Here is a 144,179-nt window from a genome sequence, read left to right as displayed (position 1 = left end):
GTTGAACACTCTCCCAAAGTCCACTGAGCCACTCTCCGGCCCAAGCCCTCAGGGCTCCAACCAGCCTTCTTCTGCTAACAATCTTTATAAAATGCAAATCAATTTAAAGTGCCCAGTGGCCCTGTAAAATCCTAAACTCTCTATGTTCTTGCCACCGTGTTCTCAGCAAGCCTCTGCAATTAGCAGCACACCCTTGCAGCAGAGCCTGCTTTGGATCCTGTCTCCCTCTCTCTCTGCCCCTCCCCAACTCTTGTACACATGGTCTCTCCAAAAATAAGCATTGCAAAATAATAAAAAAACACTGAAAAAAATAACATTAAGCTGAATATCACTTCACAAAATCTGAACATTTTTCCTCCAGTAATTAGTGTTCTTAATGTCAATCTGATTGAGAAAATTGCCAGCTTTAACAGCCACACTAAAAGATCAAGTGGATGCCAATACTGTGAGTACATATTTCTCCTCCTTCTTAATTTTTGTCATGCAATTTTGAAAGATAAATTTCCCCCCATACCCATAATTCTAACTTTTCCCTTCAGAATAGGGCTTTTACTACCTCTCTTAGTAGTACTAGGACTTATTACATAAAATGTTCTGATCCTATTTGTGGTATTGTTGACTGCCCCTGCTGCTTTTAGGGGAATGTGTTAGCTTTGTGCCTCTGGACCTCCTGCAGACAAAGGCACTGTCCTTCCCTATCGGTTGGCAGAGATGGCCAGATTTGCTGGATTTAATTTCCTGTTGTTTATTGGTTTGGGTCTTGTTTTATTGTTAAAATAAATATTAAAATATTAATAATATTTAATATTAAATTATGATATCATTTAATTTAAATAATATTGTTTAATAATAATATTAAAATAAATATTAATTAAAATATTAAAATAAGGGAAGGGGTATTTCTTTGGGCTATTTGCTACTACCTGATTTTCCCTTTTTCAGAAGGAGTTTTAGACTATTTTCAGTGCCTCTGACTAATAAATCTAGCTCAGGTGTTAAAGGGTTAAGTAGCCAGCATTTCCCCACTCAGAGTAAACTCCCAGTGTAATCCAGCTGATACTTGAAGCCTATCAGGCCCTTTAAAGTGATCTTATAGATACTAGCTCTGTCAGCTGATGGCAAAAATAACCAGGGAAAAAGACATTGTGCTCAGGACCACTGGAGGTGCCAGTGTTGATGCCCCCGCATTAAATAATCCCCTTGTCCTTACCCACAAATCTTAACAGTAAAGTACATATGCAAGGATGGGATATTTTCAATGTGTTATATTACAGACATAGAATTATTTTACTTTAAAAATAATTATTACAGGGGTGCCGGGGTCAGTTAAGCAGTAGACTCTCAATTTTGGCTCATAATTTCACAGTGTGAGATTGAGCCCCCTATTGGGATCCCCACTGGGCATGCAGTCAGTTTAAGAGTCTCTCTCAAAAAAAAAAAAAAAAAAAAGTCTCTCTCTCCCTCTCCTCCTGTCCCACCTCATAAATAAATAAATAAATAAATAAATAAATAAATAAATAAAATTTGTACAGATTCAAATCAAATCTTTTGATCTAGGGTATAACACATTTCCTCAAAGTGCAAAAACTCATCTTCATGGGGCCTGATTAATGTTTAATTAAGCTCCATACTGGTACATTTCCTCTGCCCTTTATAATTAAACATCAACCCATCATTCTAAAATGACTATTTTCCCTTTAACTTGTTCTTTCCTCCAGAGGAAAATTTATCATCCCAAAATTTATCTCTTTGGCATAAGAATTATTTTAGGCTGATTATTTTTAACAAACAGCTGAATAGGAAAATATCTGAAAACTATGTAAATTTTGTAAGAGATTTATGCTGACAAGGAAAATCTCCATTTGTAAGGGTGTCTCCCTCTCTGTTCCAGGAAAAGGATAACTATCTCTCTAGATAGTTTTCTAGGAAGAAGGCACAGATTTAAATTTGCATAACAACCTTACCCTTGTTTACTGTGCTTTTTCCTGAAACCTGCCATAACTGGTTTCCCTCACTCTAGGACCTTTTGTCTTTAGCTGGAAATGGTATTTAAGATGGTGGCTTAGGCCATTTCTGGAAATTATTCAGTTTTCCTGATATCTCCCATGCATATAGGAAGTACAGTTATAAAATTTGTTTACTGGGGCTCAGTCGGTTGAGCGTCTGACTTTGGCTCAGGTCATGATCTCACAGCTCACAGGTTCGAGCCCCTGGTCGGGCTCTGTGCTGACAGCCTGGAGCCTGCTTCGGATTGTGTTTGTCTCTCTCTCTCTCTCTCTCTCTCTGCCTCTCTCAAAAATAAATAAACATTTAAAAAAATTTTTTAAAAACAACTTGTTTAGTTTTCTCTTGTTAGTCTGTCTTTTAGGGGCGCCTGGGTGACTTAGTTGGTTAGCATCTTGGCTTACGGACTTTGGCTCTGGTCATGATCCGTGAGCTCGAGTCCTGCATCAGATGCTCTGTAGTCAGCCCAGAGCCTGCTTTGGATCCGGCCTAACCTCTCTGCCCCTCCACCACTCTCGTGTGCGTGTGTGTGTGTGTGCGCGCGCGCGTGCGCGCGCCCGCCCTAAAAATGAATAAACTTAAAAATAATACATTTTTAAAAATCTGTCTTTTATTACAAGGGGTCTCAGCCAATAACCTAGAAGCACAGGAAGAAAATTATTTTTCCTCCCCTACATGGTAAAACAAAAATCTGACTATCCCCTATCCCAAACCCACTGTTCAGCTTCCTGGATGTGGGGGCTGGGTTGTTCCATTCTCCCTGGCCAGATGCTGGTGCCTGAAATCTGGCAGAGCTGTCAGGGGTAAGGCAGATAAAGTGGACGCGCAGTGGACTACTCCTGATGCAATACGGACCTAGTACTACGTCTACTATTGATGCAACACCTACAGAAACTGATGGGAGAATTTACAAATATTTACAACGTTTGACATTGCCGCAACATCAAAATGTAGCAATACAAGCATATCAGTTCATGGCTAAAAATATAAAATTGGTGCTTCATTCGGGATAGTTTGTGAAGCAATGCATGAAAGCACCCAGCGTATGCCTGGGATATAGTAGGCACTCAACATGCTCTCTCTTTGTTTCCCTTACCTTTCAAGTGAAACCTAGAGCATGAAAAAAAAAAAAAAAAAAAAAAGCCTCCCTCCTCCCCCCACCAAAAACAGCTTCTGTGGAAAAAACTAATCTGTTTTATATCTCAACTTCATGAACTAGTAACTCAAAGAGAATTCATTTCCCAATCACAAGCAACTTCTGGATTTCTCAAGACTGACCAGAGAGACACAAAGTAATTTGACTGGTAAATACAGATGGATATAAGATTATCTCCTGGGCCCACATGTATTATAATTTGGCTAAAAATTGTCCACATAGCACAAAAAGAAAAAAAGATTGTCCGTGCATTTGTAGGTCTTGGTCTCATCTCTTTTTATGCTGAGATGTGTAGGGCATCTGATGCAGGACTTGAGCTCCATAAGGCTGGGTCTTTTACAGCACCATCCCACTGTAATGGTCCTGCCCCAAGGTGGGCCATTTTGGCATATGTGGGATTATTTTGAGCTGAAGGGAATTGAGATCCTGTGGGCTCAGGAGAAACGTTTGCCCCTCTCTTAAATACAAAGAACAATCTAAATTGGAGACTCTTGGGTGCCTGGGTGCCTCAGTTGGTTGAGCATCGGACTTTGGCTCAGATCATGATCTCAGGGTTCGTGGATTTGATCCCCACACCGGGCTCTCTGCTGTCAGTGAGAAGCCAGGTTCAGATCCTCTGTCCCCCTCTCTCTGTCCCTCCCCAGCTCGAGCTCTCTCAAAAATAAACATTAAAATAAATAAATTAATTAATAAATTAGAGGGTCTTTACAGAGTAAGGGCTATCTATTACCAGAGATAAACTTTATCTGAGCCATCTATCTATAGGGCAGGGCAAACATTTATTTACCAAACATTTACTTTTTCATTTTTCTGTGAATTACATTCATTCCCTTTGAAGTCCCAAGCCCCTATCCCCTTTCTCCTTGGTTCAGAATGACACATATACCTCATTTTGCCTGACTGTCTTTGGAATTTCCATTGTCTGTATGGATTCTCTGGACACATGCTATTAAATTTTATTTTCTCCTGTTAATCTGTCTTGTGTCAATTTGATTCTTAGTCCAGCTAGGACCTTTGAGGAGACAAGAAGTCTTGCTCCCTGACATCATCTAGTCCCCACACACCCCAGAGATGAGAACTACTGTCATCCCCATTATACAGATGGGAAACTGAAGCAGAAAGTAATTTGGTGAATCACACAACTATAAACAGCAGAGCTGGCACTAAATCCCACTCGGGGCCTCAACCTGGCTCGTGACCTTATTACTGTTTCCTTTTTAAGAGGACCTCAGTGAGCTGACACTTTTTGCTGACAGGCTGTTTGCCTCTTTATGCATCAGCTTGGCTGCCTCTCCCCTTGCTCCCTTCTCTATTTAAAATAGGGAGGGAAAAGTCAGTCTTTTTTTGTTACCTCACATTTTTGTTTTTCTCATTATAAATGAAAACCACCAGTCAGTGTATATGTGTGTGTGCTTGTGTCTATGTGTATGTATGTATGTATGTGTGTGTGTGTGTGTGTTTAGGTGAACATACTCTCTCTCTCTCTCTCTCTCTGATTTACCATGCAACTTACAAAATGCCTGGAGCCCAGGCACCATGGAGGCCTGAATCCCCAGGTCAGGGAGCACTGAAGCTGCCTTGGCCTTTCCCTTGCTGTGGTTGAGGTCATCACTAGCTACATAACAGGCAAGGAATTTAATTTTTCCTTCCCTGCGGCCACAGCATCAAGAAAGAAAAGGGAATCCAGCCTTCTCCATAAGCAGGAAAATGGCTAATTGTTCTGTTTCCTTCCCAGCAGGTGGAAGATGGCAGGAGTTTCAAGTGGCCCAGGTTAAATTTCCCCCACAGAAGCCCAGCCATGGCTGCTGGCTGGTCTCTGGGCTGTCCTGAAGTGGGATGGCAGCACTGGGAAGGGTCGAGCCCTTGCTTCCTGCTTCAGAACCCTTCCAAATCCTGCTACAGATTTTAGAAATTGGCCTCCCCCCAGACAGCTCCCTTCACATGAGTTCCTGAGGCACAGCCCTTTCTTTCTATCAGTGGACCCTGAGCCTGGTCGGACAAAATGGCCACAGCCTGCTCTGCCCAGGAACTCTTGGATTTCATTTTGGTTCTCCCACAGAAAGAAAAACTGGTGTTCCCTCCCAAGGTGCCCCAGGACTGGTCCTCCTTGTTGCTTTCTGGTTTACTAACAGTACCAATCCCCAGTCCCAATCTAATTACCTATTCACCTTACAGAAGGGGGTGGAAGAGTAAAGATAGTCTATGGAAGTAGGGGAAGGGGGTCCTTCTCTGGAGGGAGTGGTGAGGGGCCAGGAAGGTCTGTGTTGCATTGCAGGTATCTGAGGCAGCATAGGCATCCCTGGTCACTCTTCTCAGGGGACAGCTTTCTGCCTTTTCCCATGAGTGTGAGGCTCTCTCCAGGGTAGTGTCCTCCATTTGCTTTCTCACTCTACATGTCCTACTCAGCCTAGGCAAGTTCATCCAGCTACAATTTCCCACTAGGGTGCTACTTTGGGCAAGGCAATAATATTTTGTTGAGCAGGACAGTGCTATATTTGAGAATGAGGGAACTTCGGGTCCCCCTACTTCTCCACCATGTTGACTCCTCCAACAGGGCAGTGCTGTTAACTCTATGAAGTCTGTCCCTCAGTTACTGTGACAAACCCTCTCCCCATTCCCAAATGCCTTGTGGGGAGGAGGTGAAGTACTGCCCAGTAGAGAAGCAAATGACTCCTGAACTTACATTTCCAGCCCCAAAAAATCAACCCTGCACCCCCGATCCCTAAAACCAAGGTAATTTCTCAAAGACACCTTGATGTTGTGTCCTAGAGACATCTTACACTCAAACCTGACCTCAATATTTTACTCTACTCTTTTGTCTAGTAAATGATCCCACCACATCCTACTCTCAAACAAACCTGAGGCTCTCATGAATCCACCCTGAACCATTTTAGTGTAACCACAGGCTACATTCTTTAGCCCATCATGCATTTTCTAGAGCCTTTAGGATATACCCACCCCAACTCATCCCTAATCAAAAGCAGATTCTAAGGCAAAGTTGATTAAAAAAATTTTTAATTAAAAATGATTTTTTAAAAAAAATTTTACAGAGAAAGAGTGCACGTGAACAGGGGAGAGGGGTAGAGGGAGAGAAAGAATCTCAAGCAGGCTCCACACTCAGCACATAGTCAGACATGGGGCTCCATCCCAGGACCCTGGGATCCTGACCTGAGCTGAAATCAAAAGTCAGATGCTGGGGCACCTGAATGGCTCAGTCGGTTAAGTGTCCTTGGTTAAGTGTCCGACTTCAGCTCAGGTCACGTGAGTTTGAACCCCATATTAAACTCTGTGCTGACAGCTCAGAGCCTGGAGCCTGCTTCAGATTTTGTGTCTCCCTTTCTCTGTGTCCCTCCCCCACCCATGCCATCTCTTTCTCAAAAATAAATAAACATTAAAAAAAATTAAAGAGGGGCGCCTGGGTGGCTCAGGTCATGATCTCGTGGTTCGTATGTTCAAGCCCCACATTGGGCTCTCTGCTGTACATGTAGAGCCTGCTTGGGATCCTGTCCCCCTTTCTCTCTGCCCCTCCCCCGCTTGGTCTCTGTCTCTCTCTCTCAAAAATAAATAAAATTTTTTTTTAAATTTTAAAGAAAAAAGTAGGATGCTCAACCGACTGAGCCATCAGTCACCCCTAAGTTTTTAAAAAAATTATTTTTTTTTTAATTTTTTTTTTAACGTTTATTTATTTTTGAGACAGAGAGAGACAGAGCATTTTTTTTTTTTTTTTTTTTTAGGATACATAATTCAGAAATTTATTTTAAGCTTTTCAGTTAGGAGGCAAGTGGGGTGGGCACACTTGTTTGGCTTGCACCTGCTAAGTCAAATAACAAGTGAAGTAAATCTGAAGTTAGAAACCAAGTGAAATGAATGATCCAGGAAGGGATACCATCTGTCAAAGGAATAAAAGAGGCAGATTTGGAAAGATACTAAGAAAATGTGCAAATATTTGTTAAAAAAATAAGGAATGCTTTTAATTCATTAATGTTTCCTCTCTTTATGAATTGCCAAGGTTATCAAAGGTCAATGACAAGGAGGGCCACAGTATGAACGAGGGGAGATTCCTTATTCCAGAAGGTATTGGGAGTCCTAGAGTTTCCTGTGCTGTCATTCCAGTGTCAACACCAGACTTGGGAAGCTGGCGTCTCCCTTGGAATGATGCTCCTAGTAAGGTGGTCTTCACTTCCGGCGAGTGTGCAGCTCACTGCGGAACCCTGACGCTCACGCTCTTGGACCGCACACCCTCAGGGCATTCTACAGGAGGAGTCCCCTAGCGTGGAGGACAGGCTTTGGGCAGAGACCCAGAGAGAGGCAGGAGGACCAGGACCTACGCAGACCCCCTCTGGACTGTAGCTTACTGACAGCTCACAGGGAGAGGGGCTGCCCACCAAAGAGGACCCTGAGAAAGAAAACAGCATGAGAACCTGGGAGGGGGGGTGGGGTGGGGCAAGCAGATGGAGAGCTAAGTTGAGATGGTGTTGTCCTTGAGTGAATGTCTTTCAAACCTAACTGTGAGTTTGTCTAACATGCTCAGGGAGAAACACTGGGCCCTGAAGTCCTAGTTTTGATTCTTTCTTTTTTTTCCCTTAAGTGTTGGGAGTAGAGGGAGAGCCTGATGCGGGGCTCGAACTCAAGGACTGCGAGATCGTGACCTCAGCCGAAGTCGGACGCTTAACCGACTGAGCCACCCAGGCGCCCCAAAATTTATTATTATTTTTTTTTATAAAATCAATTTTAAGGTTAGCTTCCCGCTCCCTCCAATCTTCAAGGCTTTGTTCTAGACAGCCATGACAGAAAGAGGTCATCTGGCTGAGCAGTGGGACAGGCTGAGTTCGAGAGTTAAGGCGAAGCAGATCCTAGGGTTGCAATTCTAGTTCTGCTACTTATTAGGTCCAGGACTTAAAGCAGGCCCTGAGCAGATGGAGAATCAGGTCCTGTCCACCTCTCCAGCTTTACCACCCTCCAGTCATACATCACACTATTTGCAGGGCCAGTAAACAGAACCTGTAATCTTGTACTCCACATATCTTGGCACTTGCTCTTGCATTTATTTGCCTAAATGACTCCTACTCATCCTTCAAGAACCAGGTCAAGTAGCATCCATCTCCTCTGGGACCTCTCCCCTAGGTCCTAGGTTAAGGACCCCTCCCTGTGAGGTCTTTACTCCGTGCAGCCTCCAGCAAAGCCCTCACGTTGTCTTACTATTAATTTCATCTTGTGTTATAGCAATAAACACTAATAGTGTCACTTTAATTCAAGACCTTGTGTGAGACTCCACAGTGAGTGCAGAGAGCACTGGGAGTCAACCTCTGAGCTCTCATCTGGGCAAGTCTGTCATCCTAGGGGCAGTCTTTTTTTTTTTTAATGTTTATTTGTTTTTCAGAGAGCACAAGTGGGAAGGGGCAGAGAGAGGGGGAGACACAGAATCCAAAGCAGCTCCCGGCTCTGAGCTGTCAGCAGAGCCCGACAAAGGGCTCTTACTCATGGACAAGAGATCATGACCTGAGCCGAAGTTGGACGCTTAACCAACTGAGCCACCCAGGCACCACAGGAATCGCACTTTTCTTCAACTGAGAAAATAGGAGAATTGGCTCAGGGCAGGAGTCCTTGGTCTGGGGTCCACAAACCTCTAAAGGTAGATGGAGGGACTTAAAGGAAGTCCATAAAATCTCTGAACTTGCTGCTAAACTCAATCTATTTGCATTCTGTGAGGAGACCACAAATTCATAAGTAGTCAAGAACTGTTAATCTGGATAATCTCCTGAGTCTCTCCCATCTAGATTGGGTGCATAGTCTCTTGAGGAAGGAGGTGCCAGGGAGCAGTAGAGATGGCTGGCATCTGTCCCACACACCCACTGCCATCCCAGGCCCATCTGAGATGGACTTTGTCAAGGGACCCCTGGCATGACCACAGGGCTGATCCTGCAGCTCCCTTAACTTTGGCCCCATGAGCCAGGGAGCAGAGGTAGAAGTATGGTGGACATACACTTAACGCTCTTAAAGAAACATGGGAGCCGGATCAAAGAGGAAAATGGCTGGAAAGTGAACCAAACGGGGACTAAGGGAGGCAAGGAGGAAAGAACCTTTAGAGACATGGACACTATTCAGATACAGAAGTCTAGCACAGGCACAGGCAACACCATGAGTCCTGGTGACGGAGACCTGTGCTGGAAGGAAAAGGGACAGAAACTGGCACTTTCTGAGTCCCTAGTTAGTGCTGGGTACTCTTGTGATCATAATAATCCTGCAAAGGATGTGTAATCAGCCCCAGGCAAGAGAGATTAAATATGAGTTCCACATCTTTTAAATGTGGCCTCCTTTCTGCCCTGCACTGTCTGCTCAGAGAAATTCAGAGCATATCCTACATCAGGCAGCCTCCTGGTACCTCCTTTTAAAAGTGCAATGATTAGAGACTAGACTGCGAATCTGCAGCTGGCAAAGGAGGGAGAAGGCTTCAATCAGTTTGCAACTTTTCTAGGCTCTGGCCACGTGCCGGCCACGGGGCTGGGTTCCGGGAGGCACTGGACAAGAACCTTCCTCTTAGCACCTTACAAACCAGCCATCCCCTCCCCCCAACATGGTAACCAGCTCTGATCTGGGCGGCCAGGGCACAGAGGTGCAGGCCCAGCTCAGCGCTGGAACTGGCGAGCTGGGACGGCGGCTTGGCCGAGTTCGGAGGCCAGCAGGGCAGGGTCCGGCTAGGCTTCCCACTCCCCTTCCCGTTTTACCAGGCGCAGGTCTCCGGGTCCGTGCACCACCAGAGAGAGGTTCTCGGGCTTGGCCGCCGCCATGTCGCTGTCTCCCTCCCGGGTCGAGGCTGCAGTCTGCAGGACGCGTGGTGATTCTGGTGACAGCCCCGCGAGGGTTGGGGGTAAGGGTTGGGAGGCCCTGGTTGTCAGAAAAGGCGCACGCCCGGCCGGGGCGTGGCTTCCTCGCCTCTGACAACCTGGGCGGGGCTAGCGTGGGGGGGCGGGGCCTTCCTGCTTCCCTCAGGCGCTACCTGGGGGCGCTGGGGGAGGGGGGCCTAAGGAGGGGCCAGAGGAGGGGGTAGGGGAGAGGCGAAGCCGGTCCTCCACAGTCGTCTGCAGGCGCTGCTGTTTAAGTCGGCGTCATATCCAAGGGAACATTGCTGTCCTGAAAGTAACCTGCAGAGGCGTCAGCCACCAGACTAATGTCCTCAGACTTGAGCTGCAGAAGAAGGGGGTTCTGCAATGTGGAGCAGATTCTGAAGGCTAGCACTGAGATTCTGATAAGGTGTGTCTCCGTCTTACCTAGAGGTGAGGCCTGGGGGTCTGTATTTGTATTAGCATTGGAAATCTTGAGGCTGCAGATAGGGCACGGTCTACACTTTGAGAAACAGGAACTACACTGATGCAACCTTCATGTGGGCCCTGTATCCCCAGCACCCGGCAAAGTGCCCAGTACAAATAAGAATGAACGAATGCGTCAGTCGGTACAAGTAAGAATGAACGAATGGCTCAGTCGGTTAAGCGTCCCACTTCGGCTCAGGTCATGATCTTACTTACGGTTCATGAGTTTGAGCCCTGCCTCGGGCTCTGGGCTGACAGCTCAGAGCCTGGAGGCCGCTTCAGATTCTATGTCTTCCTCTGTCTGCCCCTCCGCTGCTTGCACTCTGTCTCTCGCATTGTCTCAAAAATAAATAAACATTAAAAAAAAAAAAAAAAAGAATGAATGAATGAATGAATTGACATACCATCTCATGGGCTCCATGCATCAGAGTGAAGAAGCTATGAAATGGAATCTGCAAGCCCTTTTTCTCTTAACTGTCTCTGCTTCTTGTAATAGAAGCCGGACTTCTGCGTGCATTCTTCCTTCAGGCTTCTTTTTCCTCAGAAACAATGAAAGTTTACTCCAAGGGGAGAGCTGCCCTCAGGCCTGGCTTCAGTCCGTAAAGGTCCTTCCCTCCTTTGAGAGTAGTGTTCAGGATTTCATTCCCTACAGCCTCTCCCCACACCCAGACATTCTGCTGGATCATTTTATCCCCCCTGGGAGACTTTCCCCAGCACCCAGCCCTTGGAGATAACCCTGTGGCACTCACTGCACACTCCACAGATGGGTCACAACCTGTACTTTCCTTCCCCAACCTGTAATCATCCCTTCCCCAAATGCTCTGGAAGGTCACTGAGGGCAAGGCTTCATTTCTTAAAAAAAAAAAAAAAAAAAAAAGTCTAGCCCATATTGAGCTCCAGTTGGAAGAGGCGAGTCCGGTCTCAAAATGGAGGTAAAACCACTGCCTGGTTGCCCCCAGCCGGACTCTGTCTCCGCCGCACGGGGCGGGGGGCATGATCCAAAGGAACCAGAGCAGTTGAGAAAACTGTTTATTGGTGGTTTGAGCTTTGAAACTACAAATGATAGTTTATAAGAACGTTTTGAAAAATGGGACACACTTACAGATTGTGTGGTGATGAGAGACCCCCAAACAAACCATTCCAGGGGTTTTGGTTTTGTGACTTACTCTTGAGTGGAAGAGGTGGATGCAGCCATGTGTGCTTGACCACACAAGGGTGATGGACGTGTAGTGGAACCAAAGAGAGCTGTTTCTGGAGAGGATTCTGCAAAGCCTGGTGCCCATCTAACTATGAAGAAAAATTTCATTGGTGGTATTAAAGAAGATACAGAAGAATACAATTGGAGAGACTGCTTTGAAAAGTATGGCAAGATGGAAACCATAGAAGTTATGGAGGACAGGCAGAGTGGAAAAAAGAGAGGATTTGCTTTTGTACCTTTTGATGATCATGATACAGTTGATAAAATTGTTCAGAAATACCATCACTATTAATGGGCGTAATTGTGAAGTGGAAAAGGCCCTTTCCAAACAAGAAATGCAGTCTGCTGGATCACAAAGAGGTCGTGGAGGTGGATCTGACAACTTTATGGGTCGTGGAGGAAACTTTGGTGGAAGAGGAGGCTACGGTGGAGGTGGTGGCAGCAGAGGTAGATATGGAGGAGGTGATGGTGGATATAATGGATTTGGAGGTGATGGTGGCAACTGTGGTGGTGGTCCTGGTTAAAGTAGCAGAGGAGGCTATGGTGGTGGTGGGCCAGGATATGGAAACCAAGGCGGTGGGTATGGCGGTGATGGTGGAGGATATGATGGTTACGATGAAGGAGGAAATTTTGGAGGTGGTAACTATGGTGGTCGTGGGAACTATAATGATTTTGGAAATTATAGTGGACAACAGCAACCAAGCTGAGCACCCATGAAAGGGGGCAATTTTGATGGAAGAAGCTCGGGCATTCCCTATGGTGGTTATGGATCTGGTGGTGGAAGTGGTGGATATGGTAGCAGGAGGTTCTAAAAATTTTCGGAAGAAAAGGGCAACAGTTCTTAGCAGGAGAGCGAGCGAGTTGTTGTCAGGAAAGCTGACAGGTTACTTTGAGACAGTCGTCCCCAGTGCATTAGAGGAACTGCAAAAATCTGCCACAGAAGGAATGATGCTCCATAATCAGAAAAGTTCCTGCAGCTTAAACAGGAACCCCTTCTTGTTCAGGACTGTCATAGCCATAGTTGGCGAAAAGTGCAGCTATTGATGAATGCAATGTAGTGTCAATTAGATGTGCATTCCTGAGGTCTTTTATCTGTTGTAGCTTTTTCTTTTTCTTTTCATTACATCAGGTATATTGTCCTGTAAATTGTGGTAGTGGTACCAGGAATAAAAAATGAAGGATTCTTTAACTTTTCAAAAACAAAAATCTATTAAGTGTCTTACTTTTTTTTTTAATTTTTAAATAGCTTTATTGAAGTATAATTGACATACTGTAAATAGCCAATATTTAAAGTACATACTACAGGGGCGCCTGGGTGGCTCAGTCGGTTAGGCGGCTGACTTCGGCTCAGGTCATGATCTCGCGGTCAGTGGGTTCGAGCCCTGCGTCAGGCTCTGTGCTGACAGCTCAGGGCCCGGAGCCTGTTTCAGATTCTGTGTCTCCCTCTCTCTCTCTGACCCTCCCCCATTCATGCTCTGTCTCTCTCTGTCTCAAAAATAAATAAACGTTAAAAAAAAAATAAAGTACATACTACAGTAAGTTTTGATATATGTATACGTCATGAAGCCATCACCATATTCAAGATAATGAGCATAATGTATCCCCCTCAAAAGTCCTCTCCCCATCCTAAGCAACCATTGCTCTTCTTTCTTCACTACAGATTAGTTTGCATTTTCTAGAATTTTATATAAATAGTATAAAAAGTGGGTATTTTTTAGCCTTTTTTTTAATGTTTCTTTATTTTTGAGAGGTGGGGGAGGGGCAGAGACAGCAGGGCCACAGAGGATCCCAAGCGAGCTCTGTGCTGACAGCAGCAAGCCCAACACAGGACTCCATCTCACAAACCATGAGATCATGACCCGAGTTGAAGTCACTCAACTGACTGAGCTACCCAGGCACCCCAAGCTTTTTAGACTTACCACAATTGTTTTGAGATTCATCCAAGTTGTTGGATATATCCAAATTGCATATATCAATAGTTCATTCCTTTTTATTGGTGATGTGCCACAATGTGTTTATCCATTTACATACTGATGGACATTTGGGTTGTTTCTAGTTTTTTATGATTACAAATATGGTTCCTATGAACATTCATGTACAAGTTTTGATACGGACATATGCTTTCATTTCTTCTAAGTTATCAGGTCATTGTTACTCTATGATTAGCCATTTGAGGAACGTCTAAACTGTTTTCCAAAGTGATTGAACCACTTTAATTCCCAGCAGCTGTGCAACTGGAGCTGGGAGTCCCAGTTTTTCCAAATCCTCACCAACAGTTGGTGTAGTCAGTTTCTAAAAAATTTTAGATGTTCTAATAGGTGTGTAGTGCATCTCATTGTTTTTTTTTTTTATTGAAGTATAGTTAGCATAATTAACATACAGTGTTATATTAGTTTCAAGTGTACAGGATAATAATTCAACGATTCTATACATTTCTCAGTGCTCATCACAATAAATGTACTCTTAATCCCCTTCACCTATTTCACCCATCCCCTCCCCCACCTCCCCTCTGGCAACCACTGGTTTGTTCTCTATATTTAAGAGTGTTTTTTTTTTTTAATCTTTTTTCTTAAAGTCCACCATAAGAGTGAAATCATATGGTACTTGTCTTTCTTTGACTGACTTCTTTCACTTAGCATTATACCCTCTAGGCCCATCCATGTTGTTCCAAATGGCAAGATCTCTTTCTTTTTTATGACCGAGTAATATCCATTGTGTGTATATATTTCATATATATATATATATATATATATATACCACTTCTTTTTTTTTTAAATTTTTTTTTCAACATTTTTTATTTATTTTTGGGACAGAGAGAGACAGAGCATGAACGGGGGAGGGGCAGAGAGAGAGGGAGACACAGAATCGGAAACAGGCTCCAGGCTCCGAGCCATCAGCCCAGAGCCCGACGCGGGGCTCGAACTCACGGACCGCGAGATCGTGACCTGGCTGAAGTCGGACGCTTAACCGACTGCACCACCCAGGCGCCCCCTATATACCACTTCTTTATCCATTCATCTGTTGATGGACATTTGGGTTGCTTCCATAATTTAATTTAGCTTTTGTAAATAATGCTGCAATAAACATAGGGGTGCCTATATCTTCTCAAATTAATGTTTTTATTTTCTTTGGATAAGTACCCAGTAGTGGGATTATTGGATCATATGATAATTCTATTTTTAAAATTTTTGAGGAACTTCCATACTGTTTACCACAGTGGCTACACTAACTTGTATTCCCACCAACTGTGCCTGAGGGTTCTTTTTCTGTACATCCTCAGCAATTGTTTTTTCCTCCAGAATACTTGCCAAGGCCTCATTTTAAAAAACAGAATCTGGTAAAATGTTTTGGACAGTGTAGGAGCTCAAAAAAAAAAAAAAAAGATTTGATGATAAATGTAGACCAATCTCTGGAAACCCAATAATGATAAAAATGGAAGTATGTGTCAGGGTTGGGGGGGGGAGGGATGGGTAAGGTGTGACAAAACAATGGGATGGATTTTTGCAAGGGATTGGTAGAGTCACGTTCATTGCTTTGAGACCTATCCCATAAGGCTAGGCTATACTTGACCGGTCCCTCCAGCACTTCCTGCACGCAGCTTCTAAGCAGTCTTTGCTTGGAGAGACAGACTAACTCGGGGTTACCTGACTTCACTTGTGAAGCTGAACTTTAAACTAAGCTTTCTCTTCTTGGCTTGTGGAATTCCTTCAGTCTCCCAAACATGGCTCTCCAGTGGGTGAAGCTGACAATGGAGAAAGCCCTAATGGTTTAATAGCTGAGAGCCACTTGAAGTAGACTCTTACTGACTTTTAAATTAAGTAAACAGAATACCAGAACCAAGGCAGAGGTCTGACAGTAAAATATGACACAATGACCACACTTTGGAGAGGTATTTGTTTTCTTATGAGCAATAGCACTTTGCAACTGTCTTGAAGGTTATTGCCTGGAGGTAAAGAGATTTGGAAAGGCAGGAGACAAATTTAGAAATATATTCTAAGACTAAGCCTCTCTATAGAAAACATAAAACAGTGAGTTGATAAAGATTCTTAAGAAACTGGCATTTTTAAAGTAAAAAAGCAAGTTGTTATTATGGCATTTAAACAATTTGGTGTGACATTTCTACATAATTTCCTAACAGAGACTAGCATTCATGATGGTAAGCAATAGACTTTTCTAGGCATTTTAGTGAATAGGGATAAAGTGCTGGCTTTGCCTTTGCTGGTGGCCTGCTTGGCACAGCTTCTCTGGGTCTCTGCCTAACTTTCCCAAACACTTTGAGGGACTCTCTCCCCTGAATACTACTACAAGTTGTTGATAAATTTCTGCCATGAAAACCTATTTAGAATTCTAAAATGAAATCATAGGTTGCATATCCTCCAGGATTGCATATTTAGAAAAAGGGAGACTTTAGTCCAGGCAGCATCTACTCTATCACAAATACTGGGTTACTTCAGGTGTAGATAATGCAATATACTAACAAGAAAAATCTGTGTGCCATTGGACTTTAGTTTTCGGAAGGTCAGAACAGTTGTAAAATTCTGATTTCCCGATTTCTCCATTTGGTCAACTATTCAGTTACTCAAACCTGGTTATTTACAACAAAAGAAAGAATAACAAAAACAAAACAAAACAAAAGAAAGAGACAAGAAGGAAGGAAGGAAGGAAGGAAGGAAGGAAGGAAAGAAGGAAGGAAGGAAGGAAGGAAGGAAGAAAAACATGAAATTTCTTACAGACCTTGGAAATAAGGTTACTAATGAGAGTTAAACTAGTAAAATCCATATGCAATGAATAAGATTAATGAGCTTCCCTGAGGAACTAGTAACATACCTGCCATTAACAAATTTCAGGGAAGATTAGGAAAAGAAGGAGAGCAGGAATTTTAGTCTAGAACTATCCAGGGGAGAGAGGTGCTTGGTGATAGTGGTGGCAATGTTGCTGGCACAGAAGAGTGGAAGCAAGGGGACTGCTAAAGGTTACTGCTACATGCCAGCTGAGGATGGTGACTGAGATAAATCTTGGAAGTGGAGATGGAGTGAAGCAGGTAGGTCCAAGATTTATTTTGGAGCTAGGCAAGGGACTTGGTAAGGATTGGTTTATAGGAGTTGAGGAGAAGGTAGCTGGAAGATTTACTCTCAGATTTCTGACATGATTACTGGATGGATGAAGGCTATTATCTGATATGGGCAGTACTGAGGGAGGAGGAACAGATTTGGGGGAAAGATCAGGCAGGTAATTTGGGGTAGGCTAAGTTTGAGATATCTGTGAGACATCTAGGAGAAATAAACCAGGTCTGGGAAAGTCTCGGTTTGAAAAGTCTATACTAAATTTGGAAATCATTGGTAATAGACTGTATTTAAAGGAATAAAAGATAAGGAGGTAATGTAGGGAGAGTATAGAATGAAAAAAGACACACTTCAGGTCCAAACATTCAGCATCCAACAATGAGGGAGCAGGAAAAGGAAAAAGGAACCAGCAAAGAATCCTGAGAATAAGGAGAATCATATTAGGGAAAGGCAGTGTTTTAAGAAGGAAGCAGACAGCTGTTAAATACCAATGAGAGGTCAAGATGGAAATCAAAAAGTATGGAGTTAGTGGAGTTAGCCATAAGGAAATCATGGGTGTTCATGGCAAAGTGTTTTGGTATGAAGATAGGAGCAGGAGCCACACTGGTTTGGGATCATTCATATATTCATTTAGTAAACACATAGTAAGTAATCTGTGACATGTCAGGTATAAAATATTGGGGATACAATAAACAAGACAGAAACAATCCCCATTCAGGGAGAGGAATCCATTAAATAAATGACAACAGAAGTATTGATTCTATCATACTTAAGGTAAGGGCTATGAAGAAAAAGGAAAGGATACCATGAAAATGTATAACAGAAAAACCCAGTCCAGCTTGAAAGCAAGGGAAGATTGCCCCCAAGGAAATGATGTATTAGCTGTAATTGAAAGACTTAGGTAGTCACAGGAGTGAGGCAAAGGAGAGAGAGGGTGTGTTCCAGGCAACACACACATAGAGTCCTAGAGGGGGAAGAGGTCATTGTTGAAAGTCAGCAGTGTGGCAGGGCCATGGTGAGCAAGGGGACCCAACCCAGGGGTGTACATAGGTCTTCCAGTATTTCATGTTGCTGAAATGCAGGAGTACAAGAAGAAATGTGGCAAGAATAAAGATCTTAGGGGGAAAGCTGGGAAATCACACTGCTTGAAGGTGAGGAGTTCCTTCTGAGGTACAAAGTCCATTTTTGTAACAAGGACAGGGAGTGTAGCTGGGAGCATAGAACCTCCCAGAATTAGTTTGATTCTGAGAATCAGAGATGATAGAGTTGAATAGGGAATCCTATTGATAAGTCTTACTTGCAGGAGACAATGGGGAGGAGCTGGCAGACACTGTTATAAACAACCTGAAAGCTGTCTGTCTGCGGCTGGGAGAAGTAGGAGCTAAAAAGAGTTCTTATAGGGGTACCTGGGTGGTTCAGTCCATTGAGTATCCAACTCTTGATTTCGGCTCAGGTCATGATCCCAGGGTCGTGGAATCGAGCCCTGTGTAGGGATTTTCTTGGGATTCTCTCTCTCAACCTCTGCCCCTCTCTCCCACTCACACACACTCTCTCTCTCAAAAAAAAAAAAAAAAAAGGAAAAGAAAAAGAAAAAGCTCTTACAGACAATCTGGGTTATAGAGGAATTTCCCATTAGCCTTGTCCTCTTCTCTTCATGTCATGTCTATAAATAGCTGGTCCAAAGTGATTCACTTCATTCATTAGTTATCAATAAAGTTCCACAATAGGAACTGTATAAACATGATAAAGGAATAAAGGGAAATGAAAAGAAATAAAAAAGAATATTCACCAGAAAAAAAATATTGCTGAGGAACAAATGAAAGTTTTGATAGAACAGTTTGCCATAAAACTGAAGAGGGCATCCAATGTGGAGACACTCCACATTGGAGGTAAGGTGGGGGAAGGGGGCAAAGTAGGGGTGGGGGAAGGGCAACACAGGTACAGAACCTGAGTGGGATGAGAAGGGCATCTTCACAGGGAAGTGGTATTAACATGGGGTGTCAAAGCCCTAAAAGGGTGAGGAAGAGAACACATGTGTTTAGCACAGCTCATTGTGAGGTGAGGGAGACTGGGGATGATGAAGAGGATGACTATAGCTAAAGGCTAGTGTTGGGTATAGGAGCCTGAATATGTTGGGGATAGCATTTGCTCAGGTGAGGAGGGAGCCACAGAGATAAGAGATTGGTACACACTGAGGGATTGAAAAAATAAGTACTACATTAAGGATGATGGGAGCAAGGTTTCTCACTATTGGAAAAGAGAGGTATACATATGGAAGGAAAAAAACAGAATGAACCCTGTGTGATGTTAGATAAAATTGGAGGGATCAGTGTGAGCTCATGATTTGCAATAGACAGAAATAAATAGAAGTATAAATATATGTGTGTACACACACACACATAATTCTCCATAGTTCTGTCTACAGAAAGAGCTTGGGTTGGGAACAGTGACACCTGATAGCAAAGAGTATATCTAGCACCCAAATCTTGGTTACCATACTCCACTATAGGAACCAGGGCTTCTTGAAGAAATGACTTAATCTAGGGCTGGAACAAGAAAAGTACAAGATGAACCTGGAACATCTTGTTGTGCCAGAAAGTAAGGAAATATTCCATGAATTATGGGACATATCAAAGGACACAGAAGCAAGCTTGAATTAACTACTACTGAACAAATCACAGGAAATTTGAGCATAAAAATAAATTATAATAATAACATATCATAACCCATTGAGTAAAATAAGAACAGTGAGTCCATACTGACAAAAATCAATTAATAAATTGAAAGTTTGACAAAATATGTGTAGTTACATAACCCAAAGTACCTCCCTACAAAATATCTATTACATAGGGGAAAAGAGTAACTTTACATTGGAGAAGCATGGTTATACCACCTTAATCAAGTGATCAGAATTACTATCGTTATCAATGAGACATACTGAAATCATGTACCACTTGAAAGGATGTGATGAGAAGAAAACAGTTGAGATATTAATGCAAAAAAAATGCAGAAGCTGAATCTAATCATGAGAAAATATTAGACAAACTCAATTTGAGGAATATCCTGCAATAATTTGTCTGTAATCTTTAAATGAGTCCTTGTCATGGGAGTCAAAGAAAGCCTGAAGAAATGTTTCAGATTGAAGGAAACTAAAAAGACAAGACAACTAAATCCAACACATGATTCTGAATTGTATCCATTTGCATAAAGGACATTATTAGGTCAATTGGTAAAAATTTACCAGGGTCTGAAGATTATCTGATAGTAATACCATGTATCACTGAGTTTGTTAATTTCATGAGTTTGATGGGGCAAATGTTAACAATTGGGTTAGGAAATAAAGTTCTTTGTATTGGATGGGAATGCAAGCTGGTGCAGCCACTCTGGAAAACAGTATGGAGGTTCCTCAAAAAACTAAAAATAGAACTACCCTATGACCCAGCAGTTGCACTACTAGGCATTTATCCAAGGGATACAGGTATGCTGTTTCGAAGGGACACATACACCCCCATGTTTATAGCAGCATTATCAACAATAGCCAAAGTATGGAAAGAGCCCAAATGTCCATCGATGGATGAATGGATAAAGAAGATGTGGTATATGTACGATGGAGTGTTACTCAGCGATCAAAAAGAATGAAATCTTGCCAGTTGCAACTACGTGGATGGAACTGGAGGGTATTATGCTAAGTGAAATCAGTCGGAGAAAGACAAAAATCGTATGACTTCACTCATATGAGGACTCTAAGAGACAAAACAGATGAACATAAGAGAAAGGAAGCAAAAATAATATAAAAACAGGGAGGGGGACAAAACATAAGGAACTCATAAATATGGAGAAAAAAATGAGGGTTACTGAAAGGGGGGTGGGAGGGGGGATGGGCTAAATGGGTATGGGTCACTAAGGAATCTACTCCTGAAATCATTGTTGCACTATATGCTAATTAATTTGGATATAAATTTAAAAAAATAAAAATAAAACAAGTTAAAAAAAAAAACCAATGAAATAACATAGGATGCTAAATAGCCACATGCTCAGGATTAGAAATAGAGTGTAATACATGGGATGTTCATAAAATTTTAGGGATGAATGAAAATTTAAACATTTTGAGCATGAAGAAATGGCCCAGTATTATTTGCCTAATGTTTATATAGTATGTAAACATACTGGAAGAAACTTACAAAACTAAATGGTGTATATTCGAAACATTATTTTGTGTAATAAAAATTTTCAAAGAAAAAAGTTCTTTGTAGTGGACTTGCAACTCTTCTATAAATAAAATTTACAAAATTAATATGTATGAAAGAAAATTCAATAATTTTGAATTTGTATTTGTGTTGTATTTGCCTTTGTAAGACAATAGCATAAAGCAGAGATGAAAAGGAGAAGCAATAGTGAAATATTAGAAAGAAATGAGGGGCGCCTGGGTGGCTCAGTCAGTTAAGTGTCCGACTTTGGCTCAGGTCATGATCTCACAGTTCATGGGTTCGAGTCCCATGTCGGGCTCTGTGCTGACACCTCAGAGCCTGGAGCCTGCTTCAGATTCTGTGTCTCTTTCTCTCTCTGTCTCTGTCTCTCAAAAAAATGAATAAACGATAAAAATATTAAAAAAGAAAGAAAGAAATGAAATGTGAGCTGGAAGACCTCAGGAAGGAAAGTGGAATAAAACAAAATCATCCAAAAAAAAAAAAAAAATGAAAGCAAAACTGGAAGTATCTCAAAGGAGTAGGCACTGCTAAAACCAGTTAAGAGAAATAGAGGACAAGATTGAGGAAAGTGAGCAAAATGAAATGGAAACAAACAAATTTAAAAGGATTAGAGAAAAAATGATAGAAGTTTCCAAAAATTAAAGAATAATTGAATCTCCCAACTGAAAGTTCATACCATGTGCAAGGAAATATTAATGTGGAATCTGAGAAAAGGTTACTTGATTACCAAGATAAATAAAGAATCCTTTGGGGAGCTAGGCAAATAATCAAGTCACTTAGAAGGGTGCAAAAAACTCAGGCTTAGCTTAGACTTCTCCATAGCAACATTCACTGCTAGAAACAATACCTAAGAAGTCCTCAAGGAAAATGTCACCCATATATTTTATACACAAACTGTGGTTTATATAAGAAGGCACAGTGAGACATATTTGAATATGCAAGCACTCAAATATTGTTTCCATGAGCGTTCCTTGAAGTAACTACTAGAAAATGAACTCAAGCCAACCATGTGATGAATGAGAAACCTATGCCAAAAAAGAGAAGAGCTATTGACGGCAGGAGAAGGAGAAGAAAAATATACTAATTTCAATATTTGTTCATATTAGGGGATTGATAAGTAATGCCTAAGTAGTGAGAGTTAGGTGTATGAGTTACACACTGAAACAAAAATATAAGCCTTCTAATTTCTCAGAAAAAAATAAAAACAAATGCATGTCACATTTCGAGAGTTTTCAAAGAATCTGTAAAGAAATAGAAGACATCACATAAAATAATGTGAGAACTAAGATCAAATATACATCAGTTTGATAAGTATAAGTAGGCCAAACTAATTTATTAACATAAAAGAAATTCAGATTGAATCATAAAGCAAAATCCAACTCTGTGCAGTATACAAGAGACCCAAAACAATAATTCAGAAATCTTTACAATTACAAACAAGAAGAGAACAGGGGTTGTAATTGAAATCAGGCAGAATTAATACCAGGACAAACAAGTGTTAAAGGTGACAAAGAGTAGTCATTTATAATGATAAAGAATGCAATTTACAATGAATTTACAAACTTATGAATATGTACCAAACAACATAGCATCAATATTAATATTAATAAATAAAACCACAGGACATGCAAGGAAAAATAGAAATACAGTAGTAGGAGCCTTATAGGTCTAAATTGCATAATTGATAACGTAGATAAAAGTTGGCATTCTGAAAAGAGAATAATTTTTTTTTAAATAGCCATGAGTAATTCACAAAAACTGACCATATACTAGGCTAAAAGGAAAATCTCAGTAAAGTGCAAATGGTATAAATAAACAGGTAACATTTTCTAAACATAAGACAATCAAAAGATAGATAAGACTGGAGTGCCTGGGTGGCTCAGTCGGTTAAGTGTCCGACTTCTGCTCAGGTCATGATATCGTGGTTTGAGTTCAGGCCCACCGCGGGCTGTGTGCTGACAGCTCAGAGCCTGGAGCCTGCTTCAGGTTCGGTGTCACCCTCTCTCTCTGTCCCTCCCCTGCTTGCACCCTGTCTCGCTCTCTCTCAAATATAAATAAATATTAAAAAAAAAATAGACAAGACTTCTAACTGGTTTTATGATGCAAGCATAACCTAATACCCAAATCAGACAAGGACATTACAAGAAAGGAATGTTGCAAAAGAAAAAAAAAAAGGAATATTGCCAGTAATCTGTCTCATCAATGTAGATGCAAAAATCCTAAACAAGACATTATCATGTCTAATTGCAGTAATACATTAAAAGCATGTATGGTTTTTAAAAGCTCAATAACATGATTAGATATGTAGTCAGGTTCAAACCACTGTTGTGCATAGTATAAGATGTCATCATCCATCACCAGGGAACATAATAGTAGATTCCCAATTGAGATGTCAGTTTGGAAGTGTGATTTTTCATAGTAATTTCAGTATTATGTAAGATGAGGCTGAACTTTGAAATCAGACTGATCTTGGGGCGCCTGGGTGGCTCAGTTGGTTAAGCGGCCGACTTCGACTCAGGTCATGATCTCGCCATCCATGAGTTCGAGCCCCGCATCGGGCTCTGTGCTGACAGCTCAGAGCCTGGAGCCTATTTCAGATTCTGTGTCTCCCTCTCTCTGACCCTCCCCTGTTCATGCTTTGTCTCTCTCTGTCTCAAAAATAAACGTTAAAAAAAAAAATGTGAAATCAGACTGATCTTAGATGAAGTCATAATTCTATAATTTATCAACCTATGTGATTTGGACAAGTTTGGGCAAGTCTTAGTGTCAGTTTTTTCAGCTTTAAAATGAAAATGGCACTAGTTACTCCATAATATTAATTTATAGAATTAATGAGACAGTATTTATATGGGCGATGTGTTGGACTGACACCCCAAAGTATCCTCAAACTTAGAATAAAATCAGTGAGACTCAAATGAAAGGAAGGAGATCAGACACCAGCAGAAATGATATAGCCAAAGGAATTATTTGTAAACGTGAAATAGATGAATCTCAGGGACATCCAGATCAAATTAAAGTGTCTCGGGAAAATGTAGACTGGATGGGACTAGATTAGGTTAGGCTTAAACCTAATCAATTACATAATAATGTGGGAAGAAAAAAATTCCTAGCAGAAGGGGTTTTTGGTCTCCCAAACCGTCCCGGAGAGACAGTTCTTTGACATGAGGATGTGAGGAGCCAGTCCTCACAACAGCGACTTCCTGATAACATCTGTGGAAGCATGAGGCCACCCAAGCAGGGTGGCATCAGTCACTGCAAACATCTAGCCTTTCTAGTGACATTTTGACTTCCACACAGATTTGTTCACAGGAAAGGAAGATGAACCAATAGCATATCCATTCAATCCTCTTAGAGCTGTATGTGTGGAAATCTAAAAGCCCTAAGACCAGGACGTTGGCCACCTTACTTCTCCTAGTGCCTGGCAGATGCAAGTAAGGATACTCCATTACTTACTGTAGTTTCCATCTTTTTCTCCCATCCCAGCCTAGTCTGGTCACGTGTCCATAAGGAGGGAAAAAGGAGGCTTTGGTGATTCAGGTTTCTAGGGTGGCTGCTACATGATTCACCAAAGACAATGTGGTGATGATAATTTGTCAGATGTCCCAAATATCAGCTAGAACTTACCCCCTCTGAAGAAAAACAGGTCTGTTATGGGATGGCTCAATTTTTATATGGCCGCTGCTGGTTCTTTATCTCATGTTTTAGAGACAATCTTAATCAAATTCCCTCCCCTTCTCCTTGCCTAATTCTAAGCCTTTCTTTTCTTGTTCTCTTTCATCGTGTTTCATTATCTCTCAGAAATGCAGTACTCCTATCACATACTTCTATCGCTTTTCCTTTATACTGTGCTTTTCTCCACTATCAGCCTGCCCGAATGCTTATCATTTTGACCTCATAAATTACTCTTTCTTCATAGTTTGTTTGCTGATTTGATCTTCTGTTGAATGATGCCCATATTCTACCCTTCCCGTAATAAGCTGAGTTTAACCACAGTCCCATTATGCCAGGATGGGACTAGAACACACTGCTTTAACAAAACACCATGTATTCTTTGTGGAACAAAATGAGATGTTTTCCTGAAGAGAGGTTATCATCTCTGCATGTCCCAGACGAATAGACTGACTGACCTTTAGAAGCTAAAACTAAACTCTGTTTCAAGTCACCCTTCTCACTATGTCAGCCTCTAAGGGTTGGCAAGATAAGGATGTGGATTTTGTTCTGTCCACAGAGCAAAATTGATCAATTTGTCCACATTGATCAATTTGATCTGTATTGTTTGCACTTAATTCTTAATGGTCTCCAGCTGTGACAGTTAAATCAACAACATTAATTTCATTTTCAGTCTGTACAGAACGCCAAGCCACAAGGGAAAGTTCATGACAGACTCCCAGTCTGTGGGGAAGGACCTCTCCTCCCCAAGAAAACATGCATCCACTCAAATGACTGAAATAGAAAAGTAGGATGGAGCTTCACAATTACTGTAAGGAGAGAGTAATAGGGGTGCTCCCCAAAGCCAGGCTGTGATAGTGGCTAAGAACATGGGCTCTGGGTTTAGTGTCTTGACTTGGAATTCCACTTGCCATCTGATTTTAGGCAACTGCTAAAGCTTTCAAGCCTCTTTTCTGTAAGATAGGGATATAGTCTCTACCTCATAGGGTTGTAGTGAGGATCAAATGAGATAATACACATGAAGTACTTAGCACAGGAATAATAATAGCTAATGTTTCTGAAGCATTTTCCTTACACCAATGTGGTAAGCTAAATAATGGCCCCAAAGACATCAGGTGCTAATCCCTGGAACCTACAAATGTTACCTTATGTAGCAAAAGGGACTTTGCAGATGTAATTAAGGATCTTGAAATGAGGAAATTATACTGGTTGAACATGTTGTCCTTATAAGAGGGAGTCAAAGGAATATTTTACTACAGAAGAAGGCCATATGATGCCTGAAAGCAAGACTCTACATGGCTGGCTTTCCAGATGGAGGAAAGTGCCACCAAAGAATGTGGCTCTAGATGCTGGAAAAGACAAGGAAACAGGTTTTTCACTATGCCTTGGGAGGGTGTGTGGCCTTGCAGATATCTTGATTTCAGCCCACTGAAACAAATTTCAGACTTTTGACCTCCAGAACTGTAAATGTATGGTGGTGGGGTGCCTGGGTCGCTCAGTCTGCTGAGAGTCTGATTCTTGATTTCAGCCCAGGTCATGACCCCAAGGTCATGGGATTGAGCCCCGTGTCGGGCTCTCGCTGAGTGTGGACGCTGCTTAAGATTTTCTCTCTCCCTCTGCCCCTGTCTGCCACTCACTCTCTCTCTCTTTTTTTCTCTCTCTCTCTGTCTATCTCTCTCAAAAAAAATGTGGTGGTGGTGTTTTTCAAGCTTTATGGAGATATCATTGACATAACATTGTATAAGTTTAAGGTGTACAATGTGATGATTTGATATACATATATACTGGGAGATGTTTACTCCAATTGGGTTGGTTACATCCTTCAGCTCACATAATTACTATTTTGTTGCTGTTATGGGGAGAACATTAAAGCTGTGTTTTCATAGAAACTTTCAAATACACAATACAGTATTGTTAACTATAATCACCATGCTGTACACTAGATCCCTAGAACATATTCATTTCATAACTGAAAGTTGTACCCTCGGACTATCCTCCCATTACTCCCAACCCTCAGCCTCTGGCAACCACCATTCTACTCTGTTTCTGTGAGTTCAATGTTTTTAGACTCCACATATAAGCAACGTCATATGGTATTTGTCTTTCTCTGTCTGACTTATTTCACTCAGCAAAATGTCCTTAAGGTCCATGGAACTTGTTCTCGCAAATGGAAGAATTTTCTTCTTTCTCATGGCTGAATGACATATGTTCCTTCTATATCCAATTTGTTGAGTGTTTTTATCATGAAAGGATGTTGAATTCTGTCAAAATCTTTTTCTGCAACTATTGAGACAATCATGATTATCGTCTTTCGTTCTATTGATGTGGTATGTCATATTTGTTGATTTGCATGTGTTGAACCATCTTTGCATTCAGGGATAAATCCCGCTTGATCATGGTGTATGATCCTTTTAGTGCTGTTGAATTTGCTTTGCTAGTATTTTAATGAGAAATTTTATGTCTGTACTTATCAGGAATATTGGCCTGTAGTTTTCATTTCATGTCATGTTATTTTTTAGGAGTTTTTAAAACCTTATTTTTAAATATTTAAAAATTTTAATTCCAGTGTAGTTAACACACAGCGTTATGTTAGTTTCAGGTGTGCAATATAATGACTTAACAATTCCATATGTTACTCAGTGCTCATAAAGATATGTGTACTCTGGGGGCGCCTGGGTGGCGCAGTCGGTTGAGTGTCCCACTTCAGCCAGGTCACGATCTCGCGGTCCGTGAGTTCGAGCCCCGCGTCAGGCTGTGGGCTGATGGCTCGGAGCCTGGAGCCTGTTTCCGATTCTGTGTCTCCCTCTCTCTCTGCCCCTCCCCCGTTCATGCTCTGTCTCTCTCTGTACCAAAAATAAAAAAAAAATAAAATAAAATAAAATAAAAAGATATGTGTACTCTGATGTCGTGTGGTGTTCTCACCTAGCGTTAGAATCAGGGTAATGCAGGCCTCATAAAATGGGTTTGAGAGCGTTTCCTCTTCAAAGTTTGGAAGCATTTGAGACAAATTGGTATCAATTCTTTAAATGTTGGGTAGAATTCACTAGTGAAACCATCCAGTCCTGAACCTTTCTTTGTTGGGAGGTTTTCATTACTGATTCAGTCTTCTCACTTGTTATTGGTCGATTCAGATTTTCTTTTTTTTTTTTTTTTTAATTTTTTAAATGTTTATTTATTTTTGAGAGAGAGAGAGCAGGGGAGGGGCAGAGATAGAGAGGGAGACACAGAATCCCAATCAGGCTCCAGGCTCCCAGCTGTCGGCACAGAGCCCAATGTGGGGCTCGAACATGCAAACTGTCAGATCATGATCTGAGCTGAAGTCAGACACTTAGCCGACTGAGCCACCCAGGTGCCCCAGGGCTATTCAGATTTTCTATTTCTTCATGATTCAGACTTGGTAGGTTGTATGTTTCTAAAAATTTATCCATTTCTTCTAGGTTGTCCAATTTGTTGGTATACAGTTGCTCATAGGAATCTCTTATCATCCTTTGTATTTCTGTGGTATCAGCTGTAATATCTCCTTTTTAATTTATAATTTTATTTATTTGAGTCTACTCTCCTTTTCTTGGTAAATGTAGCTAAAAGTTTGTCAATTTTGCTTATCTTTTCAAAAAACTCGCTCTTATTTTTGGTGATCTTTTCTACTATCTTTCCGTTCTCTATTTCATTCATTTCTGCTCTGATATTTATTATCTCTTTCCTTCTGATAAATTTGGGCTTAGTTTGTTCTTCTGTTTCTAGTTCCTTAATGTGTGAAGTTAGCCTTTTTCTTTCTTTCTTTCTTTCTTTCTTTCTTTCTTTCTTTCTTTCTTTCTGTTGGCATATAGTGCAACAATGATTTCAGGAGTAGATTCCTTAATGCCCTTATCCATTTAGCCCATCCCCCCTTCCACAATCCCTCCAGCAACCCTCTGTTTGTTTGTATATTTAAGAGTCCCATATGTTTTCTCCCCCTCCCTCTTTTTATATTATTGTTGCTTCCCTTCCCTTATGTTCATCTGTTTTGTATCCTAAAGTCCTCATATGAGTGAAATCATATGATATTTGTTTTTCTCTGACTGACTAATTTTGCTTAGCCTAATACCCTCTAGTTCCATCCACATAGTTACAAATGGCAAGATTTCATTCTTTTTGATTGCCAAGTAATACTCCATTGTATACATATATACCACATCTTCTTTATCCATTCATCCATCGATGGACATTTGGGCTCTTCCCATACTTTGGCTATTGTTGGTAGTGCTACTATAAACACTGGGGTGTATGAGCCCCTTTCGAAACAGCACACCTGTATCCCTTGGATAAATACGTAGTAGTGCAATTGCTGGGTCACAGAGTACTTCTATTTCTAATTTTTTGAGGAACCTCCATACTGTTTTCCAGAGTGGCTGCACCAGTTTGCATTCCCACCAGCAGTGCAAAAGAAATCCTCTTTCTCTGCATCCTTGCCAAAATCTGTTGTTGCCTGACTTGTTAGCCATTCTGACAGGTGTGAGGTGGTATCTCCTTGTGGTTTTGAGTTGTATTTCCCTGATGATGAGTGATGTTGAGCATTTTTTCCTGTGTCGGTTGGCCATCTGGATGTCTTCTTTGGTGAAGTGTCTACTCAAGTCTTTTGCCCATTTCTTCACTGGATTATTTGTTTTCTGGGTGTTGAGTTTGATAAGTTCTTTATAGATTTTGAATACTAACCCTTTATCTGATATGTCATTTGCAAATATCTTCTCCCATTCCACAGGTTGCCTTTTAGTTTTGCTGATTGTTTCCTTTGCTGTATAGAAGCTTTTTATTTTCATGAGGTCCCAATAGTTTATTTTGCTTTTGTGTCCCTTGCCTCCAGAGACGTGTTGAGTAAGAAGTTGCTGTGGCCAAGGTCAAAGAGGATTTTGTCTGCTTTCTCCTTGAGGATTTTGATGGCTTCCTGTCTTACATTGAGGTCTTTCATCCATTTTGAGTTTATTTTTGTGTATGGCGTAAGAAAGTGCTCCAGGTTCATTCTTCCGCATGTCGCCGTCCGGTTTTCCCAGCACCACTTGCTGAAGAGACTGTCTTTATTCCATTGGATATTCTTTCCTACTTTGTCAAAGATTAGTTGGCTATACATTTGTGGGTCCATTTCTGGGTTCTCTATTCTGTTCCATTGATCTGAGTATCTGTTCTTGTGCCAGTACCATACTGTCTTGATGATTACAGCTTTGTGATACAGCTTGAAGTCCGGGATTGTGATGCCTCCAGCTTTGGTTTTCTTTTTCAAGATTGCTTTGGCAATTCTGGGTCTTTTCTGATTCCATACAAATTTTAGAATTGTTTGTTCTAGCTCTGTGAAGAATGCTGGTGTTATTTTGAATAAGAATGCTGGTATTATTTCTGCCTGTAAACGTCTATCTTAGCATTGCATTTGCTGCATCCTGTAAGTTTTGGTATGTTGTGTTCCCATTGTAATTGCTTTCAGTATACTTTTTTAATTTCCCTTTTGATTTCATCTTTGTTTGTTCAGGAGTGTGCCACTTCATTTCCACATTATTTGTGAATTTTCCAGTTTTCCTACTGTTATTAATTTTTAATTTCATACTATTGTGATTGGAAAAGATACTTGATTGAGCTTTGGCTCAGGTCATGATATCATAGTTCCTGAGATCAAGCCCTGCAATGGGCTCTCTACTATCAGTACAGATCCAGCTTTGGATCTTCTTTCTCCCATTCTTTCTGCCCCGCCCCCACTCTCTCTCCCTCTCCTAAAAATAAACATTAAAAAAATTATTAAGGGTGCCTGGGTGGCTCAGTCGGTTAAGCATCTGACTTGGGCTCAGGTTATGATCTCATGCTTTGTGGTTTTGAGCCCTTGTGGGGCTCTGTGCTGACAGCTCAGAGCCTGGAGCTTGCTTCAGATTCTGTGTCTCCCTCTCTCTCTCTGCCCCTCCCTTGCTCACGCTGTCTGTCTGTCTCAAAAATAAACATTAAAAAAAAAAATTAAAGGGGATCTGGGTAGCTGAGTTTTAAGCACCTGACTTCAATTCAGGTCATGATCTCACAGTTTGTGAGTTTAAGCCCTGCTTCAGGTGAGCATGAGCCCCACTTTGGGCAAAACACGAGCCCCAGGTGAGCCCTGCTTTTTCTCTCTCTTTCTTTGCCCCTTGTGGGATTCCTTCTCTCTCTTTGTCTTTCTACCCCTCACTCACTTGTGCCCTCTCTTTCTCTAAATAAATAAATAAATAAATAAATAAATAAATAAATAAATATTTTAAAAAAGGAAAAGATACTTGCTACAGTTTCAATATTTTTTTAATTTGCTGAGACTTGTTTTGTGACTTATGATCTATCTTGGAGAATGTTCTAGGTGTGTTTGAGATGAATCTGTATTCTGCTGCTATTGCTTGAATTGTTCTCTGTATGTTTGTTAGGTCCACTTGGCCTAAAGAATAGCCAAATCCAATGTTTCCTTATTGATTTTCTGTCTGGATGATCTATCCATTATTGAAAATGGGGAATTGAAGTCCCCTATTATTGTTGTATTATCTATTACTCCTTTCAGATTTGATATTTGTTTAATATATTTAGGTAGTCCACTGTTGGGTACATATATATTTACAATTGTTATATCCTCTCGATGAACTGACCCATTCAGCATTATATAATGACATCCTTTGTCTCTTGTTAGTTTTTGACTTAAAATCTATTTTGTCTGATGTAAGTAGAGCTACCTCTGCTGTCTTTTCTTTTCTACTTGCGTGAAATATATATCCTCTTCTACCCTTCACTTTGAGTCTATGCGTGTCCTTGAAGCTGAAGTGAATTTTTTATTGGCAGCATATAGTTGAGTCTTGTTTCTTCATCTATTCAGCCACTCTATGCCTTTTGATTGGAACGTTTAATCCACTTACATTTAAAGTAATTATTGATAGATAAGGGCTTACTGTTGCCATCTTGTCCACTGGTTTCTGGTTGTTTTGTAATACCTTTCTTCCTTCTGTTCTCTTTTGCTTTCTTCTTTTGTGAACTGATGATTTTCCATAGTGGTATACTTCTTTCCCCTTCTTTTTATCTTGTATGTATCTACTATAGGTTTTTGTTTTGTGGTTACCCCAAGGTTCACTTGAAACATCTTATAGATATTATAATCTATTTCAAAGTGATAACAACTTCAACTATATATAAAACTCTCCCCTTTTAGTCCACCCCTGCCACATTTTGTTTCATGCTTTACATCTTTTTATATTGTGTTTATATTGTGTATAATTAAAAATAAATTATTGTAGTTATAGCAGTTTCTAATACTTTTGTTCCTCAAGCTTTATATTAGAGGTAAGTGGTAAACACACCACTATATTACATTAGTAGAGTCTTCTCAGTCTGACTGTATACTTGCCTTACCAGTATGTTGTTTTCACATGTTTTTACATTACTAAGTAGCATCCTCTTGTTTCAGCTTGAAGAACTCTTTTCAGCATTTTTTGTAAAGTAAGTCTAGTGAGGATGAAAAGCCTTTGGTGGCACCAGGTCTGGGGGTCATAGTAACTTGTCAGCTCAGGCTGTTGGGGTCTACTACATCGACAACTACGTGGTCCTCATCAGGTGCTGGTTGCTCACCCGCTCTTCCTTTCCTGGTGAGGGGAGCTCTTTCTAACTTGGGAGTTCCCTCTTGTGCTGAGCAATGCTAGCTATGGGGAATGGGTTGATGCAGCAGAACAAAGCTATTCTTCCTTCCCTTTTTGTGCGGTTATTCTTAAGGTTTTTAACTGCATTGCTGACATTTATTAAGTGGATTACAGAGCTGTTTTTATTTGTGTATAACTGTCAAATTGTTGATCTTCATGAGGAGACGGAGGGGTGTCCTACTCTGCCATCTTGGTAATGTCACTCCCAAATGTGTATTGTTTTAAGCTACTGAGTTTGTGGTAATTTATTATAGCAACCTTGGTAAATGAGCTAGACATTATTCTAAAGACGTCCCTTATATTACTTCATTCAACTCTCACCTTTTCCCATCTCCTCATTAATCATGGAGAAGTGTGTTAGTAAGCAGATACTTACTAATCTACCATCCTCAGTTGGTGCCACCACACCCACCCTGTGCCCACATGTAAGAATCTTCCTCACCTACTTTATTTTTGAACAGGGAAGATTCCGAAGATCCTAGTGATTTCCCTCAAACCACTCCCACACAAATCCCATAACTCAGGGTCCAGAGTAAGATGGAAAGAAATTGCAACAGGGAAAAAAATAATTACATTTTCATTGGCTTGTTTTGTAAATCTGGCTTTTTGTATTAGGTTAGGATGATGCATCTGTATTTACCTTAAGGTGAATTACAGTACAAGATGCATCTGTCTTTGGCTTCATCTATCAGGCTCTATTCTAAGTATTGTCCTTGGTTTGATTCCACAGGACAGTCACACACACACACACACACACACACACACACACATTCACACTCATAAACCATAGGTGAGTTCTCCTAGGAGAACCTGTCCTTTCTGCAGTTGTAGGAGGAATGGAGAGCAGCAGCAGTGTTGTCCTACTTCTGACACCTCTCTGCCTGGTAGTTTTATTTCAAGAGAATTCACTTAACATGCTCCATTGGGGCGACTGCGTGGTGATTTCTGATGGTAGATTTAGGGCTGTATGCTGGCTTTGCATGGCTTTGCCTTGAGTAACCTCCCCATTCCCCAGTTTCTTCACCTATAGAAAATAGGATGATACCTATTTGTAGGGTTGTTATAAGGACTAAAATGATACAAGTGAAAGTGTCCTGGACATGGCAGTCATGGTGACTGGCATGCTCACAGCCCTTGCTGAAAGGGAACTTGGGCAGCCACCTTGGTCCACAGTTGATTGCACCGTGTGTGGGTATCTGATACCCCCAAGTCAGGCAGATCCACAGGCTGACCAGATACTAACGATGCAGTTTAATGGAGAAAGTTCTGTCTAAAAAGTAGGATAACAGCAGGTGGCTCTCTAAAACCTGAAATAGAAAATAATAGGGAATCAGGCAATTAGGGACAAGAACTGAAGCTCAAAAAGAAGGAAGAGGTAGGGCCAGAAGCAAGTTGTAATTGTGACAATTAATAAAAGGAACCCTCATGTAGAAGGGATTTGAGAGGCCAGCAGAAGGGGCTCTCACACCCTACTACTTGTGAATTGCAGACCCTACTGGAAGAGAAAGACGTTGCAGACCAGTATTTCTTTACTATCCCAGCAGGAGGGAGAAAGTTTTTCCTCCTCCCCTGGCAACATCCTAGCCAGTGAGACTGTCACAACTTCAACCAAGAAGAAGCTACTTCGAACTTCCAATTTACTGCAATGGACTTTTTGTTTATAACAGCCCTTCCAACTTCCCCCTTTCCTCTATACAAGAGGCTTCTTCCTCTTTGTCTGGTCTTGCCTATGGTTTTGCTGTAGCTTGCTTGTCCCGGATTGCAATTCTCTACTATTCCCAAATAAACCCATTTTTACTGGTAAAATAACTGGAGTTTTATTTTTAAGGTTAATATAGTTTTTGAGGAGGGCTGAGTTACTGAGGAAACAGAAACTAGGAGTATGCAAAAGTAGTGAGGTGAGAAAAGACATAGAATGGATGCTAAGGAAGCCAAAAGTGGAGAACTCTCCCAATAAGCAAAGTCTCAGTAGCTGAGTCGCATAAATGGCAGAACAGTAGAGTGAAGATTCATTAACTTCTGCCACTGAGATTCCTAGTGCCATCTTGGATTCAGAAGAGTTCCTGATGTTGGATTTCCATCATTTGCCTATCTTCCTTATTGCCACATACCATCTTAAAATGAATTCCTATTACTTGAGTTTGTCTATTGATCCTTATTTCTTGCAAAAGAGGTTAATTAAAACAAAAAGAATCCAAGTGGTAGTTCTGTGTCATTTTTTAAAATGGATCTTGAAACAGTGGGGCATGAGGGAAGCAGAACATTCCCGGCAAAGGAAATATTCAGGAGTCAGGTTTGGAGGTGAGAGAATATTAAAGATGTTGGTGGGTAGGCAGAATCTCAGAAAAATAGTCAGGGGATTGTGATCTCTCACAAAGGTAAGGGTAGTAGTGTAGAGTAGGGTAGTTGGGAACCTAGATGCCCAAAATGGACAACTTTACTATGTTGTCAGAAGCTGGAGCTCCTCTGCCAAAGGCTCTATGATTCTCACACCCTCAGGGTTTTATTTTATTAATACGTATCATTTTTAACATCTTAAAGATCAGTCAACAATTTGTTATAAATTCTCTCAGGCAAGAAGTGTGGGAACTTGATTAATGACCAAAAACCTAGTTGTTATTATGGAAGATTCAGCCAGACCTGTCCCTTATCTTTGCTATTCAAAAGCTGTTTGTGTCTTCAAGGAAGCTGCTTGAAAGAAACACAGAAGACAAACCAACTCCCTGTCACATTTATCCCTGTGGGCTGAGTCACAGGGAAATGCAGACAGGATAGAAACAAGTTTCCTATCTATGGACTGACTCTGCCCCAGCCCAGACTTTAGTGATGACTGAAGTCCCTGGGAGTTTAGATACAGGTCAGGACTGGTAAATATCATTGGTCCTGGGTCCTGATACAGTATCAAAATCTGTTTCCCTCAAGTGTTTTCCAAATTTTTTAGGCTCTCTGAAGCTGAGAAACAGACTTTAGAACAGTGTTGCTCAATAGTAGTATAATACAGGCTTATATCTAATTTTATTATTTTAAAAAATTTAATGTTTATCTTATTTTAGAGAGAGAGAGAGAGAGAGAGAGAGCGTGGAGGAGGGGCACAGAGAAAGGGAGACACAGAATCCGAAGCAGGCTCCAGGCTCTGAGCCCAATGCAGGGCTCAAACCCATGAACCACGAGATCATGACCTGAGCCAAAGTTGGATGCTTAACCTACTGAGCCACCCAGGTGCTCCTGGTATGGTCTATTTTAATGAATATTCCATGTGCACTTGAAAAGAACTTGTATTCTACAGTTGTTGGCTATAGTGTTCTATAAATGTCAACTGAGTTTTTAATCATGTTACACAAACCATCTCTATATATATATCCTTACTAATTTTAATCTGCATGCTCAATTTGATATGAGAATGGTTATGGAGACATTAACATGATATGATCATGTACTTGTCTATTTTTTCTTTTGGTTCTAGAAAATTTTGCCTTATATATTTTGGGGCTATATAATTACACGAGTATAATTTTTATTTTCCTGCTGAACCTGAATCCTTTTATCATTATGAAGTGTTACTCTTTTTATCTAATAATACTTCTTGTGTTAAATTCTACTTTATCTGGTATTAGGTAAAGCTACACCAACTTTGATTAGTGTTTTGATGGTGTATTTTTTCCATACCTTTATTTTCAACCTTTCTGTGTCCTTATCTTATAATTGAAGTATTTAATCCATTTACATTTAATGTTATTACTGAGTTATTTGAATTTGAATTTAAATCTGCTATTTTAATATTTGTTTCCTGGGGCACCTGGGTGGCTCAGTGAGTTGAGCGTCTGACTTTTTTTTTTTTTAATTTACATCCAAGTTAGTTAACATATAGTGTAATAATGATTTCAAGAATAGAATTTAGTGATTCATCACTTATATATAACACCCAGTGCTCGTCCCAAGTGTCCTCCTTAATGCCCCTCACTTGTTTAGCCCATCCCCCACCCAAAATCCTTCCAGCAACCCTTGGTCGTTCTCTGTGTTTAAGAGTCTGTTATAGTTTTTATATTATTTTTTTATATTTTATATTTCTCTGATTTTATATTATTATTGCTTCCCTTCCTTTATGTTCATCTGTTTTGTATCTTAAATTTAACATATGAGTGAAGTCATATGATATTTGTCTTTCTCTGACTTATTTTGCTTAGCATAATATACTCTAGTTCCATCCACATTGTTGCAAATTACAAGATTTCATTCTTTTTCATCATCAAGTAATATTCCAGTGTGTGTGTGTGTGTGTGTGTATTATAAATACACACACACATATTCCATTGTGTATATTTTTATATACATATATATACATACCACATCTTCTTTATCCATTCATCAGTCAGTGGACATTTGGGTTCCTTTTGGCTATTGTTGCTAGCACTATTATAAACATGGGGGTGCATGTGCCCCTTTGAAGCAACACTCCTGTATCCTTTGCATAAATACCTAGTAGTGAAATTCTATTTTTAATTTTTTAGTTCTATTTTTAATTTTTTGAGGAACCTCCATACTGTTTTCTAGAGTGGCTGCACTAGTTTGCATTCCCACCAGCAGTGCAAAAGGGTTCCCCTTTCTCCGCATCTTTTCCAACATCTATTGTTGCCTGAGTTGTTAATTTTAGCCATTTTGACAGGTGTGAGGTGGTATCTCATTGTGGTTTTGAGTTGTATTTCCCTGATGATGAGTGATGTTGAGCATTTCTGTTAGCCATTTAGATGTCTTCTTTGGAAAAGTGTCTATTCCTGTCCTTTGCCCATTTCTTCACTAAATTATTTGTTTTTTAGGTGTTGAGTTTGATAAGTTCTTTATAGATTTTGGACACTAACCCTTTATCTGTCATTTGCAAATATCTTCTCCCATTCTGTTGGTTGACCTTTAGTTTTGCTGATTGTTTCCTTCACTGTGCAGACATTTTTTTATCTTGATGAGGTCCCAATCATTTATTTTTGCTTTTGTTTCCCTTGTCTCTGGAGACATGTCAAGTAAGAAGTTGCTGTGGCTGAGGTCAAAGAGGTTTTTGCCTGCTTTCTCCTTGAGGATTTTGATGGCTTCCTGTCTTACATTGAGGTCTTTCATCCATTTTGAGTTTTTGTGTATGGTGTAATAAAGTGGTCCAGGTTCATTCTTCTGCATGTTGTTGTCCAGTTTTCCCAGCACCACTTGCTGAAGAGACTGTCTTTTTTTCCATTAGATATTCTTTCCTGCTTTGTCAAAGACTAGTTGGCTGTATGTTTCTGGGTTCTCTATTCTGTTCTATTGATCTATGCGTCTGTTTTTGTGCCAGTGCCATACTGTATTGATGATTACAGCTTTGTAATACATCTTGTAGTCTGGGATTGTGAGGCTTCTAGCTTTGGTTTTCTTTTTCAGGATTGCTTTGGCTACTCAGGGTCGTTTCTAGTTCCACACAAATTTTAGGCTTGTTTGTTCTAGCTCTGTGAAGAATGCTGGTGTTATTTTCATAGGGAGCCCTATATCTAATTTTAACTTGTCAAATAGTCATGTGACAAAAGTAAAAGGACATGGGTGAAACTTGTTTTTATAATGTGTTTTATTTAACCCATTATATCCCTAATTATTTGGTTTGCTTTCTATGAATTTCTGAGAGAGATATATTAACAATCTCTCGGGGCACCTGGGTGGCTCAGTCAGTTAAGCGTCTGACTCTTGATTTCAGCTCAGGTCATGATCCCAGAGCCATGGGATCAAGCCCCATGGTGGGCTCTGCACTGAGCATGGAGCCTGCTTGGGATTCTCTCTCTCTCTTTCCCACTTTGTCCCTCCCTCCCCCCCCCCACCCCCCGCTCACTCTCTCTCTCTCTAAAAAAAATTAAAAATTAAAAAAATAATCTCTTGCTATAATTTCTGTATTTGCCTATTTCTCCTCTTATTTGAGGCTAAGTTACTGGGTCGTTGTGTCTTACAGAGCTCCCTAAGTCTACTTAATTCCTCCATATCCACTAAGTTGAGTTTAGAAAGTACTAATTTAGTGGGGTGCCTGGGTGGCTCAGTTGGTTGAGCATCCAACTTCAGCTCAGGTCATGATCTCACAGCTCATGAGTTTGAGCCCAGTGTCAGACTCTGTGCTGATAGCTTGGAGCCTGGAGCCTCCTTCAGATTCTGTGTCTCTCTCTCTCTCAAAAATAAATAAAGACTTTTTTATAAAGTACTAATTTAGTGATCTTTCCTCATCTGTTTTATTACAGGAACTAGAATATGCTAGTAATAATAGTAATGCAATTATATAACTTTTTCACTGAGCACCTACTAAGTACCTGGTGTTGTACTAGGTACTTTACATGTATTACTTCCTTGATCCTCACAATTTCCCTATAATTTTGGCATTATGATCCCCATTTACCACAGACAGATTAAATAACTGGTCTAAGATCACTCAACTAGATATGCACTATATTGGAATTTAAACCAAGACGGTTTGACTCTGTGCTCTTAGCTACTCCTTTCTACTGCTACTGAGATGTGCCGCCCTTTCTAAGGCAGAAGATGTGAGTCCAGGTGTCATTTATGAGCATGTTTGCTTTGACATACTGCAGAATGCAAAGTGAATAGAAAAACACCAGATAAGGTACTCCAGGAAAGGTCTGTATATATTAATAAATTATTAATAGCTTCAAGTGGGTTCTTCTGGTATATAGTAGTAACAGGATGATAGATATGTCACTGGGTCACTAGGCCTTTCATTTGAGTATTTCAGGGAATCATTCATACTAAATAGGAATTTGTGCTAAATAGTATTTCTGGGAATAATTTGTACCTGGTAAAATATTATAGACTCATAGGTCTGGAAGGTCCCTCAGGGATCAATTATTCCAGAACACTTATTTACAGTACTAACAGCCATTATCTCTGAAGGTGGCATTTTAAGGGACTTTTACCTTTTATATTATTTATTTCTATGCTGTTTAGTTTTTATAAGAACACACGACACATAATCAGAAAAATAAAATGGTTATTCCTGCTAAGACAATTTAATAGGGAAAAGAATAGTCTTTTCAACAAAAGGTGTTGGATCAACTGGATATCCACATGAAAAAGAATGAAATTGTACCCTTACCTCATACCATACACAAAAATTAACTCAAAATGAATCACAGAACTAAATGTAGGAATTAAAACTATAAAAGTCTTAGAAGAAAACATAGCTTAAATGTTCATGATCTTGGGTTAGGCAAAGATTTCTTAGATACAAAACCAAAAGAAAAATATAAATATTGGACTTCATCAAAATTAAAAACTTTTGTGCTGCAAACAATGCCATCAAGACAGTGAAAGACAACCCATAGAATGGGAGAAAATACTTATAAATCATATATATGATAAGGAACTTATATCCAAAATATATTTTAAAAACTATTATAGCTCAATAATAAAAAGACAACCCAAATTAAAAACGGGCAAAGAACTTGAATAGATGTTGATTTGCGAACTCAGGAGCTTTGCAAGTGAAATCTTTAAATGGCCTCAATTACAGAGGGCAAGGAAAAGAGTAAGGAAAAGGCAAAGAAAGAGTAAGACCACTCCAGATTGGTAGGGGGCAGATTTAATAAGCAAGGGAACTTACATACAAGGCTTGTCTTAGGCAGCTGAAAGATGAGTAGATCCCTGCACCTGCCTGCCAGAATCTTAAACATTTATATAGAGGCTTTAACTGATTTCAGTATATATATTGACCAGGTGATCTTAACACCACATTACTCTCTCAAGTCTGCATCCTTGAAAATGGCTCTCACTGTGGGAACAGTGGGCAGAAAACACATTTCAGGGATGTGGGAAACGATGAGGAGGCTCCAATTGCCCGGGTGAGGTTGTGGGTCAATCAGTGGTCACATCCTTTCCATAACTTCCTCTGACAATTAGACATTCCTCCAAAGAAGATATAAAAATAGCCAATAAGTGTGTGAAAAAAATGTTCGTCATTAGCCACAGGGAAATGCAAATCAAAATCACAAGATACAATTTCACACCAAGATGGCCGTATTAAAAAAAAACAACAGATAATAACAAGTGTTGGTGAGGATGTGGAGAAATTGGAACCCACATACATTGCTGGTGAATATGCAAACGATGCAGTCACTTTGGAAAGCAGTTTGGCAGTCCTCAAAATGTTAAACATAGCTACCATGCGATCCAGCAATTCCACTCTTCTATACGAAAGAGAAACAGAAGCGTACATTCACAGAAAAACTTGTACCTGAAATGTTCATAGCAGCATTATTCATAATAGCCAAAAAGTAGAAACAACCCAAGTGTCTATCAATTGATGAATAAAGTGCAGTATTTTCCATACAATGGAATACTACTTGGCAATAAGAAGGAATGATATAACATGGATGAACTCGGAATACATTATGCTAAGTGAAAGAAGCTTGTCACAAAAGGGCATTTTATATGATTCCATAGATACATTCATTCCATCCATACATTCCAGAATGGGCAAATCTATGGAGACAGAAAGATTAATGGCTGCCTAAGGCTGGAAGTGGGGATGGGGAGGTGGGACATGGGCAATGACTACAATGGGTAAAGGATTTCTTTTTGGGGTGGTGACCATGTTCTAAATCAGATTGTGGTGGTAGTTGCCCATCTCTGTCATGATACTGAAAGCCATTGACTTGTACCCATTAAATGTGTGAACTGTACAGCATGTGATTATATCTTAATAAAGCTGTTAGGAATGAAAAATGGCTATTCCATTAAATTGATGCAATATGATTTAAGGGGACATTCTATTCATTCATTATTAAGCAGTGAGATTATTTTCAGTTTTTCACATTGCTAACTAATGGTGTAACCAAATACTCCATTTGAAAGAAATATTTTTTACCAAAACTGCTATAAATCTAAACAATATGTGGGGCACCTGGGTGGCTCAGTCGGTTGAGCGTCCGACTTCAGCTCAGGTCATTATCTCACAGTTCATGAGTTCGAGCCCCGCGTCAGGCTCTGTGCTGACCCCTCAGAGCCTGGAGCCTGCTTGGGATTCTGGGTCTCCCTTTCTCTCTGCCCCTTCCCCGCTCATGCTCTGTCTCTCTCTGTCTCTCAAAGATGAATAGACGTTTAAAAAAAAATCTTTTTAAGTAAAAATTTTTAAAAACTGAAAGATATGTGATATGCCTAAGGTCACCCATATATTTTCAACATCACAAATCTGTCAAGAGTTTACAGGTGTAAAGAATTAGTATCTTCCACACAGTTCTCTCCCATAGGATGAGGTCAGTGGCCTGTCCTTAAGCCTAACTTATGAATAGCTTAGCAGTAAGAGACACAAAATATAGTGCCTTAAACAAAACAGAAGTTTATTTGTCTGTCACATAAAAGCCTAGAGATAGGCAACCCAGAGCTAAGATGGCAGATGTCTCCACAATGCCCTCAGGATCCCAGGATCCCGCTCTAGGCCCCAGGCTCAGTCTCTTGCTCTGTCAACAATGGGGTATAGTTCTTGCTATTATGGTTTAAATGATAGCTATCACATCCCCATTCCTTTTTTTTTTTTAATTTTTTTTTCAACGTTTTTTATTTATTTTTGGGACAGAGAGAGACAGAGCATGAACGGGGGAGGGGCAGAGAGAGAGGGAGACACAGAATCGGAAACAGGCTCCAGGCTCCGAGCCATCAGCCCGGAGCCTGACGCGGGGCTCGAACTCACGGACCGCGAGATCGTGACCTGGCTGAAGTCGGACGCTTAACCGACTGCGCCACCCAGGCGCCCCTATCACATCCCCATTCCAAGCAACAAGATGAAAGAAACCAAATGAGTGGGGGAGGAAGGAAAGGGGACAAAGTGTATATGTCAGAGGACTTTAAGAAAAGCTCCCAGATGCCCTTTCTGCCGTGCATCCATCCATTGACCAAAACACTGTGACATAGCCATACTTTACTTCAAGTGAGACTGACAATATGGTCTTTATTCTAGGTAGCATGTGTCCAGATAGAAATTAGGGGTTCTATCATCATGAAAGAAAAGGACACATACATTCAGAAATAACAAGCAGACTCTGCCAATAACTCATAATTTATCTAATGTCATAAGACCCTACAAAAGCTAGAGAGAAAAATGGTCTGGTTACAAAGGATAAAAGAAATAAGATGAACTAAGAACTACACACTAAATTAAGCAGTATGAGGAAAGACTATGCCTAATAGTGAAAAGCATTAGAGGAGACATGTTTGCAAAAGCATAGAGAAATAACCAAAAGTACTAAAGTGGGGAGAGCATTCTTATAAGATGTGAGCCAAGGCAACATCCATCAGATACACTAGGCACATAAAAAGAAACAGCTTAAATGAGCAATAAGTAAAATCATACTGCCTTTCACTTCCCATTAAGACAGTAGACTTAACAAAACAGTTTATTGTTGCCTACTTTACTTGTTCATATGTTTCTAATTCCTGAAAGGCTTATGTTATCAACTGATTTTATTGCTTCTGGTAGTATGTCAAGCATATACATTGCATCTGGCCTTTTCCATATACTCCTAAAGATATAATTACTTTTGTTTGGAAATCATTTTGGTTGTAGTTTTTTCTCTACTATGTTAACACATGCATACTACATATATCAGAAAAAATACTTGAACACTCCCAAGAAATCCCAATGTACACAACTTAGTGTAAATTTACTTAATCCTTGTAATAAGTAATTTAAGATGCATAGACAGGCTTGGTTTCTATGCAAGAAATATTCAACTGAATGTGACTGAGATAAAATGTTCAAGAGCAATAATATTTAATATACTTCAGGAAAAGGTCATTAACATTTAGTTTAGATTTTTTTTTTTAATTTACAAGTTCAGAAGAGTTTAACCACAAATACAAATATAAATATAAATAAGGAGAAGTTACCATATGGGAAAAGCAGAACTTTCAAATGCTAATGCTGAGATTAATGTTAAAATTTTGTATTATAAAATTTGAGTCATGAAGAAAGACCAGGGCCCACATATACCCAAATGATCCAAACACTTAAAAAAAGCGCATTTTCTTTAGTTAATTGTACGGTTGATATGCACTTCCTAGGTGAAAGTATAGTTTTATTTTATTTTATTTTTTTCAAGTTTGGACTGCTTTATAGAGAGAATCCCAAGCAGGCTCTGTGCTGTCAGTACAGAGCCCAATGTGGGGCTCAATCTCATGAACTATGAGATCATGACCTGAGTTGAGATCAAGAGTCAGATACTCAACTGACTGAGCCACCCAGGTGCCCTGGAGAAAGTACAGTTTTAAAAAGATGATAGCTTCACAAAAAATATATATCATTTACAAATCTTCAAAAAGTACTAAACCCAACAGATTCAACATAGTATGACCATATGAATAAAGATAAGAAGTTGCTATCTTGAAATCATTATATCTCATTACTATTTTAACTTTTTTAGAAAACGAGCCAAGCATGTTGGCTTGTTTCTGGGTTCTCTTTGCAGATCTACTGTCACTTATATCTGTCATAGACTACAGCATATACATTGTGAAACAGTGGGAAAGCCCTGGCTTGGAAAATCAAGACAGTTGTGTTCTAGTCCTGTTTTGGCAACCAACTAGTCACCCTAGACAAGACATCCTCTCAAGGCCTTCACTTCCTCATTGTTCTCCAAGGTCCTTTCCAGCACTGTGATTCTAAGGTGACTTGAGGATTCATTTCAGAGGATACAACACTCATTTACATTAAATTCCTACTGGTACATGTTATCAGGAACTGTCCACACATGAAGTCTGAATCATTAAAGTGCTTTACTCTGTATTTTTCAAGCCAGAAACAGTAATTCAGAACTAAACAGTAACATTCTAATTTTTTAATTAAAATAAGATGATCAGAATCATAAAACTTAACATTGAATCTAGAAAAACATATATATTAATTGAATGTTAAAGCCAAAAGAGTATCTGGCAGAGAGGGAGAGAGAGAAAGACTGAGACTTCTTATAAAGTGTTTTTATGACATTTACTCTATAACAACTGTGTACTCAGGATTTGTGGACATAACATTACAAACTGGGGAGAAAATCCAGCCCAAATGTCAAAACACAGAGCCAAAATGATTCTGAATTTCCTTAAAAACACATTTTGAGAAAGAAAGAGAAAAATTCTTCCCCATTTCCCCAATCCCCTTGTCCCAAGGGGAGAGTGTAAAATCATGTACATCTTTGCTAATATTTTATAAAAAAACAAATAACTAGATATAAGTACAATTTAACTTATTATTTTCTCTTCAATTTGCTTTTTATAGCTGACATGTTAATTTCATTTTGAACATGGTATGCCAAATATCCTGAGCTTCCAGGAATAAAGTCACGTAGCTCCCCAAGGAATTTCTTCATGGAATCAATTGATATATAACCTACAAAATTAAAAATATATATACATTTGAAATCCTATTGTACTATTACACTATTTGTTTTTCAATGTCTTTGATTTATTAGAATTAAGATTTTTAAATAATGTTTTTAGAAAGAAGTAAAAAGAAGAAATAATACCAGTGAGAAGATTCTCCATGAAACTTGATAATTATTAGGGAACACCTTTCTTCCCGACTCCCCACTCCGTCCAACCTTCTACCTCCTTTTATTTTATTTTAAATGTTTATGTATTATTGAGAGACAGAGAGACACAGAGCGTGAGCAGGGGAGGGATGGAGAGAGGGGGAGACACAGAATCTGAAGTAGGCTCCAGGCTCCGAGCTGTCAGCACAAGACACAGGGCTCAAACTCACAAACTGCGAGATCATGACCTGAGTCCAAGTCGGTCGCCCAAACAACTGAGCCACTCAGGCGCCTCTACCTCCTTTTAAAACACAAATATTTCGGGGTGCCTGGGTGGTTCAGTAGGTTAAATGTACAACTTTGACTCATGTCATGATCTTGCAGTTCGTGGGCTCAAGCCCTGCATTGGGCTCTGTGCCAACAGCTGAGAGCCTGGAGCCTGCTTTGGATTCTGCATCTCCCTCTCTCTCTGCCCCTCCCCTGCTCACACTCTGTCTCTCTCTGTCTCTCAAAAATGAATAAATGTAAAAATATTTTTTTTAATAATAAATAAAACACAAATTTTGATTACCCACTTTGACTACTGAGAGTGTAATGTCCAGGTTGGGGATAAAACATAAAGTACTTAGACTAAAATAACTGGGAAATGTGTCTGGCTTAGAGTATAATCACTCAGAACTATCTATCCAACTAGCTACTAACAGCATCAACAGCTCATCTTCACCAGCAGAGCTGGGAACACTTTCCTGCATGGCTAACACTGGGATAACATTGTTTAATAAGAAATTAAGGAAAGCCAATATTACTGCTTAGTCAACAAGGGTTTTGGGTGTGAGTAATTTTGATGTCATTAATAATCTGAAATTGATAAGAGTATCAAAAAACACCCACCTAGAATGCAGAGAGCTTAAGGACTCAATAACATTAAGCAATATTACCTTGATAGCAACTGCTTATCTGAGTGATTATATTTTAAGTGTATTGTGTTTGTAGTTTATATTAAAACTGAAACCTAGTTTAAAAGTAAATACTGTATGAGAAAAACTCTGATAGAGCTCAAAGATGATTGAGTTTAAAACACCACCATCAACATGTGGTACATATGCATATAATTTGATTGCTTCTAATAATAGATAATAAATTCACAGCTAATAAATTAACTATGAATTAAATAATATAAAACTGAGTAGTGCCTTTAAAGATATTTTAATCATAATCATTTACTTCAGAAAATCTCTTGAAATACTATTACTACACTCTACGTGGTTCATGATTTTTGCCTAATGACTAGGTTCTGTATAAAATAAACTAGTGCAGAAAAATATTAACATTTAGTTAACTGCACATATACACAGTATGTGAAGTTTCTAAAGATATGTATGAGGATAGGAGTTTTAAAAATAATTATTATATTGATAAAAATATTCCTATAATTATAAGAAGGACATTTATGCATCAGAAATAGATTATTGTAGCAGTTTTGAAGTAATTATGACTTTTGGCTGAAGTCAACTGATGCCCAATTTATACTAGCTTAAACAAAAAGGGAGTGTACTAGAAAGACACTGCCATATCAACCAAGCTTGTGAAGAAGGCAGGCATGTTGCTGGGCCTCAGAAGTAACTAGCTCTCATTGTTGTCTCTTACTGGTATCCAGTTTTTCTCTACATGTTAATTTCATTTTCCTTTCTTGAGGCAAGTTGGCTTTAGTAGAAAACATGGGCCCCCAATGCTCCCAAGTTTTGTATCTTAGAGCTATGGTTACCTGAATGAGAATGATTTGACTGGCTGCATTCCATGTCAAAAAATCTAGAGAAAAGCTGTGACTGGCCCAACTTATATCAGGTAATCGTTCCCAAAGCAACTGTTAGAGGTGAAGAGCAAGCTCATGTTTTAGAAAATGACTGTTTCTGTGTAACCCAGATGAACTGGGGGGCGGGGCGGGGGGGCGAGAAAAAAGAGTTCCTAGGAAAGGTATTCTTGGTGGAGGATTCCATAAGTGTCTGTGGTAACCAGCCTCCCAAATGGCCCTAAATGATCCCTATCTCTTAGTGTTCACCAGTTTCTGTAGTCTCTGGAAGGAGATTCTGTATTTGGGTGTGTCTTTGTGACCAATAGCACATGGTCGAAGTGATGGTTTGTCACTTCTAAGAGTAGGATAAAAAAAGCATAGTGGCTTCTGTCTTGGGTAGGCTCTTTTCCCTCTTGCAGTTCTCTCTCTGAGGAAAGCAAGCTACCATGATGTGAACAGCCCTTATGGATAGGCCCACATGATGAGGAGTAGGGCCTTGAGCTGAAAATCAGCAAAGACCCAAGCCTGTCAACAACCACATGAGTGAGCTTTGAAATGTATTTCCCAGTTCTAGTTGTGCCTTGGAGTAACTGTAGCCTGGCTAACAACTTGACTGTAACCTTGTGAAAGACTCTAAGACGGAAATATCTAAGATGCTCCTGGATTCTTGGCCCTCAGAAACTATCAAGTAATAAATGTTCATTGTTTTAAACTGCTAACTTTTAGAGCAATTTGTTACACAGTAATAGATAACTAATAAAGTACCTATGATAAGTTCCCAAACTTTTAATTATCAGAACTTTTTGGTTTGAAAATTTTGCCTGCAAGATATTTACTCTTTTTTTTTATTAATAATACATGTAGCTATCAATCAGAACTTCTTCTGATAACCAGTGATATCAGACTGAAAGAATTTAATTCCAGTCAAAAGCAAAAACCAAACAAAAAACAGACCAAAAAAAAAAAATCCCTTGATATTTTATAGGACATTTGGCACTATCTGAAGACATTTTTCGTTGTCACAATTTGGGGCCACTGGGTTCTATGGCATAGCTCCAATTTGTATTTTCTGCAACCTAACATCTAATTAGTTCTATTTTAAGAGATTTATCATTCATTGAGCTAAATCTAACCCGTTTTGAGGAAGAGACAATTAAGTTATAGTCACAGAAATTACTACCACTGCCTAAATTAGAACTGTCATTCACTACATTCCAACAAGTTATTCCTTCCTGTACAAGCAGATGGGCATGATTTTAAAAAAGGAAGTACTTGTCATTTTATATCAAAATTAAAGACAAATGAATTATCTCTAAAAATTGAAACTTTCTTCCAAGAAAGTGCTATAAAATTTTAACGTAGGGGTGCCTAGATGGCTCTATTGGAAAAGCATGTGACTCTTGATCTTGGGGTCATGAATTTGAGCCCCACGATGGGTATAAAGATTACTCAAGATAAATAAATAAAATTTTTTGTAATTTTTATTTAATTTATTTTTTTAATTTACATCCAATTTAGTTAGCATATAGTGCAACAATGATTTCAGGAGTAGATTCCTTAATGCCCCTTACCCCTTTAGCCCATCCCCCTCCCACAACCCCTCCAGCAACCCTCTGTTTGTTCTCCATATTTATGAGTCTCTTATGTTTTCATTCCCTTCCTTGTTTTTATATTATTTTTGCTTCACTTCCCTTATGTTCATCTGTTTTGTATCCTAAAGTCCTCATATGAGTGAAGTCATATGATATTTGTCTTTTTCTGACTGACTACCCTCTAGTTCCATCCACATAGTTGCAAATGGCAACATTTCATTCTTTTTGATTGCTGAGTAATACTCCATTGTATATGTATATACCACATCTTCTTTATCCATTCATCCATCGATGGACATTTGGGCTCTTCCCATACTTTGGCTATTGTTGGTAGTGCTACTATAAACACTGGGGTGTATGAGCCCCTTTCGAAACAGCACACCTGTATCCCTTGGATAAATACGTAGTAGTGCAATTGCTGGGTCACAGGGTAGTTCTATTTCTAATTTTTTGAGGAACCTCCATACTGTTTTCCAGAGTGGCTGCACCAGTTTGCATTCCCACCAGCAGTGCAAAAGAAATCCTCTTTCTCTGCATCCTCGCCAAAATCTGTTGTTGCCTGACTTGTTAGCCATTCTGACAGGTGTGAGGTGGTATCTCATTGTGGTTTTGAGTTGTATGTCCCTGATGATGAGTGATGTTGAGCATTTTTTCCTGTGTCGGTTGGCCATCTGGATGTGTTCTTTGGAGAAGTGTCTACTCATGTCTTTTGCCCATTTCTTCACTGGATTATTTGTTTTCTGGGTGTTGAGTTTGATAAGTTCTTTATAGATTTTGGATACTAACCCTTTATCTGATATGTCATTTGCAAATATCTTCTCCCATTCCACAGGTTACCTTTTAGTTTCGCTGATTGTTTCCTTTGCTGTTTAGAAGCCTTTTATTTTCATGAGGTCCCAATAGTTTATTTTGCTTTTGTGTCCCTTGCCTCCAGAGACGTGTTGAGTAAGAAGTTGCTGTGGCCAAGGTCAAAGAGGTTTTTGTCTGCTTTCTCCTTGAGGATTTTGATGGCTTCCTGTCTTACATTGAGGTCTTTCATCCATTTTGAGTTTATTTTTGTGTATGGTGTAAGAAAGTGGTCCAGGTTCATTCTTCTGCATGTCACCATCCAGTTTTCCCAGCACCACTTGCTGAAGAGACTGTCTTTATTCCATTGGATATTCTTTCCTGCTTTGTCAAAGATAGTTGGCCATACATTTGTGGGTCCATTTCTGGGTTCTCTATTCTGTTCCATTGATCTGAGTGTCTGTTCTTGTGCCAGTACCATACTGTCTTGATGATTACAGCTTTGTGATACAGCTTGAAGTCTGGGATTGTGAAACCAGCTTTGGTTTTCTTTTTCAAGATTGCTTTGACTATTCTGGGTCTTTTCTGATTCCATACAAATTTTAGAATTATTTGTTCTGGCTCTGTGAAGAATGCTGGTATTATTTTGATAGGGATTGCATTGAATATGTAGATTGCTTTGGGTAGTATTGACATTTTAACAATATTTGTTCTTCCTATCCAGGAGCATGGAATCTTTTTCCATTTTTTTGTGTGTGTCTTCTTCAATTTCTTTCATAAGCTTTCTATAGTTTTTGGTGTATAGATTTTTCACCTCTTTGGTTAGATTTATTCCTAGGTATTTTATGGTTTTTGGTGCAATTGTAAATGGGATCGATTCCTTGATTTCTCTTTCTGTTTCTTCATTGTTGGTGTATAGGAATGCAACCAATTTCTGTGCATTGATTTTATATTCTGCCTTTTGCTGAATTCATGGATCAGTTCTAGCAGTTTTTTGGTGGAATCTTTTGGGTTCTCCATATAGAGTACCATGTCATCTGTGAAGAGTGAAAGTTTCACGTCCTCCTGGCCGATTTGGATGCCTTTTATTTCTTTTTATTTCTCAATCATGTCTGATTGCTGAGGCTAAGACTTCCAATACTATGTTGAATAACAGTGGTGAAAGTGGACGTCCCTGTCTTGTCCTTGACCTTGGGGGGAAAGCTCTCAGTTTTTCCCCATTGGGGATGATATTAGGGGTGGGTCTTTCATATATGGCTGTTATGATCTTGAGGTATAATTCTTCTATCCCTACTTTCTTACAAGTTTTTATCAAGACGGGATGCTGTATTTGGTCAAATGCTTTCTCTGCATCTATTGAGAGGGTCATGTGGTTCTTGTCCTTTCTTTTATTAATTTGATGAACCACATTGATTGTTTTGTGGATATTGAACCAGCCCTGCATCCCAGGTATAAATCCCACTTGGTCGTGGTGAATAATTTTTTAAATATATTATTGGATCTGGTTGGCTAATATCTTGAGTATTTTTGCATCCATGTTCATCAAGGTAATTGGTCTATAGTTCTCCTTTTTACTGGGGGCTTTGGTTTTGGAATCAAGGTAATGCTGGCTTCATAGAAAGAGTTTGTAAGTTTTTCTTCCATTTCTATTTTTTGGAACAGCTTCAAGAGAATAGGTGTTAACTCCTCCTTAAATGTTTGGTAGAATGCCCCTGGACAGCCATCTGGCTCTGGACTCTTGTTTTTTGGGAGATTTTTGATTACTAATTTGATTTCTTTACTGGTTATGGGTCTGTTCAAATTTTCTATTTCTTCCTGTTTCAGTTTTGATAGTGTATATGTTTCTAGGAATTTGTCCATTTCTTCCAGATTGCCCATTTTATTGGCATATAATTGCTTATAATATTCTCTTATAATTGTTTTTATTTCTGCTGTGTTGGTTGTGATCTCTCCCTTTCATTCTTGATTTTATTTATTTGGGTCCTTTCCTTTTTCTTTTTGATCAAACTGGCTAGTGGTTTATCAATTTTGTTAATTCTGTCAAAGAACCAGCTTCTGGTTTCATTGATCTGTTCTCCTGGGTTTTTTTGTTTCAATAGCATTGATTTCTGCTGTAATCTTTATTTCCTGTCTTCTGCTGGTTTGGGTTTTTGTTTTTGTTTTTGTTTTTGTTTTTGTTTTTTCTGTTCTTTTTCTAGCTCTTTAAGGTGCAAGGTTAGGTTGTGTATCTGTGACCTTTCTTCCTTCTTTAGGAAGGCCTGGATTGCTATATACTTCCCTCTTATGACCGCCGTTGCTGCGTCCCAGAGGTTTTGGGCTGTAGTGTTATCATTTTCATTGGCTCCCATGTACTTTTTAATTTCCTCTTTAACTTCTTGGTTAGCCAATTCGTTCTTTAGTAGGATGTTCTTTAGTCTCCAAGTATTTGCTATCTTTCCAAATGTTTAGTGTTTCATAGTGTTGTGGTCTGAAAATACGCATGGCATGATCTTGATCTTTTTGTACTTGTTGAGGGCAATAAATAAATAAATTTTTAAAAATAAAATTTTAATGTGGAAACTTAAAGAAAGAAAATAATTAGTAAGAAAATTTTTAAAAATCAGAAAATTTTACTATTGTTCTACCTATAAAATGAAAAAAAGACTATCACAAGTTAAAATTTTACTTTAAAAATTCTGGCTAATGATTATTTTTTATATTTTTTTATTATTTTATTTTTATTTTTTATTTTAGAGAGAGAGGTGTGGGGTGGGGAGAGGGACAGAGGGAGGAGAGAGACAGAGAAAGAAAGAGAATCCCGAGCAGGCACTGCACTCAGTGCATAGTCTGACACAGGAGTCAATCCCATGACCCTGGGACCACAGCCTGAGCTGAAGTCAGGAGTCAGATGCTCAACTGACTGAGCCACCCAGGCACCCTGACTAATGATTATTTCTACAGTTCTTTTTCAGTTTGTTTTTAATATAACACTATCATGTCTTTTGAATAGTCAGACAGCAATGAAACATAGAGCAGCATTGTTACGTGTCCAAATCTAAGCATTTGTCTTTATTGTGCTGATTTTAACATTTATCATTGATTTTTTTTAAATGTTATCAAATGTTTGATATGTCCAAATGAACATGGGACATTTAGTAACTGGTGATAGAGTTGCCTGAAAAAAAAATCAATACCAGTAACATGCCACAACCATGGTTTAAGGGGTACTTGCATTTTATCTGAATGTTTAGGTCTAGGGATAAGTCAGGGTAGCAGTCACTATTCCCAATATTAGAACTTAAGTACTTCTACATAGTTCATTGTCCTTTGCAGTCCACATTTACTCCTCAAAGGCCCAGAACTGACTTCTCCGCTATCAAAGCTGGGTAGCAGTTTTCTTTGATGTCCCTAAGATTCAGTCTCAACCTACACATTAAAAGTTCTTTTTCAAAGTGCTTTTCTAAAGGCCAATTTATTACTCAGATGAACAGGAGGAAAAAAAAATGAAACAAATGGCTAGACAAAATGGTAAGAAGGAATAATACTATGAGAGAAGACATCTAGGAATCTGTGGACTACTTGCAAGAGGTAGTTTTGACACTCGTAAAGAAAGTGTGAGAAAAATACAAATGATTTTTAAAATGAAATTTCAAAAACCTGTATTTTTTAAGTTGCTGTATTTTAAAGACAATTTTTTTTTAATCTCTATTTTAAAAAAAAGATCAATGACATTACTGAATACCACCCAGATCAAAGTATCTAACTATCCACCTCATTTAGCACTAAGTCCCAGAGGCCACTTTTCAACTGGTTCCCTAAGTTCCATCCTCTCACATCAGCCTTAGTAAGCCATTTTTTCTTTACATCGGGCACTGGAAAAACCAAATATGGAGTCCACGGACACCTGAGAACCTCTCTAAATTATATGTGAAGTTTGTGTATTATGTTTGTGTGTGTGTGTATGCTAGGGAAAGGGGTCTATGTTTCATCAGATTCTCAAAGGAAACTATGATTACAGTGGTCCATATAATTTATCTTCCAAATTGGTATGCCTGAGAGTAAAAAACTGATGCCAGGACAACAGGCATAAACTGGGACTGTCTTATGTAAAAACATGGATGTATATTCACACTACCAATAGACCAGTGTTTTAACAGAAAATATGGGGCCTATCTTAGGGTCAATTCTACAGATTTATTTAATGTAAATGATATCTCTTCTATTAGTATATGTAACAGAAGGGACTCTACTTGCCAGGCTAGTACAACAGCAGCTTTATTGTACAAAATATTCTTTTGTTTCTTCCCTACTTGGGTTTTCTCTAAATTTTATTTTAAATTACCTGTTACCATGTTGTTCACTGGATAATTCTGAAGAGGGAAGTACATCTGCTTTTCCGTAACTGGAGTCCTTATAAAATGCTTTTCTCTGCTATAAAATGAAACATACAGAAAGTCATATTTATATTTGGGTTTTTTTCCTGAAAAATTATTCCAGGCAATATGTAATCTATTTGCTCTTTTTTTTTTAAATTTTTTTAAAGTTTATGCAAGGGAGGGGCAAGGGAGGGGCAAGGGAGGGACAGAAAGAGAGGGAGAGAAAGAGAATCCTAAGCAGGCTCTGCAATGTCAGTGAGGAGGATGCGGGGCTTGAACCCACAAACCATGAGATCATGACCTGAGCCGAAATCAAGAGTCAGATGATCAACTGACTGAACTGCCCTGGCACCCCAATAATCTACTTGCTCTTAATCAGATTTCAGTTTTATTGGGTGAAATGTTAAATGTGAACTTTTGTGCTTCTAAGTAATACAAGGGCCCATTCAGTTTTCCTGGCCACTTGACAAAGCAAATTTTTAATGTAGAAATCTAAGTCTTTTTTTTCAATATTCTGAAAAGCATAATAATTCAATAATACTTTATAATTAGATAAAATACATATATACATATGTAATCTTAAATATGCTAAAAAAAGCAGAGTGGGTTCTATTTTAAGTAATCACAGCATTTTTGTTATTCAGTGTTTAAATAACTGAAACTCTGTCAACTAGTACTTCAATACTGTAATAAATAAAAAATGATATCTGGGAAAATCATGAGGTATACTGATTCTGAAGTAACTTCTGAGTTAAAAAGAAAAAAAGTTAAATTATTCCGAGTGTGGTTGTATCGTATAATTAATTACATTCTAACTTTTAAGAGCTAAGTAGTTTTCAACTAAAAGATCCTATTTTTTAACTATGCCAAATAACAATGTTTGCTATATTTAGCCTGTATATAATTAATAGCTAATATAATTATGAAAACAAAAACCTCAATAATTAAAAATTGGGGTCATCCTTTATTATTTTCCTTTAAAAATCTAAAATTAGGGGCGCCTGGGTGGCTCAGTCGGTTGAGTGGCCGACTTCAGCTCAGGTCATGATCTCGCGGTCCATGAGTTCAAGTCCCGCGTCAGGCTCTGTGCTGACAGCTCAGAGACTGGAGCCTGTTTCAGATTCTGTGTCTCCCTCTCTCTGACCCTCCCCTGTTCATGCTCTGTCTCTCTCTGTCTCAAAAATAAATAAACGTTAAAAAAAAATTTCTAAAAAATAAAAAAATTAAAAAAAAAATAAAAATCTAAAATTACAGTTAGTATAGTAAAAACTTTATTTTCAATTTGTTTAAAAATTAGATTTCATCTGAAGTCTTCTTCTTCCTTTTTTTTCATCTGAACTCTTCTAAAAGAAACTATGGCTCACTTAGGATAAGATCCTTCAAATAAAGCAAAATAATATTCCCAAAAGAATCAGAAACTGAAAGGGATAACCTTTATTATTATTATTTATCAAGGCTCTAAAATTTTTGGCTAAGCAATGAGATGGAGGAGGAGAGGGAAAGAAATGGAAGACATATCTAGTTAAAAGGAAGAAGCAATCTTTCATATTAACAAATTACCCTGAAAAGCCAAGAGAATCAACTGAAATATTTCTAGAATCTTAAAGATTCCAAGTGGGTAGTTATAAGACAAATACTGCCAAATCAATCACTTTACTTTATAATAGTAATAACTAATAAAAAATAAAATGAAAAAAAAACCTGATCCAATCCACAGCAGCAGCAAAATTCATAAAAATCTATAATAACCAACACAAGAAATATATGATTCTTTATGTAGGAAAGTAGGAAACTTTACTCAGATATAGAAAAGAAAAGTAGGGGTGCCTGGGTGGCTCAGTTGGTTAAGCGTCCCACTTCGGCTCAGGTCATGACCTCGCCGCTGGTGAGTTCGAGCCCTGTATTGGACTCTCTGCTGACAGCTGGCAGCATGGAGCCTGCTTCAGATTCTGTGTCTCCTGCTCTGTCTGCCCCTCCCCAGCTCATGCTCTGTTGCTTTCTGTCAAAAGTAAATAAACATTAAAAAAAATTTTCTTAAATAAAAGAAAAATAAAGAAAAACAGAAAACATTCTCCTGGATAGGAATACTGAAAATTATAAAGGCCTAGGGATTCTCAAATTTAAGTTTAACACAATTCTCAATAAAATCCCAAAGGGATTTTAGAGGTTAAGAAAAAATAATTCTAAAATTTACCTGAACAACAACATATTAGAAAATCAAATAGGAGGCAGACCGAATGTATAATAGAATGAAAAAAAAAAACAAAAACCTAGCAACAATCTTAAAAGACATACAAGATTTGTATGAAAAAAAATATGAAAATGTTCCTTAAGGGCCAAAAAGAAAATTTAAAAAAGTGGGGGGAAAAAATACCATTTTCTTAGATAGGAAGATTTGGTATCAAAAATAGTCTCCTTAAGTTAATCTATAATTTTTTTTTGTAATGTCACTAAAAATAATAATTTTTGAAAATATTAACAAGGTGGTTCTAAAATTCAAATAGAAAAATAAACCAGAAAGAATAGCTAAGCATTAGGTAAAAACTAAGTAAGTACAAATAAACTATGGATTTAATTAATTATAAAAAATAAAATAAAAATAAAAGTCTTCTGTAAAAACAAAAAGAATAGCTAAGAAAATCTGAAAAAGAGTAAAGAAGAGAAACTAGCACTAGATATTAAATCATATTATAACTAACTAAAACAGAGTGGTGCTGTTGTATGACAAATGAATGGAATATAAAAATATAAAATCCAGAAATAGACCAAAATACTTTCAGGGAACTAACCTATAATAAAGGTGGCATTTTAAGACAGTGAGGGAAAAGATGAATTATTGAATCAATAGCCACAAGTAGGGTAGCTATCTGCAGGAAAAAAAGAAAAAGAAAGTACATCCCCACCTCATATCTTATGTCAAGATATACTCCAAATGTGTCACAGATTTAAATTGGAAGATAAAGTCATCATTAAGAAGAAACCATAGCAAAAAATATTGATGGTAATAATCTTTTTTAAAATTTTTTTAATGATTATTTATTTTTGAGACAGAGACAGAGCGTGAGCAGGGGAGGGGCAGAGAGAGAAGGAGACGCAGATTCTGAAGTAGGCTCCAGGCTCTGAGCTGTCAGCACAGAACCCAATGCAGGGCTTGAACTCACAAGCTGTGAGATCATGACCTGAGCCGAAGTTGGACACTTAACGGACTGAGCCACCCAGGGGCTCCACTGATGATAATAATCTTAAGAGTAGGAAGACTTTCCTAAGTACAATACAAAACCCAGAAAACCATTAAAGAAAATGTTAATAAGTATGAATGTATACAGTAAAACATTTCTGCATGATAAAACCTAACTTTTTTTTAATGTTTATATTTGAGAGAGAGAGAGGGAGCAGGGGAGAGGCAGAGAGAGAGAGAGGAAGACAGAAGATAGGAAGTGGGCTCTGTGCTGACAGCAGAGATCCCAGTGCAGGGCTTGAACCCACAAACCATGAGACCATGTCCTGAGCCGAAGCTGGACGCTTAACCAATTGAGCCACCCAGGCACCCTCAAAACTTAACATTTTTGAAGTCGAAGACGGAGACGCCTGAGTGGCTCAGTCGTTTAAGTGTCCAGCTCTTGGTTTTAGCTCAGGTCATGATCTCACAGCTTTGTGTGTTGACCTCGCAGCTTTGTGGATTCTAGCCCCAAGTTGGGCTCTGTGCTATGTGGAGCCTGCTTGGGATTCTCGCTCTCCCTCTCTCTCTGCCCCTCCCCAACTTGCACTGTCTCTGTCTCTCTCAAATAAATAAATACATAAAAAATAAAGTCAAAAGACAATAGGCTAGGAATTATTAATTGTAATTTATTTCACAAAGAAGTAATTCTCCTAAAAGGTAAAGAGTTCTTATCAAAAAATAAAAATAAAAATAAAAATAAAACTCAATCGATAGGAAAATGTGCAAAGGATATGAACAAACAGTTCACAGAAAAGGAGATACAAGTGATTCTCAAACATCTGAAGACACTCAGCCTCATTCATAATAATAGCAATTCAAACAAAACTAGAGTGAGATACCATTTTATACCTATTAGATTGGCAAAGACCAAAATATATGATAGCACACTGTATTGGAGAAGGTGCAGGTGAAAGAAGGGTGACTAACTATCCCAGTTTACCCTGGATTTAGGGGTTGCTCAGGAGACAGAGCTTTTCAGTGTTAAAACCAAGACAATCCTTAGCAAACCTGGATGTTTGTTGGTAAACAAACCTGAGAAAGGCACTTTTAAATATAACCAGTAGGAGCATAAATTGGTTTTACCTATATGGAAAGTAATTTGATAAGACCTATCAAGGATACAAATCTGCATACCTTTTGACCTAGCAATTCACCTCCTAAGAATTACCCTACAGATACTTGCACACATACAAAATGACATTACATGATCATCCACTGAAGCACCACTTTTAATAGCAAACTAGAAATGACCTAACAGTCCACTGAAATAAGGGACTAGGTAAATAAATTATGACAAATTCATACCGTGGAATACTATACAGTACAAAAATGAAAAAGCTCTTTATGTAATAATATGGAATGATCTCTAAGGTAAAATGATTGAGTGAAAGAAGGCAAGGGACTGAACAGGGCTTATAGTCTATCACTATTTGTGAGAAAAAGGAGAAATGAAAATATTTATATTAATTTGCTAGTATATGCACATATAAGAAACTAGTAATAATGGTTGCTTCTGAGAGAGCAATTGGCTTGTTAGGGACCAGTATTTTCACAGTGTCCCCTTTTGTATATATTAGATTTTGATAATTAAAATTTGAAAATAGAATAATATGTAGGCATGAAGAACTGAGGAAAAGATTTTTAAAAGGAAAATAATCAGTTTGGGACTTGCCTTGTCAGGTATTAAGATACATAAATAAAGTTATATAATTTAAAAGAATATTATATTGAGAGAGAAATAGATCCACAGATTAATGGAATAAAACCGTCTAAAAATAGATCTCCATATACGTAAAAACAACCTATGACAAAGGGAAATTACCCATCAATTAGAAATAGATTTATTATTCAAAAAACCCCATGGAAATTTCTTATTTGTAAAACAAAATCAATTTTGATCTCCTACTACCATAAACCAAAATAAATATCTGCAGAATTTAAAACTGATTTTACATTTGAATGGGCAAGAACTTTTCCAAGTATAAAAGCAATAGAAGAAATTATAAAGGAAAAGTGATCAGTTTAATGGTAAAAAAATTTAAACTTGTATCTCTAAAATAGTATAAGCCAGACAACAAACTGAGGATAAAATGTGACAAACTGGCAAAAGGATAATATAGCTATTATATAAAGTTGTCAGACAAGTTGATAAGAAAAACAATGTGACCCCACACACACACAAAAAGGGAGAAAGAATAAAAACTAACCACAGAAAAGGAAATATAAAATGCTAATAAACAAATTCAAAAAGGCTCAAAGCCATTAGTAATCAAAGAAAAATAAAAATTAAAACAAAATGTATTTGTATAAAATAGCAAGAAATGTACTAATGTTAGTGGTTATCTCCAAGTGGTGCGGTTGTTTATAATTTAAATTTTCTTTATTTTATTTTCTATTTTGACAAATCACACGCATTAAGTTTCCAACAGAATAATTAAATTCATGCAATTTTCAGAAGATTTTGGGAACATATTGAGAAGTGAAAATAGCATAGTGATTAAGAGTTTGGATTCTGGATCAGCTAGACTTAGCTTCAAATTCAGTTTCACTATGTAAGTAATGTTGGGTGACAGCTCTCTGAACCTGTTTCCTCAATTGTAAAATGAGGCTAATAGTATTTATCTATCTTATAAGGTTATGAGAATCAAATGAACTGATTAGCTCACAGGTGTCTTGTATTTAGCAAGTGTTTAATAACAGGTTCATCACTTAGTATTCAGTATCACTAGTAGTATGCCAACAAAATATATGCTGAGTAGGTTCAAAGTATTTTATCTATGTTCACACTGCACCCTCTGGTGGTTCCACAAAGAAAAGGCTCTAGGTTAGATACCTACCTAAGGTATCTATTCATATCCTTTGTCTATTGTTATTGTTTTTAGATTGGACATATTTTCCCCAGATTTGTAAGCCTCCTTTGTATTTTTTAAAGAAACTAGTTTTTTTCAGATGTTTTTCCCCAGTGTATATTTTTCTTTTGACTTGATGTATGGTATTTTTATTGCCACATACAAGTTTAAAATATCTGTGGTAGTCAAACTTAATCTTTTCCTCTATGGCTTCTGAGTTTTGCAGGACAACCATTTCTTGAAGAATTTATGTATCTGATATCTTTTCTAGTCAAATGAATCACTGGGAGTTACCTTTTATTTTCGATTTCTCAGCCTTCTCTTACAAGGCCCTTAAGAATATCTTCATGGTCTTACCTCCTCTATTTTTATTTTTCTGCCTCTCTTTACCAGTTTCTTGTCTCAAAAAGCATAACAAGTAAATTCAAAGGAGTGCTATACATAGATATCCCAAGCCTTAAAAATATTGATTCTCAGACTTAAGTGATAGAATATCTAGAAGTCGACCATGAAACAATGTTTTACTAAACTTAATTAAATACAAAACTTTGGGTAAATTAGATAACAACTAACTTTAAATTATAACAAATCAAATAGTAGGTACAAAAGGTATAAGAAAAAATTATGGAAGAAAAACTTAAAATTGAAAAAACTATATAAAGTAAACCCGTTTTTATATTGAAGAGAGACAGCTACTATTGGATCATTTTTATTTCAGCAATCAAATACCAGACCTTTGAAAAGCCAGTACTCTCTGAGTATTTGAAAGCCATGGAACTGGAAAATACAGAATTAGGACTAGATTACGAATAAGACTGAAACAAAGGGGGCCTCTCATAGATTGGCTCTAACACAATGGCAAGTCCATGATTGTCTTTTTAATTTCTTGAACCAAAGTGACTACATCACAAACAATTTAGAAAGGAAGGGGGAAAATCACTTAGAACTTCCAATCCTAATAAAATTACTGCTAATATATAGTATATTTCCCTATTTAGAAAATATTTAAAAAGTAATATAACAGCACTACTTATACATAAATTCTTGTTTCTTTTCTGCAAGAATAGTCTAGCATAGTGGTTGGCTCTGGAATTAGAACGACCCAGTTTAAATCCAACTTTTCCCCACTTAATAATAAAAGTTTATATGGCTTTGGGAAAATTAATCTATCTAACCATAGATTTATTTTTCTGTAAAATGGCAATGGTAATAATTATAGTATCAATCTTGTAAGAAGATGGTAAAAATTAGAGGTGCTTGGGTGGCTCAGTCAGTTAAGTGTTCCATTTTGTCTCAGGTCATGATCTCCCAGATCGTGGATTCAAGCCCTGAATCGGGCTCTGTGCTGACAGCTCTGAGCCTGGAGCCTGCTGCAGATTCTGTGTCTCCCTCTCTCTCTGCCCCTACCCGACCCATGCTCTGTCTCTCTGTCTTTCAAAAATAAACGTTAAAAAAAAATTTTAAAAGAAAAGAAGACAGTGAAAATTAAATGAGATAAACACAGTTAGTGCTCCAAGATGCCTACATTGAATTGAATATCAATGAAGTAGATGAATTCAATACCTTTTGGATAGTTCTTTTTTGTGATATATTGCTAGTTCACTGCTTTCCTTAAGGTCCTCAGTTTCCTTTGGTGTTACTTCATCATGCTGTGGATAGCAAAAGAAATCACATTTTTAAAAATCACATCAATGATCCAATCAAATGTTTTTTCAGAAAGCAAAAAAGTAAATTAGCAATATATACCGAGAGTCTTAAAATTTTTATACACTTAGGTACATTCAATCTAGTTTGGTGTCAAAAACTTACAAAATTTTGTACACACACACAATTATACTATTTGTTTTTAGGTATATGTGATGAGGACCAGAATTGTTAAAATATCAGCTGTGGTTGTAGTAGATAGTAAAATTTGAACTAATTTTATTCTCCTATCAACTTTGGAAATTTTCCCTAATGTGGCCATATTACTTTTTAGTTTAGTGCCTGGGTGGCTCATTCGGTTAAGTGTCGGACTCTTGATTTCAGCTCAGATCATGATATGGTTCATGAGTTTAAGCCTTGCTTTTGCACTGTTAGTACAGAACATGCATGGGATTCTGTTTTCCTCTCTCTCTGCCCACCCACCCCCACACATGTTCTCTCTCTCTCTCAAAAATAAATAAATATTTAAAAGATAAGGAAAAAAAATTATTAATTAAACTTAAAATTCTTGACTTGAAGATTCCTAGGCTTCCTATAAATTATAGATCAAAACTATGAAGTAAGCTGAACAAATTGTATTTCCCCTTCAAAATTAAAATGGAGTATTTAGCATGGAGTTATGAAAGAATCAAACATGCATTAAGCTTTTCAAAAAGATTATGTGAAAGTGACTCAGATACTGGTACCTATCACATAATATATTTACTTAATATGCCTTTGGGAAATATCTGTTTATGTCACAAATGTCCAAACAATAACATAACACTCCTCAAATTACTTACCAGATTTATGCATGTTGTTGCCATTCGATGAAATACCTTCTACTTATATATTCTATGGTTACATTATTATAATTGCCTAATATTCAATATCAATCAATATCTTGAAAGAACAAGTCACTTATCATAAAATCATATAATTTCCAGAGCCAGTCATCAATACAGGCATGTTCTACTAATTTTTTCATAGAAAAAATATTGGATTGGGTTGGAGCAGAGAAAATTTTGTTCCATTTTGCTAATATCTAGTATGTGAACTAAAACAGGTTTTTACCTTCTCTTTACCTCAGGTCTCTCATTTCTAAAACTGAATGATTAAATTAATGAGCTTTAAGGAGCTTTTAGCTCTAAAGTTCTGGCTTACTCAATAATAACTGTCAAATAACAATCATTCTATCACCACTCGTGTCCCTGAAAACAATATGACAAGCCAAGGATTGGATATTTTGATCCTTAGTACAACATAGCCAAAGACACTAAAATAACGGTTATTTTCAGATGATGACAACTTGGGGGAAAAAAAACAATTTAATAAAAGGAATACAAAACATATAAGTTAATTGCTTGGCTCCAGAAATATAAAGATTTCTGAAAAATTCCAAACACTGAAAAGTTAAATAATACAGTAAGTAGTATATACCTTTCACCTAGATTCACAAAGCATTAACATTTTTATCACTCTGCTGGTCCATTTGAAAATACTTGCAGATAATATGACATTTCACTCCTTAATCTTTAACTTGTGTTGTTGGTTTTTTTTAATGTTTATTTATTTTTGAGAGAGAGAGAGAGAGAGAGAGAGAGAGAGTGGAAGCGTGGGAGGGGCAGAGAGAAGGGGACAGGATCCGAAGTGGGCTCTGTGCTGACAGAAGTAAGCCCAATGCATGGCTTGAACTTATGAACTGTGAGATCATGACCTGAGCCAAAGTCTGACAACTGACCCAAAGTCTGACAACTGAACCACTAGGTGCCCCTAGCTTGCCTTGGCTTTAAAAAGCATTCTTTTATTTTTATAATGCCACCATCATAATTAAGACAATTAACATTAATTAAATATTACCTACTAGTCCATCTTTAAATTTTTCTGATTGTTCTCAAAATGTCTTTTTTACTTTTTATTTTAAAAATATCCAGAATCGGGGTGCCTGGGTGGCTCAGTTGGTTAAGCTTACAACTCTTGATTTCAACTCAGGTCATGATCCTGAGGTTCATCAGTTCGAGCCCTGCATCAGGCTCTGTGCTGATAGTGCAAAGCCTGCTTGGGATTCTCTCTCTCCATCTCTCTCTGCTCCTCCCCTGCTCGTGTTCACTCTCTCTCAAAATAAATAGATATTTATTTTTTAAAATATCCAGAATCCAATCAAGGTTTATACATCACACTTGGCTATATATCTCTTCATCTAGAACAGTGTCCCTGCTTTTTTATTTTTTATGGCATTGTTTTAAAGAGTCTAAGCCAGTTAGTTATTTTGTGATGTGTCTCACATTCTGGAATTCTCTGAGTGTTTACTCATAATTGGATTAAGGTTAATTAGGTTAAACATTTTGAATAAGAACACTTTATAGAAAATATTGTATACTTTTATTATATCACCTCAAGCTGAACATAATGAGAGGTTATTCCAATATTGGTGATGCTAAATTTGACCAGTTGTTTAAGGTGGTATCTGCCAGATCTCTCCATTGTGAAGGCGTATCGCTTACCTTTGTAACTACTAAGTAATCTGTGGGGTGATAATTTGAGATCATGGTTTTAACATCCATTAATGACCCTGCCTAAATCAATTATTTTACTGGGGGTGGTAAAATGGGGATTTTATATTCTACCAATGTTTCTATATTTAAATTTTTTTAAGTTTTATTTGTTTTTTTGTTTTTTGGGGTTTTTGTTTTGTTTTTTTTTGTTTTTTTTTTTTTGAGACAGACAGAGACAGTACAAGCAAGGGAAGGGCAAAGAGAGAGGGAGAGAGAGAATCCCAAACAGGCTCTATGCTGCCAGCGAGGAGCCAGACATTAGGCTCAAAGCCATGAACCATGAGATCATGATCTGAACCAAAACCAATAGTCAGACACTCAACCAACTGAGTCGCCCAGGCGTCCGTGTATTTATTAGTTGCTATTTTATAAAGAAGTTTCTCTTATTCCATGTTTTCTTTCCTTCCTTCCATCACTCCTTCCTTCCTTCCTTTATTCCTCTTCCCACCTCATTTCCTCTCTTCCTTCTGTTCTTATTTTCCTTTCTTTATTCCTTTGGAGCATCACTACTGAATCATGGATTCTTTTAAATTTAATTCATTCCTGTCATTCTTTTTGATGCTCAAATTACCCCAAATTTGGCTATTGCATAAAAATTTTGAAGTAAGTCAAAAGCATAGGCAAATTTGAAGCAGAATAGCAAAAGCTATAAAACAGTCAATTTTCAGTTTTGTACACATTTATTGACAGGTGTTATTGAAGATATTTAAGAAATGACACAACAGAGGGATTAGTAAATCAGAATCTATGCTGGCAGTAAGGGTGCCTAGATGGTTCAGTCAGTGGAGTGTACCACTCTTGATCTTGGGGTTGTGAGTTCAAGCCGTGTGTTGGGTGTAGAGATTACTTAATAAAATAAAATAAAATCTTTAAAAAAAATTAAAAGGAAGAATTATCTATTCTGGCCATAAAAAAAACTGGGTAAATACTGTGCACCTATTACTCCCTTAATATTAGTGATAGAAGCAAATTTTCAAATTTTTTACGTGAATAATACAATAAAAATATCTCAATTTCATCAATGTGCTAGTGTAAAAACAATGTCAGACTAGATTATATTCAATAAAAGCATGTCCTTTAAATTCTATAATCTGGATCATTGGTTTTAATATGTCACAAGTAAACATTTTTAAGATTACATTGCTTTCAAAAATTTTTGAAACTGTAGATTCTAACCAAATACCTTTATTTACTCTTACCTTTTCTATCTGAAAATGTTGATCTTGTTCCCAAATAAAATTACCAAGTTTTCTTCTTATTTCTGTGGTAAGAAAAACAAATCCAATACTATTTTTTAAAGTAACTTTGTAGAGTTTTCTGAAATTTACCTGAAGTCTGAAATTTCTAAGCCAGCATTATTCCACTTGCATCAAACTCACCTAAGATAGTTGTTTAAAATGCAGATTCCTATTGAATCAGATGAATGAGGAGCTCAGGAATTTGCATTTCTAACAAACTCCCCAGATGGTTCCAAAGCACTATAAGAATCATTATTGTAAACTTTTTCTGCTGGAGTATAGGTCTTCATTAGATGTTTGTATCTTTAGGCCAACCATTAATAAAGAAGACAATCTACAGTCAAAATAAAAGGTATAAAATTCCCAAATTTGTAGAGTAGAGGTCCTCAAGAATTCAATAATTTGGTAAAAGAGGAGTGGAAGAGAAACATGTCTAGTGGGCATAGTAGTGTGTGTGTGTGTGTGTGTGTGTGTGTGTGTGTGTGTGTGTATGTGTGTGTGTTTTAAAAGTTTATTTATTTTGAGGGGGGAGGGGCAGAGAGAGAGGAAGAGAGAGAGAAGCTCAAGCAGGCTCTACACTGTCAATGCAGAGCCCAACACGGGGCTCAAACCCACAAACCATGAGATCATGACATGAGTCAAAGCCAAGAGTTGGATGCTTAACTGACTGAGCCACTCAAGTGCCCCTAGGTCACATTCTTAATGATCTCAAAAGTTTCCATAGTAGCCCACTTGCAGACAAAAAGGTAACATCCCTCTAGACCTATGTCATCCAATATAGTTGCCACTGTACTAGCTATTTATCACTACCATATTGAAATGTATGGCTAGTCCAGATTGAGATGTACTAAAAGTGTAAAATAAAGTCTGGATTTCAAAGATTTAGCATCAAAAAAAGAATGTAAATATCCCAATGATTTTTTTATTTGTTATATATTGAAATAATATTTTAGATACATTAGGTTAAATAAATATATTAAAATTAATTTCACCTAGTAATTTCATCTATTTTTATTCACTGACTTCTTATTTATACTAGAGAATTTAAAATCAATATGTGGCTCACATTTGCATCTCACACTTCTACTAGACAATACTGGGCTAGGTAGATAATAATGTATACTTTTCAATCTTAAAAAGGAGCATGTTTTCACTGAAAACAGATTTCTTTAATTTAAATACATTTTAATGTAAGATGCTAAACTCAAAGACAGGAGTAATAATTTAAAATCAGGTCAGATAGTCATTCTATAATATAAGCCCCGTGAAGGTGGATATTCACTGATTTGCACAGTTTTTGAGTAAATTAGTTCGCCTATCCAGTCATTAATTTATTTGTATAACATTTTGGAACAATTTATTGTTATAACCAGCTCTCACAAGGACATCAACTGTGGAAGGAATCCAATCTTTGGGGTTTCTAAAGCTCTTCTATAGAAATCTTTTTCAAGTTGTTTTGTTTCGTTTTGTGCTTTGTTTTAAATAGTCTGCTTACTGGGACTTTGTTTTAGCTTCAGTCTGTCTTTCTAAGGACAGACACACATATATCAAGAATTGGGTAATATGCAAGACCTAAAATGGAGTATTTAAGGTTACCCCACAAAAGATAGGGAAATGATGTTCCAAGCAGGGAGTACTAAAAGAACCAATCTCAGAAGCAGTTTATTAACTTGCCCTTTATAGGATTGCTGAAATAATTAACATGAAAGTACTTTTATTTTTTTTATTTTTTTTAAAATGTTTATTTATTTTTGAGACAGAGAAAGACAGAGCATGAATGTGGGAGGGTCAGAGAGAGAGGGAGACACAGAATCTGAAACAGGCTCTGGACTCTGAGCTGTCAGCACAGAGCCCGACGTGGGGCTGGAACTCACGGACTGCGAGATCATGACGTGAGCCAAAGTTGGACGCTTAACCGACTGAGCCACCCAGGTGCTCCAGTACTTTTAAAAGTGTAAAGAACGGGGGCACCTAGGTGGCTCAGTTGCTTAAGCATCCGATTCTTGGCTTTAGTGCAGGTCATGATCTCATGGTTCGTGAATTGGAACTTGCTGAAGTTCACAAAACTAGTAAGTATTGGATCCTAGCCAGTAGGCACTGTGAGGGCAAGATCTGCTTTTTGTCATATTCTGCACTGAATCCCCAGTATCTGGGTTGAAACCTGACACACAGTAGGAGTTTAGTGAATGTGTGAATGAACAATAAACAAAGCTAGAATATACACCCAAGGAAATGTGATCCCAAGTCCCTTTCCACTTATATTCAATGATACAAAACACAAAAATCTCTGAGAACAAAGCTCAGTAAAGTTGGGTGACCTGTCTGGATCTGGCTAACAGAGATTGGATGACTGATCTTTGCTAACCTTTTTGCAGGCATGCAGGAGGAAGAATGAAGTGACCTAAAGCCACCGAATTTTTTACTTCAGCATTAGCCACTGCGGAGAGATAGTAGGCATGAAAAACTGTAGCGTTATCTTCTATGTAATCAAGGCTCTGATATATCCTAGGAGAAAGAAAGGGAGATATTTTAAGTTACAAAATAAAGAAGAATGTATTCAACCTTTCAAAAGAAAGAATAAACGAGTGAAAGTAGGGATAATTAGGTGTAGGCAATTAGGACACTGGGGAATAAGAGAGTGGGGTGGGCAGCCAGGGTGGTGACCAGACTTCTGCTTTGTAAACATAATGGAACAGCGATGTGAAGGGGGGTCGTAGGTGGGCAGATTGGAGGCAGAGCAACCTGTCTGAAAGCTACTGTTACATTCCGTGCCAGAGGTAATGCGGGCGTGTGCGAAGGTGGTTGCAGTACCAAGAACTTTTACAGGGTACGTGACCACAGGGTACGTGTTTGGCCACTGACCGATCAACGGGGTGGAGTTGTTATTTCCAAAAAACTCCCTATGGTTTTCAGTTTGACAGCACAGGACTTGGTGCAGGTGTGAGGGGACAATCAGGAGATTTGGTTTAAACATATTGAATGTGATGGGCCTTCAAGGCACCACGTAAACTTGTGGGAGAGACAGCTGGAAACGTAACCCTGGAACTTGGGCGGACTCGTGAACCAAGTAGGAGGCCATGTCGCTGTGTCGGAAAGGAGAAGAGAAAGGTCATTTATATCCCTCCCCGCTTCCCATCTAGGGCTGAAAACTTGCTCATTTCCAGTCTATTCCTGTGATCGATACTTATTAGGGGCCTGCAACTTCCAACGCCAGCTGCTGACTCATCGTGACCCAACAGGCACTGCCAGGTGGCCTTCAGGTACCTCAGCGTGTCTGGGTGGGAGGCATCACAGCTGAACAGGAAGTCGGCGGCCCTTGGGTCACTGATGGAGCCCCCTTCGGCCACTGTGGAGGTAAGAGCACAAGGTGAGCCTAGCAACTACCCTGGGACCAAAGCACCAGAGCGAGAAGGGATGCTCAGTTCACCACCTCACCCACCCCTTCCGCCCAGCTGCCTACCCCAGAACTGCCTCAGTTCTCCGCCGACGCTGCGGCAGAACCAACCCCGCTGCCCTTGAAACATGGCGTCCGGCTGCTTTCGGGGATGTGGGGGCGGGGCCTACCGGGGATCGCTGATTGGTCCGAGGTGCAAAGCCACGCTCAATGATTGGTTCTCAGAGTAATGGGCGGGAAAAGCCTGCGGCAAGAAGGTGAGGAGTCTGGCTGGCACTGCTGGAGCGCTGACCGGCTCTGGGGCTGTGGAGAGACCGTTCAGCTTTCCCCTGACATTGCGGAGAGCGCCTAGTCACGTTGGTGAGTTTTAAACCCTCAGTATTCAAGTTATTGTGCTATTGTTACAGGCATGGGCACAGGTTCTGTGGCATCAAGCGTTATTTTGCAGCAAAACTCATTGTATCATTTCATTTATAAGTGTTTCAGTTACAATCTCTAAAGATAAGGAGTTTCAAAAAAGCAAAACCACAATACCATTATCACACTTAAAAATAGTAATTCTTTAATATTGTCAAATTTCACCGGTGCCGAAATTTCCGGTTTTTTCAAAATTATGTTTTTCTTTTACAGTTTCCACCACCACCACACTTCGCTTCCTTGCATCACTTTTGATAAACTCTATTTTCCTGGTGTTGGGTCCATTAAATCTAAACTCTCAAAAATACTGATATAAAGCCTATAAAACATTTTACTATCTTTTTTAATGCCTGCAGGTTCTGTAACAATGGTTCCTTATTCATTTCTGTTATTAGCTATTTGTGCCTTTTTATTTCTTAGTCTCACCAGAAGTTTGTCAATATTATTAGCCTTTTCAAAGAACAAACTTGTGGCTCTTTGTTGATACTCTTTTATGTGTTTCTTCTCTATGCCATTAATTTCTGTTTTTATAATTTCTTTGGTTTTAAATTGCTGTTCTATTAATTTCTTGAAAGAGGAGTGATTTTCATTCTTTTATTTCCTAATATGTGCAGATAAGGCTATAAATTTCCTTAAAACTGTGTGCCGTGCCACAGTTTTCAAGATGTCATTTTTATTGTTCAATTCAACATATTTTCAGCCTTCTAATATGTTATCTGACCCATGGGTTATTTAAAATACTTTAAAGTTTCCAAACACGTGATTATTTATTTAGTTAGCTATTGTTAATGATTCCTGGTTTAAATGCATTAAGATAAAAGAATATGGCCTATATGCTTATAATCCTTTGAAATTTGTTGAAATTTCCCTTATGATTGAAGTGTATGGTCAGTGTTATGTTTGTGTTTGCAAAGAATATTCTATCTGAGTGTTGGGTACAGCATTCTGCATATGTTCATTGGGTCAAGTTTATTCATCATATTGTCACATTTTTCTGCCAATGACTAAATGGAGCATATTAAAATCTCCTTTGTGGATTTATGGATTTCTTGTTAATTTTTTCTTTATATATATTGAAATCATTGTGTTAGGCGCATGGTAATGTTTATTTCGTACTTTCTAGTTGACTGAACTATTAAGCATTTAAATAGGAAAGGCAAAACTTTTTAAAACATATGAATAAAACGGGAGAATACCTCTTGGTCCTCTGAGTAGAGAATAATTTTTTTTTTTTTTTTGAGAATAATTTTTTAACAGACACAAGTATTAACCATTAGAAGATATTTGCAGTATAATCGGGGTGGCTGGGTGGCCTAGTCGGTTAAGCATCTGGCTTCAGCTCAGGTCACGATCTCGTGGTTTGTGAGTTCGGGCCCCGCGTCAGGCTCTGCTGACAGCTCAGAGCCTGGAGCCTGCTTCGGATTCTGTGTCTCCCTCTCTCTCTGCCCCTCCTCCACTGGTGCTCTCTCTCTCTCAAATAAACATTTCAAAAATTACAACAAATAAAAAGAAGATATTTGCAGTATGAATAACCAACAAAGGATGGGTACCTAGAACACAAACGTAACCCTATGAATCAATGAGACAAACAGCACAATGGAAAATATGGGCAAACACCTGAATAGACATTTCATAGAAGAAAATTAAGTGGCCAGTAAACTTAGAAAAATATTCTCAACCACGGGGACAATTAGGGAAATGCAAACTAAAACTACAAGATACCGTTATGTACCCACTTTACTGATAAAAATTGAGTTAGCAAAGACATATAGTAATGGGAACTCCCACTTGGAGTGGGAATGTAAATTGGCAGTCACTTTGACCAACAATTCAGCACTCCTTACTTGAAGATGTGCATACCCTATGTTAGCATTTATTAGATATATACCTTCAGAAACTCTTGTTGCTGTTTACCTTTATACTTTGTATAATAATGTTTATGGTGACATTGTTACTAAAGTAACAGCAACAACCAAAAACAAAACTAGAAACAACCACTTATTTATCAACAGTAGCTAGGGTATTTAAACTGTTGTATTTTCATAAAATGGAATACAACATAATTTTGGATTTTGAAAAAGATAAGGAATACATACAGCATGATTCCATTCATTTAAAGTACAAAAAACAGGCATAATGAAACTTCCTTTTTAGGGATACATATATATGTAGTATATAGAAAGAACTAAATAGTACATTTGTTGAAAATATACCTATGAATTATTTTCAAAAAGTAAAAAACCAGATACAAAATGTAGGATAATGATTACCCCAGAGCCAAGAGAGGCACACAGGGGGCCTTAAAAGGTTTTCATGTTATTCTATTTCCAAAACTAGATGGTCAATTAGTGGGAGTTTTTTTTTTATTATTATTCTCTAAATTACGCATATGTTATATATGCTCTCTTGTGTGTATTTTATAATTTAATTTTTAAAAATAATCAAGAAAGTCAACTTAGGAGGATTTTATCTAAAGTAGTTAAACAGATACTTGGCCTTAAGTAAATCACATTTATTCATCTGAAAAATAAGTTTGTCCAGAGCATCTTTTCCTTGGAAATACTTGGTAATCCAGTATTACTAACATTTTCTTCTCCTGTATCATAGCTATATTATATAACTGTGCAATGATATCGCCACTGCTATTTTAAAAGTCAATTAGTCACAGAAAAGTGCAAGGTGTTCTCCTTTTAAGGTTCTCACCTCAGTGAATCCTAACATACTGACTTTACCTTCTACTTTACCTTCTACATATTTTTGTTACTAGCAGTCTCATTTGTAGCCTGGGATAAAACAATATAGCCCTAATCACACTTCTCAGTGAATAACATTCAGAATCTCTTTCTAGCAGGGAAGTCTCATATTGGTGTTTTATGATTCATACTCATAGAAGGTTTTAATTATAATCTGAGTTCTACATAGAAGGATTGTTCAAACTATTCAGTACAGAATAACCAATTATCTGGGGAAACTGGGAAAATAAATTTGTGTCATCTATGTTAAGATAAATGCTAGAGAGTTGATGTAGTATGTTAGAAAAAGTATTAAAGTGAATACTTATAGATAGTGGAAAATATGTATACACCTGTGGTCTATCCTTTGAAAAAAAATATTCATTTTTTTCTTTCTCTTTTTTAAAAAACAGCTTTACATTATTGTGGTATAATATACATCCCATAAAATCTGCCCATTATTAGTGTACTGTTCACTAATTTCTAGTATAGTTATATAACTATGCCACCATCACCACAAAAAAAACATTTTTAAGAAATATATTTTCCAAATTCAGATTAGAATTTTAATTCATTCCTAGTCATCTTTTATTATCTCCAACGTAAGTGTAACTTTTCTTTAGAATTTTCTCCTTCTATTTTGGTAAATATTGATCTTCCCTTTGTCTGAATTCTATAGTACTTGTCTATCCCCAAGGACAGACTTCAGATACTAGTGATCCAGAACTCTATATATGACTTAATGGATAGGAGCTAGGCCCCATTTTATCCCTCAAACTCTTTGTCATACTAATTGAAATTCTCTACCACTGTGTCTAAAACCCTATCATTAGAAAACTTTACTTCTTGGGCACCTGGGTGGCCCAGTCAGTTAAGCATCAGACTCTTGATTTCAGCTCATGTCATGATCTCATGGTTTGTGAGTTGGAACCTAAGTCAGGCTCTGTTCCGACAGCATGGAGCCTGTTTGGGATTCTCCCTCCCTCCCTTCCTCTCTAAATAAATAAATAAATAAATAAATAAATAAATAAATAAAAACATTTAAAAAAAGAATTACTTTTTAAAAAAGGAAATATTGGGGCGCCTGGGTGGCTCAGTCGGTTAAGCGTCCGACTTCAGCTCAGGTCACAATCTCGCGGTCTGTGGGTTCGAGCCCCGCGTCGGGCTCTGGGCTGATGGCTCAGAGCCTGGAGCCTGCTTCCGATTCTGTGTTTCCCTTTCTCTCTGCCCCTCCCCCGTTCATGTTGTGTCTCTCTCTGTCTGGAAAATAAATAAACGTTAAAAAAAAAAAAATTTTTTTAAATAAAAAAGGAAATATTTACTTCTTGTATATGGACTATATATTAGCTAGTAAGTAGTACCAAGTCAATGTTAAATTTTCTGAATATGATAATTTAGTACTGTGTTTATGTAAAAGAGTACCTTGGGGGCACCTGGCTATCTTAGTTAGAGTATGTGACTCTTGGTCTCGGGATTGTGAGTTCAAGCCCCACATTGGGCAAAGAGCTTACTTTTAAAAAAAAAAGAGAGTGTCTTGGTTTGTAGGAGATACTTGCTGAAATATTTAGGAATAAGAGTCCTAAATGGACTGTTAATGTTAATTAACAGTTAATTAAGTTAATGCCTGTAACTTAATCTGAAGTTGCTCAGCAATAATAACATTAGCCATACTATACACTATACACCCAAAATCATATGGGATGGATGTGAGGGAGAGTGAATAAGAAAATGTGGCAAAATACTAATAATTGATAAATCTGGGTGGAGAATATAGGAGAGTTTATCATACAAATGTGCAGTTTTTCTATAAGTTTGAATTTTTCTTTTTTTAAATTTTTTTAATGTTTATTTTTGAAAGAGAGAGAGAGAGAGAGTGTGTGTGTGTGTGTGTGTGTGTGTGTGCAAGTGGGGGGGGGCAGAAAGAGAGGGGGAAAGAGGATCCAAAGTGGACTCCATACTGACAGCAGGAGCCTAATGTGGGGCTTGAACTCACAAACTGTGAGATCATGATCTGAGCCAAAGTCAGACATTCAACCAACTGAACCACCCAGGTGCCCCCCATGAATTTTTCTTTAAAAATTTTTTTTAATGTTTATTTATTTTTGACAGAGAGAGAGATTAAGAGACAGAGCATGAACGGGGGAGGGGCAGAGAGAGAGGGAGACACAGAATCCAAAGCAGGCCTCCAGGCTCTGAGCTGTCAGCACGGAGCCTGACGCAGGGCTGGAACCCACAGACCACAAGATCATGACCTGAGCCGAAGTCGGACGCTCAACCGACTGAGCCACCCAGGCACCCCCCACCACTCGCCATGAATTTTTCTAAATAAAGATGAAAAAAAGTTTTGGTAGTTCAACAGTTCTCTGTCCTAGCTGACATTAAAATCACCTGAGAGCTTTTATTTTTATTTACTTTTTTTTAAACTTTCTTTTTTAACATTTATTTATTTTTGAGACAGAGAGAGACAGAGCATGAGCAGGGGAGGGTCAGAGAGAGAGGGAGACACAGAATCCGAAACGGGCTCCAGGCTCTGAGCTGTCAGCCCAGAGCCCGATGTGGGGCCTGAACTCACCGACCGCGAGATCATGACCTGACCCGAAGTCAGACGCCCAACCGACTGAGCCATCCAGGCGCCCCTTTATTTACATTTTTAAAAGATTTTATCTTTAAGTAATCTCTGCAGCCAATGTGGGTCTTGAACTTGCAACCCTGAAATCAAGAGTCATACACTCCATCAACTGAGCCAGCCAGGTGCTCTTTATCTGAGATCTTTTAGACCTATAAATGCCCAGACTCCACCTGCTAGAGATTTTGATTTAATTGGTCTTGGGTGGGGTCCAAGCTTATGAATTTAAGTCTCCTTAAATGAACCTTTTTTTTTTAATGCTTCCTTTTTTTTTTAAATTTAAATTCAAGTTAGTTAACATACAGTATAGTTTTAGCTTCAGGGATAGAACCCAGCGATGTATCTCTTACATATGACACCCAGTGCTCATCCCCAAAAGTGCCCTCCTTAATGCCCATCACACATTCAACCCATCCCTCCATCCACCTCCCCTCTATCAACCCTCAGTTTGTTCTCTGTATTTGAGAGTCTCTTATGGTTTGCCTCCCTGTTTTTATCTTATTTTTCCTTCCCTTCCCCTATGTTCACCTGTTGATTTCTCAAATTCCACATATGAGTGAAATATATGATATCTGTCTTTCTCTGACTATTTTGCTTAGCATAATACCCTCTGGTCCCATCCATGTTGTTGCAAATGGCAAGATTTCATTCTTTTTCATCGCTGAGTACTATTCCATTGTGTGTGTCTGTGTGTGTATTTATCACATCTGCTTTATCCATTCATCAGTTAAGGGACATTTGGGCTCTTTCCATACTTTGGCTATTGTTGATAGCACTGCTATAAACATTGGGGTTCATGCTTCAAAAAATCTAGTGAGGTTACAGGCACAAAACAAGTCCTTATTACATTCTGATTGAAATGGACTTATTTTTTTAAGTAATTTCTTAAAAATAACCATCATAATGTCATGACTGTTTACCCAAATCAGCAGCTATAATATGATTATATTGTATATGTATTGCCAACACTGCAGGAATATTACCTATGGCATGTGTGTGTCCTTCCCAATGTGATTGATAAGACAGGGGGCTTTTACCCTGCCAAAGAGCTGTGCTAATTGTAATTTTAAAGGGCCAGTACTGCAGGTCCTAAATAACCTCCCCCCCCCCCAAAAAAAAAGCCTTTTAGATATAGAGGATGAAGCCCAGTTAGATGGAACTTCAAAGGAAAAGAAGGGATGGTTCATCAAGAGTACTGCTGAGATAAGTGATGCTAAGAGCTTTAGACTTAGAAGGAACACACTGGAGGATGAATATACTAGAGAGAGTAAGATAAAAAGTATTAATATTTAAATTATAGGCAGGAATGATGAGGGGAGTCTGGCGGGCTCAGTCATTTGAGCGTCCAACTCTTGATTTTGGCTCTGGTCATGATCTCATGGTTTGTGGGATCAGACCCCGCATCGGGATCCATGCTGTTAATGCAGAGCCTGATTAGGATTCATCCTTAGATGAACCTCTTTTTTTTCTCTCTCCTCTCTTTCTGCTCCTTCTCCCACTTGCTCGCTCTCTCTCAAAATAAGTAAATAAACATTAAAAAATAATAATAAATAAATAAATTATAGGCAGGAATGATGAAAAGGACATAGTCAAAAGTACTCTGAAATACTTAAATGTATTTGAGTATGGAACAAGTACTCCCGAAGATAGATTAGAGCAAGAAAAAGAGACCAAGAGAGTCAGGCTCATTGGACCAAAAACTATCTTGAGAGAATTCGAGACAAGATTATAAACTAGCCCAGACCATTTCCTATTTTTTTCTATAAATTTCTGGAGCAGTTTTCAAAAAACTACGGTAACAAGTTCTAGAAAAGAACTGTATTGCAAATTGTATATTAAAAGATAATTAAATAGGAAGAAGAGTACATTTCTGAAAATTTATCTACTAAGAGTCTTGTGCTGAGAGTAATGACAGCATAATAGAATTTCTGGGCATGTTTGAAAAGGGTTCCCAAGCATCAAAACTCAAGTTGCAATTTGCTCCAGTAACAATAGTGTGATGATCATTCTCGTGAAGAGTGGCTCCTGTCATAGAAGACCCCAGAGAATTAGAATGACGTCTTGAAAAGCTCCAGTGAAATCCACTTAAGACACTGAAAATGGAATTTAGTTTGTGAATCTTTCCTTCATTATTCCAGAGTTCCCCATAAATTGGGAAGAGAAACCAGTGAGACTGGTAAACTATTTCAATACCTCTTTAATAACGCTCTGAATTTACACAATAGTATGAGTAATTACTGTGGATGTAAGATATGCAATGGTTCTTTATTCTCTCCACCATCATTAAGGCAAGGACAGAAGTAGGGATAAAGTTTCTCCATGAAAGTGCTACTGAAGGTGTAAATGTGGGTCATGGTTTTAGCATTGTAGAAGGACACCTGTCCTCCTTCATAATCCAGGTATATTCCCACCTTATTGAGGTTGTTAGTCAGTTTTAGACTGCATGACGGCAAATCTAGAGCCTTTAGATCAGTTTGGTTCCTTAGTCTTAAAAGCCAGAATCCTTGCTCAGGAGTTAGAGGACAGCTGCCCTTCCGAATGATGGATTCTCTGACGACTCCAACTGTCCATTTTGTCTTCTTTGACACATCCACTTCCCAGTACCACTTCCCAGATGTGAAGCCTTTTGAGCCCAGCACAGCCACACTTGAGTCAAACCTCTCTGGATCATCAGGCATTACCTGCTTAATGTCACCATGCCACACACTGGTTCGGTTTTTGGAGAGCATCAGATTTGGGTGAGCTGTTTTAGGGTCCAGAGTTAATGGAGATAGGCCTAGTAAGAAAATAAAGCAGGGATAGGGAGAAAATGGATGACTATAAATTCCCCAAGTAAAAGACAGTATTTACACAGACACCAGTAATTTATCTTCCCATGTACATATACTCGTAGGCAGGTAATCACTTAAATACTTTTTATTGTTTTATACCCATGTGGCTGTATTCTAGATATCTTTTAATTTGTGGTAAAAATCTGACTTTACTCTGAACCAATTTATGCTGTAACAAAGAAAACAATACAAATAATATTAATATGTTCTACCAAATGTAAGAAAATACAAATGCTGATGGGATAAAAATTAGGTAAGTTTGTCCTGGGAGAACTTTCTAAGGACAAAAAGCATTTCAGTTATGATATAACATCTGTGAGATGTATTCTGGATGTATTGAGTAAACAAAGGCAAGAAAGGAATAACAACAGTAGCTTATGTGGGAGGGAAGGTAAGGGCTTGCCTGTTACAGGCAGGTAAGTCTGAGCTAACTGGTAAGGGTTTAGAGGACAGTGGTGGGAAGTTTACATTTGGCTTAATAGATAGTGGGACTTTTGAGATGTAGAGTGGTTTATGCCACTGCTATTCAGAGTGTTTGGTTACCAGTCTGGGACAAAATAGTACAGAAATTAAGAGTTAAGCTCTTAGAAATTTTCATAGCAATCTGACAGTAATTTTACGTCAGTTGAATCTAATAATTAAACAACCAGTCTTGTACTTCGTAATTTTCTTAAATTCCACTTTTTCAGGTAATTAATTTATACTCGGTTCCACAAACACATCTATGTCTATGACAGGTTGAGATTTTAAAACCTGGTCCTTGGGGCACCTGGGGCACCTGGCTCAATTGATTGGGTTTCCAACTTCGGCTAAGGTTGTGATCTGGCATTTTATGATTTTGAGCCCTGGACTCGTTGCTGTCAGTGCTGAAGCTGTCAGCGCAGAGCCCACTTCAGATCCTCTGTTCCCCATCCTCGTGGTCCCTCCTCCACTTGCTCTCTCTCTCTCTCTCTCTCTCTCTCTCTCAAAAATAAATAAACATTAAAAAAAACTGGTCCTCATCACAGGCCATTTGATAAGCATTGGTTTAGACAAGTAAGTGGACAGCAGTATAAAAAGGAATTTCTAAATGAAAAGATGTTGGAAGCATGTCAGCAAGAAAACACAAATTTTAGTTGTAAGATAATCAAACCTTGGCGCAAAATTTGATAAAGGAAACATAAAGACAATATGTTCACATAAGGGACACAGATACATACATGCATACATTTGTTGTTAATGGATTTATTTATCCTTGGAAGTGAGATCAATCCAGTCCAGCTCTCTCTTCCCAGAAAAGCCAGAGTCTTATTTTTTATCATCCCAAGGATTTCTCTTCCAACAAGAGACTTTGTAGAATCCTGACTTTTTTCATATAGGCTGAATCTTCCCTCCCTCCCATATCCCCATTTACCCTAAGTTGTTGCTCTTTCCAATGCAAGGACTGGATTTCTTTGGAAGTACCATCCAGACTTGTTACCAACCTTTTTAGAACCTAGTCTGGTTTTGTCATCAAGCCTCTGACACCTCCAGCTAACTCAACCTGCCATAGCTCTGAAGATTCCTAGGAGTCAGCTTTGCCTTCACTCTTTTCTTCTCATACCATATTCAACCCAACAGTAAATTCTGTGTCAGCTCCACCTTTAAAATGTAATCTGAGCCTACCCAGAATATAGAGACAGATGATTTCTTAAATACTGCTGGCCTGGAACTATTTGCAATAGCTTTTTAACTGTCCTGTCTCCACTCTTGCCCATCCGCAACCTATTCTGCCAAAATATGAATGAGATCATCCAGTTCTCCTACTCAACTCTTACACTTTTCCATCACTCCCAAGATAAAATCCAGAGTCCTTACAGAGCAAACAGGACCTACGTGATTTACCTACCTCTGTGACCTCATCTCCTAATACACATCTCCCTTATTTACTTTGATCCAATCACTTTTGCTTTTGGCTGTTCCTTGAATGTATCAAACTCATTCAGATTTTAGGGCCTTTACACTTTCTTTCCTTGTCTGAAAACACTCTTTCCCCATGTGGTTCACTCCTTCACCTTATTCCAGCCTTTGTTAATGCAAGTTCAGTAAGATGTTAGTGATAGAATCTAGGTAGGTATAGTGATGTTCACTATAAAATTCTTTAAGCTTTTCTGTATGTTTGGAAATATCCACAGTGAAACATAGGGAGGGGGAGTTACCTCTTCAAAGAGGTTTTTTTCTGGCCCTTCTGTCTAAAATAGCATGTTCATCTATTCATCACTGTCTGTACCCTATCCTACTTTTTGCTCATAAATACTTACTGAATGTACCTTACTTGACTTTCTTGACAATGGTTATCACTGTGTGACATTACTTACTGTTATCATTGTCCATTTCCTCCATTAGACTGTAATCTCTCACAGGGTGGGACTTCATCTGTTTTATTTCCTTACATACATTCAAAATTGGGAACTATTCCTGGGTATTCAAGTAACTATTTGTTAAATAAATAAACTTCAAAGTTCCATTTGAATCCCTGACATTAACTAATTCCACCATGTTTCATATTCCTGTTATCCTTGGCCAAAACCCATAATGTAGACTCATCCAATGATTTACCCTCCATGTACTCTTATCCCCATTATTCTGTTCTTTGCTTCCTGTACCTTCACCCATCCTCCCATTGCTCCAACCAAACCCTTTCCACTCTGCCCTTCAGAACTCCCTCCCTAAGTAACTCTCCAGTACCCCCATTCTACAGAATTCTCTTATCACCTCCTTACTTTAACAGAAACCTGACTATTTCTTCTCCAAAAAATACAACTTGAAAAGTCCATGAAACTATTAGTTTTCTAAATTCAGAGCCAGAGATCCAGGAGCCACCACCCCCACTTCTAGATCCTTACTCTAATCCTTATCCTCATGTAAAAATCACTCTTCTTTTGAGGCTCTTGTCATTACATCTCATATTACTCTCTATCTCTATTTGATGTTGTTATGTACAGACTTCCTGATTATATTCTCTGCGCTTTGGATTAACTGTACACCACTATCCCAACTCCAGCTCATCATCTCAAGGGATTTCACTATCCTTTGGATATAGCCATTTTTCCATTCTTGTACATCCGTGGCTTTACTGCTAGTGATTTTTGACTCCATTCTCTAAAATCTTAAACTCAGATATCCCATTCTCTTATATTTTATTTTCTCACTCTCATCTCCCCCTACAACCATTACTTGACTTCATTAACAACTCTAGTGCCTCATTTCTCCTTACTATCCTGATCTGTCTGCCTTCTGGCTTAAAATCCTTCCCTAAACTGCTTAGTATTGGCAGCTTTATTGCCAATAACCTTATCATTTTTAACCTTGTATCTGCAGCATTTGTCATGTAACTCTCCAACTCTGGATCTATCCAGCTGTCAAAATTCAAATGCCAATTCCTGACCACTGCTCGAGGAAAATCACAAAATTGTGCATGTGTAGATTTTATTACAGATTCATTATTTCCACTCTGTGCTCGACCATCACCACTACTGTATTTCCTAAATCAAACTCTCTCCAGTTTCTCACAGCAATTTCAGACTTTTGGCTCTCTCCTCAAACATCTGTTCCTTCCTCACTGCCAGCAGATGACTTCTTCTCCTGCTTCATAGAGAAATTGTAGTACATCTTATAGGAATCCCTCATTTCGTCCCATGTCTACTGCAAGTTCCATCTGATGAAAATTGTTTGCCTTTACTATTTTATCTCCTCTCCATTTTCAGAGGAAACTGAGGAAAGTCAGTACTTCTCTTTCTAGATCTCACTCACTCTTCCCTACTACCACCAGTTATCCACTGTCTTACACCATTTGTTTCTGCCTTTCTTTAGGCTGTTTTCCCTCAGTCTGTTTTAGAAAGCCCTCTTTTGGGGCGCCTGGGTGGCTCAGTCGGTTAAGCATCCAGCTTTGGCTCAGGTCATGATCTCACAGTTGGTGGGTTCAAGCCCCATGTTGGGCTCTGTGCTGATAGCCCAGTGCCTGGAGCCTGCTTTGGATTCTGTGTCTCCCTCTCTCTCTGCCCCTCCCCTGCTCTCACTCTGTTACTGTGTCTCTCAAAAATAAATAAACATTAAAAAATTTTTTTTATAAATGTCCTCTTTTGGGGTGCCTGGCTGATTCAGTCAGAAGAGCATGCAACTCTTGATCTCAGGGTCATGGGTTCAAGCCTCACGTTGGGTGTAGAGATTACTTAAAATAAATAATTTTTTTAAGTCCTCTTTTAACTCTGCTGCCATGTTCACATCCTCCCTTCTTAGTGAACCTTCGCAAGTGAGTGATCTATTCCCTTCACTACTGCCTCATTCCAAATCCCTCCTGAACCCTTCACAGTATAACTTCTACCCATTCCACCCTTTTATTTACTTATTTTTTTTAAGTTTCAGGTTATTTCTTTTTCTTTCTTCCCTTTTTTTTTGTTTTGTTTTGTTTTGTTTATTTATTTTTGAGAGAGAGAGAGAGAGCACGTGCATAAGTTGGGGAGGGGCAGAGAAAGAGGAGACTGTGAATCCCAAGCAGGCTCCCCGCTGTCAGTGCAGAGCCCAATGCAGGGCTCGAATTCATGAACCATGAGATCATGACCTAAGCCAAAGTCAAGAGTCAGAGGCTTAACTGACTGAGCCACCCAGGCACCCCCGCTCCAAATTCCACTCATTTAAAATTGCCCTTATTGGGGGCGCCTGGGTGGCGCAGTCGGTTAAGCGTCCGACTTTAGCCAGGTCACGATCTCGCGGTCCGTGAGTTCGAGCCCCGCGTCAGGCTCTGGGCTGATGGCTCGGAGCCTGGAGCCTGTTTCCGATTCTGTGTCTCCCTCTCTCTCTGCCCCTCCCCCGTTCATGCTCTGTCTCTCTCTGTCCCAAAAATAAATTAAAAACGTTGAAAAAAAAAAAATTGCCCTTATTGGAAGATAACAACACACACCAGTAAACTTACAGTCCCAGCAGCCAAACCTTGTAACTGGCAGTGCAGAGAATGCCCTGTCAATCAGTGTGTCTATAGCCCCAGAAGACATCTAGCCTGACTGCAGGTCCCACCCACCAACAAAAGCCTCTCAGAGGACAAGGCAGGGAGAGCACCCTAAAATTCAGTGCAACCACAGCCCTGGCAAACAGGCTGAAGGCAGGCATCTGATCTGACTGCTGACACTGCCCAACTACAAGCCCATGATGGCCCCAGACTGGCCTCTTAACATCACAGGGGCCAAACCCAGCCCACAATGGGCAAAGTGGGCCTATGAAGACAACTGAACTGAAAGCAAATGAGGCTCAGCCACAATAATGGGGTGCACCCCCATAGAGACACCCCTAAAGCTCCTGCTTCTGGTAAACAGGGGATATTGTGCTACAGGCCACCACAGGACTTCTAAGAAGAAGACCTCTACTTTCAAGATCAGGAGACATAACTAACTTTACTAATACATAGAAACAAATACAGAAAGTTAGACAAAATGAGGAGACAGAGGAATATGTCCCAAATGAAAGAATAGGACAGGGGTGCCTGGCTGGCTCATTCAGAAGAATGTACAATTCTTCATCTTGGAGTCATGAGCTCAAGCTCTGTGTTGGGTGTGGAGATTACTTAAATAAATAAAACTTAAAAAGAAAAAAAGAAGAAGAAGAAAGAACAGGACAAAATCACCACAAAAGAGCTAAATTAAATGGAGATAAACAATATGCCTGGCAAAGAATTCAAAGTAATGGTCATAAGATACTCATTGGACTTAAGAGTGGAGAATCTCAGTGAGACTTTCAACAAAGACATAGAAAATATAAAAAATCAGAGATGAAGAACTCAATAACTGAAATTTAAAAATACACCAGTGGGGAGACGCCTGGGTGGCTCAGTCAGTTAAGCATCTGACTTCAGCTCAGGTCATCATCTCATGGTTTGTGGGTTGGGGCCCCACATTGGGCTCTGTGCTGACAGGGAGGAGCCTGCTTGGAATTTTCTCTCTCTCTCTCTCCCTTTGGGCTCTGTTTTGCAGTGCAGAGCCTGCTTGGGATTCTTTCTCTCCCTCTCTCTCTATCCCTCCCCCACTCACACTGTTTCTGTCTCTCTGAAAAATAAGTAAACTTAAAAAATACAAAACATAAAGACAAATAAACAAATTAACCCACATTTACCTTTGAAAACCTTCATGGCTGGTGTGAGGGAAACAAGGGGAGGGTTATTGTGTAGGACGACTTTCACTATCACTAACAGAATCACTGCTATCTATTGGCTCAATGGAGTCTTTCTTTTTGTGCAACTTTAATAAGGAACCTATCCAATAACACTTGCTTTTGCCTCCTTTTGAGGATTTCATGGAAATGTGGCATTGCACTGACAATTGCTCACAATCCCACAGAGAGAGAGACACAGGAGAGAGAGAGAAACCATTGGTTTAGTTATCATGTGACATTTGGTGTCACGTACTACTCATATTGCAAGACATCACTTGTTTATCAAGTTAAAATTTATTAGAAATGTTTGCTTGTCTTGAAGAATACTCACTGAACAAGTTACTTGCAATCCAAGGTTTTACTGTACTAATTAGGGCCACAGAAGAGTTCCCACAGAAGAAACAGAGATTAGGAGACCCAGGAACCAATAGCTACGACCCTCTGATACCTGGAGAGAGAGAGGATTGCATTTCCCTCCACATCATGTACTGGATGGGACCTTTGTACAGGCCCGGGTTCAACTTTCTGGAGATAAGCTCTCTGGGTATCAGCACCTTTGTTCCTTGTTCCAAGCTGCAGGGGACATAAATCACTTATTCTTAGACATCCTCCAGGAACTGGAGGAAGGATATTAATACCATATAGAAACACTTACCTATCCAAGAGAGATGTGATATCCTAGAAGAGAAAAGGAGCAATAAAGAAATTAGATGCTTGCTCATCAACTCCAGAAATTTCTTTGGTGATACTGGCCACCACCAGAATTTTATCATCAATACTGAGATTCTGTGCAGATGTTGCCATTCCAATTCATCCCAACCTCCATATATCTTTTCTGATCGGTATCCTTCATCTAACCCAGGATAAACTGGCCTTATCTTATTCTGATTTTCTAGTGTTGCCTTTTACATGAAACAAGGGGAGAAATTAATAGCTAGGCTATTTCTACCTATACTGCCAAATGGTCTCCGGAGAAAAATAGTGTAGGTTTTCCAGACCCAAAGCCACTTTCTCTTATTCTGGCAAAGTAAACTTCTGAGTGCTAAGGTGATAATCAATGACACTTCGGAGGTGAAGCTTCAGATAGTAAATATTGGCAAACACCTTTCAAACAGGTCAATTGGAAGCCAATCTAAGTTTCAACATTCTTATTTTTGAGAAACAAATCTTCAAAATTCTTTATGAAGAAACATTAAAATATTAATAGATACCATTACTAAGGGCATTTATTATCTTTTTTTAGGAGGGTGAAGGCAAAGCTTTCTACTGAGTGTAAGGCAAAAGTAGCCTTCTGCATTTCTCCCAGAAAATCTTAAAGGCACTACAGCAGTTCTTTTTTTTCCCCTCCTGGTGGGGAAAAGCTGCTTCTATGTCTTTTCCAACCCTCTTTTCCCTAACTGGTGTACCCATAATTATGTTAATATGGAGTCTTACTTTGAGAAAGTCGAAGGGATCCTGCTGTTCCATCCGTGCCTGGATGCTCACCAACATCTCCTTGGCTAGGAGACACTGTTCCTGAAGCTGGTTCAGATTCAGCTCCATATCCTCATTCAAGGCTTTCCCCTCTTCTTGGAGCTCATTTAAAATGTTCTTTTCTTTGCTGTGCAGGAACTGATGTAGCTTTAGAAACTCCAAGGAGATGTGTTGCTGCAGATGTAGCTTGTTTTCCTGGAAACCTCCATGATCATCACCATGATAATTACTGAGACTAGCTCTTGGGGATGGGGGCCCACACCGTCAATACTCACACAATGCGGGAAATACCATAACAGGAAAATGCATAAAAATGACTCTTGAGTATCATCACTTAACCATACTAATAGGAATCCTTTGGGAGATTTACTTTGTTTTTCTGTCAGTTTAATAGTTTAGGAAGGAAATCATCAAAAGTGGTCTTTAGGTTCCTATTACAGTACTGAGGTGGTAACCAATGCCATATAAAGCTGTGGGGTTAATTAATTAGTTAAACATCCTGCAATGAATGATAGTACTTTCCTACCCAGAAGTACAAACCAGTGTCTACCAAGTGATGCTGTCAGACTGGGGCCATAACGAGGCTGAAAGAACTATTCTTATCTAGAAATCAGAGCTGGGGGGAGGGTGGATGCCACTTCTGCTACCAAGACAACATAGAAGAAGCAGGAGATGGACAATGTCTGAAGCCCTGAAATTGATAACTGCTACACTTAACACCCTTTTTCTCAGGTAACTGCAACATCCTGAGCAGTGAACCATCTGACATCCAGGCTTCTCAGATCCTTATCCTCATCATTTCTAGTGATCTCCCCTGTATCTACTCATTCTTTTAATCACACAGGACTTTATCATCCCCAGCCATTTCACTACCTCCAAAATTAACTTCTTTTAAAAAAAAATTGTTTTTAAGTTTATTTATTTATTTTGAGAGAGAAAGCGCGTGCACGATCACGAGCAGGGGAAGGGACAGAGAGAGAGGAGAGAGAGAATTCCAAGCAGGCTCCACATGCTGGCAGCACAAAGCCTAATGTGGGGCTTCAGCTCACAAACCATGAGGTCATGACCTGAGCCAAAATCAAGAGTCGACGCTTAACCAACTGAGATACCAGGAACCCCAAAATTAACTTATTATGCTCACTTAGTCAGATACCTCTATAGAAACAATTATTGGGTATCATTGAAACCTCTTATTCATTGACCCCCTCCATTTCTGTTCATCATCTTCTCTGTCTCCATGTCCCCTTTTGTCCAGGTTGGATTCTATGGTCCATCATTATAATGGCACACTTAAAATTCACTCTATCCTCTAGTTCACACATCTCCAGTCTTCCTTTTGCCTATTTCACTACTATTCTCAGTCTTATTTGTTGGTTTTGTATCCTCTAACCAAGCTCTGAATATTAGAGTTATTTGATTTTTTTTTTCCTGGGCTCTTTCCCCTTCTCATTCTACATTCTCTTTCTAGGTAATCTCCTCTTCTCACACAGATTTAAATCAGTCTGTATGCTGACTTCTTATTTCCATCCTAGACCAACTTCCAAGGTCTAGATTCCTGTATCCAACTACCTATTTGACATTTCCACTCACCCCTCACATCTAATCAGTCACCACATCCAGGTTTTTGTTTTTTTTTTTCAATCTCCAAAGTATATGCCAAAGCTGTTTATTTCTATCTCCACTGCTTCTCTTGTCCAAGCCACTCTCACTATTCTCTGGGATTACTGCAGTAGCCTTCTAACCATTATCCTGTCATTGTCTCTCTTCTCACAGCCACTGGACTGATATTTTCAAAATAAGATGAAATCATGTCCTGTCTAAACCCTTTAATGCGTTCTCATTATTCATAGGATGAAGTTCAAAATTCCTAATTTATCTCCAAGGGCCCACATAATTGGGCCCATATCCACCTCTTCAATCTCATTTTGCTTACCATGATCTAATTTTATTAGCTTCTCTCTATTTAACATAGCAACTAGTTTCCTATCAGGACTTTTCCATATGTTCTTTGCTCTTCATAGAACATTCTTCTCCAGGTCACTTCCTTCATATTCCTCTCAATCAGTTCCCTTGGCTAAGTTACTTATCCTTCAGTTCTCAATTAAAAAAATTTTTTTAATGTTTATTTATTATTGAGAGACAGAGAAAGACAGAGCATGAGCATGGGAGGGGCAGAGAGAGGGGGAGACACAGAATCTGAAGGAGGCTCCAGGCTCTGAGCTGTCAGCACAGAGCCCAATGTGGGGCTCAAACTCACAAATAGTGAGCTCATGACCTGAGCTGAAGTCGGACACTTAACTGACTGAGCCACCCAGGTGCCCCTGGTTCTCAGTTTTTAATAGGTGATTTCTTCAGAGAATACCCTTTCCCTAGCCTAAATTAGTTCTTCATGTATATGCTCTTGTAGCACGCTTTACCTTCATTCATAGTAATTATCACAGTTGTCATTTTATTGCTATTGATGGGATCACTCAATCCCATTAATCTGTTTCCCACCCTAGTGTAATATAGTATCTAGTATAATGCCTTACCCACTCAATAATTTTTTTTTTAATGAATGAATGTTGACTGTAATAGCTGAACTAGGAACTCTTACAACAGAAACAACATTCTCTGGAGACATTATTTCCATCTATCCTTCTTCTTTCTCTCATTGTGCATATTTCTGTACAATGCCAAATGCCAGAGAATACCCTCCTCCATAGAATAATTAATGAAGAAACAGAACTCCCAGTTTAGCCCCATAACCCAGGGACTTCTTTGCCAAGTTTCTAACTATTAATTGTCCTAGATCCCCTGTATATATAAAACAGCAATAGTTTATTTATTTAGTTTGAGGGGAGCTAGGAAAGATCAAATCAGATGATAAAAACCAGCAATCCAAGAGACCTTCAATCAGAGGTAGCCTGATTGTAAACTCAAAAGAAAGGTATTTCTTTGGACATAGCAATCCTTAGTGCATTTTTCTGATAAATTCCTTATTTTGCCATATATAAAGGGAAAGACCAGACACATCACAAACCCAGAACAATCACCTAGCGATGGGGACATAAGAAGGATCAGCATATAATGCGAAAGTTCAGTGTGCTCTCTCTGTTGAAGAACCATTGAGAACTTACTTCACTGCTGTATTTCCTTCCATCCTACAGTGTCCATTTTCTAATGCTATAGCCCAGGTGCCATTTGGTGTATCCTTTACACTCACATGGCTGAAGTTACAAGGAAAGTGTTCCAGGTCTATCTCATAGCCCCTCTGCCCTGCTTCTCACCTTGTAAGCAGCAATAGCATCTTTCTGCATATTCTTCAGAGACTGAAGTTCCTTCAGTGTTGTCTCCAGTTGACCCTGGTGGATGGTGAGCTCCTCCTGGGAATACCACACAGACTTAATCCACACTAACTTGGGAGATGAAGGACCATAGGGACATCTCTCCTAAAGCCCCAGAGTGTGAGAAGAAAAAAAAAAAAAAAAAGCAAGCTCTTGCTGCAAAAATCTTTCCTTTACCCTGAACTACAATTCCTGTCTCTTCTAAGAATTGTGAAGAATATAACAAGCAGCAGAAAAATTTAGTTTTATGCTCTTATTAGCTTACTGTAGGGGGTTGAAGAAGGTAGTAGAACTCTACATCTTCTACTCTAGTTATACTGTTCTCACTGTCTCTACTTTTACTTACATTATTATCACTTAGAGCACTCATTTCCCATTTCTGCCCATTAAAATGCAAATGATTTCCCAATTCAAGCTTTCCTTCACCACACATCCCCTATTTCAGTTTTCTCTAATCTTCTCTGAAATTCTGAATATTTATGAATATTACAAATGTGATGAAATTTAGCTCTCAATAGTAGAATATCTTGCTTCTGTTGTTTTATTCATTTTGAACTTGCCTAAATTTCAAGACTTTTATAACAAGAGCAATATCTTGTACATCCACATTCTACCCAGTGTCTAGTAGAGTGCTGTCATTGCAGAGTGTAAGTAAATATTTGATTGGGGGAGGGGGGAGTAGGCTTAGAGCTACTCCACTGTTGTTTCCTATCATCAGCAACTCTAGAGAAAGAACGTTGCAAGATATGTTGTATTTTCTAAGCTTACTAATAATCATCTGAATAGAGGGGTGGGGCTGAAAGAAAGAAGAAACCCTACAAAAGATTTTTCCCAGCTTTCCTAAAGCATTATTCAAGGCCCAGGGCTCACCCACCATGAAGAAAGTGACAGCATCAGAGATCTGCAGGAAATCTTTAGAGTGCCCCACAGACAACCGAGCATCTTTGCATTGAAAGCAGATCAGTTTCCCATCTAGCTTACTGAATAGTTTCAGGTTCTCTCCATGCTCTGGGCACTGTGGATGGCCCTTGAGTAAGGGTAGCTTCTTAATCTTCTCTACCAGCTTCTCTAGCACAAGGTTGAATGTACAGTTGCTATATTGACATAGCATCTTACACTCAGGACAGAATGTTTCCTTTGCTTGCTGCTTCCAAAAGTTTTGGATACAAGCCTGGCAGAAGTTGTGGCCACAGCTTAGCATCAATGGATCACGGAACCAATCATTACACAGTGGGCAGTGTAGCTCCTTAGTAATATCTTGTATCTGCACTTGAGAGGGTATCTGGGTGATCAGATCATGCACTTCACCATAGTTGCCTGGGTCGATGTTGGAGGAGGGGCTGGAAGATACCTTTGGAAAAAAAAAAAAACAGCTAAAGTGAATTTATCTTTCTTGCTGCCCATTTCAGCACTCCAGGACAGTGGGCTCCATTCCTTTTTTTTTTTTTTTAATATTTATTTTTGAGAGATAGACAGAGTGTGAGTGGGGGAGGGGCAGAGAGAGAGAGGGAGACACAGAATCTGAAACAGGCTCCAGGCTTTGAGCTGTCTGCAGAGCGCAATGCAGGGATGGAACCCACTTGCTGAGCTGTGAGATCATCACCTGAGCCTAAGTCAAACGCTTAACCAACTGAGCCACCCACGTACCCCTAGTGGGCTGTATTCCTAAAGGAGCTGAGAATTGGTGCAGCCAGAATAAAAGCACCAGCCTCCTCTTTGAAAGTGATCTGATAAATTCATTGTTTTCAAACATTATCATTTATTCCTACTCCCAGCTCTATTTAAAATATAATAGAGAACTAAGACAGAAAAATCAAGAGTATTCAACCAAAGAATGTTTCTACTTGTATACCCCTCCACCCACTTTCCCCATGTGTTGTTTAAAAGTTTTACTTTCAATTTCCATTCTACTAGTTACTTCCTTTTTGTTTTGTTTTGTTTTGTTTTTTACAAGTCATGTACAAAGAATTGGAAGGTCAATCAGATTCCTCAGTGACATAATATCATCAACCATAATATCATCCAGGCCTTTCCCCTCCTTTTTAAAGAACACATTATAGAAATAACATATATACAGAAAAATGCAGAATCATGCATAAAACTCAGTGACTTTTCACAAAATGAGCACATCTGTGTAATCATGGCCCTGATCAGGAAACAGAAAACTACCACCATTTCAGAAGTCCCCCAGAGGCCTGCTTCAAGTACTATCCCTCATCAAGGTTGACCCCTGTCTTGACTTCCAACACTATTCATTAGTTTTTCCTGTTTTTGAATTTTATACAAATACAACCATGTACTATGTACTCTTTTGTTGTTGACTTCTTTTGTCAACCTTACATTTGTGAGATTTATACGTATTGTTCTATGTAATTGTAGTCCATCCATCCTCATGGCTGTATAGTACTACATTGCACGAATATACCATAATTTATTCCTCCATTCTACTATTGATAGACCTTTGGGTAGTTACCAGTTTGAGGCTATTATAAACAGTGTTGCCGAGAACATTCCTGCTCATATGTAAATATACATATATATATATATATATATATACATATATATATATGTATATATATATATGTATATTTTTTCTTGTTATATACCTAAGAGTGGGAGTGGGTCATAGGATTGGCATACATTCACCTTAGTAGATACTGACACACTGTTTTCTAAGTGGCAGTATCGATTTACACGGCCACCAGTGCTGTGAAGACTTAGCATATTCACTTTAGCCATTCTGGTGGGTATGTACCTGTATTACACTGTGGCTTTAATCTATATTTGCCTTATGACTATGGATATTAGGCCCATTTTCAAATGTTAATTGTCCATTTTCATCTCCCCTTTTGGTGGAGTGTGTATTTAGTGTCTTTTTTATTTATTCATAAGAGTTCTTCACATATTATAAATATGAGTTCCTCATTAGATACATATATCACACATATCTGTTTCCACTCTGTGGCTTGCCTTTTCACTTTCTTTCTTTCTTCTTAAAGGATTTTTTTTATTGTTTATTTATTTTGAGAGAGAGAGTACAAGTTAGGGAGGGACAGAGAGAGAGAGAGGGAGACAGAGAATCCCATGCAGGCTCCACACTGTCAGTGCAGTGCAAAGCCCAACGTGTGGTTTGATCCCACAAACCATGAGATCATGACCTGAGCCAAAACCAAGAGTTGGATGTTTAATCTACTGAGCCACCCAAGCACCCCACCTTTTCACTTTCTTAATGATATCTTTTAATGAGCAAAATTTCTTAATTTTTTAAAACTTAAGAAGTTTTTAAGCATAACATACAGAAAGCAGCATGAAATAAATGTATAGCATATTGATTTAATAGATGAAGAGCCATGAAAGGAGAACCTTGCCAGCTACCCCAGAAATCATCTATATACATACACTCTATCACCTATATGCCCCTCCCGATATTCCTGAGATGATTACTATCCTGAATTTTGTGTTAATCATTTCCTTTGTGGCCTATTTTGATGTTTATATGAGCAAAATTATATTTTATGTATTTATGACTTGCTTTCTTTGGTCAGCATAATTTTTGAGATTCATCTGTGTTGATACACAGAACTAAAGATCATTTGTTTTAACTTCTGTATAATATTCTATTGATGAAAATTTATTTACCCATTTTACTATTGATAGCCAATTGGACTGTTTTGGTGTTTTGCCATACAACCAATGCTACTATGAACATTCTTTCACATGTTTCCTAGTACACACGTGCAAGGATTTTTCTAGGTTATTTAATGTTAAACCAACCTTCTTTTCCTGCAACTAATCCATCTTGATCATGATATATTAATTATGTACTGCTAGATTTGGTTTGGTAATATTTTATTTAGGATTCAACCTCTATGTTCATGACTGAGATTGCTTTTCTTTTTTTTTTTTCCCTAAAGCTATCCTTGTCTGGTTTTCTTATTTAAGTAATACTAACTGCATAAAATTAATTGGGGAGTGTGCCTTCTTTATCTCTTCTCTGAGACTGTGAAAAAATAATAGAATTATCTGTTCCTTGAGTAATTTGGTCAAACTCACCAGTATACCTTCTAGAATTGATGCTTTATTTTCTGATTTTGTATTATCTGGAAGTACTGATTTACTTCTTGAATAGTTATATGATCATTTAGATTTCCTAAAAGAAATGAGAATCAAACTGGCATTGGATTTCTCTTCTGCAACACTAAATGCAAATAATAGAAAATGTCCATAAAGTACTGAGAGGAAAATGTTTGGAACCTAAAATTTGAAGTCTACACAAACTTTTATTCAAATGTCAGGACAAAATAGGGCCGTTATTCCTGGAAGTGAAATTATTCCAATGGAATATACTCCCTATTCAGCCTTTCTTTTAAAAAAAAATGCTTAAAGATATACTCTTAACTTCCATTTCTGGCAATACTGTGAACCATTTATCCTGGAAAACCCACCACTATAAAACACACAGAAATGCCAATTAAGATGTAACAGACATCCTTTGAAATGCATACCTGAGTGTACAAGAAAGTAAAGAGAAATTCCTAAGTCAAAAAAAAAAAGAATATAGAACAGAAAAGCATTGAGGTAGGTTAGAGTTACTAAGACTCAGGAAAACTCAGATTTAACAATCCTTAGACCTGCACCAACATAAGGAGTTGGACCTGAGACTTTTCAATAAAGTTTGGGGTATTTGAAGAACTACAATTTTGGTGAAGGAGTGGCAAAGAAAGACAATAAAGAATGCTAACTACCTTGATCTGGGGCCTGAGTGAAAAATAAGCCTGAATTGGTCCATCTTTGCCAATCTCTCAATTGATACTCAACTGACCTTTCTTTAGCTTCATTCTTCTGTGAGTATAAGTGGCTTTAAATTTAGAGTCATTACAGAATTTTGTCAAGACTGAACACTTCAGCAATCTTCTGTTTTTCTACTGTTGCACTATAGATTTTTCAGCTGTTTGGTTTCTATACCACTAAATCCCATTTTCTTTATTATCACGCAAAAGTCCCTAATGTTTTTGGTCCACTGCTAGCTATTCCCTATGTTATAGCACAGTTATGGATTTATTCTTTGGTATATATACTTTATGAAAATTGTTTTAATGTTTATATATTTCTGAGAGAGAGAAACAGAGAGTGCGAGTGGGGGAGGGGCAGAGAGAGAGGAGGACAGAGGATCCGAAGCAGGCTTTGCACTGACAGTACAGAGCCCGATGCGGGGCTCCAACTCATGAACTGTGAGATCGTGACCTGAGCCAAGGTCAGACACTTAACTGACTGAGCCACCCAGGCACCCCATTTTATAAAATTAGGATTTTGACAAGGTGGACAAGTAGGTGCAGCCTGCCATTTTGAGCTGGTAGCCCAAAGTAATACATTAAAACATGTTTTTTAATTGGAATATAGTTGACATACATATTATATTAGGTTCAGGTATACAACATAGTGATTGAATATTTGTATACATTGTAAAGTGATCACGGTAAATCTGGCTACCATCTGTCACCATACAAAGTTGTTATATACTATTAACTGTATTTCCTGTGCTGTACATTGCATCCCCATATCTTATTTATTTTATAACTGGAAGTTTGTACCTTTTAATCCCTTTCCTCTATTTTACCCATCCCTTCATCTTTCTCCCCTCTGGCAACCACCAGATGATTTTCTGTATCTGTAAGTCTGTTTCTATTTTGTTTTGTTTGTTCGGGTTTGTTTGTTTTTTTTTTCTCTTTTAAATTTTTTAGAGAGAAAGAGTGCACACAAATAGGGGAGAGCAGGGTAGAAGGAGACAGAGAGAACCTTAAGCAGGCTCCACACTTAGTGTGGCCGGAGACAGGGCTCAATCCCAGAACCCTGGGATCATGACCTGAGGTGAAATCAAGAGTTGGACTTTCAACCAACTGAGCCACCCAGGCACCCCTGTTTGTTCATTTAATTTTTTATATTCCACATATAAGTGAAATCATACAGTATTTGTCTTTCTCTGTCTGATTTTTTCATTTAGCATAATATCCTCTAAGTTCATTCATGTTGTCACAATATCTATAGATATAGATATAGATGATATAGATATAGATATAGATATAGATATAGATATAGATAGATATCACATCTTCTTTATCCATTAATCTATTAATGGACTCTTAAGTTGCTTCCATATCTTGGCTTTTGTAAGTAATGCTCCAATGAACATAAGAGTGAACATATCTTTTTAATAAAATTAATGTTTTTGTGGGGTGCCTGGGTTGCTCAGTCAGTTAAGCATCCGACTCTTGGTTTCAGCTCAGGTCATGATATCTGAGTTCATGGGTTTGGCCCCACAGCAGGCTCCATGCTAACAGCACAAGGCCTGCTTAAGATTCTCTCTCTCCCTCTCTCTTTGCCCCTCCCCTGCTTGTGCATGCTCTCTCTCTCTCAAAAACAATAATAAATGTTTAATGTTTTTGTTTTGTTTGGGTAAATGCTCAAAAGTGGAATTGCTGGATCATGTGGTGTTTCTATTTTCAATATTTGGAAGAACCTCCATACTGGTGTTGCTGCACCAATTCACATTATCACCAGTAGCACATCAGGGTTTCCTTTTATCCACTTCTTCACCAACACTTGTTATTTCTTGTCTTTTTTGTACTAGTCATTCTGACAGGTGTGGAGTGATATCTCATTGAGGTTTTGATTTGGATTCCTCTGGTGATTAATGATATTAAGCATCTTTTTTTAAAATTTAATGTTTATTTATTTTTGAAGAGAGAGAGACAGAGCATGAGCAGGGAAGGGTCAGAGAGAGAGGGAGACACAGAATCCTAAGCAGGCTCCAGGCTCCAAGCTGTCAGCACAGAGCTTTATGCAGGGCTTAAACTCATGAACCGTGAGATCATGACCTGAGCCGAAGTCAGATGCCCAAACAACTGAGCCACCCAGGTTCCCCAGTGATATTGAGCATCTCTTCATGTGTCTGTAGTCCATCTGTATATCTTCTTTGGAAGAACGTCTATTCACCTTCTATGCCCATTTTTTAATTCGATTATTTGTTTTTTCTTTTTTTTCTGTTTGGTGTTGAGTTATATGAGTTCTTCATATATTTTGGATAGTAACCTCGTATCATTTGCAAATATCTTCTCCCATTTAACAGGTTTTTGTTTCATTTTGGTGATGGTTTCCTTCACTGTGAAGCTTTTTAGTTGGATATAGTCCCAATTGTTTATTTTTGCTTTTATTGCCCTTGCCTGAGAAGACAGATAAAAAAAACATATTGCTAAGACTGATGTTCAAGAGTTTACTGCCTATGTTTTGTTTGAGGAGTTTTATGATTTCAGGTATTACATTTAGGTCTTTAATCCATTTTGACTTTATCTGTGTATGGTATAGCCCAGTTTCAGTCTTTTGCATGTTAGCTGTCTAGTTTTCCTAGCACCATTTATTGAAGAGACTATCTTTTCTCCATTGTATATGCTTGCCTTCAATTAATCATCATAGATTAATTGACCATATATGCCAGGATTTATCTCTGGACTCTCTATGCTGTTCCATTGATCTGTATGTCTATTTTCTGTGCCAGTATCATACTGTTTTGATTAATGTAGCTTTGTAGTATAGTTTGAAAACTGGGATTGTGATATCTCCAGCTTTGTTCTTTCTCAAGATTTCTTTGGCTATTCAGGATCTTTTGTAGTTCCATACAAATTTTAGGATTATTTGTTCTAGTTCTATAAAAAATGCTATTGGTATTTTGATAGATATTGCATTGAATTTATAGATTGCTTTGGGTAGTATGGATCTTTTAACAATATTAATTCTTTGAATTATGAGCACAATATATCTTTCCATTTGTGTCATCTTCAATTTCTTTCATCAGTGTCTTATAATTTTCAGAGGATAGGTATTTCACCTCCTTGGTTAAACTTATTCCTAGGTATTTTATATTTTATTCTTTTTGGTGCAGTTGTAAATGGGATTGTTTTCTAAATTTATCTTTCTGCTACTTCATTATTAGTATATAGAAACACAATCGATTTCTGTATATAATTTTGTAGCCTGTAACTTTACTGAATTCATTTATTAGTTCTCATAGTTTTTGGAGGGGTCTTTCGGGTTTTCTATGCATAGTATTATGTCATCTGCAAATAGACAGTTTTAGTTCTTCCTTATCAGTTTGGATGCTTTTTCTTTCTTTTTCTTCTCTGATTGCTCTGGCTAGGACTTCTAGTACTATGTTGAATAAAAGTGGTCAGAGTGGGCATCCTTGTCTTTTTCCTGATCTTAGAGGAAAGCTTTCAGCTTTTCACCATTAAGTATGATGTTACCAGTGGGGTTGTCATATGTGGCTTTATTACGTTGAGTTATGTTCCCTCAATACTTGTTTTGTTGAGAGTTTTTATGGGGAATGGATGTTGAATTTTGTCAAATGCTTTTTCTGCACTTGTTGAGATGATCAACAACTATCAGACAATAAAAGGAAATCAAAGGCATCAAAATTGGCAAAGAGAAGTCAAGCTTTCACTTTTTGTAGATGACATGATATTATACATGGAAAACCTGATAGACTCCACCAAAAGTCTGCTAGAACAGATACATGAATTCAGCAAAGTCGCAGGATACAAAATCAATGTATAGAAATCAGTTGCATTCTTATACACTAATAATGAAACAACAGAAAGGAAGCAACAGAAAGACAAATATAGACAAATATAGAAACTGATCCCATTCACAATTGCCCGAGAATCATAAAATACCTAGGAATAAACCTAGCCAAAGATGTAAAAGATCTGTATGCTGAAAACTATAGAAAGCTTATGAAGGAAATTGAAGAAGATACAAAGAAATGGAAAAACATTCCGTGTTCATGGATTGGTAGAATAAATACTGTTAAAATGTCAATACTACCCAAAGCAATCTACACATTCAATGCAATCCCAACCAAAACTGCACCAGCATTCTTCTTGAAGCTAGAACAACCAATCCTAAAATTTGTATGGAACCACAAAAGACCCCAAATAGCCAAAGTAATATTGAAGAAGAAGACCAAAGTGGGAGGCATCACAATCCCAGACTTTAGCCTCTACTACAAAGCTGTAATCATCAAGACAGCATGGTATTGGCACAAAAACAGACACATAGACCAATGGAATAGAATAGAGACTCCAGAATTGGTCCCACAAAAGTATGGCCAACTAATCTTTGACAAAGCAGGAAAGAATATCCATTGGAAAAAAGACAGTCTCTTTAACAAATGGTGCTGGGAGAACTGGACAGCAACATGCAGAAGAATGAAACTAGACCACTTTCTTACACAAAATAGACCACTTTCTTACACCACTTTCATACACAAAAATAAACTCAAAATGGATGAAGGACCTGAATGTGAGACAGGAAACCATCAAAACCCTAGAGGAGAAGCAGGAAAAAACCTCTCTGACCTCAGCCACAGCAATTTCTTACTTGACACATCTCCAAAGGCAAGGGAATTAAAAGCAAGAATGAACTATTGGGACCTCATGAAGATAAAAAGCTTCTGCACTGCAAAGGAAACAATCAACAAAACTAAAAGGCAACCGACGGAATGGGAAAAGATATTTGCAAATGACATATGGGACAAAGGGCTAGTATCCAAAATCTATAAAGAACTCACCAAACTCCACACGTGAAAAACAAAGAATCCAGTGAAGAAATGGGCAGAAGATATGAATAGACACTTCTCTAAAGAAGACATCCATATGGCCAACAGGCACATGAAAAGATGCTCAATGTCACTCCTCATCAGGGAAATACAAATCAAAACCACACTGAGCTATCACCTCACACCAGTCAGAGTGGCCAAAATGAACAAATCAGGAGACTATAGATGCTGGAGAGGATGTGGAGAAATGGGAACTCTCTTTCACTATTGGTAGGAATGCAAACTGGTGCAGCCTCTCTGGAAAATAGTGTGGAGGTTCCTCAAAAAATTAAAAATAGATCTACCCTATGACCCAGCAATAGCACTGCTAGGAATTTACCCAAGGGATACAGGAATGCTGATGCATAGGGGCACTTGTACCCCAATGTTTATAGCAGCACTTTCAACAATAGCCAAATTATGGAAAGAGCCTAAATGTCCATCAACTGATGAATGGATAAAGAAATTGTGGTTTATATACACAATGGAATACTACTTGGCAATGAGAAAGAGTGAAATATGGCCTTTTGTAGCAACGTGGATGGAACTGGAGAGTGTTATACTAAGTGAAATAAGCCATACAGAGAAAGACAGCTACCATGTATTTTCACTCTTGTGTGGATCCTGAGAAACTTAACAGAAGACCATGGGGGAGGAGAAGGGAAAAAAAAAAAGTTAGAGAGGGAGAGAGCCAAACCATAAGAGACTCTTAAAAACTGAGAATAAACTGAGGGTTGATGGGGGGTGGGAGAGAGGGGAGGGTGGGTGATGGGTATTGAGGAGGGCACCTGTTGGGATGAGCACAGGGTGTTGTATCGAAACCAATTTGACAATAAATTTCATATTAAAAAAAGAAGATAAGGGAAAAGAGTAATGAAAAATGTTATAACAAATTCAAGTACTGATAAACAGTATTATAGTCTCCACTTCAATGTTACTAACACATCACAAATTATACTGATACATAGAATAAGAATTTCATCATAAGTTAGTGTCAAATAAGAATCAATGTACAAGTATGTGTCCATATAACATTTAATAAACTAGCTTACCTGCCCTTAAAAAAAAAAGGGTAGAGAGAAAAGGCAACTTTCAAAAAGGAGTATGTTATTAAATGAGTTATTTACTATACTCCTTCCTAAGAGCACCAGGTGGGGGACAAGTGTTCTAAACTAGATCTAGGAAGTGGAATGTGGAGTTATTCTGTCCTCTTCCCCTTAAGGGCTGTAAAATGGTTATTGAATTTAAAAAACATGACTAAATGAAATCAAACCCCACACATACACCCCCCCCCCAAAACAAAAACAAAAAAACCCTAAATGTCCCAGATTATTCTGCAGAGTGAATGGAGCCCTGGAAGCAGCTCCCAACAACCAAATTAGTCTTTTACAGAGTCATCACAAGCATGCCTTGCTTTTAAACAAAAAAAAAAAAAAATTGTTTTGAAACAACAAAACAAAAACTAGTACTAACCACTTTTCTAACAATACACAATTACTCAAATTAACTAGTACTGAGAGGGGGAAAGGGACCATACCTATGGGCCTTGTCTCACACGAGTGCATGTGGGTAGGTGCAGGGCATTTGTCATTATTGCAAAAACGAATTTTAATTTTTGATCTTTAGTTTGATTTAACATTGCTTTTAGTACGATGCTTGACACCAGCTGCATGGAAAGGGCTCGGGAGATGTTCATAGCAGCACACACGTGTGGGTCTTCTTCGGTTCTGGAGGGTCCAGTGTAGCCAATATTGCTTCATCAAATACATTCTTTAGGCCTTTCTGTGTGAGTGCAGAACACTGCACATACTTGACTGCCTTCAGGTCACGGGCCAGCTTTTCAGCAGTCTCTGGAGTGGTAGGCTTCTGTTTGCTTTTGACAAGTTTCTCAGTCGAAGAGGGGTCATCTCAGAGATCGCTTTGGGTCCCAACAAGCAAGAAAGGAGCCTTCGGACAGTGGTGAGTTATCTTAGGCACCCAATTCTCCTTCACATTTTCAAATGAGGATGGAGAGACCCCTGAAAAACAGACTAGAAATACATCTGTTTGTGGATAACTCAGCGGTCGTAATCTGTCATAATCCTCTTGCCCTATAGTATCAAAAAGTCCGAGAGTATATGGCTCTCCACCAGTCATAACTGTGATTGCATAGTTGTCAAAAACAGTCGGTACATACTCTGATGGTAATTTGCTGTGTAGGATATCAGGAGACATGTTTTAGCAAAGGCACCATTGCCCACAACAACACACTTAATTGTCTGCATTGCTGAAACAGTTTTGTATCCACTTTAAATATTTCAAATTCAATTTTGTATCCACTTTAAATATTTCAAATTCAGTAATGACCTCTGCTTCTCCTCCAGGGTGTTGGCAGCACTCTCATTTATTGTATTCTTTAGCTCTGATTGGTTCTATCTATCTTTTATTTTCCATCTCTTTGTTGAAGTTCTTACAGAGTTCTTCCACTCTTCTTCTAAGTTCATTGAACATCTTCATGACCATTACTTTGAACTCTTTATCACGTAGATTGCTTATCTCCATTTTGTTTAGTTCTCTTTCTGAGGTTTTATCTTGTTCTTTCATTGGAACATATTTCTTTGTCTTCTCATTTTGTCTGTCTGTTATCAGCTATACTTCCTATTCTTGAAGGTAGTAGTCTTATATAGAAGTCATCTTGTGGGGCCCAGAAATGCAGTCCCTCCTGGTCATCAGAATCAGGCACTGCAGCGGTATTTCCTGTGTGGGCTGCATGTGCCCTCCTGTTGCTTGGGCTGCAACTGCTTTGAGCATGCTGGTGAGTGTGGCTGGTCCTGGGTGTAGCTGGCTGCAAGGCCTGGCTGTGACCATTGCAGGTGTGTTGGTGGGCAGGGCTGGCCCCCCTGCCTCCCAGGACAGGAGTCACTTTTCAAGGCGCCAGTCCCAGCTGAGGCTGCCTGCTTGGTGTGATGATTGAGGGTGCAGCCACTTGGGGGAAACACCTGGTGAGGCAGATTGGGCATTGTGGGTCTGTGGGGGAACACAGGGACAGGCAATTTGTACTAGCAAGGTAGATGGAGAGTGTCAGAACTGGCACCTGCCAGCATCAAGCCAACTAGGCTGAAGGAGGGCAAGAAAAATGGTGCCTTCTGTGCTTCTTTTCCTGGACAAGGTTCCTACAGATCCTTGCCCTTTGAGCACACACCTAAAATTAATCAATAAATATCCTTCACATATACGCTACATGATTTTTTTTTTTAATTTTTTTTTCAACGTTTTTTATTTATTTTTGGGACAGAGAGAGACAGAGCATGAACGGGGGGAGGGGCAGAGAGAGAGGGAGACACAGAATCGGAAACAGGCTCCAGGCTCCGAGCCATCAGCCCAGAGCCTGACGCGGGGCTCGAACTCACGGACCGCGAGATCGTGACCTGGCTGAAGTCGGACGCTTAACCGACTGCGCCACCCAGGCGCCCCTACATATACGCTACATGATTTTCAAACAGCTATCTCTGTGCTGGGTCTTGGAGCAAGAGAGATTGTTTGTGGGCCCTTTAAGAATGGAGTTTCAGTTTCCTATAACCCTCCAACTCTCCCAGAGTTAAGCCCCACTTACTTTCAAAGCCAGATGTTATGGGGACTTATCTCCCCAGTGCAGATTCACAGGGTGCCCGATATGGGACTTGAACCCCTCACTTCTCTGGAAGGACTTCAGTGCCCGTGTTATCCTTCTTCCTTGCAGGTCACCACACCAACGTTTGGTTTCCAACCAGACTGCATGACTTTCCCTCCTGCCCTTCTCAGTGTGGCTCTTTAATTATATCTTTGGCTGCTAGGCTCCAGGTCATTCTCTGAGAGAGTTGCTCTATATGTGCTTGCAGCCTTGATATGTATGTCCATGGAAGTTGGTGGGCTCGGATTTTCCTACTCTGTGATCTTCCCCTCCAATCCCAAAGTAATACATTAAATTTTTTTTAACATTCATTCATTTTTGAGAGACAGGGAGAGACAGAGTACAAGCTGAGGAGGGGCAGAGAGAAAGGGAGACACAGAATCCAAAGCAGGCTCCAGGCTCTGAGCTGTCAGCACAGAGCCTGATGCAGGGCTCAAACCCACAAACCACAAGGTCATGACCTGAGCCAAAGTTGGATGCCTAACCAACTGAGCCACCCAGGCAGCCCCAAAGTAATACATCTTAAATCACAGAATTTCAGACTTGTGTATGCAAAATTTCTTTTACATGTTGCTTTCCTGGCTCTGCTCTAATCATATCACCTACGTGACCACCTCTGTCTATGTATGACTATGTACCCAAAAGGAAGTTGTAAAAAACAAACAGAAAAAAAAAAAAAAAGAAGTGAGAAGGTTAGGAAAGATTATTTTCCAAAAGAGAAGCAATTGTAGAGAAGCAACACATCATTTCTGAATGATTTCCATAATCCATTCTTTTTATAATCAAGCAGACATCTCAAGCCAGCAAATCTACTCTTATTTATTCTAGATAGACTTGGATGTCCAAGTTGGAACTCAATGAACTGAGCAGGTGCTATAATTACCTAGTATTTCCCACCTTTCATTTTGAGAAGAGTACTCAGGAAAAAAATTCTTTTTTTCTCTGTAGTTCTAAACACTTTTGGGATTTTGGTTTTGGGACTCAGTAGAGGCTCTAGATAAGACTTTAAGAACATCAATCAGTATGGGGTACCTGAGTGGCTCAATTGGTTAAGTGTCCAGCTTTAGCTGGGTCATGATCTCACAGTTCATGAGTTCAAGCCCTGCATCGGGCTCTCTGAGGTCAGCGTGGAGCCTGCTTTGGATCCTCTGTCTCCCTCTCTCTCTGCCCCTCCCCTGCACGCTCTCTCTCTCTCTCTCTCAAAAAATAAGTAAACATTAAAAAAAAATCAGTGAAACAGGAGTAGTCAGGGAAAGGATTAAACTGGAAAAGGAGCCCAACCCTTTCTATTGATTGAAATGGTAACCATCACACACTTTTCTACAGAGTAACGTTGCAATGAGCCCTTAGCAGCTGCTAGATTCATTTTATTTTCTCACCTACACCAAATACGCTTAATCCCCAACTTTTAATTTTAAGTACTAAACTGAGTTTAGTACTTAAAATTGAAAAAATTGAATTCAGGACTGACGTCACTAAGTTCTCCAGGGAGAACTCCACAAACAACTATTGAACTTGCAAAACTGTTCAAGCCCCACATCCGGCTCTGTGCTGACAGCTTGCTTAGAGCCTGGAGCCTGTTTCAGATTCTGTGTCTCCTTCTTTCTCTGCCCCTCCCACACTCATGCTCTGTCTCTGTGTCTCAAAAATAAATAAATGTTAAAAACAATTTTTTCTTTTTTTTTTTTTTTTTGGGGACAGAGAGAGACAGAGCATGAACGGGGGAGGGGCAGAGAGAGAGGGGGACACAGAATCGGAAACAGGCTCCAGGCTCCGAGCCATCAGCCCAGAGCCTGACGCGGGGCTCGAACTCACGGACCGCGAGATCGTGACCTGGCTGAAGTCGGACGCTTAACCGGCTGCGCCATCCAGGCGCCCCTAAAAACAATTTTTAAAAATATTTTGGAACTAGATGGAGGCAGTAGTTACAGAATATTGTGAATATGCTAAATGTCACTCACTGAATTGTACACTTTCAAATGGTTAATTTTGTCATGTAAATTTTTCCTCCATTTAAAAAAATTGAAGCCATAACTGATTCCAGAGCCAAAATTTTTATACTGAACAGTATCCTATCTTGTTGAATGCTGTATTATAACTACTATTTCATGTGTAACCACCAGAAATGCCTTCGATCTCAATTCCTAAGAGTCTGATGAGGTAAGTATTCAATAATGCTAGCTCTGTCCTAATGCCCATACTTGCTAGGGCATTAAAATGCATAAACTAGAGAGAGGCTCTGCCCATAAGCTGCTCACGTCTGGGTCTCCACTAACATTTATAGGTGAGGATAAAGTACAACTAGAAGCCCCTGGCCCATTCTTCTTTTCACTTCTCAGGGAACCCCTTACCCTGTCCCGTATACCTCATAATCACATGTGTGGAAAGTCCAGTCCACACAACCAAGCTTCATACACACACACACACACACACACACACACACACCAACACACAGGTGCCCTTTGGGCACACAGCTGCCTTTGGGAGCTATGGAGGCCCTAGAAGTGGGCTCAGAATCTTTTGGGCAGAGAATTTTGGAGTCCTGGATACACGGTATGTGATTCAAAGTAGGAGAGGGCATAAGCTCTCCTTAGTCTCATGGGCTCCTTGTCTTGTGAAGAGGAACATTGCTGGAGAAAGCTCAGACTAGGAGCCTCAAAATAAGGCCCAGGAAAGGACCAGTATTGCCCAGGTCTAGGTGGGTACTGTTTTTCTGTTCCATTCCACTCATCTGTATCCTATCTCACCAGCCATGGGTTGGGCCTGTCTGTGCAAGGAGGGGCTATAGTTTCATCTCACAGGCTACATCTTTACCAGAATTGAATTCCTGGGGTCTCAGGTGCCCAGTGGGGCTTGTCTGACTAACTGTGGGAGGACATAGTTATAACTATTGACTGCTCAGATTTCAGAATTCTGGGCTCTGCTTCCTATGAAGTTTTCTACCAGAAGTCCTAAAATGACCTTGCCGACCCCAGACTTTCAAATACAAGCACCCATTGCTCCCAGCATGTACCATGGCCAGCTCTGTGTATTCTTACTCTTTCCTAAATAAATGCTAAAGCTGAAAGTCTATGATTCAGGACAATTAAAATGGGGACTGAGATGAGACCTCCTCAACGTAGGATGATAATGTGCATGATGAAGATAAGAATGTTTTAGGGGAACATAATGGATGGGTCCCTGGCACTTGACTAGGGGGTTGGTCAAGGGAAACATCTAGGATCTCTAAGATGGGACTTGAAAGATTATACCTTAGACAGACAAAAGTGAGGAAGATTATTATGGGAGAAAAAAATGTTAAATGTGTATAAACTATTTTCAACTTGTATATTATGTCCTCTGAAGGATGAAAAACTTAAATATAGACAGAAGATTTTATCTGAGGCAGAATCCCTGAGGATTGGCTCATGGGTTACATCTCATGCTCTTGAAAGGGAAACTAGAATTCAGAACTTGCTGTGATACTCAAGTTAGTGGTAGAATCAAGGGAATCCAAAGAATTCTAGAACCAGAGTTCTCTCCATCTGCTGTACACCCCCTCGAAAATTTGAGTATCCAGAACTCCTTTCTCATTTTTAGCCCCCCCCCCCATTCCCAGTTAGAAGTTTGTATTTACTTTTATCTGTGGATTTAGTTTCACTCATATTCATATCTGTTCTTGTCAGGGGAACATGGGTAAAAATTATTTAACTCATCATCAAATTCCATTCATTGATGACTCTTTCTGTTGCTCTCTTCCCATACCTATATTTTCACCTCTTTCGGTCCAAGTGCTTTGGCTTATGTTCCTAGGCCTTTGTTCCCTAGTTTCACACTCCACCTATGTTCCCTATCCCTGAAACTTGATCTCTCCAAACTTGGATCTTGCCTGCTTGGATCTAATATAACCATTTTCTCTTTGAATATTAGCTCTCCACCATTCTCTCCAGTCTCTTTTTCTGAAACTTCTATCAGACAAACATTGGAGCTTCTTACTCAGCCTCCATTCCTCTTAATTTCCTTTTCTTACTTTCCAACGACATTTTCTAGCTCTCTATGCTTTGCTCTGGACATTTTCTCCCATTCTTTTTTATAGGTGCTGTTTATTTTTTGTTTCTTTAAACATCTTTGAATAAGGTGAGTTTTTCCAAAATCAGCTATTATATGAAATTTGCAAGAGGATGGGGACAGGACCATATTTGAGGCTATTTTCTTTATGAAACAATGTGCGTATGAGTTTGTATAGCCCTCACTTTCCCCCACGATCAGCACTGCAGAGTTGCTTACAATGCAGTCTGTCCCCTCCACTCTTCCTCACCAACAGACTGCTTTCCATAAATATGGCTTTTTTGTCCTTGTTCAATTTCACCTTCCTATATTTCCAGTTTTGGTGACAAAAGGGTATTTAAAAGCTCCTGCTTTAGCCTGCTTGCCTGTTCTCATTGTTCCCTACAAGTGCTTGTGGATCTTGGCACTTCCTTTGGAGAGCTGTATCACTCTTGTTTTGTACAAAATCTACATTCCTAAGCATCCATTATCACATGCTTGGTAACAAAGTCAGTGAACAGCCACAAGCCAAATTGCCTCTGAAAAAGGAAGCAAAAACTTTCGCTCCTGGAAAAGTTATTGCTAAAAAAATACCAAAACTTCAAAGCACCTGAGGCTGTGTCTGTACCTGTGCCACAACCAGAGCCAGAACATGAGCCTGTTAAAGAAGAAAAACAGGGGCGCCTGGGTGGCTCAGTCGGTTGAGCGTCCGACTTCGGCTCAGGTCACGATCTCGCGGTCCGCGGGTTCGAGCCCCGCGTCGGGCTCTGGGCTGATGGCTCGGAGCCTGGAGCTTGCTTCCGATTCTGTGTCTCCCTCTCTCTCTGCCCCTCCCCTGTTCATACTGTGTCTCTCTCTGTCTCAAAAACAAATAAACGTTAAAAAAAAATTAAAAAAAAAAAAAAAAAAGAAGAAGAAGAAAAACTTTCTCCGGAGCCTATTTTGGCTGCTACTCCATCTCCAAGCCCAACGGAAACGTCTGGATGTGCTCCTGCAGAAGAATATCTGTGTCAGGCTCTCACTGATGTAATTCTTACAGTGAATGATGTGGATGCAGAAGATGGAGCTGATCCAAACCTTTGTAGTGAATATGTGAAAGATATTTATGCTTATCTGAGACAACTTGAGGAAGAGCAAGCAGTAAGACCAAAATACCTACTGGGTTGTGAAGTCACTGGAAACATGAGAACCATCCTAATTGACTGGCTAGTGCAGGTTCAAATGAAATTCAGGTTACTGCAGGAGACCATGTACATGACTGTTTCCCTTATTGATCGGCTCATGCAGAATAATTGTGTACCCAAGAAGATGATGTAGCTGGTTGGTGTCACTGCCAGGTTTATTGCAAGTAAATAGGAAGAAATGTATTCTCCAGAAATTGGTAACTTTGCCTTTGTGACTGACAACTCTTACACCAAGCACCAAATCAGACAGATGGAAATGAAGATTCTAAGATCTTTACATTTTGGTCTGGATTTCTACCCCTGCATTTCCTTCAGAGAGCATCTAAGATTGGAGAGGTTGGTATTGAGCAACATACTTTGGCCAAATACCTGATGGAACTAACTATGCTGGATTACGATATGGTGCACTTTCCTCCTTCTCAGATTGCAGCAGGAACTTTTTGCCTGGCACTAAAAATTCTCGACAATGGTGAATGGACACCAACTTGACAGCATTACCTGTCATACACTGAAGAATCCCTTCTAAATATTATGCAACACCTGGCTAAGAATATAGTCATGGTGAATCGTGGGCTTACAAAGCACATGACTATCAAGAACAAGTATGCCACATCTAAGCATGCTAAGATCAGCACTCTAGCACAACTAAATTCTGCACTAGTTCAAGATTTAGCCAAGGCTGTGACAAAGGTTTAACTTGTAAACATGAGTTGGAGTACTCTAATAACTACAAATAAAATTGGCACCATGTGCCATCTGTACATATTGTATGTTATGTTTATTTACTTTTAATAAAGTTTGTGGTCCTTTTTATTTCTTATACCTTAACTCATTTGAATGTGGCTACTTCCTTCTCAAAGGTAACCAAAAAAGGTGTGTTAAAGATATGATGGGGAATATAAAAAGTGCTTTCAGTTTATTGGGACCCAGCACATATATATAATTGTTACTTGTGTGGTTCTTGTTTTATGTACCTGGCTTTGCATTCTTGTATTTACTGTGGTCATAAAGGCATTTAAAGCTGTTCTCTAAGCATACTGCATGTAAGCCCAATTATCTTGGAGAATATGCTGCCTTATTCTGTCAAAGGTCTGCCACCTTACCCCTAGTCCTCCTGCTTTCTGTTTCTTCTGGAAAAAAAAAAAAAGGAAGCATCCTTCCTCAAAGGGTTGTGGTCTAGGCTTACAGATGTCTCTAGTTGTATTGCAAATAGAGTTGGTCTAGTTTTCATTCTCCTTGTAGTTTTGAGTTAAAGAAGGATGAGTTTCTGAGCAAAAAAGAAATAAAATCACTATTTTTATTCTACCATTTGAAAACCTAAGCTTAAATTGTTTTTGGCACTTTAACCAACATTTCTATGTATTTGGTTGGGGGAGGGGGAATAGAGATATTTCAGTATGTCCTTCATACACCACCTTGACCAGTGGTAATCAGTGCACATGTCTGTCCCCAAAGATTACAAGTTGAATTTCTCTCCAGCCCACAGGAATGGAGACTCAAAGTCAATATTAAGCAGTGTTATGGAAAGGGTTATGCACTATTCTTTGCATACTTGGATTTTTAAACCAAGATGCATCCCCAATACCTACTAGATGTGTTAATTGTAGTTGCTGACATTCCTATAGTCCATGCTAAAGGTCAAGACTACATTCATCATGTGGCCTTTACTCTCTCTCCCAAGCCACAGATAAATAAAATACAGGTAGGATTCTGACCCATTTCATAGGCTGTTCAACAACCCAAGGTGTGACCTAATGGAAAAGATGATCTGGGCAAAATAGAACCTCTTGCGAATTTAACTTTGAAAATAAAATCAGGAAATTGGCAGTTGAAGCAAATCCTAAAAATTTGAAACATGAAAGGTCATGGCATGAATACTCATAAAGAAAACAGAATCTAGGAGCTAAATTTTATTTATTTATTTTAAGTTTACTTATTTTGAGAGAGACAGCGTGAGCAGGGGAGGGGCAGAGAGAAAGAATCCAAGTAGCTGTTGTCAGCATGGGGCCTGACATGGGGCTCAATCTCCCAAACTGTGAGATCATGACCTGAGCCAAAATCAAGAGCCAGACCCTCAACCATCTGAGCCACCCAGGTGCCCCAGGAGCTAAATTTTAAACAGAAGACATGGAGAAATGTAGGGTGGAGTCAGTAAGCTGTTAGAGACAAGAATTATAGAGAGAAACAAATGTGGAGAGTAGCTGTATTACATTAACCACAGCACTGTTATAGGACTCTTCTTGGATTCGTATGCCTACACAATGCCTTGCCATAGTAGGGGCTCAGCAAAAGAGTTGGAGTCATGGATGTTTATCCTCATGGTCAGTGTGGTTACCTCTTGGTTACCTCTTACTTAAAATAATTTGTCTGAATCTCTGCTCTTGTAACAAACTCTCTACCCCAGCATGCTATAAAAACTGTTTTCTGAAAGCTTGCCATGGAGTTTGCTAAATACTCATTTGATGACCTACTCTCAATCTTCATCCTTCTTAACTTACTGGGTCTTCCCTTTGGCTCTTGTGACATGATTCTGTTCTAATTCTCCTTTCTCTGACCACTCCTCTGCCTTGGTTGGTTTCTCTTCCTCTTTCCACTTTCTTAAGTGTAAACAATCACTATGGTCTATCTTCAGCTCTCTTCTAGCTCTGTACTCTCTTATTCCCAAGGAAGCCATTCATTCCAAACTTTGTGTACAACTGCTATAAAGGTGAGCTCCCCAAATCTGTATCTCTGAGCCCATATCTTTGAGCTCGCAACAGGGTCCCTGAAACTCAATAAGCCTGAAACATAACTCCTCTTTCTCCCTAATCAGTTCCTGCTCTTGGCTTCCCTATTTCTGTTGCACCACCAATATCCCAGTTTTGAAATATGAGTCATCTTTGGGTGTTCTCTTTTTTCCCCCATCATCTAATCAATTATAAAGTCTAGTTAATAATAATAGAACTAATAATAATTGCTAACCCTTCCCTGCCTCAAATATCTTCTTTTGCTTTCCATAGCATACCAAAATAAGTTATGTGGTGTTTTTAGTTTTATTAAAAAGGCAGATTTCAGAATTCTCTACATGTTGCAAACTCATATTTCTAGTCTTATCTCCCATGGCCTTATTGTACAGTAAAATTTTTTAATTTACCATCCTTTCATATATTAATGATTCATTTAAGTTCCATTAACCATTAGATAACAAAAAAAGTTTTTATGTTTATTCCCTTTTTTTGTACTAGGCTGAGTGGGCAATTCTATGGAAATAAAGAGGAAAAAATCTGTTATTCTCCACCCTCTCAGTATGTGCTTAGAAGACAAAACTCATAAAAATATGCCCCTCAGGGAATATGCAAGCAAAAACAACATTGCGTTTTAAGCTAATCAGTCTGTCTGGAAAACTTAAAATTAGATGCATTCTGAATATGATAGAACTTGTGGGAGAACCTGGCCAGTTGGCAATTTAAGAGAAAGATTGTCTCTACCAGAGCTAGTTTTTAATCCTAGTGAATGCAGTATGTTTTGGAAATGGATGCCATTTAGGAATTTTTATTCCATGTGTTTTAAAAATACATTTAAAGTAGACTAGTGGTTTCCAGGGCTAGGACAAGGCAGGGGATGAGGAGTGATTGGTAATGGGTATGGAATTTCTTTATGTGGTGACAAAAATATTCTAGAATTAGATAGTGGTGATGGTTGTACAACTTTGTGACTGTGAGAAAACACTGAATCGTAAACTTTAGAAGGGTGAATTTTATGATATGAAAATATATATTTAATGTTATTGTTGACATTATATGATTTTTTGTTATTTTATTATTATTATTTTAATTATTTTAATGTCTTATTTTACTTTTGAGAGACAGAGCATGAGCAGGGGAGGGGTAGAGAGAGAGGGAGACACAGAATCCAAAGCAGGCTCCAGGCTCTGAGCTGTCAACACAGAGCCCTACGTGGGGCTCAAACTCACAGACCACGAGATCATGACCTGAACCGAAATCAGATGCTTAACCAACTGAGCTATCTACACGACCCTGTTATTTTATTATTAATATCTTTCCAATTGATGTTTTGCCAATTACTCTGACTTTCAAGAATATAGCCTCTGCTATAAAATAAGGTTATTTTAATCATATTAACTAATATTTACTGACCGTTTGCTGTGCGAAATGCTTTATGCACATTATTTCATTTAATCCTCATAACAACCATATGAGATCAGTATTATTCTTCCATTTTTAAGGAAATTGAAACTTAGAGAGGTTAAATAACTTGCCAGGATCACACAGTAATTAAGTGGTGGAGCCTGGATTTGAACTGATTATCTGACCCCAAAGCCCATTTTCCTAATCATTGAGTCAGCAGAGGGCAAATCAATGTTTTGTGCAATTTAATTCATAAGTGGATCAAACTTGTGAGGCAAAACAGCTGGAACAATTTCCCACTGCTCTAGAGGGAAAAATAGAATTGAAAAACAAAGGAGATTCTGAAAATTCTCTACCTGGAAACCTTAGGAAATCACACCTACTGCCAGCTCCTTAGAGAAAGCCTAACCTTAAGGCAGAAGGAAAGAAATTCAAGTCCAGGATAAGAATTCATCCTTAGAAAGCTCCTGGATGGCAGCAATCACTTTTAAGAAAGCATATCCATCTCCTTCTACTCACCTTGCATATTCTTATAAGGAGAGAAAAGGCAAGGACGAAGTAGAGCAGTGAAATTACTGGAAACTTGCAGAAAAAAATGCTTAATTTTCCCAGGTTTTTTTTTTTTTTTTCTTCCTGAAAAGTTTTGGATTGTGAACTTTTGAAATCAGGATCAGCAAAATATTTAAAGGGATTTGTTGCCTTTTTTAAAGGGCATTAGTTGCTTTTCAGCTTTCATTTCTTCAAAGTAATTTTTAAAAACTCTGATGGGCAGATTGCTGAAAAATTAGCAGAGCAGAGAATTAAGAGCAGAGAAATATAATTCATCTAAAACAAACTGTGTGGCACAAACAGCTCAAGCACCAGAGCAAAATATATGCATGCTTCGTGTGCCCTGTCACTTTCACATAAGAAAGAAAGATTATGAACTTGTTCATTTAACCAGAGTTTGTCAGGGTTGAAAGAGATCATAAGTCATTTAATTAACTCCTTTCTAGCTACTCCCTGAACATTTGAAATCATGGGAAGCTCACTATTACACAAATTTTTAACTGTTATGAAAAAGTGTCTACTTTTACTAACTTCCCCTTAATAAGAATGTGGTGGGAAGAGACAATAGTAATAAGAGTATAGTAGGAGTAGACAGTATTGTTTACTTTTCCCTCTAGAAATTATAAACAAAATAGGTATAACTCTGTTTCAACAGCTAAGAACAGATAAGACTAAGAGCAAACCTAAAGGTTCCATAACTGAGGAATCTTATCTTAATGCTTAATATATGTTTAATTAAACTTTATAAGAAGTAGAAGCTGATAGATATGATATATCAGAACATGATTCAGGTGTCAAAATTTCTTGTTGATGAATTTTAGTGAGTTTTTTTCAGCTTTCTTTCTGTAAATACACATTTTCTTTTGTCTGTCAGGAAAACATGGTTCAAATGAATATAACGTCCTTAATTTTAGCTCTGAAGAGATCTTAAAGGAATTCAATTAAAAATGTTTAACTCCTCAACAAAATTAAAACACAACCTACTGAATAGGAGAGGATATTTGCAAATGATATATCCAATAAAGGGTTAATATCCAAAATATATAAAGAACTTACAGAACTCCACACCAAAACACCAAATAATCCAATTTAAAGTGAGAAGTCATGAATAGACATTTCCCCAAAGAAGATACGCAGATGGCCAATAGACACATGAAAGATGCTCAACATCATTCATCAATAGGGAAATACAAATCAAAACTACAATGAGATATCACCTCACACCTGTCAGAATGACTAAAATAAAAAACACAAGTGTTGGCGAGGATATAGAGAAAAAGGAACCCTGTGCACTGTTGGTGGGAATGCAAACTGGTGCAGCCACTGTGGAAAACAGTATGGAGGCTCCTCAAAAAATTAAAAATAGAACTACCATATATGATCCAGTAATTCTACTGGATATTTACTTAAAGAAAATAAAAACACTGATTGGAAAAGATACATGCACCGTTATGTTTATTGCAGTGTTATTTACAATAGCCAAATTATGGAAACAGCCCAAGTGTTCATCGACAGATGAATGGATAAAGAAGATGTAGTATGTATAATATATGCAGTGGGTTATTACTTAGCCATAAAACAGAATGAAATCTTGCCATTTGCAACAACATGGATGGGATCTAGAGGGTACAATGCTGAACGAAATAAGTCAGTCAGAGAAAGACAAATACCATATGATTTCACTCATATGTGGAATTTAAGAAACTAAATAAATTAACAAAGAAAAAGGAGACAAACTAAAAACCAGACTGTTAACTACAGAGAATAAACTGGTGGTTACCAGAGAGGAGGTGGATTGGGGAATGGGGGGAAAAAGGCAAAGGAGGTTGAGAGTACACTTTAAAAAAAAATTTTTTTTTTAACGTTTATTTATTTTTGAGATAGAGAGAGACAGAGCATGAATGGGGGAGGGTCAGAGAGAGAGGGAGACACAGAATCTGAAACAGGCTCCAGGCTCTGAGCTGTCAGCACAGAGCCCGATGCAGGGCTCGAACTCACGGACCGCGAGATCATAACCTGAGCCGAAGTCTGACGCTCAACCGACTGAGCCACCTAGGTGCCCCAGAGAGAGTACACTTATTGTGACGAGCACCAAGTAATGTACAGAATTGGCATATCACCATATTGTACACCTGAAACCAATATAACACTGTATGTTAACTATACTGGAATTAAAATTTTTAAAAATGATATTGTAGCTAATGCTAATTCCGTTTATAACTTTTCAGAATTCTAATAGGCATAAATAACTCCAGACCTCGCTGTAGTGAAAAAAAAAAAAAGATTTAATTCATCAATTTTGGAAGATGCAGCTAGAGCTAAAATAAAATAACTGGAAGACAAAAAAGAAAATGTTTAACCCCTGTGAGAATCAGTTTGGTTCTAAATATAAAATACCACATGTAATAGTATAACTAGCAAACCAAGTTATACATAATAAATTTTTTCAATCTAAAATAAAGTGATTAGGGGTGCCTGAGTGGCTCAGTTGGTTAAGCGTCTGACTGTTGATTTCGGCTCGGTTCATTTCAGCTCAGGTCGTGATATCATGGTTTGTGAGTTCGAGACCCACATTGTAGTACAGAGCCTGATTGGGATTCTTGCTCCCCTATCTCTCTGCCCCCCCTCAATAAATAAATAAACATAAAATAAAACAAAATAAAATAAAAGTGATTAGTATGAGTGAAATAGGTAAAGGGAATTAACAGTACACATATCTTGATAAGCACTGAGTAACATAGAATTATTGAATCACTATTTTGCACACCTGAAGCTAATATAACACTGTATGTTGACTATACCAGAATTAAAACTTAAAAGGAAAAGGATGGAACAGATCCATGCATACTGAAATAAAACAATCTTTAGACTATAAAAAAAATTAATGAATGAATTAAATTAAGGGATTAGTTAATAAAGTAAATTTTTGTATAGCATTTATTTTAATTTTTCTCAAAAGTTTATGTAGGTATCATTACTTGCCTACCAAGTAGAGTAAACCTGAAGAGAGTATAGCAGCTATAAGCTGTCATAAATTAAATAGTTCCCTGAATTTCCTTTCATGCTGTAAGATCCATACCCCCTTCTGTGATCTTGTTTTCCACACTATGCCTAGAAAATTAGCTGAGTTAAGGTAGGGTCACTCACCTCCATTAAGCTCTATCATTGGGCCACCAGGGAACAGAGGCAGGCACTTGAATCAAACCACAACAGGACGAGGGTAGCTGCAGACCAGGAATCAGGTGCCTGGTAGTTTGCTAAGAATGGGCTCAGAGCATGACAGAAGGAAGAAAAGTTCAGCAGCTGGGGATAGGGCAAGGCCAGAGTGAGTTCTAGCAGATTCCGTGGCAGTTTGTCAGTTGCTTTGATCATCATTAGCTTAAGAGAGAGAGAAAGCCTGATTGGAATGGCTTACCCACTCACCCCCATTTTTTGTGGGGGGGGGGGAGAGGGAAGGCAACCCAATTAGATTCAAGGTGGCAGTCTAATCGTAAGGTTCACATATTCCCATTTCTGGACTGGGATTCTCTATGAAAGAGGAAATAAATAAACATCATCATCTGCCTATAAGCATAATGCATGAGAAATAACCACATCATCTCTTCTCGTGATCCCAGTATTGAGACCCCACCTGAGTGGCTTTAATAGAGACCTATCCCACCTCTCAGAGTTCACATTCCATTGAAACAGCCCCAACTCTATTTCTGAGAAAGTAAAAAATGCCTGGAAAACCCTAGGACCTAAGGAACAAGATGAGAAAAGCCTTATTTCAAACAGCTTTCTTGGGCAGTTTTAGTTCACAGAGATCTGTACCTAGATTGTGCTCTTGAGTGACCAACATATAAAGAGCCATCACGGAACCAGATTTTCTCTAACTCAATAGATTTCATTGAATGTCTAGCTCCTATGGAATGCCTGCTGTCCAGTCCTAATGCCCACAACAATTCCTCTGGTGTTTGGGATTGCCCAAATATGCCAATATGTGGCTTTGCACATGTCCCTTCTGCTGGGGATCCTCTCTCCCAACCCCAATCATTATCTCTTTAGTAAACTCTTCCATAACCAACCCCCTAAGCTTTACTCTCCTCCCCCATCCCTTGTAGAATATATTTTGCTGGCTCTATACTGGAGTTTCTCAACGTAAGGCCTGTGGACATTTTGAGCTAGCTAAGTTTTTCTTATGGGAGGCTGTTCTGTGAATTTTAGGACAGTGAGCAGCATTTCTGGCCTCAGCTCACCAAATGCTGGTAGCACCCTCTCCCCTAGTTGTGACAGTCAAAATTGTCTCCAGACATTGCCAAATGTCTGCTAGGTGTATGGGGGTGGAACTAACTCCCAGTTGAGAATCAGTGCTTTACACCTTTCTATAACTCTCTAGATCTTTGTACATACCTGTTCATAGTTATTTTGTTTGATTTCATGTCTACCCCTTGTTTACTAAATTGTAAACAACTACTGGGTAGTGCTATCTTGTTCACCATGACAGTACATGGCATTTGTTGGATAAAGCACCTTATCAACGAATCAGCTATGAAATTCTGATGTTGAGCTAGGAACTGTGTTCCTAACTTTAAAAAATTAATTTTGTTTCATCTTGAATATTTTTTTTAACATTTTTTATTTGTTTTTGAGAGACAGAGAGAGACAGAGCACGAGCAGGGAAGGGGCAGAGAGAGAGAGAGGGAGACACAGAATCTGAAGCAGGCTCCAGGCTCTGAGCTGTCAGCACGGAGCCCTATACAGGGCTCAAATTCACAAGCTGTGAGATCATGTCCTGAGCTGATGTCAGATGCTTAACCGACTGAGCCACCCAGGTGCCTCATCTTGAATATTTTTGTTGTTGGCTGAAATGTTTAACAGCATTTAGTAAAGATGATTGTACTAAATCCTAGAGTTTGCACATCCTTGAGCCTGTAGCTTTGGGGCAGTAATACTTACTGGCCTAGAAGACAAAAGCCTTTTCTCCCAGTAGAGAACCCAGAGAACTGAATAACGGCTGAAATGTTGAACTCCTCTGGGTATCAGTTCCTCCTATAAAATGTGACTTCCTAAGACTCCCCTTCTGCCTCTAAAGTTTGTGATGCCAAAACCTATATTGCATGAGGTCCCAAATCTCACAAAGGGGCACTTCAAAGAAACTACACATACCAGATTTTACCATGTAGGGGAAAGAGTAAAACAAAAACAAAGTTATAAAGCAAAGTTACTTGTCTTTTTCCAAGCCTCAAATCTTAACATATATAAAAGAGACGATAATACTTACCTCATAGGATTGTTGTGAGGATTAAATGAGATGACGTATGTAATGGGCTTAACAGCACCTGGCACATGGGAAGCACCCAATAAATGGCACTAGCTATTATTATTGTCATTGTACTGACACTGGTATAGTAAATTGTTTACAAATGCTCTCCCTCAAATTAACTTTCTGTCTTGAAATGTAACAAGAGATATAAGTAGATATTAATCTTGAGGGACTCCAACAGAGCTGAATACAAATCAAAAATTCAATTTTCTATCTTCTAGACTCCAAGGAAGTTACTGATAAGTCAGAGTTATATCTGTTTTTATGCTTCAGCTAGGACCTGGCAGGTATTTCTATCATAGCTTTTATTACACTGCATTATTTCTTTCATTGTATTATAAATATTTTTCATATCTATTCTCCACTAGCTGTGAGCTACTTGGAGGAAAGGACTCTTAAAAAGATGAATATCTTTTTAACCACATAGGCCTACCACGCTATCAAAATTTAATAAATACCAGGTAAATGAGCAGATGAATGAATGAATTAATGAATGGCCCATGCCCAGCAATGCAGTGAACCTTCTCTCTTCTGGTTGGACAATAGAACAGCTGTCATCTCTGTAGGTTGGGCTTGTTCAGAGGAAAGGCAGAGAGAAGTTCAATATCTCTGAAGGCACTTTCATCAACAGGGGAGCCAAGTGGTATGAGTAACTACCACCTCTATCCTGTCACACCACACTAGCAGCCCCTCTGTCCTCCCTTTAGAGTGTGGGTGCTCCTGGCGGAGCCACATCTGAGACCATATGCCTTTTCATGCCACACCACAGGAAAAGGGAATATGCCCTGTAGGATCTTTTTGCCTGCTGACCGCTAAGGGGGTAAGGGAACGGCCCATATCAAATGTTACCCTCATTAATGTCTCCCATACAGTGAGAGTGATCATGCTAGAACTGTCAGTGAATAGTCACTGGATAGTGAAACAGAAAAAGATTTTCTCAAAGTCAGAAACCTACCTGCATAATACCGTGAAATTGAACTATGGAATTGGAGATAGAAGAAAACCGTGTGTTTTACTTCTAATACTATGTATTAAAAATGTCCAAAACTATTTTTTAAATATTTTTAAATATATTTTCTTAGTGTTTATTTATTTTTGAGAGAGAGAGCAAGAGAGAGAGAGAGAGCACGCTCAGGGTAAGGGCAGAGAGAGAGGTAGACAAAGGATCTGAAGCAGGCTCTGTGCGGTCAGCACAGAGCCCAGTGTGGGGCTCGAACTCACGAACTGTGAAATCATGACCTGAGCTGAAGTCAGACGCTCAACCAACTGAGCCACCCAGGTGCCCCTAAAACTATTTATATATAAGGCTGGCAGAATAGCCTGCTGTCCCTAACCATGAATTACCCAGTAGGGCCCAACTTTTTCTGTTAGCCTCAGATCTCAACACAGCCAGGGAATACTGGATAGGGCACTAGGATAGCAGGGCCCGCAGACAAAGGCCCGTACCTCCCTGAGACTTTTGTCAGTTCTAAGTACCCATGAGGCTGTCAGGAAAGCCCAAGGAGGCCAGTAGGTAAGAAACCTTAGGAGTTTGTGTGCATTTGTTCAAGTGTTGGCTGCTGTTGCTCCCTGGCTCTTGCTACAGGGAGACTACTATTTTAGAGATAGACACTGAGCTAATGATGTCACTGAAACCTATTTTACTTTATTAATACTCCCTGGGATAGTCATCCCAGTACACAGATTTTAATAGCTTATCAGTGGGATCTAGTTGATGTAACTAAGGAAAGAACCTAAAAGTTTATCCTTTGTAACAATTTTAGGTTCTTGGAGAGTAACTTGTTTCTCTTGGCAGGTGTATTTAATATTTACAATAGGGATGAATTCAGTGTGGACTAGAGAATTGGAAAACACCGGACCTTGCTGAAACTTGAGTCTGACTTCTCTCCTCTGTCTCTCTTAACCCCTTTCTCGAATAGTTCAATTTCAATCTGTGGTTGATGAAATCCAGCTGTATTACAGCTCAAGAAATGTGGTTTTCATTCTCTGCTATAACTTCAGTGAACATCGGGAAATGATAGATGTACATTGCCAGATTATCTCACTGTGGGGCTAACTTGGTCTAAAGCTAGATCAAGCTTCAAGTGAGTAAATTTGAATGTCCATCTCTCCTAATTCCATTTCCACTCTGGCCAAATGAGCTTCTACTTTTCCAAAAAGGTACCTGAAAACTAAATCCAAACTTCCACACCTACCCCCCTGGAGTCCTATCATTGCTACCTTTGAACAAACACCATCTCCTAGGAGTTGCCACAGCTCAAAAGGTTTGCATAGCTCTGCTGGCTGTTCTAAAATAGAACTGCTCGACATCCGAGGGCAGGAGAGTACAGTGGACTACCAAATTCCTCAGACCGAGATTACTTCATCCTTTTCTTATACACTTCATGAAATTCACTTCTATTTTGAGAGGAAAGTCAACAGCAGGATCTTCCCTTCTTAATTCCACTACCATATTTTCCCCTCAACTTTCTTTTTTTTTTTTTAATTTTTTTTAACGTTTATTTATTTTTGAGACAGAGACAAAGCATGAATGGGGGAGGGTCAGAGAGAGAGGGAGACACAGAATCCGAAACAGGCTCCAGGCTTTGAGCAGTCAGCACAGAGCCCGACGTGGGGCTCGAACTCACGGACCGCGAGATCATGACCTGAACCGAAGTCGGAGGCTTAACCGACTGAGCCACCCAGGCGCCCCTCCCCTCAACTTTCAAACAGCATCTTCGGCCTTCACTGAAGATCATGCTGAATCCTTAAGAATCTTTCTCTGGAGGCTTTTTTCCAGGCCTTTTAAGGGCTCCTTAGCACCTGTAAAATAAACTCTAAACTCCATAATACAGCAAACAATGCTCTATGCATAATGTGGCCTTAATTCTTCTTTTATTTCTCACTTCTTTCCACAGCTATGTACAATAGTCAGACAAATTATTCAAGTTAGTATGCCCTGTGGCAGCTCCATTCAGCTTCTGCTCTTACATCCTATTGGGTTCCTGCTCTTGCCTAGGTTTATGCATTGACTGCCTGTGATGTGTGAAGTGCCTAGTACTATGCCTGGAACACAGCTATTACTTAATGAATGGCAGGTGTCATTATCAATGACACTTTCTTCCTTCTATTTTTTGCATTCAATTAATGCTTATTAATAGTTACTGTACCCTTAACTGTCCACACAAAAGGCTTTTCTTCTTTTTTGTTTTGTTTTGAACTAACATTTTATTTTACTTTATTCAAGTTCTTATTTAAATTCCAGTTAGTTAACATACAGTGTAATATAATTTCAGGCATAGAGTTTAGTGATTCATCACTTACATACAACACCCAGTGTGCATCCCTACAAGTGCCCTCCTTAACCCAGCACCCATCTAGCTCATCCCCAGCCTACCTCCATCCACTAACCCTCAGTTTGTTCTTTATCATTAACAGTCTGTTTCCTGGTTTGCCTCTCTATTTTTGAATAAATATGTTCATCTGTTTTGTTCCTTAAATTCCACATGAGTAAAATCATATGGTATTTGTCTTTCTCTGACTGACTTATTTCTTGCTTCAATTCTTAAAAGAGGTAATATTAGTCATGCTCCCACTAAAACAAATATTTGATCCCTGCCTATTGCTTATACTCCAAATCCCTATCATATTTTCCTTGATGATGAGGTAAGCTAGACAATGAAGTAATAAAAGTCGGTTTTCCCAAGCATGTATTTGGTGACAGTAATCAGAACAGTGGTTGTTGGTGGGGGGGTGGGGGAGTGGGGGTTGGAGGGAGGGGTGGGGGGGGATTGACTAGAAGGAGATATAAGGGAACTTTCTGGAATGACAGAATTGTTCTGTATTTTAATTGGGATGTTGGTCATTATGAATGTATATATTTGCCCAAACTCATCTAATTATGCACTTAAGATCAATGCATTTTGTTATCTATAAAATTTATCTTGATTTTTTTTTTTGAAAAATTCAGAATCTCCTCTATTTTTTCCTCTGAAAACAGAGCCAAAAACTCAAATGTCTACATAAGCTTGGCAGGTAAAGGAAATGTGTAGTGGGCTAGGCAGGATACGATAGGGAGGGTTGAGGGCTGCTGACAAGCTGGAGAGACTCTGCTCTTTATCCTGATCACATGGACAAGATGTATAAAAGCAGAATCTGCATTTAATAGGCACCTCAGATGTTTCAGTCATTAGCCAGTTTTCTGATACACTGTGTGCTAGGTCACAGAGCAATTAATAGTTTCCAAAGTGGGGTACATAAAATGATCTATTGAAATGTAGGAAGATAATATGTAGAACTTTTTTCAATTTTTTTTCATTTTCCTGTTCTTTTTCTTCCTCTTTTCACTTTAGAACATACAAAGGAACACACAGAAGGGAATATACCACATTTATCTTGCATATCCTGTGCCACGTCAAGCAACTGAAGCCTGGGGTGTGGAACATTTCAGAGAATGCACTGTGTAGACAGACATGACACAGGCACGGGCACTGTTCCATCAGCACGACCGAGCCTCCGTGGAGGAGAGCAGCACTGCTACAGCCATAGTAAGTAAGGAACAAACTTTACTGCCCATTTCATTCTGAGGAAAAAGGAGGGAGCACTGTAGAAATCTCATTCTCTCCAGTTCTAAAGTGCAGTCTGAACTGTGAGTGCTATATGATCCTCTGCAAAAGAAAAAAGAACTAGTCTGTGTTTGGCTGGGAGGTAGAGGGTGGGCAGTGGCCCTGGAGCAGCTGGGATGGTGGTGCAGTGATGTGTTTGTTAACAGAGAAGCGTGCCAACTTGTTGATTAGCTGACCAGTGTGGTGGACACAGCCACACCTGTAAAGCCAGGGTGACGGCATCTCCTCTGTGTTCTGGCAGGTCAGAAAGCACAGAACCACAACTCTAGATTCCCATGTGCCTAGGCAACTCCTCCAACTGGCCTCAAAGGCCAGCAGGAGTCTCAGAGGACATGGTGCCTGCCCATGTGCCCACCTCTGCCCTGCTGGGTGGAGAAGTGGTCAGAAAGGACTGACTTCCTTCCACTCCAATGGAATCAGGAAATCCAGAGAAACCCAGAGACAGCACCCTACCTGGTCCATTAATTAAAGTTTCCATTGCTCTAAATAAGACCTAGTATATGGTTGCTTAAATAAGAATAAGGTTTATTTGTCTCTCAAGTACAAGTCCAAATTTGTATGGTGGCTCTGACCTGCAAAGTTGTCAGTCTCCCAGTCTCTTTCCATCTACTTGCTCCACCATCTCTAGGATGTTGCCCTTGTTTACATGATCCAAAATGCCCATATGTGGTCAATTAAAAAGTGATTACTATGAGAAAAAAAAGAAAAATTGCTTTGAGGACAACCACTAGTCTTCTGGCATATTATGACAACCAAAGTCCAGCCTTAAAGCATGAAACGGAAGGAATCAAAAAGTAGTCTCATACATAGTGTGTGAGAAATTAAAAAGTTTTTTATATACTCCAGAAAATAATTTTTTACATTTTTATTTATTTATTTTGAGAGAGGCAGAGAGAGAGAGAATTCCAAGCAGGCTGTGCACTGTCAGCACAGAGCCCAATGCAGGGCTTGAACTCACAAACTGTGAGATCATGACCTGAACCAAAACCAAGAGCCAGACGCTTAACTGAGCCACCCAGGCATCCCAGAAAACAATTTTTAAAGCAGCCTTTTTAGGTCCAGTGTATAGGATGTCAACAACCTGCAGTTTCTGCATGAGGACATGGAAAAATCCACCCAAGTTTTGTCTGTCCTGAATGATACGGTATACCTCATATGTAAATACGGTGGTACTGATGACAGCTGATTTTTTTCAAACAAACTGGGCAATTTTTACTATATTTAAGGGAAGTGGAGAGGCAGCAACTACAGAAGATGTGGCCACATTCTGTAGAGTAAACATGTCGCCTACTCAGTTCAATATCCGAGTACCCGTCCATACAAATTTGACACCGGATATAACCAGGTAGTGTGCAACTTAAAGCTTCTTCTTCCAGGGCATTATGGGAGGTCCTGTTGGTCACATACACATCTCTGTTTCTCCTCAGCTCCTCCTTATCACTGCTCACCACACAGTTGCCAGTTTGCCTTTGGAGTGACCTTTTGTTTCCCCTTGGCCTCCTCCTTTCTTCAGTAATCACAACAGAGTCGTGGCAAGTTAGGTCAATCACTGCAGGTTCTAGGGATTCACAGGTGAGGTCAACTATTTCATCACTTTCCCTGAGATCTATCAGTTCTGTTTCTAAGACCATCTCAGGAGTAGGGCCTCCTTCCCCAGCTGTACAGAATTCTTGGGTTTGTCTGGAATTCACCATGCTACTGCTGCACATTCTTGTATTCATTGTGCTTGTTGGATCCACTCTTCAGAGAAATAAGTGATCTGTGCCAAAGTTTACAGTGAATGGTAAAGTCCCCAGCTGTTGGTCAGTCACTCTCCGACTTACATAAGAATTTAGAGCCCAGATTTTCTGGTGTATTTCAACTCTGATTCTGGTTCCAGTCCTGTCTCCACCTCCACAAGTGCTGTGTTCCCACGTGGGTGGGTGGGTTTGTGAGGCTTCTGGGAGCCACTTTTAAGACAACTCAATCTTAATTTTTAACTAAAAAAAAAAAAAGAGAAATTAAGTTTTGGTAATATCTAAATAAGATTGATAGTAGTGTAAAATGGATAGATATCTAAAGAAAAAAATGTGTTTTCAAAATACTTTAGTAGTTATGCATTTAAACAAGGTTTCAACTTTGTATCTTTCCTTATTCCATGTCCTAATGGGAAGCAGGAGAAGCCCAAGGGGCACTTACATGAAGAGAAGCACAAAAGTGCTGCATACCAAGAAAGGGTCACTATTTCATCCAAGATGCAGTGTCAGAATCTCAAGGAAACACTTATTTTTTACAAAGTAAAAATGGAGACCAATAAGTTCTTTGCACATTTAGGTCTTTCTTTCTTTCTTTCTTTTATTTATTTTTTTTTAATGTTCACTTATTTTTGAGAGAGACAGAATGTGAGCAGGGGAGGGGCAGAAAAAGAGGGAGACACAGAATCCGAAGCAGGCTCCAGGCCCTGAGCTGTCAGCACAGAGACTGACATGGGGCTCAAATCCACAAACTGTAAGATCATGACCTGAGCTGAAGTCAGACGCTCAACCGACTGAGCCACCCAGGCGCCCCCTTTCTTTCGGTTTTTAATGTTCATTTATTTTGAGAGTGAGAGAGAAAGAGCATGGAGGAGGGGCAGAGAGAGAGGGAGAGAGGGAATCCCAAGCAGGCGCTGCCCCGTCAGCACAGAGCCTGATGTGGGGTTCCATCTCATGAACTCTGAGATCATGACCTGAGCCCAATCCAAGAGTTGGATGCTTAACTGACTGAGCCACCCAGGTACCCTGCACATTTGGGTTTCTAACAGCAAATAAGAAATGAACCAGTTAGTCCATGCAGAGGTTCATCATGCCCAGTGTTCCCTTTCTAACAGAGACAGCGAGAGGAGTTTTCTTGAAGCATTTCATCCCAGATTCTGTTTTAGGGAAGAAGGGATAGAGTTCAAGCATTTGCATAGGGAGACTTGGTTTGAGTCTAGGCTCTGTGACACTGGGCACACAACGTAGACCGTTAAAGTTCTCAAAACCTCAGCATGTAAATCCTTTCTAAAAATTATTTTGTAATTTAAAAGTAATGCATCCTCAGCCATCATTAGGAAAATGCAAATTAAAGCCATAATGAGATACCATTTCACACTCACAAGGATGACTAAGATTTAAAAATAAATAATAAAAAGTGTTGGTGAGGATGTAGAAAAATTGGGATTCTCATATAGTGCTGGTGGGAATGTAAAATGGTGCAGCAGCTTTAGAAAACAGTCTGTCACTTCCTCAAAAGATTAAAAATAGAGTTGCCATATGGCTCAGCAACTCCACTGCTAGGTATATACTCAAGAGAATTGAAAACTTATGTCCAAATAAAAAATTTATACATGAATGTTGATAATATTATTCATAATAGCCCCAAAGTGGAAACAAGCCAAATGCCCATTAACTGATGAATGGATAAACAAAATGTGGTATATCCATACAATGGAGTATTTATTATTAAGCAATAAAAAAGAATAAGGTACAGATACTTGCTATAATATGGATAATCTTTGAAAACATATTAAGCAGTAGAAGCCAATCACAAAAGACCACAAACTGTATGATTCCATTTATATGAAATGTCAAGAATAGGCAAATCTAAAAAGACAAAGATGAGTGGATCGTTAGGCCTGGGGTGTTGAGGAGAAATAGGAAGTGGCTGCTAATGGGTGCAGGGTGTCTTTTGAGCATAATGTTCTAAAATTGAGGTGATGTTTGCACAACTCTGTGAATATACTAAAACCCACCGAATTGTATACTTTAAATTGATGAATTGTATGGTTTGTGAATAATTTCTCAATAAAGCTTTTACCAAAACAAACACCTAAGCTGCCATAGGAATGTTACACAAAACAATGTGATACAACCCGGATTTAGACACAAGCCCTAGAACCTGGTGGGAAAGTGTGGAACCCGAAAGGAAAACGGAAAGAGGGCACCTTGAGGAAGGCACAGTGCTCAGGTCTCCACCGGAAGCGCCGACCTGCTTACCCAGGCAGTTGTTCTCTTAGACCCCACAGACACCTGCTTTCCGCCAGATCACCACCCTCAAGTGTTTGCCTTTCACAACGGGCCTGCCCACCACCACTGACCCCACCCACGTATTCCATCAATGACTTAGCTATTTTGTCCTGTCCAGCCCAGTCCTGCTGAGTCAGCTCTCCTGGGAGAATAGAACAGGAAGCGTGAGTTCCAGCCGCGAGCCACTTTCCAGCCTCTTGGCTGCTTCCCTGTGGCGTCTGGACTGAGTCTGGGCGAGCCGAACCCGGATGCCTGGCTACACTGGGCTGGGAAGAAGCACCCAGAGGCCGCAGGGCCAGGGAGAGCCAGTGGATAAGGAGAAGCAGAGGAGGGGACATCACGGGACGGGATGCTCACCGTGAACTTGCACCGGCGGGTGGTGGCATTCGGCAAACACACCCCAGGTCACAAGCAAGGGGTCTCTCTGCGCGAGTTATCCACAGGACGGCGGAAAGCACTGGGGTTTTCCCTCCTTTTAAGCTGCTGTTTTAGTTTCTCAACTGCCCAATCAAAACCCGAGCCCATGGTAGCTTGTCACCAGTCTCTAGGTGGAAAGCTGGTGTTCCAGGTTAGAAAAGGGGACTTTCCTGACCTTATCATCTTTCTCCAGGCTCCTGTTTACTGATAAAAAGGAGGCACCGGATTGTTGTTTCCCTTTTATCTCCTCTTATTGTTATATCAGCAACTTCCCACCCTCTAGAAAAGTGGTTCTCAGTAGAGGCAGTATGCCTCTCTAAAAGTTTTGGAAATTTACAAGGCTGTTTTTAGTGGTCGCTACAGGCATATAGGGGCAGAGGGCAAGGGGCCCCTGGCACCACCACCCCCCTCCCACACGCACACATTGTCTCTATCTATCTCTCAATATATGAAAAATCTGTTTTATAATCTGGGCTTTACAAGCACATGTAAAAATGTGTTTTATTTTTCAATTATTTCTTGGTATATATTGACTATTTACTATGCCAGAACAGTTACTGAACCAAAGTGGGCCCAGTTCTTGCTGAGTTACAGACAGCAACTACACCAAATGGAGTTGCCTCACAAGGTAAACTTTATTTGTACAAACAAGGAGATCATGGGGAATCATTTCCAAAGCTGTGTCTCCCTGAACCAGGAAAAGCAGGCTCCTTTAATTTAAGTGTGGGATAAATACCCAGAAGGGGATTTTAACATTGTAGTGAGGCTGAGGTAACAGCTAGGCCCTTTCTGAATCATCTGGGTAGGCATCTTCCTCAAATGTTTCTTTTTCAGTACTAGTAGTTTGTTAGTTTGTTTCTAAAAGGTAAGATTGACAGCTAGACAGAAGCTTCTAGGAGTTTAGTTCCTATAAGGTAAAATTGACAACTGAACAGAAGTTTCTACGAGAGATTTTCTGAGTTCAGGGGATTAGGCCAAGACTATATACACTGAATTTTCCAGGAATGCAAACTACCAGACAACTAGCAGGAAGATGTGTTTCAGGTTTTTTTTGTTTTGTTCTTATACTTGGAATTTTACCTAGATATTCTAACCATTTTAGAGGATCACACCACAGCCAGCAATACCATTGTTGCATCCACACGACTCCTGAAACAGAATGCTATGGGCACCAGTGACAGTCACAACAAAGTTTATTACAATCAGAGGCAAGGCCGACGGATCGGGACCAACACTCTCCATAAGAGTGCGGCCCTGAACAGCCGGGGCACAGAGTTTTTAAAGGCGATCACATCGTTTTATCATTACCTGGGAACAGAACAGAGAAACAGTTCCCAGATGAGTTAGAAACAGTTGCCAGGAGTTAGAAACAGTTGGCAAATGAGGTGATTATTTTAGACTTTCTGCCCCTAAGTTGCAACCAGTGGATCTCCTAGACCTTGCCTTTGATGCTCTTTGAGCTTTTGTTTCCTTCATTGGTAAAGCCTGATTTACAAGAGTATGAATCGTAATTTACAAGAGTAAAGCAAGGCTGTTATCTCTTGACCTTCAGTGTCAGAACAAAGCTGTTATTTTTCAAGCTACTCCTTAGCCCTACACTACAATTTCACCCTTACACCATATCTGAATCTGAGCCATCAGATTCAGTTACAGTGTAACTCTCAGTCTTCTATGTCACAGTTTACAGAGACCCTAGGCCAAGTTACAAGCATCCGGCACCTCCTACAGCAGCCAGTACAGCCAGGTTAGAGTATTCAATTACTAAATTGCTTAACCTTCATAATCAAATTACTAAAGGGTAACAGTAAAGAGTTATAAAAAGGAGGTGTTGGATCTGATTGGAGTTAAAACTTCTCGTCTGCAGTGGAGTCCTGGGCCTGTACTCACCTCAGTCTACGAAGCCTTAGCTTGAGTACTGACTCCCCACCATAGAAATATAGCAAATAAGGTTCCAGTATATTCAAGTGACCTGCTTACTGTGCTAACACGTTAGTGGCAGAACCCTTCATTTTACAGGTAAGAAAATTGAGGCCAGGAAAAATTAAGAGATTTGAAAGAGGGTGAACTGTGACAGAGGCAGGGCTAGAAGCTCTTGAGAATTCAGTTTGTAAATTCTCCAAGCAAGATCATTCCCAGAAATCCTGAGAGTGCCAGGAGAGAGCAAGTTTCCCTTTGTGGGGCACTGTCCAGAATGAGTGAAGACGTTTACCTAAAACCCTTTGTGGAAAGGAGTAGAGGCATACTTTCTTTTTTTCACCAGCTCAGAGCCAAAAAGTTTTCCCTTTTATCTCTTTGCTATGGTTTTAGGTAATTTTACTTGCTCTTGTAAGCTATGAAAACAACCACTGCAAGTAAAAGCAATCGCCTGAAGCTTTACATTTTACAGAGTTCTTACCACCATTTCCTGAGAACAACCCTTGAACAGTGTCTGGTATGGGGTAAATACTCCATATTTATTGAATGAATGATCGATTAAATAAGTGAATAAACTTTATGATATAAGAATAATTATCTCATTTTTATGGATTTGGTGACAAAGAGTCAAGCTGGGGGGCGGGGGGGGGGGGGCACCTGGGTGACTCACTCGGTTAAGATTCCAAGCCTTGATTTCAGCTCAGGTCATGATCTTATGGTTCCTGAGATCAAATTCCACATTTGACTGACTCCAGGCAGACAGCCAGAGCCTGCTTGGGAATCTCTCTCTCCCTCTCTCTTTGTCACTCCCTGCTCACATGTGTGCTCACTTTCTCTCTCCCTCTCTCTCAAACAAACAAACAAACAAACAAAAAAACACTTAAAAAAAGAGTCAAGCTAGTAATAATGATTTCTCCAATTTCTTTTGTGGAATTAGGATTCAAACTCAGGTCTGATTTCAATGGCATTCACACTTTTTTTTTTTTTTTTTTTTTTTTTTTTTTTTTTTTTTTTTTTTGAGAGAGAGAGAGAGCATGAGCCAGGGAGAGGGAGAGAGGGAAGGAGGGAGGGAGAGAGAAAATCTTAAGCAGACTCCTTGCTCACCCTGGAGCCTGATAAAAAGGCTGATCCCAAGACCCCGGGATCATGACCTGAGCTGAAATCAAGAATTGGACGCTCAACCAACTGAGCCACCTAGGCACCCCGAAACTTTGAACTTTGCAAAAAATATTTATTTTTGGGAAAGCACAAGGTGGGGAGGGGCAGAGCGATGGGGGCAGAGGATCTGAAGTGGGCTCTGCTGTGACAGGCTGACAGCAGTGAGCCCAAAGGGGGCTCAATGTCATGAACCATGAGATCATGACCTGAGCAAAAGTTGGACACTCAACTGAGCCACCCGGGTGCCCCAAAGCTTTGAACTTTTAATGAAAGTTTGGGACTGCATGCCTTATAGGCCCTGTAGAGAAACCTAACAGGAAACACGCAGTAGCAGACTGATGCCTCATCCAGACTCAATGAGTCCATACCCAGCTTTTTCATATTTTGCTGCTGACAGCTAGCACCTGCACATTATCCCAGCCCTACAGATTACCCTCAGGCACTGGAGTGAGCTGGAAGTACCTGGGAGTTTAATGTTTCATCCATCTACACACTCTATAGCTTATAGCCAGAGACAGGCTCCTGTGAGGTACCAAAGCCCAGCTCCTTTGCTTCAAGACAGAACTAACTTTGAGGGGTATTCTTTTGTTCTAGAGCTCCCATGGGACCAGGCTGAGTGTGGGATTTCTGAAATCACCCCTTCACTTGGCTTCTTCCCGTTCCCTATTCTTCATCCTCCCTTCCCCCCTGCCCCACTCCTTTTTTGCTTATTGGTTTCTCCTGGAAGCCCTTTCTTTATAAGTCATAGCATCCAAATTCTGGATTCAGGGCATACTTCTGCAAGAACTCAACCCAACATGCTCACTGACTCTACAGATGATGAAAATGGCATGCACACTTTCACACAGTAAGGATACCTAGAAAACCCTTTCAGATAGCACTATAGCATTGTGTAGCAGCAAGAGTCCTCTGTTTTTTTCTACGTGAAAACAATAAAAAGAGGAAGTGGCCCATGGGGGTGGGGAAATCTCACATTACTGCGGCCTTCAGTTAGGCCTGTGCTATAAAGATAGAAATATCTCCTTCCTTTCATAGACTTTTAAATCATCTGTGTTTTAGAGGACCAAAGAGAACAAATAATTCTGAATCCAACTAATGAGAGAAAATGTATGAAATTTAGTGCATAGTAAGTGCTTGATACATGATTAAACATTTTTTTAATTCTATTTACCAGGGTTTTTTTTTATTTTTTTATCAGTCCTTCTTATAGCTTTCCAAAGCGTCAAGATTGTTTTTAATGCATGAAACTTCCAATCAAAATATTCACAGATACTTTATTTCTCTTAAAATATCTAGGATCCAAATTGGTTACCCTTTGATTTTTTTCCAAAAGCCTAGAGTCCAAGGAGACAATTTTGTGCCAAGCTTGACAAAGGGTGGGGAATCCCAGGATGGTGAGCCAGCTCAGAGGTGTTTACAGTGCTGTCATGGTTCTTCCCCTAAACTGCACTGTCGCGGTGTCCCAGAACATGGGTATCTGCAAGAACTGGGGCGTGCTGTAGCCCCCGCTCAGGAATGAATTCAAGTACACTATTTCCAAAGAATGACCACATCTTCCTCATAGAACGTAAGCAAAATTTAGTGATTATGGGTAGGAAGACATGGTTCTCTATTCCCAAGAAGAATCAGCCTTTAAAGGAAAAGAATTAATTTAGTTCTCAGTTGAGACCTTAAAGAACCTCCCCAAGAAGCTCATTTTTCTTGCCAAAAGTCTGGATGATGCCTTAAAAGTTATTGAGCAATTGGAATTAGCAAATAAAGTGGACATGGTTTGGATAGTGGGAGGCAGTTCTGTTTATAAGGAAACCACGAAGAAACCAGGCCACCTTAGACTATTTGTGACAAGGATTATGCAGGAATTTGAAAGTGACATACTTTTTCCAGACTTTGATTTGGAGAAATATAAACTTCCCCCAGTATACCCAGGTATTCTTTCTGATGTCCAGGAGGAGAAAGGCATTGAGTACAAATTTGAAGTATATGCAAAGAATGATTAATGTGGAGGTGTTTTCTAATTTATTTCAAGTTGTTCCCCCTCCCCTCCAAACAATTACATGTTTTCATATTAGAAAAAAAAGACTTTTGTTGACTTTAGGTCAATGGATAATTATTTCTAAGCAATGAATTTTTATTAATTAATCTTAATTAGACTATAGTTAAGATCAGTCTTAACTAGACCATATCAGATACGATTTGTGAAGCATTTCTTGCTATAACTGTAGAATGCCCATCAAGGTCCAGCACCCTGCCTAAGGTAGCATATCTACCAAGAGCCAAACTGAGAAAGTCCCCTGACAGCATGAGTTTAAAGCAGGACCTAAAGAGAGGACTGGAGAGATTTGTTCAAAGGTCAGAAATGAATTATAAACAGAAGAGGAAGAACTCAGATATTAAAAGACAATTAGATCAAAATAGGGACTATGAATTCTCGATGCATATCACAATTCTGAAAAAAGTTCTGTTCACTCAGAAAGGGAACCAGCAAGTTGAGAACTCCAGTATATTCTATAGGGATAGTAAAGAGGCCAGTAGGACACTATCTTTTTGAAGGTTAAAAGAGAAGGTCTGAGACCTCTAAAATCTCTGTTTCTGATCTTCAGTGAGATTCCATGGGATATTATGATGCTAGAAGACTAGGCTGTGTTTTACCAAAAAGTAAACCTAATAACAAGCATTTGGCTAAAATTAGAAAAAAGGTAATGAATTGAAAGTGGATAATGCTAGAAACCAAAATTATGAAGTTGGAAACTAAACTTCAATGAATTAGAAAATGAAAATTAAAAAACAAAAACAAAAAACGAAAAACCTAGAAGCCAAGAGTCCAAGGAGAGATAACGCAAATTTTTGCCCCTAAAACCTTAATGGCTATATCACAGACAAAATATTTATTTTATTAAGGAAAGACCTTGAATTTTTCCTCAAGAGCTTAGGGTATAAGAAATAAAGTAAAAAGCAATAGCCCAAAGATATTGGGAGAGTGACAGAAGACAAAAACTAGCAAAGACAACATTTACCAGTTCCTATATTTCCATTTATGCCATGTTTTCATTAGGGATAGTGGGAAAAAAATGAGATATAACATATACATAAAAATGAGATATAACATATAAATTTCTTAAAATAAACATCATAATAATAACAATGACCATTTCCTAATGTTTTATTTCTTTTAACGTTGTCAAAATATAATTTGAAAAACCTGGACATTAAATTAAATAATATTTTTCCAAAGCGATGTTCTTGGGAAGATGTACACCCAGTGCAATGCTGCTTCTCTTTGTCTGTTTGTTTGTTTTTAAATTCCAGTATAATTAACACACAATGTTATATTAGTTTCAGGTGTACAGTATAGTGATTTGACAATTCTATACATTACTCAGTGCTCATCACAATACATGTAGTCTTAATTCCCTTCACCTATTTTACCCACCTCCCCACCCACCAGTTTGTTCTCTCTAGTTAAGTGTCTTTTTTGTTTGTCTTATTTTTCTTTGTTCATTTGTTTTGTTTCTTAAATTCTACATGAGTGAAATCATATGGTATTCGTCTTTCTCTGACTTCTTTTACTTAGCTTTATACCCTTTAGATCCATCTATGTTGTTGCAGATGGCAAGATTTCATTCTATTTTATGGCTAAGTAATATTATATTATATATATACCACATCTTCTTTATCCATTCGTATTATGAATATGTGGTCTGCTTCCATAATTTGGCTATTGTAAATCAACATAGGGACACATGTATCTCTCCAAATTAGTGTTTTTATATTCTTTCGGAAAATACCCAGTACTGGAATTACTGGATTATACAATAATTCTGTTTTTAACTTTTTGAAGAACTTCCATACTGTTTTCCATAGTGGCTGCACCAGCTTGTATTCCCACCAACAGTACACAAATGTCCCTTTTTCTCCACATCCTGGCCAACAACATTTGTTCTTGCATTTTTGATGTTAGCCATTCTGATAGGTGTGAAGTGATATCTCATTGTGGTTTTGATTTGCATTTCCCTGATGATGAGTGATGTTGAGCATCTTTTCATGTCTTTTGGCCATTGTATATCTTCTTTGAAGAAATGTTTGTTCATGTCTCCTGCCCATTTTTAATTGGATTATTTGTTTTTTTGTGTGTGATGAGTTGTATAAATTCTTTATATATTTTGGATATTAACTCTTTATCGGATATGTCATTTGCAAATATCTTCTCCCATTCAGTAGGCTATCTTTTAGTTTTGTTGGTTGTTTCCATTGCTGTGCAGAAGCTTTTTGTTTTGATGTAGTCCCAAAAGTTTATTTTTGTTTTTGTTTCCCTTGCCTCAGGAGACATATGAAGAAAGATGTTATGGCTGATGTCAGACAAATTACTGCTTATGCTCTCTTTTAGGATTTTTATAGTTTCACATTTAGGTCCTTAATCTGTTTTGAGTTTATTTTTGTGTATGGTGTAAGAAAATGATCCAGTCATTTTCTTTTCATGGGGCTGTCCGGTTTTCCCAACACCATTTGTTGAAGACACTGTCTTTTTCCCATTGCATATTCTTGCTTTCCTTGCCATAGATTAATTGACCATGTAAATGTGGGTTTATTTCTGGGTTCTGTATTCAGTTCCATTGAAATATATGCCTATTTTTGTGCCAGTACCATACAATTTTGATTACTACAGCTTTGCAGTATATCTTGAAATCTGGGATTGTGATACATCCAATTTTGTTCTTCTTTCTCAAGATTTCTCTGGCTATTTGGGGTCTTTCGTTGCTCCATACAAATTTTAGGACAATGTGTTCTAGTTCTATGGAAAATGCTTTTGGCATTTTGATAGGAATTATAGTAAATCTGTAGATTGCTTTTGATGGTATGGACATTTCAACAATATTGTTTCTCCCAATCCACCATGAACATGGACTATCTTTCTATTTATTTGTGTCATCTTCAGTTTCAACAATGACTTTTTTTCTTTTAATAAAAATCTCCTGAAAAGCTAACCATGCCACATTGAACAGTCATAAGTGATCATCTCTGAGTGGTGAGACTAACAAGATTTTTTTTTTCTTTTCTGCCTGTATAAACATTACTTTTTAAAAACAATGAACTATGCTCAAATAATAAAAGCTGTAAAAATTCGAATCATACAGAAGTATGCAGAATGATATATTTTTTAAAAAGTCTACTTTCAATTGTTCTGGACTTTTGGGAAAGATGGCTAAGTAGGAGGACCCTAAATTCACCTTGTCCCATGGACACAACTATTGATAACACTCACATCAGTGTAAATAACCAAGAAAAATACCTGAAGAGTGGCAAAACAAACTCTACAATGAAATGTACAGAAGCCACGATGAAGAGGGTAGGAAGGGCAGAGATGAGCTGGGGAGCTAAACCCCGAATGTCTGGTTGCTGGAGGGAGAGAGTTGTGGGTGTGTAAGGGGAGAAAAATAGACTATCACACTGGGGAGCCTGCATGAGGAAGAGGAATCCTCATAACATTTGGCTTTGAAAAACAGAGGCGCTAAATTTTGTGAGTTCTTACAACCAGCAGGACTTAAAGCCTAGAACTTTAAAAATCAGCAGCCCTTAGGAGAGCAATAGGAAACTGAGTCTGTGTCCTTAAAGAGATAGCACAACAAATAGCCCATAGAGATAAGGCATAGAAGCAGCCTTATCTGAAGAAAGGCTGAAAACCTTTCAGAAAAACCTCCTGGGGCATATGCGAGGGAGAATTATTTACTAAATCTCTAAGTTTGGTGAAGGACTTCTCCAGGAAGTCCCTCCCCCACCCCCCAGCATAAACACAGGGCCACCTGCGGAAACCAGCACAGCTGTTGGTTTTCGCTACCTAACTGCTTATGCCACACCCTGTGCCCTCCAGCTGGGCCTGCCTCAGTCTTAGAGTTGTAGGTCCCCTCCCCTGGAAGACTGGTGCAAACCTTGCCAACACTGTGTATCCAGACTGTGCACTCTGTGGGACCTTATTCCTGGCAGTGACCGTGGCAGGTCACCTCCCACGGAAGACGCGCGCACCTTATTAAAACTGCTTGCCTCAGCTGGCCCCAGTCTTGATAGCAGCTGTGCATCTCCTGTGGAAAAGGACGAGTGCGAACAATTTGTGGGCACTGTGGCCCCCACCTACTTGTGCTTTGTGGAGCAGCCCCAACCAGCCCTGGTCTCTGTGGCAGCTGCTTATCCCCTGTGGAAGAGGATTGGCATCACCTTGTTGAAAGTAGTGGGCAGGGCACACAGAAACAGACACAGAGAGTTAGACAAAATGAGACAGATGAATATGTCACAAATGAAAGAACAGGACAAAATTACAGCAAGAGACCTAAACGAAATGGAGATAGGTAATATGCTTGATAGAGAATTTAAAATAATGATCATAAAGATACTCACTAGACTTGAAAAAAGACTGGAGGACAGCATGAGACCCTTAACAAACAGATAAAAAAGAACCAATCAGAGATAAATAACACAATAATTGAAATAAAAAATATACTAGGGTCACCTGGGTGGCTCAGTCGATTAAGTATCTGACTCTTGATTTCAGCTCAAGTCATGATCTCAGGGTTTGTGAGTTTGAGCCCCACATGGAGTTCTGTGCTGACATCACAGAGCCTGCTTGGGATTCTGTTTCCCTCTCTCTCTGCCTCTCCCCCACTAACTCTCTGTCTCTCAAAATAAAGAAATAAATAAACATTAAAAAAATTTAAATACACTAGATGGAATAAATAACAGGTTAGAAGAAGCAGAAGAATGAATCACCAATCTGGAGGACAGAGTATTGGGAAGTAATTAAGCTGAGCAAGTGAGAGAAGAAAAATTATGCGAAATTAGAATAGACTCGGGGAACTCAGTGACTCCATCGACTGTAATAACATTCACATTAGGGATCCCAGAGAAGAATAAGAGAGAGAAAAGGGAGAAGAAAATTTATTTGAAGAAATAAGGGCTAAAAACTTTGCAAATTTGCGGCAGGAAACAAATGTAGATCCAGTAGGCACAGGGCTCTCCCAACAAAATCAACCAAGGAGGTCCACAGAAGACACATAGTAATTGAAATGTCACAAAGCAGTGATAAAGAAAGAATCTTAAAAGCAGCAAGAGGAAAGAAAACACATACAATGGAAATGCCAGAAGTCTATCAGCAGATTATTCAACAGAAACCTAGCAGGTCAGAAGTAAGTGGGCATAATATATTTAAAGTGCTGAATGGGAAAAACCCACAGTTCAAGTGTCCACTGATAGATGAATGGATAAAGAGGGGTATATGTACATATACAATGGAATATTATTCAGCCAAAAAAAAAAAAAAAGGATAAAATCTTACCATTTGTAACAACATGGATGGCTCTAGAAGAGTACAATGCTAAGGTAAATAAGCCAACCAGACAAAGACAAATACCATATGATTTCACTCATATGTTGAACTTAGAAACAAAACAAATAAAGAAAAAAGAGACAAACCAAAAACAGACTCTTAACTACAGAGAGCAAACTCTGGTTACCAGAGGGAAGAAGAGGATGGGTGAGATAGGTGAAGGTTATTAAAAGTACAGTTATCAGGGCACCTGGGTGACTCGGTTGAGCGTCTGACTTCAGCTCAGGTCATGATCTCATGGTTCGTGAGTTTGAGCCCCACGTCAGGCTCTGTGCTGTCAGCTCAGAGCCTGGAGCCTGCTTCAGATTCTGTGTCTCCCTCTCTCTCTCTCTGCTCTTCCCTGCTTGTGCTCTGTCTCTGTCTCTGTCTCTCAAAACTAAACATTAAAAAAATTTTTTTTAATAAATAAAAGTAGTTATCTTGTTGAGCCCTGACTTAATATATGGAATTGTTGAATCTCTAAATTGTATACCTGAAATGAATATAACACTGTATGTTAACCACACTGAAATTAAAATTTTTAAAAAATAAAAGTAAAAAGTCTACTTTTATCTTACTCCTGCCATTTTAGGGCCTGCCTGTTGTTAAGAGGTTATTGAATACATTTCTGGACCTTTTCCTGTGGGTGTATCTGCTTAAAGAGGTTGAGAAAAAAATTTTAAGGCCATTTAAAAATATATACAATGGGAGCATCTGGGTCTGATAAGCATCTGCCTTTGGCTCAGGTTATGATCTCACGGTTCATGAGTTCGAGCCCTACATCGGGCTCTCTACTTTCCACACAGAGCCTGCTTCAGATCCTCTGTCTCCCCACCTTCTCTGTCCCTTCCCCACTCACATGTGTGTGCTTGCTCGCTCTCTGGCTCTCTCTCTCAGAAATACATAAATAACTTAAAAAAAAAATATATATATATATATAGAGAGAGAGAGAGAGAGAGAGATCAGAAGTACCACCTCAGCTTGGAACACCTGAGATAGGCAAATGCTGGTGCTCTGAACAAGGGGTGAGCAGGATTTCTGCCATAGCTGCCAAGCTCTGATCACCATTCTTAAGGAATATTACACACAAACCACTAAGCTACAGTCACAGCCTTGTCTCGATGTTCCTTGTAGGTCTTTGGGTCAACAGAGTTGTTCCAGGTTAAAATTGCTGAATTCTGATTCAAATTTCTGTATTCCTTTGGATTCTCTCTTCCAGATGTTTTTCCCTACATGACCTTGATGAATTGCCTTAGTCCATGGCTCCCACCTGAGAGCTTTTTCTCACTGTCACTTGCTTTGGTCATTTAAGGTATGGGATCCTCTTGGGCCTGCGGGTCTAGACCCTGCAGGTCTAGAACCTGCATCATATCATATACTGTCTTTTTCTGGTTTCTTGGGCCCTTCTAAATTTTTCTTAAAGGGAGAATTATAAGAAAATGCAAGAGAACTATTTAATAAAAATTAAAAATTTTAAAAAGTCATTACATGAATTGGAGAGTGATGGTTACACACTGAAAGAATCCAGTGGGGTCCAAAACGTAGTAATCTCTGTCATAAGAGATTGCAGCGGGGAGCCTGGGTGGTTGTCGGTTGAGCGTCTGACTTCAGCTCAGGTCATGATCTCGCGGTCCGTGAGTTCGAGCCCTGCGTCGGGCTCTGTGCTGACAGCTCAGATCCTGGAGCCTTCTTCAGATTCTGTGTCTCCCTCTCTCTCTGCCCCTCCCCCACTCACACTCTGTCTCTGTCTCTCAAAAATGAATAAACGTTAAAAAAAAATTAAAAAAAAAAAGGAACAGAACACTGGCTAAAAGACAGAGGCATGTTTTTTATGCCAGCAGAGCACTGTGTCACCCTAAGTCATTTAATTTGCCTGGGATCCCATTCCTCATCTGTACAATGCAGATCACTGAGGCCCTGTCCACTGTGAGTTAAGCCCTATATAACAGTGGTTTACACTCTTCTCCGAGTGACTCTTGAAGACTGTTTTCCTGTTTTATAATTTTTGTTAATGTTTATTTATTTTTGAGAGAGAGAGCAAGAGACAGAGCATGAGCAGTGGAGGGGCAGAGAGAAAGAGAGGGAGACACAGAATCAGAAGCAGGCTCCAGGCTCTGAGCTGTCAGCACAGAGCCCAACGTGGGGCTCAAACTCACAAACTGAGATCGTGACCCGAGCTGAAGTCGAACACTCAACCAACTGAGCCACCCAAGCGCCCCCTGTTTTCCTGTTTTAAAACAAAGGGGTAACAGAGGGAGTAAAATATAAGAAACTGAACACATCAAGTTTTTACCATTGTTTTAATTAGTAAAACAAAATCAACAGAAGTCAAATTATATGCAACAATGGCTCTAACATGCAAGAAGTCAATAGGAATTTTATATAGGAAATGCCTTATGCACTATAACAGATTACCAATAATTTGACAGTTATCTTTCAAAACATTTCACAATTCCCAGCAGAGTATGCAAATTGGAAGTTAATTCTAAACATGCATAGCTATATTCTTATTGAGTTTTGTGTGAAGAGACTGGAGAGTTCAGATCTGGCAAAGAAACTAATGGTGAACATGAGGATTCTTTCCTCCCCACCCCACCTCTAAGCTTCCAGCCCTGAAACGTACATCTATATGCCTAGACAGGTCAAATATGCCAGACAGTGCCCATTAGAGAATTATCAAGTAGATTATACTTGTATTATCATCAATATAACTTTATGATTTGTATCATGGAACATAAAAGGCTAACAGCATTAAAAAGAATGCAGGATTTGGGAATAGTCCAATTTAAATGCACCATCTTCAAACCTGAAAAAAAAAGAAAAAAGGCTTGTTAGCAAATGCATTTATTTTATTTTATTTGGATTACAGATCACATCAACACACTTGTCTAACTTCTGCTGTGTAAATCACTGTTTGTAAAAGAAATAGCTGCAGACAATTATCCAAACCCATTACCAAGAGCATATCCCATGAATTTATCCCATTGGTTTTCCTATAACCTTAGAGGAAAGAATGCTGGTATTAGAGGTAGGGTCCTGGCTCTCCCATTTAGTAACTGTGTGACTCTGGGCAGGTCACCCAAACTCTCTGATGCTCTCTCAAATCGATCTCCCTGTGCTAGAACATAATGGGAAATTTGAATAGGTTTTCGCTATGATGGTACCCTATGAAGTAGAATTTCACTGAAAAGCTGTATTTTCTATCTCTGTATTCCAACCAACAATGCAGAGAAGTCCAATTCCTCCCTCTCTCACGCTGCTAGAAGTTTCTGTAGATACATATATTATAGTATCTTTAAATTGCATCATAACAATGTTTCCATTTCTTGTATTTAAAAAAAATTTTTTTTTGAGAGAGAGAGAGCAAGAGACGGAGAGTGAGCAGAGAGGGGCAGAGAGAAAGACAGGGAGACAAAGAATCTGAAGCAGGCTCCAGCCTCTGAGCTGTCAGCACAGAGCCTGATGCAGGGCTCAAACCCATGAACTGTGAGGTCATGACCTGAGCCAAAGTCGGACACTTAACCAACCGAGCCACCCAGGCGCCCCTCCATTTCTCTCCTCTATTGGACCGGAGCCTCTAGAAGGCAAACACAGCACCCACACACTAAGGCTGAACAAGAGACTGAAGGAACAGGATGTCTGCAGAATCATGTCACTCCTCTCTTCGGGCTGAATAACAAAGCAACTGCTATGCAAAGGAAGAGAACAGTTCATTTCTGAAGGCCCAGAGATGCACACTGTAGAAGTGGAAGAAGAAAGATCAGACCTTCGCAGGAAATGTAGGTAAACTGGCTGCCCCTATCCTGTTACACCACTCCAACAGCTCCTCTGACTTTGTTTAGAGGGCTAGGGACGCCAGCAGCATTAGACTAGGGCTACATACCTTTCTCATGCCACTCCACAGGAAAAGAAAATGTATTCCGTGTAGGATTATTTGCCTGCTGAAATGCTATCCTGATTAATATATTCCCTATAATGAGGGTTATCCTATTAGAGTTGTCTTTAGTCCCCAGGACAGTGAAACAAGAAAGTATTTTCACCTACCTCCATGATGCTGGTTACTTATCTCGCTCTACAAAAAAGAAAATGGAGAAAGACAGTAAGTTTTACTTTTAAAATACCATATGCTAACAAATGTCTAAAACTGTTACAAATGAGGCTGTTAGACTAGCCTGCTGTCCCTAACCATGAATACTCAGTAGGGCCAACCTTGCCTACTAGGCTCAGATCCCAACCCATCAAGGGAGTACTGGATAAGGAACTAGGATAGCAGGTCTCACAAAGGCCTGTGCCTCCCTGAGACTTTTGATGGTTCTACATATCCATGAGGCTGTCAGGAAAGCCCAAAGAAGCTAGCAGGTAAGAAACATTAGGAGTTTGTGTGCATTTGTGCAATTGCTGGTTACTGCTGCTCCCTGTTTTTGCTACAGGGAAACTACTGTTTTAGGGATCATGCTGTGCAGAGGTCTCTCAAGGTGCCACTAATCAGAGCTTTACAATGTTCCCTGTCAATTGCAGTATGCAGATTTTTTTATATCAAAGCGTCTTTAAGCTGTGCCTATTCTCAGATACAACTGTCAGTAGCTAAGGAAAGAACTTAAAAACTTACCCCACATAACGACCGTGGGCTCACTGAGAGTAGTATGATTCACCTGGCAGCTATACTCATCTTCAACAGTGGGAGTAAATTCGGTGTGGACCAGAAGATAGAAAGTCCAGTCCCTGTTGAAGGACAGATCTGTCTGTTCCGCTTCCATCTTCTTTCCATTCTTCATCAAGGTGATATCAATTTGTGGTGGGTGGAACCCCGAAACGTAGCAGTTCAGAAAATTTGGCTTTCCATTCTCTGCTGGGTGACGGGAGTAAACCTGAACCTTTGGAGGATCTGAGGGACATCAAGGAAAGACAAATGAAAGTTGCATGGTATTTCACTTGGGGCCACCTTGGTCTAAAGCTAGATTGGGCAACAATGTTTAAATCTGATCACTGATTTCTCCCAATTCCATTTCCACTCTGTCTACTTTTCCAAAAAGCTACCCATTTTGAGGGATAAACCATGATTTAGTATCTTTTTCACATACTTTCTCTACTCGTGGCTTTTTGGTTTTTTTCTACAGATTTCTAGTAGTATTGTCTTCTGTCACTGGAGTTTGTGCCAAATCTTTAAGACCTTTATGTGGAGACTCTCAAGAACTTTTGATGGCTTCTCAGCACCCATATAATTCCTCAACACATGTCTCAAGAGTCCTCATGATTTGGCCCCACCCTCCTTTTCAAACTTCATTTCTCATTTCATACACTCTCCATAATAGCCACATCAAAAAACTCATGTTACTGTACTTTGTTTCAGCCTATCTTTTTTTTTTTTTTTTTTTTTTTTTTTTTTTTTTTTTTTTTTTTTTTTACTGTTTATTACTTTCTTTTTTGGTTCATGCTCCTGCCTAGACCCACACCCATCTGACTGCTCAATATGTATTAAGTGTCTAGAATAGTGCCTGGCACATACCAATTGCTCTGTAAGTGGCACATGTTGTTATTAGTATTACCTCAAACAAAACTTAAATGCCTACAGAAGTCAGAAGATACCATAAATGAGTGATATGGGCTCGGTAAGAACATTATGGAAGGGTGAAGACCGTGGCAAATGGGAAAGAACATATTCTCCATTTTGACTAAGTGGAGTAATGTGTATAAAAGTGGGATTTGCATTTTTAATTAGCACCCTCAAGTGATTGCTACAACTAGCCATGTTGGAAATACATTGCTGCTATAGAATATGCTTTTCCAAAATGGGATGCATAACTAGATCTACCCTGGGGATATGGAAAGAAACTATCAAAAACTCTACTTCCATATTTTTCATCCAATGAAGAGAAGTATTACTGCTACTAAGCACACAGACTGACACTAATTCATGTGTATAATTCACTTTTAAATACACACACATGCAGGGTACAAGATCACTAAAAGGCAACTCCTCCATGTCCAGGATGTGATAGGGAGGAGTGCCAGGATATTCTGACCAAATATATCTGTCTACAAACACCCCATCATCAAAGGAAAGATCACCAGCCCCAATAGGAGCTACACTGGGGATCCCAATGAAGGTTTGATTTATTTTCATCAAGTTAAAGTGAGGACAAATCAGAAAGCATTTTATATTGGAGCTTCTAATAATTAGAACATAATAAATACCACAAGAATCAGAGCACAAGTTCATCAGGCCTAGAATTCTCTCTATGAGGGAGCCAGGCAGGGTTCTGCAAGAACATCACAATAATCTCTTCTGAGAGGAAGATGAGTATCAGATAAGCCTTGGTTTGTTTCTGGGCTCAGCCACTTACTGGCTCTGTGACTTTTGGACAGTTCTTCTGAAGCTTAATTGAAAAATCAACTTATGTGCACACTGAAACAAAACCCACACGGGGACAGAGCAAAAAATAGACCTCCCCCACAACAGCAATCATCATTACCCATTTCCTATGTATCTTCTAGAAGTGATCTATTCATGGCATGTATTACCCTAGAAATTTTCAAAGTAAGATTTTTCTTTTAATGTGAGCTTATTTTTTTAAAGATTTCTATAGTTGCCAGCAAATATCAATAATAGTAACTGTGCTTTACTTTGTAAACAGATTATAAATACCTTTATCTCATGATCAAAAGATCCAGCTTCACAGAGGCTTTTGTGAGGGGAAAATGTGAGAGGGTCTGGTATATTGAAAGGTATATAGACCGTGCTCAGGATCTAGAGTGTCCATGACAGACAACCTGGCCAACCAGGTTGATTATCCTTATCACTGGTTTTACAATCTCCCTGACTTGTAAACCTTCGCTTTTTCAAAACAGAAAGTAGAGGCTTAGTTCTTATTGGAAAGAACCAGGCAAAGAGCCGAAGAGGAAGCCCTCTGTGAAGAAAAGGAAACAAGGCCCAAATGCTCTCCAGCTTGCTAGCAAGAATCTCACACCCGAAGGTGACAAGGAGGTACTGGAAAACCACAGGCAGTAGAGCCAAAGTTGAGCCATTTTCCCCCCAAAAATGTTCTAGTCCCCCTCGACTGTCTGCCATTTCTCCCACGTTGTGTGTTTAAGTTAAACGCTCGGTATCTCCCTTTATCTGTGAGATGCTGATGATAACCATTATATTTACATTCGTAAGCTCATCTCAAAATCAAGTGACATAAAGCACAAAAGGTCCCCGGCACGCTCCTTACCAATAACTAGTAGCTCTTATGATTATTAAAAGCGACATGTAATGGCAACAAGTGAATTAAATGATGTGAAAGCGCTTTGTAACACCTCAAAGCAGTCTACAAATGCCACGTTCGGATCCCTCCCCTGTTTGTTGGGCGGGTGAACCCGCCGGGCGTGCCGGAGAAATCCGCGATCCGAGTGGAGTAGAGTTGCAGGGGACCGAAGTACCTGCGCGGTGCCTCCCGCAAGCCCAGTCGGACGTCTCCACCCATTTACAGCCTGGGATCCCGCGTCCTTAGGACCCGCCTTCCAGCCCTCCCAGGCAGCTGCGCTCGGGAAACTAGAGGTTACGCGGAAGAGAAACCCTCCCCCACCTCGGTCGTTCCGAAGTCTGTCATCACCCCGAAACTTTGTCCTGACCCACCTGGCACGGGCACGCCGAAGGCGTCCCCCGTCCCTCTCTCCCGAAGAAGTAAAAGGATACTTGTGTCCTGGGCTCACACCCCTCCCCACTGCCCGGCCACCCCACCGCTACCCGGCCCGGAGACCAAGCCCGCGGCTAGTCCCCAGGGAGGAGAAGGAGTGGGTGACTTACAGAGTTAAAGCTGAGACAGCCAAACAGATCGGGGTACAGAAGAGGAAGGGCTAGAACAAGAGGGGACACTCACGCTGGACGGCATCCAGGTGGGACAGATAGAGCAGTCCGAGCAGGACCAAGACCACAAAACGCGCCATTGCTAGCAGAGCAGCGCCAGAAGTAGGACTGGCCAGCCCGCCCTGCGCCTCTACTTATATGCCACGCGCGCACAGCCAATCAGAACGCTTACGGCAGGGGCCGTCACTTGTCTCCTAGCGCGCGGTGCCGGGCCAGGTTAGAGAGGGGGACTTCCCCGTTTTCAGTTTCATTTTCCTATAACGTCCCTTGATGCTTAGAAAGGCTTGGGCTGGGCCGAGTAGTTTCGCTGTCTATAAACCCGCGCCCTTCGATTTGGGGTGCACGCCAGAGCTTGTGCGGAGGGCCTCCTATCCTAGAACTTCGGGCTGGAAGTACTCTGGTCCAGCCCCTCTCTGAGAACCAGCCAGCCTCAGAGTGACTTGCTTACCATGTCCCTAGCAGGACCTGAGGACATGTGGTTTTCATTCAAGAAAACTGAAGCCCAGAAAGATTAAGAGCGCGGACAAAGGATGAATGGTGTGGGGCAGAATAAGAAC

General features: G+C 39.2%; 5 protein-coding genes and 4 pseudogenes across 12 annotated transcripts in view; 3 read left to right on the top strand and 6 right to left on the bottom strand.

The window, feature by feature from the left end:
- The window catches only part of SORD (sorbitol dehydrogenase), a 36,135-nt gene extending 26,044 nt beyond the window's left edge, over window positions 1-10,091 (bottom strand). Inside the window, exon 1 of the mRNA XM_049613555.1 lies at window positions 9,886-10,091. Within this exon, the coding sequence (XP_049469512.1) occupies window positions 9,886-9,948 (63 nt within the window). The 5' untranslated portion in view covers window positions 9,949-10,091. The remainder of the gene's footprint in view (window positions 1-9,885) is intronic.
- A 1,302-nt stretch (window positions 10,092-11,393) lies between these two features.
- On the top strand, window positions 11,394-12,834 carry LOC125909020 (heterogeneous nuclear ribonucleoprotein A3-like; annotated as a pseudogene).
- A 31,653-nt stretch (window positions 12,835-44,487) lies between these two features.
- Window positions 44,488-70,567, bottom strand: TERB2 (telomere repeat binding bouquet formation protein 2). Of its 2 annotated transcripts, none has more exons than XM_049613553.1 (7): window positions 68,318-70,567; window positions 68,122-68,203; window positions 67,223-67,362; window positions 64,819-64,880; window positions 60,945-61,030; window positions 53,279-53,367; window positions 44,488-44,645 (listed from the first exon to the last, which is right to left on the bottom strand). In XM_049613553.1, the coding sequence occupies exons 1-7, from the start codon at window positions 68,379-68,381 to the stop codon at window positions 44,506-44,508; spliced, it is 663 nt and encodes a 220-aa protein (XP_049469510.1). In that variant the 5' UTR covers window positions 68,382-70,567; the 3' UTR covers window positions 44,488-44,505. The 2 variants fall into 2 exon arrangements, with proteins under 2 accessions (XP_049469510.1, XP_049469511.1); XM_049613554.1 differs by lacking the exon at window positions 44,488-44,645 and adding an exon at window positions 48,097-51,461.
- Window positions 70,568-76,205: 5,638 nt separating this feature from the next.
- On the bottom strand, window positions 76,206-125,376 carry TRIM69 (tripartite motif containing 69). Of its 7 annotated transcripts, none has more exons than XM_049613547.1 (7): window positions 125,291-125,376; window positions 88,690-89,166; window positions 87,759-87,920; window positions 84,451-84,684; window positions 83,672-83,694; window positions 83,465-83,589; window positions 76,206-76,802 (listed from the first exon to the last, which is right to left on the bottom strand). In XM_049613547.1, the coding sequence occupies exons 2-7, from the start codon at window positions 89,014-89,016 to the stop codon at window positions 76,261-76,263; spliced, it is 1,413 nt and encodes a 470-aa protein (XP_049469504.1). In that variant the 5' UTR covers window positions 89,017-89,166; window positions 125,291-125,376; the 3' UTR covers window positions 76,206-76,260. The 7 variants fall into 7 exon arrangements, with proteins under 7 accessions (XP_049469504.1, XP_049469502.1, XP_049469501.1 ...); XM_049613545.1 differs by lacking the exon at window positions 125,291-125,376 and adding an exon at window positions 114,147-115,496 and having other exon boundaries at window positions 84,451-84,627; XM_049613544.1 differs by lacking the exon at window positions 125,291-125,376 and adding an exon at window positions 114,147-115,494.
- Window positions 98,909-100,690, bottom strand: LOC125909958 (cell division control protein 42 homolog; annotated as a pseudogene).
- On the top strand, window positions 106,031-107,182 carry LOC125909960 (G2/mitotic-specific cyclin-B1-like; annotated as a pseudogene).
- LOC125909959 (E3 ubiquitin-protein ligase RNF4-like) lies at window positions 120,107-125,374 on the bottom strand. The gene is made up of 2 exons (XM_049613552.1): window positions 125,291-125,374; window positions 120,107-122,887 (listed from the first exon to the last, which is right to left on the bottom strand). The coding sequence occupies exon 2, from the start codon at window positions 122,627-122,629 to the stop codon at window positions 122,060-122,062; it is 570 nt and encodes a 189-aa protein (XP_049469509.1). The 5' UTR covers window positions 122,630-122,887; window positions 125,291-125,374; the 3' UTR covers window positions 120,107-122,059.
- A 4,514-nt stretch (window positions 125,377-129,890) lies between the features above and the next one.
- Window positions 129,891-130,419, top strand: LOC125909954 (dihydrofolate reductase-like; annotated as a pseudogene).
- A 7,637-nt stretch (window positions 130,420-138,056) lies between these two features.
- On the bottom strand, window positions 138,057-143,745 carry B2M (beta-2-microglobulin). The gene is made up of 4 exons (XM_049613543.1): window positions 143,636-143,745; window positions 140,383-140,658; window positions 139,818-139,845; window positions 138,057-138,579 (listed from the first exon to the last, which is right to left on the bottom strand). The coding sequence occupies exons 1-3, from the start codon at window positions 143,700-143,702 to the stop codon at window positions 139,832-139,834; spliced, it is 357 nt and encodes a 118-aa protein (XP_049469500.1). The 5' UTR covers window positions 143,703-143,745; the 3' UTR covers window positions 138,057-138,579; window positions 139,818-139,831.
- Between the last annotated feature and the right edge of the window lie 434 nt (window positions 143,746-144,179).

Source organism: Panthera uncia (genome assembly GCF_023721935.1).
Source record: "Panthera uncia isolate 11264 chromosome B3 unlocalized genomic scaffold, Puncia_PCG_1.0 HiC_scaffold_1, whole genome shotgun sequence".
Lineage (NCBI taxonomy): Eukaryota > Metazoa > Chordata > Mammalia > Carnivora > Felidae > Panthera > Panthera uncia.
Note: the sequence above shows the minus strand (reverse complement) of the source record. Positions and strands in the feature narration are given on the sequence as shown.

Bases quoted from the DNA above. Each gene is read 5' to 3' on its own strand.
- TERB2 (XM_049613553.1), bottom strand. From the start codon at position 68,381: ATGTTTCAAGGGCAGCGGGGTTGGTTCTGCCGCAGCGTCGGCGGAGAA. The intron at 68,204-68,317 runs GTAGGCAGCTGG...TTACCTCCACAG, and splicing joins AGAACTGAGGCAGTTCTGGG to TGGCCGAAGGGGGCTCCATC. The intron at 64,881-67,222 runs GTTAGCAAAGAT...TTCTTACCACAG, and splicing joins TCCTGCATGCCTGCAAAAAG to AAATAAGAAGAAAACTTGGT.
- TRIM69 (XM_049613544.1), bottom strand. The intron at 83,695-84,450 runs GTAAGACTCCAT...TTTCTCTTCTAG, and splicing joins ATCCCTTCGACTTTCTCAAA to GATATCACATCTCTCTTGGA. The intron at 76,803-83,464 runs GTATCAGAGGGT...TTTTCTTACTAG, and splicing joins GCAATCCTCTCTCTCTCCAG to GCCTATCTCCATTAACTCTG.
- B2M (XM_049613543.1), bottom strand. From the start codon at position 143,702: ATGGCGCGTTTTGTGGTCTTGGTCCTGCTCGGACTGCTCTATCTGTCC. The intron at 140,659-143,635 runs GTGAGTGTCCCC...GATGTCCCTCAG, and splicing joins CCACCTGGATGCCGTCCAGC to ATCCTCCAAAGGTTCAGGTT.
- LOC125909959 (XM_049613552.1), bottom strand. From the start codon at position 122,629: ATGAATACAAGAATGTGCAGCAGTAGCATGGTGAATTCCAGACAAACC.